The sequence below is a fragment of the Ictidomys tridecemlineatus genome, unplaced genomic scaffold (genome assembly GCF_052094955.1).
Source record: "Ictidomys tridecemlineatus isolate mIctTri1 unplaced genomic scaffold, mIctTri1.hap1 Scaffold_186, whole genome shotgun sequence".
Lineage (NCBI taxonomy): Eukaryota > Metazoa > Chordata > Mammalia > Rodentia > Sciuridae > Ictidomys > Ictidomys tridecemlineatus.
This window is the reverse complement of record NW_027521603.1, coordinates 257,392-401,570: the sequence shown is the minus strand read 5'-3', so window position 1 is coordinate 401,570 and position 144,179 is coordinate 257,392. Positions and strand designations below refer to the sequence as shown.

At 37.2% G+C, this 144,179-nt stretch overlaps 1 long non-coding RNA gene, 3 other non-coding genes and 4 pseudogenes across 4 annotated transcripts; 3 read left to right on the top strand and 5 right to left on the bottom strand.

Moving 5' to 3' along the window:
• Positions 1 to 10,297: 10,297 nt before the first annotated feature.
• LOC101975762 (TNF receptor-associated factor 4-like) lies at positions 10,298 to 11,931 on the bottom strand (annotated as a pseudogene).
• A 4,214-nt stretch (positions 11,932 to 16,145) lies between these two features.
• On the bottom strand, positions 16,146 to 17,857 carry LOC144372894 (tribbles homolog 2 pseudogene; annotated as a pseudogene).
• Positions 17,858 to 46,206: 28,349 nt separating this feature from the next.
• Positions 46,207 to 47,229, bottom strand: LOC144372896 (transcription factor JunD-like; annotated as a pseudogene).
• A 21,248-nt stretch (positions 47,230 to 68,477) lies between these two features.
• On the bottom strand, positions 68,478 to 134,752 carry LOC144372897 (uncharacterized). Its single transcript, XR_013432725.1, has 3 exons — positions 134,456 to 134,752; positions 108,579 to 108,758; positions 68,478 to 69,057 (listed from the first exon to the last, which is right to left on the bottom strand). It is a non-coding gene; the product is annotated as an uncharacterized LOC144372897 (long non-coding RNA).
• On the top strand, positions 90,240 to 90,364 carry LOC144372905 (U6atac minor spliceosomal RNA). Its single transcript, XR_013432728.1, has one exon. It is a non-coding gene; the product is annotated as a U6atac minor spliceosomal RNA (small nuclear RNA).
• On the top strand, positions 93,195 to 93,267 carry Trnaa-agc (transfer RNA alanine (anticodon AGC)). Its single transcript has one exon. It is a non-coding gene; the product is annotated as a tRNA-Ala (tRNA).
• On the bottom strand, positions 96,620 to 96,726 carry LOC144372904 (U6 spliceosomal RNA). The gene has a single exon (XR_013432727.1). It is a non-coding gene; the product is annotated as a U6 spliceosomal RNA (small nuclear RNA).
• On the top strand, positions 99,289 to 101,719 carry LOC144372902 (zinc finger protein 385B pseudogene; annotated as a pseudogene).
• Positions 134,753 to 144,179: the final 9,427 nt, after the last annotated feature.

The window sequence follows — 144,179 nt, the reverse complement described above, 5'->3', positions numbered from 1 at the left end:
AATCTATTGAAATTGTTTAATTTTTTGTTTGCTATTATAGTGATGTTCATTGTGTTTTGAATGGCAAACCAGCTTTTTAATATTAGCATAAATCTCACTTACTCATGAGGTATTATTCTTTTTATATTTATTGTATTTAATTTGTTAAATTTTGCTTGGGAGCTGGATGTGGTGGCATACACTTGTAATCCCAGCTTCTCTGAGGCAGGAGGATCACAAGTTCAAGGGTAGGCTTGTAACTCAGTAAGACCCTGTATCAAAATAAAAAGAGCTGAGGATGTGGCATTTGCCTAGCCACAGTAGAGCATTATCTTAGCATGTGTGAAGCCCTGAGTTATAACCCTTTCTACAACCCCCACCCCCCACAATTTTTTATAGGATTTTGCACCTGTGTTCATGAGGGGTATCACAACCTCTTATAATGTCATTGTCTGGCTTTGATAGCAGGATAATGGTGGCCTCAGGATAAGTTAGGAAGCATTTCCTCCTCTTCACTTTTCTTATAGAATTGGTATAATTTTTTTCCCTAGATGTTTGCTGGAATTTACCAGTGAAGCTATCTGGATATGAAAAAAAAAATTAAGGTAAGATTTTCAAACTATAAATTCTTTTAACAATAAACCTGTAAATATTCAATTCCAGTTTTTCTTTGTATATAAGTTTGGTGGTAACTTTCTAGAAATTTGTCCTCTTCATTTAGGTTGATGGATTTATTGGGATAATTTTTTTCATAATTTCATAATATTTCCTAATTTTTCATAATATTTCATGATAAGTCATTTTCATATCTCTACAAACTATGATGATATCACATTTTCTTTCTTGATATAGGTAATATGTATATTCTCTCATTTTTCCTCATCAGCCCACTGGAATTTTTTTTACCACTTTTGTCTGTGTCCTCAAAGAACCAGTGTTTTTTTTTTTTTTCTGTGTGTGTGTGTGTGTGCTTGGGATCAAGCCAGGGCCTTACACATGGTAAGCACACACTGTACTACTGAGCTATACCCCAGCACAAGAACCAGCATTTAATTAGTTTATTTTTCTCTATTTTTTCTGTTTTTTATATATTGATCTTTCTGCTCATTCTTCATTACTTCCTTTTCTCATTTACTCCATGCATGTGATTTTAATTATTTCTTTTGCCTTATTTTTAATTTTTTTTTACATAAAATGGGGTTCTTTGAAGATTGTGATTTAAATTGTTTCCTCCCTGAGAGATATAAACATTGAGGAACAGAGAAGTTAAGTCAGACAACAAATTAAGATGCATAGCCTTTGTTCTCTTTCTTCCAGTTTAATAAATGTAATAGAGGAAATAAAGGTCATAGAGAATATAGATTATATTTTTAAACTTTTGTTGGCTAATATAGTGATGTGCATTGTGTTTTGAATGGCAAACCAGCTTTGCAATATTAGCATAAATCTCATTGAGTAATTCGGTATTATTCCTTTTTATATATTATTGTATTTAATTCATTAAAATTTTACTTGGAAGCTGGATGTGGTGGCATACGCTTGTCACCAGCATTTAATTAGTTCAGTGCTTTTGAGGAGTGCAATTAAGAGGATCTATGAGGGCTGGGGCTGTAGCAGTTTTAAAAATATCAAGTATTCAGCATGTTATATCATACTATAAGGTTGAGAAAATATTCACCATGTTAGATTTCTTATTGAGATTATATATCAGCTGTTGAGTTGATTTATTATTGGCTTCTGTTCAATATTTTGGGGGTAACTATTTTTAGGATTTTTTTTTTCAGTGAAAAACTGTTGACAGGGTTTTGAAATAATGGCTTGTTTCAATGTTTAGAGGTCTCTAAATTTTTTTTTACCTTAGAAGAGGAGTAAAATTTTTAACTAGAAAGTTGACTTTTTTTGGCAGAAAATTAGCATTTTAATACTTTTGTCGGTAAGTTCGCCTTTTTTCTATGCTTAGGCGTCATTTAATATGGTGTAATATTGAAAATTTACTATAATTATCTTAACCTGTGTAAATGTCTTGGAATGTCTAGAGCTAACTGGATGGTAAACTAATATTTTGAAAATGGGTGTCCCTTAGAAGTTGAAGGTGTGTATTGTCTCTTTAAGTCTCTCTATGAAAACAGGAAAATTTTTCTAAGGGTTAATAAATTATTATTCTTTAGGCATTTTCTTTTTCTATTTATTACCAATATGTTCCAGGGAACTGCCTGTTCTCCAGACTGTCAGATTTGTTCCTATTGTGTGTTACTGGGACATGGTTAAGATAAATTGTTTTTAAAACTGTTTTTAAGATGACCATCTATTTTAAAGTTTAGCTAAGTAATAGAATAATATCTCTTTAGATAATGTTAGACATCTCATAAATTTTGAAAGATACAATGTGTGAGTTTGGGTTTTTTGAATGTCTCTTTTAACTTCTTTTGGTTTATATTAAGTTCTAGAGGTTTTCTTCAATTTTAGTTTCCAGTAGGCAACTTTTTAAGTCCTTCTTTGTTAATAGTAATTGAGGCTAGTTATGAAAATTAGACATCTTTTATTAATCACTGTATTTCTTCATATATACAATAGATAATTTATTTTGCTATTATGTGTAATTTGACAATTTGAAAAGAACCCTCAATCTCTTTTTGAGAGAACGTTTCAAAATATCTTTAGAATATTATTTTTTAATAGGTGTCTCTTAATTGTCTTCTAGAAAATAAGATTAAAGTAATTTCCCAGTGTAAGGAGTAGTATATACATATTAACATATTTTATGGATAATAGGCCCTGAAGAGAACTTATATGATACTAATGAATTTCCAACAAAATTTGTAATTTTTATTGATTAAAACTAACATAAAACTTTAATTTGAAGAGCATCAGTCTTAATAAAATGTTTTCCCATATCTAACAATATCCAACAAACAGAGGTAATATACAAGAATAAGCAGTGACTTTGAATTAATCAAATTAGTCTTCAAGGAGAATTATCAAAATTGGAATCTAAGTCAGTCATTTACTATATTTAGTGTTTAAACAGGAACGTGAATTTATTTATTAAAATTAACCCCTGTCTTAAACAGTAAGAATCATTAGGCAATAAAGACCTTCCTTAAAGAAAATAAACTTAACATTTTAATAGATCTTTATCATGTCAAAGTATGGAAAAAAATCTTAGCTTATATCAGCATAATAAAATCAGGGAAATAACCTGAAATATTATTGAGTAATAGTTTATATTTTATAATCAGCCCAGTTATATGCAAATGTGTTTTTCAAATATTTTAACTTTCTATGTAATCTGCAGAGATAATTATATAGATTTTTCTAATTAGGAAAATAATTTTATTATTAAAATTTACAATATTAAGTTCTTGTTTTAATCAAAAATGATTTCTTTCTTATTCTTAGGACCTCCAATGTTTGTTTCCTCTCTGTGGAAAAATCTTTTTCTTTTAGAATTCTTATTGGTTATACTGTGGAATTATTTCTGAAAATCTTAGAATTTAAATAAATTATTGTACATTGATAAAGAGAAATGAAATATAGTTAAATTTTAATTAAAATATAGTTAAAGCCTTTAAACATTTTGTAGGCATAATTACATTTTTTGTCTTATAAAGTTTGTACAATAATTTGAGAATTAAAAATCACTTGATTATCTCTTGAAAGTAAGTTTATAGTAAAATATATTTATCTTAAATATTCCTAATTATAGAAAGAGAACATTATATATATATATATAAAACATCAGGTATACATTACAAATGTGTGTATATATATATATATATATATATATTTCCTAGGAAGAAAAATGATTAGATAAATATATATTAACTGAATAATAAGACATGTATGCAAATTATTTTCTGGATTAGAACCTATTGGTTATCCAAATACCTCAAAAAGTATGTATTGAGAATAAGGGCATAATATATAATTATATTAACATTTTTAACCACGTGTTTCTTAAGATATTTGAGTTCATTTCAATTTTCCTTGGATTAGTAGTGCACTTTTTTTTATATTTGTGACATCACAAAATACAATCTTTATGTATACATTTACTTATTTCTTCTAATTATATAGTTAGTGATGAGAATAGAATATTTTTGCTTATCACAGGGTCATGGCTGCCTTTGTTTCTTGTGGTGAACAAATGCTTTTTTTTAACCTCCAAAATTGAAAGTAGAATACAAAGAAGCATATGTTTGATACCTCTCATCAATAGAAAATTATTTAGTAACAATCTTATACAGGAAAATAAAAGAACCTAAAGGAAGCTGTTGAGGGACAAAAAAAATCAAGTAATGTAGTCTTGAGAGCAAGTGAGGCTTAGGGCTGCAATGTAGAAACCTGTGGAATTAGATTTTGCCTAAAAAAGATACATTTTGCTATCATTTACAGGTGGGAATTCATAAAAGATGTAGGCTGTATGTAGTTTCAGTAGCAGGTCTGTGTGAAACTGAAAGTACATGTTAGTGACTGGAGGCAAGATCAGATGTCCTGGTTGAGTGACAGGGAAAGGACCAATGGGAAGCCCCAAAAATGTGGAAGGAGGGACCAGAAAGACTAATTGGCTACCCATGCTTCCTGCTGATGAAAACAGCTTGGAGCTCCTTGCCCATTTTCTTGGGAAAAGGCTCTCAAATCGGTTTTCATTCCATTTGATTTGTTTGTATTTATCTGACCAGTGTGCAGTGGCTTGCTTTGTCTATCCCACCTGTGCTTGCAGCATATGTTCTTTTGTTCTTTTATTTTTCCTTGCAGCACATGGGCATTTAAAAAGTGAGTTTTAATGGCAGATGCCAATGTTACTGTCAGATCTTAAGGCAGTTTACATTTGGCATCCAGGCCAGGTTGTTTAATGTTTAGAAGCACTGCTGGTGGTGAGTTTAGTTACAGTCCCCATAGGAAAAGCAGCTAATATCCTTTGTCCACAGAGGCTAAGTTACAGCATTCTGATAGGGTTGGACAAGAATGTGGTAAAAAGGTTTAATGTAAACTTTTACAGCACCTTTATAAAACAACAATAAATAAAAAATAAAAAATAATTTCCCTCTCTATAAGTAAAAAATCTTTCTTATAAAGTATCAAAATAATAATAATAATAATAATAATAATAATAATAATAATAATAATTCTCTTTTTCTCTTACACTCTCCAGGCAAAGATTTCTAGCATATAAAACCCCCACAGTCTTTTCCTATTTTTTTAAATATAAAGATTCACAAAACCAATCCAAAAAAATCCATAAAAGAGAGATTCTCATGAGAGAGGACTGAACTTAACAACATATCCAATTAATAATCTTAATAATTTTTTAAAGTTTTAGGGTATCTAAAATTTCAAATTTTTACCTTTTTAAAGATAAAATATTCTCAGATACTAAAAAAGTTTAACATTACATATTTTTCTTCTAATTCACTTACTTTCTACAATTCTGTCCAAAATATTCTGAAATCTTAAGTGTGCTTAGCTTCTGAAGAGATTCCAAACTCATTAAATTTCTAAAATTTACTCTGGATACCCAGTATGATCCACCAATTGTCAGATCTAAGGATTAAACACTCAAGGTGACCACAGGTGAACTGGGCTGCATGAAATAACAACACAGAGAGAGAGAAATGCATTTTTCAGTGCATCCTGTGATGGCTCCTCTGCCCTATGGAGGTTCATGGATAGAGAGAGAGGAGTATGTTCTGAATACTTTTAATGGGCAGAAGCCATTCAAATAAGGGAAAGGGTAGGGTTCCAAAGGAATAGGTGAGTGTAGCTCAATGCCCTTGGTTATGACTACACCTGAAGACCAGCCTTTCTATCAGAGCTGGGAGAATGCTCAAGTCAACAAGAAATGTATTGACTGATCCGAGCCTTGTTCTTCAATAATGGAAGGTGTGGTCATTCAGAGAACTTCCTCACAGTAGAATGCTTTTTGCACATGTGTGAGGCACTGGGTTCAATCCTCAGCACCACATAAACATAAATAAACAAAATAAAGGTATGGCATGCATTTACAAATTAAAATATTTTAAAAATAATTTTCTTTCAGCTACCTGATACGATTTGATGGGTATTCAGCAGATAATCCATGTAAGTAACATTGCTGGAACACATTAAATACAGTTGGGACTGATATTATAAACAGAGCTGTTGATGAAAAGGGTAATTGATATTTTGCATTGGGCCAGCCTCACATTTTTTTCTCCATTTTTTAAATAACATAACCCTTCCACCTGTGGGCACTCAGTTTCTGGACTTTAGTAGTAATTGACACTATCAACCAGAAGCATGGATCAGGGCCTTTGAATCAATTCTAGCCAGCTTAGTTCCTCTTCATTCTCCCAAAGGGTGGACACAACCATGGGTAGTTATGAACTTCCCCTACATTAGTTAGCCAAAGTTAACAGCAATGATGTTTCCTTTCATTGAGACTAAAGTGAGAAGGAGAGAGTACTCTTGGACTAAAATCCAAGGTTCTCACAGCACCTGTTCTTGGCTAAGCTACAATCAACAGAAGCTAAAGAAATTACCTCCAAGAAAAGCCATGGCCTGTGTAGCTTTTGTGATGGATTTGAGTACAATAAAGAGAACAAATCTGAAATTTCAAGCTTCACTTGAGTGAGAGAAGTGAAAAAATAGACTAAAATGCTAGTTTAACTGAGGACCCAGAGTTATTTGGGGAAGTTACAATCACCTCAGTGCAGAGAAACCTGGCTCCCTCACAGTCAGAAGGCCTTTTTACCTTGTCTTCATGCCCAATTATCAAAATCCCATTGGTCATGAATTCCTTCATTTCTTCTTAATTTTCTTTCTTCTATCTGTCTATTCTCCTACCTATTAACTCCTTTTGTTTCATTCTAGAAATAGTTGTCCCAATTCAGTCTCCATTTTTTTTTCTCACAACCAAATTATTTAGAATTGAAATCTCACTGTGAGGTATATAAATTGATAATGGGTGTCTCACTCTGAGCTGTTTTCAGTAGACACATATGATGTCATCAATTGATTTGCTATGATTTGTACACACATAAAAAACTTGGGGTCACTTAACTTGAAAAATGAGAAGTGCAATCAAATTTTTATGCAGATGGTGCTTGTGTATAAGAGAGAATAAAAAAATGTTTTCTCTTTTTCCATTGGGGACTCCCTCTCTGGCTACAGTAAGACAGGTACTCTCAAACTTCAGCAGTAACACCAAGATTACCAGTCTACTGAGATGAGCTAAAGCTATTGGTCCATATAACCCCATCCTGGAAGCCTCAGCTCCAAATCCAGGTAGAGAGGAAGCAGAGATTTCTAGATAGGTGCTGGAGGAAGGCATTTTCAAATCTATTACTACATCATATCCAGGACACGGGTATTTATTTCCAACATGCTACAAAATTTATTTGAATTAAAACTTATTCAAAGTTTTATAGAATTATTTTTGTTATTATTATGATTTATAACATTAACATATTATCTGAAAATTAAATTATCTTTCAGAATTATTTCCTCATAATAACTTATAAGTAATAGTAATTCAAATGGCTATTATATCTCAAATTATATAATTATGTAGAATTTGAGATGTTCAGGGCTGAGGTTGTAGCTCAGTGGCAGAGTGCTTGCCTAGCACCTGTGTGGCACTGGGTTTGATCCTCAGCACCACATAAAAATAAATAAATAAAATAAAAGCATACTGTCCATCTAAAAAATGTTCAAAGTACTTATTCATATTGAAATGGTGAGTTCAATAACAAAACATATGGGGACAAATTCAGAAAAATATTCTTATTTTATAAACTTAATTGTACAGTAACTCTGTGTAAAAGAATGGTGTGGTTCATATGAAGTGTGTTTTGTTTAGAAATGAAAATGACATGCATGCAGGGCACCAGTGAAGTTTCAATGCACTAGCAACACATTGGACCATAAAATCAAGATAAAATCCAGAATGTAGCATGTTTTAGCAAATGGAGTGCTTCTGATGTTGTTTTGTTTTGAAGTGCTGATATTTGACCCCAGGATTTATACATGCTGAGCAAGTATGCTACCAATGAGCTACACCTCATTACCCTGAAAAATATAGTTTTACTGAAAGGCCACCATGAATTAAGTTACTATATATTGCAGATTTTAGGCTATGACTGCAGAGAACTTCTGGTACACAAAGCCTAAAAATCTTCATGATGTGGTCCTCTGGAGAAATATTTTGGAAAATCTATTGATATAATTTTAATACCACCAAATATATTGACAGGTTTTTGGAACATGAATCCCTATATGCAGTCCTCAGCAGCATTCTGATTAATTTGAGAGTCAAATATTTAAGCATTTATCCACTGTTAATAAAAATCAAAATCTAATCATGAGTAAAATTGGGGTACCCAGGTAGAGTGTGAGTGTGGCAGGCAGCTTCTTTCTGCATCTTGGCAAGTTTTTAGAAGTATTAGAACAAAATAAACTTAAGATGTGTTATCACACTCAGTGTTTTATTTGATTTTTTATTAGTTCATTTAATCATTTCAACAAAATCTAGAATTGAGCAGAATTCATTCCCGTGTAGCTAAGAAACTAGCCAAATGCAAGCCCAAGTGTATTCCCAGAATTGAAACTACATTTCCAAATATCACTGGAGTTTTAAAAAAAATTTGGGGCTGGAGTTGTAGCTCAGTAGAGCATACTGGTAGCGTGCACAAGGATACCCAGCACCAGGGGGAAAAGAGAAATTCAGCCCTGTCCTAGACCAGCTGAAAGAGTACTCATACTTCACTAATGTTCTTTGCTGGTAGAGCATGAGTCACTGCAGGTGGCCACTGAGGCCTATATGAAGAATGGAATAAAAAGTTCAAGTACCTTGTATCTCTCTTTATTTTCTTTTAATTTTAGACTGTTGTTTTCTTTATGATTCCAAGGATCAAACCCAGTGTGTCACACAAGTGCTCTACACCCAGTGTCTCACACAAGCGCTCTACCACTGAGCCACAACAATAGCTCACCTTGTACTTATTAAAGGTCCCTCTATTCAGTCCCCAGGTGTAGGCTTGCTTCAGGTAAGTTAACATTTGTTAAGCACTTAGAATAAGTGTCAGGAACATGTATTATCTCATTAACTTCATAAGGCCCACTTAAGACAGGTCCTTTCACTATGATGTAAAAGTTCATTTAACTTGACTGCTATATGGAAAGAAATATTTTGCATAAAGTTCTTGGCAGCATCTGTAACCAGAAAGTACTAAATGAATGGCAGTTGTCAGCAGGAGCCAGGCTTGATGATACAACTCAGGAGGCAGAGGATCACTGTTCAAGGCCAGCCTCAGCAACTGAGACCCCTCTGAACATATAAGGGTTGAGGATGTAGCTTATTAATGGAGTTTCTCTGGGTTCAATCCCCAGTATCAGAGGCCTGGGGCTGGGGCTTGCTTATGACATAGCATTCGATTTTTAGTGAGTAAAGAACTGGGTATTCCAGCCTTATCCTGCTCCTTTCCCATTTAACCACCAGGAGGCAGCGACAGGTATTTTCTAAAGCCTGCTGTGGTTCGCCCTTGTACCCACCAGAGGGCGACATATCAGGGCAGCTGATCTTGGGGTCATAGTGGCAGCACTTCTTCTCTCAGTGGTTCTTTGCATAGTTAGCCCCAACCTCCCAGGGCCTTAATTAACTTGGAGGAGACAGGATGGAACCAAATTAATAAATATAATTCAGAATATATTAAAAATCAGGCCTCCCCTGTTGTGCCTTCCTCGAGCTAAGGAAATAAATTACCTGAAGGGACATTGATGGGGAAAGAAAAATCAATCTCAAGACAGATTTTTTTAACTACCTTTCCCTTTCCCAACCCCTCCCCCTATGGCTCTTGGGACATAGCACCTGAGCAGGTACCTCAGTCCAGGTAGAATGTGGCTGGCACCAAGGCATACCTGCCTTGCCCAAAAGGGGAGACAGGCCCTGGGAGTATTTGTTTCCAGCCCTTGATAACCCAGAGACCTGCTTCCCACAGGGGGCCAGGGCTGAAGCACCAGTTGAGGCACCTAAGGGTGGTGGTGGTAGGGGGAGAACAGGGTAACAACCCAGGCAGCATAAGCAGCTGAAAGGTGGTCAAGCACCCTCTTCAGGTTCAACCAGTGCGTGATAAATCATGACCTGCTTCCCACAGGGGCCAGGGCTGAAGCACCAGTTGAGGCACCTAAGGGTGGTGGCGGTAGGGGGAGAACAGGGTAACAACCCAGGCAGCATAAGCAGCTGAAAGGTGGTCAAGCACCCTCTTCAGGTTCAACCAGTGCGTGATAAATCATGTCCCATCCATCCCCCCTTCTCCCCTTGAGCCTGCCAGCTCTGCACTCAGCTGAGGATATTCCTGGGCAGTTCAACAGAGGCACGGATGAAGAATGCATCATATTGCACATATTTTTGCTTTCGGATATCCTGGTGAGAGAAGAACTTGTGGTATCCAGAGCCAAGCGAACTCTCATCCAAGGAGCCTCACCATGTGCCTGGCTTTTGGAAATTTTTTGAGTTTGGGTCAGAATGGAAAGTCTCAATGGCATGCTGTGGCTTAGCAAGCCCTGGGTCGCATTGGTCTAGCAGGGATAAAGTGACACGACGGGCAAAGAGCCACTCAAGGAGATTGTCAAAGGCACCTGGTAGCACACAAATGTACAGAGAAAGATTTGTGTCATCACTACTGCCGTTGTCATTGAGGAATGTAGACACCTGTAGTTTGTAACTATACTTATGTGTATAGAAGGCTGGGCTGATGCAATCGAGGATGGGCTTGGCCTTGGCCTCTTGTAGCCTCCGCCCATAGCTGCCAATCTTCCAGATGAGCATGCCCTCACTGCCTACTAATTGTTCCTCCAGTTCTCAACACAGCTCCTGCAGCTCCTGTGGCTGCAGGCTCACCAGGGCACACATCATAGCCAGATGTGGCTTCACACTCTTCTCCACGTGCCATGCCATTGCCAGCTTAGGGCACTGTTGGCAAAGCCCCAGGCAATGAGTGAAGGGAGGACTATTACCAAAACTGGAAGGCTCAGGGATAGCAGGCTCCCAACTGCATGAGAAAGACAGGGTATTAGGAAGAACCTGCAGCTGAACAGCAGGAGGAAGGACCTCAAAGAACTAAACTGCCAGAAAACCTAGCCTTCATCTAGGACTTCATGGGCTAAAAAGGAGTTGAGAGGAAAAAGGGGCATCTTACCCTGTGCTTGCAACTGGAGTCTTTGAACAGACATAGCACCAAGGCAATACTACCTCTGTCTGTCAGATAATTTGGAAAAGCCTCCCAAGCCACAGTTCCCATGCCACCACACTGGTTAGGGCAGGGCACAGGCAGCCTGGGGCACTGGTACTGGTGACTCTGGATGGTGTCAAAGATAAATTCCTTTGTGCAATAGGTACAAGGCTGGGTGCACTTGGGCCACTCAGAAGTGGGCCAGTAGTCACCATATCATGCAGGCACTATGCTTTTCCTCACAGTACACACTCTCTTGGGGGAACATACCCTCATAGTTCTCATAGGCTTCCTCACTGAAGTCACAGCCACAGAACTAGCACTTGTGGCGCCGCTTAGGGCAATCACGTTGCAAGTGTGCAGGCAGATCATGGCAATTCAGCTTGGCAGGACAGCAATTGGGCCAGGGAATTACATTGAAGCTGCAGGTATTCAGGTTTCTTTGTAAATGACGAAGTGGCCCACTCCAGCAGCAGTCCTCCTCACTGTGGATTCAGCGGATGAACAGGCCTAGCACATGGACCTCCAGCTCTGGGTCTGGGTAGATCTTGGCATAGTCCAAGGGAACTTGGTCCTCAGGGCATTTGCAGACTCTTTCACTAAGGAACTCCTGCAGGCAGGTGTTGCAGAAGCATTGGCCAAGGGTAGAATCCTGCACAGGCTCGTGGATGGGTTTCCTGCATAGCAGCAACAACAGCCACTGCTTGGGCTTTTCCAGGAACTTGTAGTGGAAACCGGGCATGGCAGGAGAATGGCGGGCAAGGGCAAGCGGAGATGGGCACATGGCGGCCCCTGGCAGCATGGACTGGCAGGCCCGCCAAAAGCCACTAAGTGTTTTAAGTATGCTTTATATTTGAAATAGTACATATTCTATAAATCTCTTCATTTAAATAGTGACTGCACACTACACTATTTTAGAAATATAAAAACAGAATTCTTAATGAGTTTTTGGACAATTTCTAATTCAAAAGAAAATTCTATAATGAATATTCTTTACATATGCATATGTAATATATCAATATGAATAAAAAATATACACATTTTATGTAATATATATAATAATTGTCCTTAACAAGAAAACCCAAAATGCAATAATGACAATCATCACAAATACTGGCCAGACATTTCTCCTCTAACAGAGAACAGAGCTGCTAGGATAAATGGCTAATTACAGATCTGGAACAAGAAAATAAATGATGTGCTTTAAACATCTTTTTTTGCAAGAATGAGAAAACTACTCCAGAATGAAAGGGAACACATCAAAAAGATGTGTAATCAGCTTTAAATGGCAGCTGTTGTTTATATCTGGGGCATTTGAGTACCAAAATGATAAGCTTCATATTCTTGCAAACTTATGATTGGTTTTGCTATATTTGTTTGTGTAGAATCAATTTAAAAAATCATCAATAATCATCATTATTACCACATAGTAATAATTTGACACAAGGAAGAATCATCTATAAAATATTAATTCTAGTGGGTGAAAATTTAAGGACCAACCAGATAATTATAAAGTCACAAAATATAGACACCCAAAATATTTATGAATTATAAAGTGTAAACAAATACTGGGTTTATCATGGACCAACCTGACAGATACTTCTTAACCAAATAATTAGCCAACACTATCCAGTGGTGGAACAAAGTGGTATTACATACCTCCACAGTTTCTTGTGCCTGTGTCATTCAGGCCTGAGATATTTGCTTACTCTTAAGTGGAGGCTAACCCTAGATCCTAGAACTTGTCCACCATTACTAGAAGCTGACCATAGTTAGTGACCATGTCTGTAAGTGCTGCCAGAATATGCTTCAGTGTAATAACTAGGCATTGTATGCATGATGTTTTTTCTCTAATGGCATAACCTGAATCCACTTATGAGAACATATCATATGATTCTAAACTGAAGAAAAATTTAAAAAACTACTACTGATATGCACCATTCAGAAATCATATATATCATAAATATCCCAGAAAAATTCAGGAGTTGCTCCAGATTAAAAAAGACAGGAAAAAACAAGACCACTGGACACAATGAATAATTAATATTAAAGTTTTCCAAAGTCATATTTATTTTGGTTCAAAAAGAATTGTTGAAATAACTGGCAAATTTTGAATAAGATTTGTAGAGTAGATATTCATGATTTAATTTTCTTATTATGCACCTTTTTTTGAAATGGAGAAAAGAGATAAGGCAAGTTAATAAAATAGTAACATTTGAGAAATGTTTCTTAGAGATTCTTTACACTACTGTCATAAACCTTCTATAAATCTAAAACTTTAAAAAGAGAATATTTCTGAAAGAAAAATATTTCTTAGAATATTAACAATTAACAGTATACTCAGTAAAATAAACTGTGGATCTGTATATGTATAATTAAATAAAAAAATTTAGTGGTGGATGATTAAAAATATATTTATGGTCTCAAATTCTTCCTCTACAAAAAAAAATTATTTACAAAGGAAAATCCTTCAAATGTCACCTTGATAACCAATACTAACGTCAGCAGAAATGAGGATATTATAGGTCACATGATGTGATTCAAAGAGAAAATCAGAGAATCGATTCTGTGATACTCTTGTCAAAAAACATGTAATCTAGTTCCAATCATAAAAAAACAGAAAATACACCTTAAGCACATTTTACATGATCTCTCCCTGAAAATATTCAAGGTCATGAAGGTAAAGAAAAGACTAAGGAATATTTGAATCTGAAGGCATCTATAAAATACAACAATTAATTTCACTTAATGGCTCTGAATAAAATATTTTGCTACAAAGCACAATATCAGGCTACTAGAAAAAAATAAAAATATTTTAGGATTAAGTGGTTGAAGGCATTATGATATTGAGAAAAAGCAATTGCTTAATGTTTTTTTTGTTTGTTTGCCTTTTCCCTTCACACAATCTTAAAAAAAATCATAGGAAAGTTGCAGGTTCTAATATAAAGTACTTGTGTCCACTGGAGCATTTTAAAGTGAATTGCGGAAATATGCCACCATCCACGGTATATTTATCTTTTACTACAAGTCAGAACATGCTAGATAACTACAATATAGCCTTTATTTTTAAACTGATATGATTAATAAGTATTCTGTTACTTGTTAATATTTGACAAAATCATTCATAATAAATGAAGGTTGTATTGTAGTTATGTAGCATGTTCTGACCTGAAGAAAATACTAAAAATATCATGAATGACAGCATATGTCAGAAATTCACTTTAAAATTATTCATGAACAAAAGGACTTTATAGTAGAACCTGAAATTTCACTGTTATTTTCTAAGATTGTATAAACAAAGAGAAAAGTAAATACTGTTTTTTATTTTAAAAAGTCTTAAGTCAATGCTTCAAATTAAAATTATAAAAAATTAAATGCTGTATATTTGATGGCAGTATAATAATTCTAATATATTAACCCATTAGTGAATATAGTAACTGGCATACCAAACTAATGTTACCTAAATCTCTGAATCTATATTCAAGGACACATTTTTTTTAGTTAAATACGCACAATTTTATTGATTGAAGAGATTAGGACAAAAACATTAAACCAAATACAGGACAAAGCACCAGAGGCCATCAATCCCCACCATGCACGTAGCCAATCCTTCTTCCTACAAGGTACTTAAAAAATAGGGGAGAGGGAAGAAAAAAGATCCTCTTGACACAGCACCATCTTCCAAATGTAAAAAAGGCTCTCCTCTCTATCCTCCATTATCAAAATAGAATCGAGGGCAAATCGATGGCCGCCTTGTCTCCTGATTGTGAACCGTGAAGCCGTCCTCCTGGGGACAGGGGCTCTGCTTTCTGCTGAGCAGGCAGAAAGCATCCAAGAGTCTGCATACACATGCCACACACTATCATGAAGCACAGATTCAAGTAACATTTACATACTAGAGTCCATATGTTACCTACCCCAAAACAGGACCATTTCACAAAACATATACAGGCTGTAAAATCCAAACAACTGAGGTACTGGGAACACAGATATTTATGCCAAAAGAGTTCTGTATCATACAGCAATAGAAAAGCCATAATAAAAAAACATTTCGCCACTCTAAATCAAATAAAGCTATCTAGAAAAGCCAAATGAAAGGTTATTTCAGGGACAGAGATACTCAAACAAGAAAAAAAAAGAAATTACCAATGTTAACTACAGCATGTAACATGTCATCCCAAGTCGACCCGTAATTGAAGTACTGGCTTAATACATCACAATGTGACATTTTCCTTAATAAATAGAAGAGTTTTTGAAAATACAAAGGTGCGCATTGGGATAGAGGGATGTTTTATTTATATCATCCAAGCTTTCAGCTTATCATCCTTCCCGCTTTTTTCTGTCCAAACCAGAGGGCTTTCCGAGCCAAAGGGATCATTCTTTGTAAAGAAAATTAAATAGCTGCCCTGTGTTTTATACATGGGGGACAACCTGTTTCATTCCACTAGTTTCCCATCGAGCAAAGACAAAATGTGTAGTTGAGATCAGAGAGTCGCACAACTGTCAGGTTTCAGGAGCTTCCCGCCCTCTTGGGCCCTAGCTGTCACTCAGCAAAGAGGGGGACCTGCCAGGCAAATCCTTCAAAGGACACAAACCAAACAGTAGTTGAACTTCTCTTTTCCTTTCTTCTTCCCCTTTCGGCTACCCTAGTGTCATGCGTCTGGAAGCTGGACTTCAAATAGCTTCCTGCCACAAACCAGTTGACACGAAACAGGAGAGCCCGTGAGGACACATTTTTCCCCTTCAGAGAGCAAAGCCTTAACATGTCATTTCCTAAGCAGGACATTGAAGAGTCTGTTTAGAAGAAATGAGTGAAGGAGAGTGATTAAGAGACACCAACTAGACTTCTGCTTTCCTTTAGTGTAGCACCCAGGTTTGAGGTCAGACTGTGTGCACCGAAATTTTTTTTTTTTTTGAGCGAATCCCATTGATTATCACATAGGTGGTTGGCTTGTTTAGAAGAATAAAAAAAGAAAAAAAAAACCCTCCTCGGCCAATCGTTCCTTCCCTGAATCATAACAAGAAGTTAAATGCTAACAGTACAATGCCAAGATGTGTGTTTGAGGCAGAGAGTTTTGATTCTATCAAGATCGGCAACTACTTTCTGAACAAAATGAAAAGTGGGGTTGGCTGGAAACAGCCCAGTGGGCAAGGGGTGGTCTCCCAGGCTACACCGGGGGGAGGAGCTGGGGGGCTCCCGTCCACCCGGCCCCACCCCTGCCCGCCTCTCTTGCCCCGTGCTACGTGTTCAGCCAGCTCCTCAAAGGCTTCCTTCTCTGATCCAAGAAACAGGTGACAGTGAGTGTCCCTCATGCTGCCCAGCCAGGCCCCGCGTTCCCTGGAAGAACTCCTTTCTGGGGCCCTCTAGCTCCTGGTACCCGCTAAGTCTCTGGGGGACGTGAGCTCAGTTAACGAAAGGGTCCAAGTTCTCTTCCATGTTGACACCAGCTTGTCCGACGCCTCCTTAGCACCACAGACCGAATTCGAGACACTAAAATCTGTAGAAAACCAAGGGTGGTCCAGGATTTCCTGCGAGGTCAGCCGCTCGGAGGGCTCCCTTCGCAGGATGCTGCGGTTGAGGCACTTGGCCTTGGGCGAAAGAGTCTCTGGAATATTGAACTGGCCACGGCGGATCTTGCTGAAGAGGGAACTGGGCTCAATGTCATGGAAAGGGTAGCGGCCCAGCAACATGATGTACAGCATCACTCCCAAGCTCCACACGTCCGCCGCCTTGCCCGAGTAGCTGCCGCTGGTGTTCAGGATCTCGGGGCTGACATAGGCCGGGCAGCCGTGCTTGTCGGACAGGGAGTCGTCGTCTCCCCGAAGGATGTAGGCATCTCCCAGACTTTCCAGCTTCACCCGAGTCCGCTCTTCATCCTTGAAGATGAATTTCTGCAGCTTGAGGTCCCGCAGCACCAGGCCCCCGTTGTGACAGTGGGCCACGGCCGAAGCGATCTGGTAGAACAGTCTGGCTGCCTCCTCCTCCCTCAGCTTCTTGCAGGTACGCACAAAGGAATGCATGTCCCCATAGCTTCGCTCGAAGAACACATAGGCTTTGGTCTCGCCCAGGAGGATCTCCGTGATTTGGTTGATGTTGCTGTGGGCAGACAAGCAAAAGCAGGGGGCCAGGGAGTCCTGGTAGCAGCTGATCTCAAACACCTTGCACACCAGTTCCTCTCCGCTGTGCAGATGCACAGCACGAAAAACGTGGTCTCCCTCCAGAGGTTCCAACAATAAGTATTTTCCGATGCAAGAAACGCAATGTGACAAGTTCGGAGTCTCCGGCGGGCTCGGGGAGCCGAGGTTCCGGCTGAAACTCTGGCTGGGTTCTGCGGACCTTATAGACAACTCTTCGAAATCCTGGGTTTTGTTCCGCGATCTCTCATATCTCGCTATTGTGATGGGGGTAGACCTGTGTATATTCATGAGTGTGGGGATCGCACACTACAAACAAAAAAAACCCGCTGGAGAGAGGAGTCGCAGGCGAGTGCGGCTGCAGGCGCCTCTGTGCCACAGGTATAAAAAAGGAACCAGAGGGGAGGGGATGCAGAGGGGTTACGTGGAGAAAGAGTTGGAAGCCCCTGATGGGCTCCGCAAGCACCTCGTCCGCTCCGAGCCGGGCTCCCGGCGAGGGGGGGGGGCGGTGCTCCGTTGAAAGGCAACTCGGGTCCTTTTGTTACACCAAAGCAGCCAGCGGTATGCAGAATCGCCTCACTTTTTAGTTTTTCTCTCTCTTTTCCCAACTGGATGTAGTTGAGTAACCAGAATGTTAAGGTGGAGAGCTGCAGCGCCGGGTTTCCCGAAACGAACCCCAGGCAGCCTTCCGAATCGCTGACGGGGCGGAGAAGCCCGGCTGTAGTTTGTGTAGTCTTCGGGAAGCGCAAGGCGGAGGCTCAGTCTCCACGCGTTAGAAACCAAACAAAAAGAAAAAAGGAAATAAGCACTGGTCTACCGGCTCGCGACGCACGGCAGCCAGAATCCGCGCTGCACCCCCTTTTTTGGTGCAAAGGGTGGGGGGCGTGGAAGAGGAGGTGCCGGAGAGGGCGGTTACCTACGTTTTTAACTGTAGATGGCGTCTGAGGCTTTTCCAGGATCCCAAGAGCTCTCCAAAAAATTAAACAAACACACAAAAAAAGAAAAATAGCAAGGGATCATTTAACTTGGAGCGGTCAGAGCTGCCAACAAAAGATTGCAAAAGCTGGGCAGAGTTGCCTCCCCGCCGGGCGCAGGTACCGCGACAAAGCCCAGGGCTTGGCCCGCGGTGCGGAGGTCAGAACAGGCTCATGCTGTCACCGCTTGCCCGCGTTCCGGATCTTCCTCCGAATGAAGCCAGAAGTGCCGGCGGGGACCAAGGAGGATCAATGGTCTTCAATTTCCCAGGCACCAGCTTCCGGGGGTCCAGCGGGAACTGGAAGGGAAAGCTTCCCCGGCTCTGCCAACCCGCGGCCTTCCTTTCCAGCTGGAGAATTGGATCTTGCCTTGGAGTAATTTGCAACCATTCTGTCTCCCCCTGCCCTCAACCCAAATTGCCCGGCAGGGTTTGTTTTGGAGAAAATTGACTCTTCTTCTTTCTTCTTTCTTCTTTCTTCTCCTTCTCCTTCTCCTTCTCCTTCTCCTTCTCCTTCTCCTTCTCCTTCTCCTTCTCCTCCTCCTCCTCCTCCTCCTCCTCCTCCTCCTCCTCCTCCTCCTCCTCCTCCTCTTCCTCCTCCTCCTTCCTCCTCCTCCTCCTCCTCCTCCTTCCTCCTCCTCCTCCTTCCTCCTCCTCCTCCTTCCTCCTCCTCCTTCCTTCCTCCTCCTCCTTCCTTCCTCCTCCTCCTTCCTTCCTCCTCCTCCTTCTTCCCTCCTCCTCCTTCTTCGTCCTCCTTCTTTCTTCCTCCTCCTCCTTCCTTCCTCCTCCTCCTTCCTTCCTCCTCCTTCCTTTCTCCTTCCTTCCTCCTCCTCCTTCCTTCCTCCTCCTCCTCCTTTCTTCCTCCTCCTCCTTCCTTCCTCCTCCTCCTTCTTCCTTCTCCTTCTTCCTTCTCCTTTTCCTTCTCCTTCTCCTTCTCCTTCTCCTTCTCCTTCCCACCCAGAAGTAAGAGAGGACTGTGTATTTACAAATTAAAGGGGCTGGCCGACTGTGCCCAAGACCAATCCTGGCGCTCAGCAAGCCCGCATCTCCCGGCGACACGGTATTAATAGTTACTTACGTGGCCGGGGATCTCCGAGCGAGCCGGCTATGTGTGTGCGTGTGTGTGTGTGTGTGTGTGTGCGCGCGCGCACACCTCACTCGCGCTCGGGCTCCCCATTCAATGTCACCGACACATTTCCACGGACCCCCCACCCCCGCCCCCAGCCGCACCCGCGACTCTCAAGGATACATTTTTTAAAATACAAATAATCTATAATTAATGTGATATTCAGATTCACCAAATGAGTGTTGACCAATTGCTTGTTGAATTAAGTTTAAATGTTAGCATTTAGACAGTTTGAAAATATCTCAATAAAAACTGGTGTGCACTTGCACTTCAAATTTTCTGACAGATGCAAATAAAGCTTCATATTTTGAGAATTTCATCACCCCCACATTCATGGCTGGGGCCCAGCTGCTTTGCACCCCCAGATCCTCAATTCACCTTAGATTTTCTGAAATTCTACGAAGAGTCTGGGTCACTTTGCCTACTCTTCTGAAAGTGTCCCTGACCCTCCTCCCCGAGGTCCAGACTTTACCACAGGATCCCTGAGGCACCCTGCAGGGACCCATCTGCAGTTTCCTCAATTTGATGACATTGCATTGGAGGCCGAGAACCAGCTCCACAGTCAATTCCAAGAAAACACAAAAATGCACACTAATATTTTCCATGACAGACTTCCCAGCAAATAATAGATTCAGGGTTCAGAGGCCAAAAGAAAAAGAAACAAAAGTCAATTTCCTTCTCCTAAGAAGTCTCACATGTTTTGCAATTTTTATTTTATTAAGATTTGTAAGCCAGGTGTCATGTCACATGCCTGTAATCCCAGTGGCTCTGGAAGATAAGGAAGGAGGATTGCAGATTGAAGGTTAACCTCAGCCAAATTGTGGCTCTAAGCAACTCAATGAGACCCTGTCTCTAAATAAAATACAAAACAGTTTTGGGGACTGGGCTCAGGGGTTAACTGTCCCTGAGTTTAATCCCCAGTGCCTTCTTCCCCTGTGGATTGAACCCAGGAACAGTCATTCTACCCCAACCCTTTTTGAGACAGAGTCTCACTTATTTGCCAAGGCTGTCGTTGAACTTGTAATCATCGAACTAATTGTTCCTTGCCTGAACAAGTGGTTTGGTGTAGAAATTTCATTTTTAGAATCTTATTCTCAAGAACAACTGCTAAAAAGTGTGCAGCTGATTGCCTGAGGATATTCACTTCGATGCTAACTGTGACTGAGAAAGGACTGAAATGTCCACTAGAAGACAATTTGCCAAAATCAACACTCCTTTATCCTTGCAGTTCAGGTTTCTGCTAAGAAATATGAGGCAGGATTACTCTGTGGCATGTTAACTATCCTTGAAATATTCTTATAAGATGTGAAAGTTTAGACATCATTTTCAATGTAAGTGTTGTTATTATTGTTATTATTAGGTACTAGGGATATAACCCAGGACCACTTAACCTCTGAGCCCTGTCCCCAGTCTTTTTTATATTTTATTTAGAGTCAGGGTCTCACTGAGTTTCTTAGGGCCTCACTAAGTTGCTGAGGCTGGCCTCCAACTTATGATCCTCCTGCCTCAAGCTCCTGAGCTGCTGCAATTACAGCCATACTCCACAGCACCTGGCTTTGATTGAATTTTTATGACAGCTCTAAAGTAGATGTCACCTCCTTCTTGAGGTAAGGAAATCATGGCTGGTGAAGTGGTGACCTCCATGCCCTGATCCTTCAAGTCCATCCTCCCCTTCCTGCTCTGCCTGGCCTTCCCCCATACCCAGCACCTCCCAGAAGTGCTCTCTCACTAACAGACTGTGGAGTGCCTACAGGGTTTGCATGCCAAGCACAAAGGCCAAATTGGGCTGTTTTAATGCCCCAAATATTAGAGCCAAAACAAATTCTCAACTAGACACCAGAACTGTACCCATGATCTTTCTTACACTTCTGGGCTCTGTTGAAGAGGGCTTGGTCTTTGGGGGTTTCATCCACTTCAATCATTAGTGCCAGCCAAGAGCTGCATGATGAGGCGCAAGGTGACAATTGCAGATACCTAGCTCCATGAGTGTGCCTAAGGAAAGCAGCAGCCACAAAGCCCCTGTGAGCTCAGGAAAGCAAGACAACTTTTAATAAAATGAACCTACAGAATTGCATGTGACCCCTTCTCCACATTGGATGGGCTTCAGGTTGCTGGCAGCAATTATAGAATCACCCCCTCAAACCAAAGATTGGAATACAACTGAGTCCCTCTGTCGAGCCCGCCAGACCCCATGTCATTCTCTTTGGAAAGTCATGTATCCCTCAACAGCCTGCTGCATTCCCATTCCCATGGACAGATACATTCTGGCTGGACAGAGGTCAGAATATCCATCCTTCATCAGTTCATAAAACTGGAGAACATTCCAATCATTTCCTGAGTCTGCAGATGGGACTGGCACAATTGGACCTAGTTAGGAAACCTTCCCTTTCCATCATGTTCAGATGAGCTCTGATTCTGGGTGACTGGAACCTCATTGGACCCCCATTTTTAAAACATGTCCATCAAATGCACCATCAACATACACAAGAAAATATTTTCCAGACCAACTGGTGATTGGTTAGAATCAACCCTCCACTGTCACTTGTGGTTTTGATCCATAAATTTCACCTGTAGATATAAAAAGATAAAGCTGAGAAACCAATGGAAAGTTCTAGAGAATGTTCTAGGTGGACTCGTCATCTCGTTTCAGGGATTTCAAACACTCTAGTTTTTTTACGTTTTTAGAAAGTCTCAAGGAGAGACTTATCTTGCTCTTCCAGGTTTTGTATTGCATTCAAACCCAACTCCAAAGAAGATGGTGTTGCCCAGGCTGAATGCACCATTGATCATGCTATTCAATGTGGCACATGCAGATTTTCCAGGCCATGGAGCTGCCCATTATCTGAGCTCCACAGAAAGGCTGTCATTCAACTAAATGGTGCTGGTCCAGCAGAGAAGAGGCAGAGTGAATCTGAGCCTCTCTCTGTTGGAGGCCAGAATCGTCACATCCAGTAGAAAGGGTCCACAGAATCTGAGGCCATAATGCCAAATAGATGATCTGGAAACAAGCAGAAACCAAAGGAATGGCACATGTGTCCCCCTTCTTCTCCCTGCCCCAACACCAGCATAGGAGACTAAGAAGATGAAGAAGGAGATGGCTGTCCACAGCACCTTCTCCTTCAACTTGATGTGCAGAAGAGGCAGAATCAGAGGACACAAAGTTTCTCAGTAAGTCAATAAAAAGGGAGTCCCACAGACCCTTTCTCTGATCACCAAAAAAGGCCAAGGAGGGCTGGTGGCACAGCTCCATGGGGAAACACTTGTCTAGCATGCATGATGCTCTGGGTTCAGTCCCCAGCAGACTTCCTCCCCACAAAAAGAGAAGAAGCCAAACTGTGCACCAAGAAGAGTCCTGAAAGGTGAGTCTCATGCTTTTTGTGGTCAAAGACAATGCGAAGATGTCCGTAAGTGTCACGTCTGGGAATCCTCATATTATACAGCATCATTATCTTCTCACTGCTTAAGTGAGTTCACTGGCAAAGCTGTGCTCTTAACCGTTGACATGAACAGTTTATATCCTCAAGGTGAGGCAAGAGGAAGGCAATTTCAAAGACAGCCTCAGCAAAAGTAAGACATTGAGCCACTCTATGGGACCCTGTCTCTCCATAAAAAACAAACTAGGTCTAGAGACATCTCTCAGTGAGTGGTTGCTTCTGAGTTCAATCCTAGGGATGGATGGATGGATAAGTAAATAAATAAATAAATAGATAGATAGATAGATAGATAAATAAATAAATTCTTTCTGTTGTTGATATTTTTAAAATAATATTTTAGTTTCTATTTTATTTACCTCTTCTCTAATGTTTAGTGTTTTTCTTCTACTTGTTTTGGGTCTGGCTTGTTCTTGATTTTCTACCTCCTTGAAGTTGAAGTCTTTATTTTTTTTTTGATGTAGGTATGTACTCATCTAATCTACTTAAAATTGCCTCTTCTCTTTGCTATAGGGTTTTTTATTTTGTGTTTCTATCACCATTTTTCTAAAGAATTCTTTAAAATTTCCATTCTATTTATTCATTGACTCTTGGATATTTGTTACATTTGCAGACATGCAGGATGTTTCTGAAGTTCCTCCTGTTGTAGGTTTCCAGTTTTATTACATTGTGTTAAGATAAAAAAGTTATTTGAAATGATTTTTAGCTTCTAAAATTTGTTAAGGTTTGTTTTATAACATAACCTATTGTCTATTCTGGAGAATATCATTGGTACTCTTGCTAAGAATTTGTCTTCTTTTGTTTTTTGTTGGAAAGTTCTGTGAAGTCCATCTGCTCTGCAGTGTACTTTAAATCCTGTGCAAAGAAAGAAGAAGAGACAGAAGCAAGGTGCAGAGGCAGAATGACAGAACGACAGAAAGTCTCCTTGTCCAAGCTGCCAGCTTTACTTATAGTAGTAGGTCACTGGCATCAGTAGTACATTATTGTTAGGCTACAGATTTAGCAACATTATGCAGCTTCTTCGATAGTTACCTTCCAAGGTTGCAATGTGCAAAGTTAGGAGATTTGTGTGGCTCTCAAGTAAGTCCATTGTTTAAAGTTACTATTATGTGGACTGCTTCAGGTGCAGCAGAGCTTGGCAAAACACTGTGGTTGTCTAAAAAGAGAGTTCCCTCCAGGATCTGAGTGCCTAAGTTCAAGGTCGAGGCTGATACGATTCAGGCAAAGAGCTTCCTCATGCTAGGCATTGCCAGAAAAGCTAGCTATTGCACATGTATTAGTTATCTTGCTAGTTTCTGAAAGAAACTGTAGAATATCCCAAACATAGGAAACAGGGTGCCTGTTAACTCCTGGTTTTCTCACCAGATGAATGCTATCCTTATATTTCGATGGTCAAAAGACTTACAATCCTGTGTCTTTTTTTTGATGTTTTTGGATGAAAGATCCATCCATTTTTCAAACTCTGTTATTAGAAGTCCTCTCTTAATATGCATTGAAGTCTCTCTCTCCCTTTAGATGAAGTAGTGTCTGTCTTATGTCTATGTGTTGTTGTATTATGTGATTTTATAATTATCCTAATGATTGTTTCTTGCTTAATTAAAACCATTTGTCATTATATAATGACTTTTGTCTATTTTTACTTTTGGTATTAAGGTCTATTTTTTGTAATATAAGAAAAGCTACTTCTAATTTTTATTTCCATTTTCTTGAGATATCTTTCTCTTATTTTTCACTTTTATCCTATGTGATTTTTAGAGGTGAAATGAGATTCTTCTAGGAAAAAATATAGATTTTTTTGTTCTATCTGTTATAGAACTTTATGTCCTTTTACTGGAGAATTTACCCCATTAAGGTGGTTCTTGACAGGTGAATGTTTACTAGTGCCATTTTGGTTATTGTTGACTACTTGTGCTGTCTGACCATTCTTCCTCTCTTACTGTCTTCTATTTTTCTTATCTTGTACTACATAGATTTTTACCACAACATTTTGAGAGTTGAAAATTAAGTGAATATGTAAATTTAATTGATATATCATGTGCAGAATGAAATAATTAAAAGATCTGAAGAGGCTTAGGTTTCTTACCTGTGACAATATCTACCCTACTGACAAATACTATTTACACTTTTATGTTTGCTTTTTTCTTTGCTTATTATTATTATTATTATTATTATTATCATCATCATCATTTTATTAATCTTTATATATATACATTAATACTATGCTTCAAAGAAATATGCATTTGCTTTAAAATGTTATAACAAAATAGCAGTGGTTATTTAGGGATCATAACACTAACCTATAAATCAGTTGAAATAAGAAAAATCTGATTTTAAAGCTTTATATATGAAAACAATAACATTAAAATCAGAAGAAATGTACGTTTGGTTATTGGAGTAACTGGATATGATTAAACAGTTAAAATAATTTTTGCATAATTTGATTGAATTCCAGGTGCACTAAAATCTAAAGTCAGCTGGGTGTGATGGTGCACACCTGTAATCCCAGCACTTCAGGTGGCTAAGGCAGGAGAATCACTTGGTATTAAGATGTAATTTTTGTGATATAAGAATAACTACTTCTGTTTAATTTTTGTTTCCATTTTCTTGATCTAACTTTCTTATTCTTCACTTTTGTCCTATGTGGTTTTTTTTTTTTTGGAGGTGAACTGAGATTCTTCTAGGCAAAATATAGATTTTTTTCTATCAATAATCAGTACCTTGTGGTGGTTGATGCTTTTTGAAGTGCAAGGATCTCACATTAGATTTCCTGGCTCCTCTTAAGTAGACAGGAATGGGGGATGTGACATCTCTTGGAATCCTAGCATGCAGAGCAGGAGCTCATGGCAACAGGGTGTGATGTTCACCCCCAACTCTCTGTCTAGACAGCTGTCTCTGCACAGTGTTTACTTAGATGAGCCATTTGGAATGGGAGTCATACTGGGGGTGATTGGATTTTGATTTCTCCATATGTAGCTTAAAATTTTTATAATGAGCACCAATCCTTAGATATAAAAATATTAAAGACTTTTGAGGAGAAAATTCCACTAGGTGTCCATCTAGCTGTGGGGCCTGCAGTAGTGTGGAGAAGGAAGGCAGTATCTTTCTAGCCCACCAGGTGCCAAGTGCTGACTTGACCAGATGGATGACAGAAGGGAGCCTCTCTGCTCACATTGAGGGGAGACTAGGCAAAGCCAGTTGGCCTCAGGTGTTCTGGAGCCCTCTGGGGGAGGGGAGAAAGGCACACCTGTGGCCACAACCTGGCATGTCAGCACCATCTAATGGGTATATTAGGGACAGTCACCTATGATTCCCTTCTGGGAAAAGAAAAAATCAAAGCAGATTAAAAAAAAATGCCATCGTGACCACTGGAATTTAGAAATGAGTTCTCTGGGCTCTGCAGTGAGCCAGTCAAGTATGGGGCATGAGGGCACTTGTTGTGTGATTTGAAGCTGGTGTGCAGCTGTTGGGCCCAGGAAAGGGCAGAGCCATTGTGATTATTTACAAGTCGCACCTATTCTAGCTGGTCCAAGCCTGTGCTGCCCATTAGGAAGCATTCTGAATGCCACCACTGTTCTTGTGTATTTCCTCTTTAAGCAAAATTAAAAAGGAAACATAGCATTAGCATTTCCCATACATGCTTTATGTGGCATCTCTGTGGTTGTGTTCCTGTGTCTTGCCTTCACAATTACTGGTAACACAACACTGCAGAGTCCATGTGACACTTTTGCAGATGGGACAACACAAGCAGATCTGCTGAAGGCACAGTGTTGGCAGAGAGTGAGTCAGACAGGAACTGATCAGCTTGTCTTAGTGGGAGCAAAGACATCTCTCTGGTCCCCAGCTATGGGGAAGGGCTCTTCCTCCCAGGGCCAGTGCAGAGACTATCAAGGCCATTTGTTGGCAAGAATTCTCTGTCACTTCCAAACAGAAATAGAAGGCTTGTGGAAGGCCTCTGGAAGCCACGGTGCCCAAGGACATCTCCCATGGCCACGGCTCCATGCTGAGATAAACAGCCTAGTTCACCCGCCAACAGTCAAATAGGTCTTTTGGTTTTTAAGAAAACCATTGTCTTCAGACAGGCTCTCCTGATGATTCACCACCTTAAAGGTGGTGTCAAACAGAACCTGGAGTCCCTCGCATAATCGCTCTGAAAGTTGTCACTCAGGCCTCATCGCCCACAAAACTGAACACTCCCAGGGTAGAAGCCCTTGAAGGATGTGCCGCACGATGGCCGTTTTGTGGGTGGGTCACAAATATTACTATTGACACAGCCCTGAGGAACACGTCCTCATATGTGTGCACATGAGTGCCCAAACCCTTCCGGGTGGTGACTCTGACTGTCACCGCCCTCTTCTCTCTCTCCTGAACTCCCTCCTCTGAGTCCATTCCTTCCCTTCATCTTCAGAAATTAGAAATCGGTGAAGGTTCTTGACAAAGACGCTGTTCGGCTGAACCAAACACCTTGATGGCCTGTCCCTTCTCTTGCACTTGGCTGGCTCCAGCTGGCCCTCTAGGAGGCAGCCTTGCACACTGGTGTCTTTTAATGTATGCTGGGCAGAGGCACAGTGTCTAAATCAAGCTGAGGCCACAGAAGAAGTGGGCTCAGGAAGCACCCTAACAACTGTCATGTGCTGGAAATATGCTCACCTGGGCACCGGCTTGGCACCCATGTGGCACCCACGTGGCACTCACTCTGCTGAAAGTGTGAACACCAGCTGTAAAAGCTTGTTGCTCCACCAACAAGAGTGGTTATTTCTGGCCATGTGTAAAGTGAGCTCACTGAACACACATTGTCCTTGACAGTTTGAAATGGCTCCTTTTACCTGTGAGTAGGTGAGTGTGATGACAATATTAGAGGAAAATAACAAAAGCTAAATATTATTAACTGCATGCAATATGCAGGCCAGTGTACAAAGACTGCCTGTAATATCTCACTTAATCCTCAGGAAACTGCACTAAATAACTGGGGTCCTGAGTGTGATCACACCTGACACCACTGCCATCCCTCCACAGCACTTTCCAACTGCAGATGGCTACACCATGAGTGCCCCTGAGTAAAGATCAGCCAGGTGGGGGTGCTCATGGCCACTAGATGCAGAGCACACAGGGGGATCCTGGCCTTGTGTGGCCTCAAGATGCTCAGCCTGCACCAGCAGGGAGGAAAGAGGATGATGAGGTTGGTGACAGAGAGTGCACCTCATCCAAGCTGCAGGCAGCCACCCATCGGGGAAGCACCCAGCTCTATCCAATGGCCTCTGCTCCAGTCACCAAGAAACTGATAGCTCCCTGGGGACAGTGGCAATGCTTGTAAAAGACTGTCCAGGTGACCTGCATCTTGACCACAGGCCACATAGTGTTACCCAGCCCTTCATTCACAGCCATAAAGTTGTTGGTAGCTCTTCCCCCCAATTCTGATCTGTCCCCACCCTGGGACCTGACCCTGTGAGTGACATCTCAATTAGCCCAGCACCTGAGTAATGTGTCCCAATGAAAGATAATGTTACCACTAGTCAAAGAGGGTTGAAGTGCTATTGGCAAAGTCTCGTTTCCTGATGAGAAATGCTGAGAGTCAAGAATAATGTTCCCTAAAAGCAACAGTACAGCAGCCCTCTCCTTACCTGCCTCATCACACATTATTACAAGGTGCTAAAATTACTTCAGCCAAAGATTCTCTCTGTTACAAATACTCAAATCCACCAGCATCACCATCCAAGCAGCCAAAGACTCTGACAATGATCATGGCTGGATTTCAATACAACTTTATGTACAAACCAGGCACCAGGCTGGATTCAGCCTGTGCTCTGCACTTGCCCAGCACACATCAACCACCTCTGAGTAGGCCCATTGACCAAAGATCAGGCTAACAAGTTCTGGAGATGAGAATGTGGGCCTGTCTTTGGAGGAGCCTCTGTTGCCTAGGTCCATGTGCTAGATGGCCGCTGGCACTTTAGGCGCTGCTGCTGAGCATTCCATCTAGTGGGACAGAGAGCTGCAGGATGGGGACACATGGAGAGACCCCTTGACAAGCATCTTCAGAGCCTCGGGCAGTGGTCCAAGCACAGGCTTTGGAGTCAATGGCTTTGACCACAAACTGGCAGTGGGACCATGAAAGTTGCTGAATTGGGCCTCCAGTCAAACAGCTCTCAAGTGGGAATAATGACAGGTGTCCACTTCAAGGACTCAGGTTTCTAATTTTTGAAATGTTGTTCTCCTGAAAGACTTTAAAAATTATTCCTGGCTCCATATATATATATATATATATATATATATATATATATATATATATATACACACACACACACATCTATATGTATATGTGTATATATATATGATTTTATATAAGTCTGTATATCTATATATCTGTTTGTGTGTTATTCCTGGCTCCATATATATATATGTATATATATATATATATATATATATATATATATATATATATATACACACACACACATCTATATGTATATGTGTATATATATATGATTTTATATAAGTCTGTATATCTATATATGTGTTTGTGTGTTTGTGATTTTAACAAAATCTTTTAATAAAATAAGGTATAGATGATGAAATCACACAAGATGTTCCTGAGAGACAGACTAAACCTTCCCTGTGTTCTTTCACTTTTCAGTTAACCTTTTAATAGAAAGAGAGGAGAAGCTAACACCAAACGGCGGCGAGGAGGGGCAGCTGCACTGGATAGTTGCAGAGGTGCTGCATGGCCTTCTGAGGACTGGCCTTCAGCTGAGGTTGATGGGAACCCCTGACTTCAGGGCTAGCTATAGCAGTTGCTTAGGGATCACATGTCATAGCTATATCCCCAGGGCCAGGGATGACCAGGACCTGTGCTGGGCCTGTCTGGGAAGAAAAGCTTCTATCAGAGTGACCACATCAGCAGATGGATGCAGATGTAGTCAGTGTCCACTATCCTCCTCCAGGATGGAGAACACCTGAGAAGAATACAACCATGCGAAGATGGGGACAGGCTCTGAGGAGAAGATTGGAGCCCTAATCCAACACTCCTGGTGCCCGTCCACCATGAACTCAACCTGCCTGAATACCTTCATTGTTACAGGACAAAATAGACAAAACCACCTGATAAACCAAGCACCTGAGAGGAACTTTTCTACCAGGAATATGCACAGCAGTACTGTGTGTTATGGTTTAGGTATGGAAAGTCGCCCAAAGTCTCATGCACCTAAAGGCTTAGTCCCTAGTGCAACAATGTCCAGAGGTGGGGCTAATAGGAAATAAATCCATCCCCAGGTGCTGACCTCCTCAGTGGAATAATGCACCTGATGGATTGAAGATGGGAATGGACTATTGGGAGTGGAACCCCGTATGAGGAATGTTATCACTAGGCATGTGGCCTGAAATGGTTCATCTCATCCCCAGCTCCTGCCTTCTTCACTCCCAAGGCCTGGGGCTGAGCAGCTCTCCTCAGCACACTCTCCAGCCATGATGTTCTGCCTCACCTCAGGAACAGAGCCATCTATTTGACCAACCATGAACTGAAGCCTCTGAAATGGTGAGACAAAGTAACCTTCTTTCCTCAGAGCTGAAGGGGTTGGATATCCTGGTCACAGTAATGAAAAGCTGCATCACACACTGTGCCACAGCCCTTGACAGACACCAACTCTGAAGAGTACTATCAGCCACTCTTCCCTCTTCATTCCCTGATGGCAGAGACCATCTCCCACTACAAAGTCCAAAATATTACCCAACAGGCACTTCCCAAGAGCACCTGCTTCTTAGGCAAAGGCAGAGATTCCCACAGCTTATGATGAGCTCTGAAGGGAAGACTCCCATGGAAACTGATTGTAGAAGAAGACACTTAGGAAAAGTCCCACTCCTTTTCAACCCCTGAATATTTCTGGGTGAGTTTTCAATGCCTGGAAGAGCTGCAGCCATCTTGTGACCATGATGAGATAATGTAGAGGATGGTGGTCAGTTTTCTGGCTGGAATGGAGTAGAAGGACAGAAACACTGAGCAGACATGTGGTAACCCTGTGTCACCAATAACAGGACCAACCAGCTATGAATTTCTTGTAATGTGAGATGACCAAATTCTTTTATAGCAGCCATCTGCAGGCAGATGATCTATTACTTGCAGCTGAATCCTCTGAGCTAATATTAACCATTCAGGAATTTGGTGTGCTCAAGACTTGGGGTGCTCAAGATTTGAGGATGTTCAAGATTTGGAGATGTTCTGGACTTGGGGTGCCCACAATTTGTGTGTGCTCAGCAGATAAACATAGATTTCCAGAGACATTGTGGTCACTTGAGACTGCTGGAATGAGTTTAAAGGGAGAGGTGTCCAGATCACCCAGGCAGAAATTCCTAACAGGCTTCTAACCAGCACTCAGCTGAGCCCCTCTTGCCCCTGAAATAGCAGGCAGAGGGAAACTGCAGCTGATGCTGTCAGGGTCACAAGGAAGAGGCAGCCACACCCTGTCACTCCAGGGAAGAGGCTGCCCCCACCACCCACACACACACCAAAGCTCCTGTGCCTGTGGTCCTCAAAGAGTCTAACAGAAGAAAGGAAAGAGAAAAGACTGTTACAATGCAGGGTGACACAGCAGTTGCCCTAGGGGCTCATGTGCCCAGATGAGGAGCTGGTGAATCACCTGAGCTGTGATGGTGTCTGCACAACCATCATGGTCATTAACCTGAGTAACCACTGAAGATGCTTGCTCCACACATGGGAGAGGGCAGGGGCTGAGACTTCAGGAAAGGGATCCTGTCACTCACTAGGGTTCCTGATGCAACATCATCAGTGAGGACCTCTCTCTGTGGCACAGCTGAGCACAGCCCATATACCTGAGGCCCGAGCCCCAGGTAGAGAAGAGAGGCTGCCAGCCAGCAGCGCCAGGGACCTAGTTAAAGACCCAAAACATGCACCAGTCACCAGGTGTAACATAAGAGCAATGACTATGTAAGTGGTAAGGAACAATGACCAAAAGCCAGAGCTTCCCTCTGTCGGCCATAAAATGTCCACTTTCCTCTTGCCTCTTATGTCAGTTCTGCTTTTCCCACTACCTTCATCAACTCTTAGTTAACAACAATAATAACAACAATAACAAAGATGATCTGAAACTAGATAGTAAACCCTGCACCGTGATAAAGGTGAACTTAGCGGCTCTGGACACTGTCGACCTCATTAGGCCTCTGCATGAAGAGCAGAAGGACCAAACTCTGCCCCATGTGTCCTGCACCACAGCCATTCAGAAGCTGGGCTACTGGGCTGGGAAGAGCACATCTCCTCAGTGAAGCTTTATTGGTCTAGATGCCACATCCAGCCCTGGGTTCCCACACAGTCCCCAGTCCCTCGACTGTCTTGGGCCTTGGGCCTCTCAGCATTCGCCTCCTGGGTGTCTGGTGGCCCAAGCAGGCCAGGGTGGCCATCATCTGGGTCCTGCAGTGGTCCACTGCCCACTGGTCTACATTGCTGATTCTCAAGGCTGTGATCTTCACACCTGCTGCTACCTTAATTCTGTGAGGTAGGAAACAACATGTATAAGAAAACACCCCAGGTTGACTCTGCAGGCCAACGTGACCACATAGTGGGCAGTGTGGGCATACTGTCCTCCCCCCAGGAGACAGGAAGAACACTGTAAGTGGCTTTCCTCTGAAAACAAAGTGTCCTATTATTTTTACAAGTGCCTAAAAATCGGAGCCCAAAGCGTTGGCCATTTTTATTAATTTTCAGTTTAGTTTGAGTTTGGACAGTCACTTCCTGCCACTGGGATTCATGGGGTTCGATGGGTATGTGGGGAAGTAGAAGTAGACTCTGTCCCTCACCTGCAAGTGGGGAAGAGTCACCATGAGATGAGGAAGGCCAGGTGCTGCCACCTCAGGGACCCAGGAGGCCACTGCACTGAGCACACTGTGATGGGGAATGCTCAGCAAGGCTTTCCAAGTCTTTCCCATGAACACACAAAAGAAATGCTAAAGGCATACAAGGCCCATGTGCAGTAGTCAAAGAGCAAAGACAGGCACAGGGAGGCCATGCCCAGCACTGCTTAGACCTGGGGAGCCAAGATCCCCTCGAGATTATTCATCACACCACACATGGTCTAAGGAGCTGTTGGTTAAAACAAGATGAGCAAAAGTGAAGATACAGTAGACAGTGACATGGCAGGAATGATCTACAGATCATCTGTCTCACAAAGTCTAATATCCAGAATATGCAAAGAATTCTTTCAAATCAATAACAAAAAGACAAATCATACAATTAAAAAATAAGCAAAGGTCTTGACTAGACAATTCTCCAAAGAAGACATACAGATGGCCATCAGGTTCATGAGAAGATGCTCAGCATCATCAGTCACTAGGAAATGCAAATCAAGACCACAGTGAGCCACCACTCCACACTAACTCACTGGTTAAAATATTACATAAAGGAGGTGCTAAGGTCCTGGAGAAATCAGATCTTCACATGTTGCTAGTGGGGATGTAAAAGGCACAGCTGCTCTGGAAATTGTTTGCCAATTTCTCAAAACGTTAACCTAGTACTACTGTAGGACCCACATATGATTTCCCTCGTGAGGAAACTAGAAAGCAAAATAGGAAAAAAACAATCTTGGGAGGATCTCATGAAAATAGATGAGAAACCAGAAGAGGAGGGAGTGGAAGCAAGGAGGAGGGAGTGTAAGGGCAGGCACTGGGGAGTGAAGTTGACCAAATTCTGTTTGTGTACTTATAGATGCAAGAGATCCCCTATTATGCATAACAATGAATATTTATAAAATGACTACAGGACCCAGCAATCCCACTGGGTTAGACTCCAAAGAATTGAAAAACAGGAACTCAGTAAAATACACATACAAATATGTGGTCAACAGCACTGTTTGTTTGTTTGTGGTTTTTGATTTGTTTTGTTTTGGTACCAGTGATTGAACCTAGGGTCACTTAGTTATTGAGCCACACCCCAGCCCTTCTTAAATTTTGTTTAGAGACAGGGGTTGCTAAATTGCTTGGAGAATTGCTAGGTTGCTAAGGCTGGCTTTGAACTTGCAATCCTCCTCCCCAGCCTCCCAAGCCCCCATTAAAGCTGTCCATCAACACCTGGCCAATGCTGTTAATAATATGCACAGGTGGCAAGAACTCAAATGTTCATTGACTGTTGAGGAAAAACGAAAGCATGGTCTATTCATGACTTGAAGTATTACTGAGCTGTACAAATGGCTGAAGAATGATGGGTGCTCCAACAGTGCCCATCAAATTACTATTCTATGAAGTGTGGGAAAGTGAACATATTGAGTGGTATAATTCATACAGAAGTTGAACCATAGAGACAGAAGTGCAGATCAGTGGTCTCCAGGGTCTCGGAACAGCAGAGGAATGGGGAGGTACTGCTTAGCTACTGGGTACCAAATTTTATTTTGGGATGATGTGCTAAGTGCCACTGAATTGATGGCTTTGAAATTGATAATTTTGTGTTACATGAATTCTAACTCAATCTTTTAAAAAAGAAAAAAGTGTGGGGAGTGAACAGGTAAATGACTCATCATGATTCCATGTGGCTGAACCTTTAAAAGATTTCTAAAAGGATTTGTCAAAATCATAGCCCCTGTATGGCCCAAGCGAGTAATATTCTTTTAGCAGAATTTGAGGCATTGAAGGATGGTACATGGGGGTGGCATGAAGCTCCTGCTGCTGTTTGCCCAGGGAACCCTGCAATGGGACTAGGGACTCAGGCGTGTGTCTCTAACTAAAAGAATAGGAAATGCAGTGTTGTCCCCTCCTGATGCCCCCTGTCCTGCTGCCCTCCACTCCTGTTGCTCTCCCCTTCTTGACATGGATCCCTCCCAAGCTGCCCTCCTTTTCTACCCCCCTCCTTCTACTGCCCCCACTTCTGCATTCCCCTCTATCTCTGGCAATCTCTCCTGAGACTCCCAGCTGCTTGGCTGCCATCTCTGTTCCTAGCATTTCCTGAGAAACCTCAGCCAGGAGAGATGGTGTCCACTGGAGACCCTCACAAGTCTCTTCCTGACTTTTCTGTCCCTCTTTCTCGATCCTGTTGGCTTTTCTTATAATGTGCACGGGTGGCAAGAACTCCAAACTTCCCAGTGTGTGAGTACAGTGGTCCCTGTGTGCCATGGGTACGGACCGCTAAGGAAGCCTGTGACCAGGACTCAGAGATCCTCAAGGCTGCCAAGCACCATCTCTCACTCACTGTTTCCAACGTCCCCTGACACTTAAGAACTGCTTGGGATCAAGTGCTGTGCACAAAGCCCAAGGAAATAAGAAGGCACACAGCTCAGGATGTACTGTCAGTCTCAGATGGCATGGGCCACAGGCCAAAACATGGCCACACTTTCCCAGGACCCATTTAACAGTAGGAAAAGGACTTAGTAACCAACACCAAGATGCCTCTGGCCTCCTGCTTCAGGCCACTCAGCCTGAAGCCTCTCATAGATCCATGGCACCCTCGTCCCACTGAGTGGAAGGCATGCTTTCTGCTCGTATTTTCCATTTGAAGACCCCTCTGAGGTGTCACTGGACAGGCTCTTGTGTGGGTGGCAAAGGAGGGAAACTGTTCACTTCAGCCTGTGGAAGTAAAGATGGCTCATATTTGGAGAGCAGATGCCATCATCTCTACTGATAACCAACAGGCAGGAGAGTGAGGTCAGTGCATCCACCAGCTCATGGCCCCATGACCCCTGGGAAAAGCACTCATGGTCCAAATGCAAAGGCACCACGACCAACCCAGGCCACACCCAAGAACACCGTGTTGGGTGTGAACAGGACAGCAGCAGCTGAGGGCCCACAGGGCTCTAATGGGTCTGTGTAGCTTCCAGGACCAAAATCCATGAAGGCCATGTCCACACCACTGGGCTTTGCACAAACTGCCTCAGGCCTCACCTTCACCATGCTGATCCCTCCAGCACAGCACCAGGTCTCATTATCTGGGCTACCAGAGGAGCAGCCTGGGGAGCCAAGCAACATGATCAGAAGGTGCACCCACTGCAGGCAGGCCAGAGCCCAGACACTGCCCCTGGGAGGCAAAGCATGGCTGGCCACCCAGGGGCCAGGCCCAGTCCCTGGCTCTGCCAGCAGCTAAGACTGTAATGGAAAGTGCTCAGAGAAAAATGCAGTGGAGTCTGGAGGGCTCCCCAACCCCACATTTACCCAGCACACAGGATGTGGCTTTAGGTAGACGGGGGTCCTCCACCCCTGGAGTTCCTTAAGGATCTTGAGAGGAGGCTTCTTATTTTAGTGTGGGTGCTGAGTCCAAGGAGTCATGTCTTTATGAGACAAAACAGGAAAAAAAACAGTCATGGAGAAGATAAAGAGCAGAGGCTGGGGAACCTTCTCCACCCCACAGCATCTGCACTGTGAGCTTGGGCACCCCAGGCCCAGAGCATAGATTCCCATTGCTCTAACCACCACCTCCCTGGTCATTGGTGTGGCAGCTGAAGGCCACTTGTGCAGGGCTATTTCATGAAGTCCTACAATGGTGAAGTGGGATGCAGGTGCAGAGCAAGAAGACAGCAGATGTGGGCAGGGCAGGTGTGGGTCAGGTAGAGAGCAGGTAGAGGGCAGGTCCTGGCATGCATGTTATTATACATATGATTCACAGAGGAGGTGTCAAGAATATCTAGGGGACAACAGCCATGTAAATAATAAAACATGGCAGGTAAGGAGGAATGTATGGTATGAGTTTGCTGTGCAGGCTTAAGAAGCCCTAAGCATGCCATCCACAGGCCCCCAGGACAGCAGGAGTCACACAGGATGAAGGAGGCAGTTGGGTCTGAGAGGATCACTGAGGCACTGGGAGCAGGTAGGGGTTCAGCTGACTCCCAGTGAGACCAGGGCAGTATCCCTGAGCTGCTTGGACTTGGCATCTCTGTACATGAATAGTGGGTGATGACACTTACCCTCCGTGTCATGGTGAATGTTAAATGAGCCACACACATGCCCCACACAGAGTATTAGAAACTGATCCATGTTAATCACTGTTACTTTCTGAACATGAGCCACCAGATACTCCGCAGAGAGGACAAACTCAGCACTCGATCCCACCTGGTGAGGTCCCTGAGAACTGCTCTAGAACCCCAGTCAGCACCCAACCACGTCCCCTGAGGTCCCTTGGAGCTGCTCTAGGACCCCAGGAGCACCCAATCACCTCCCCTGAGATCCCTGGGAATGGCTCTAGGACCCCAGAAGCACCCTAATCTCCTCCCCTGAGGTTTACTAGGAACTGGTCTAGGACCCCAGGAGCACCCCAACCACCTCCCCTGTGGTTCCCTTGGAACTGCTCTAGGACACCAGCATAATGCAGTGCCTCAATGTTGGGTTTTACAGTAAATATTTAAGCAAATAAGATGGTCGATGGAGACTTTCTCATTAGCTATGAGAAAGTCTAACATTCTCATTATCTATGAAATGTAATTTATCACTAATTTTTGAAAGACAAAAAATGTTTCCAAAGAGGAAAGATACAGGCAAATTTAAGCATAATATTATATTCACACTATGATCAATTTTTAAGCCTGTGAAAAACATCACTGATGGTTTAGTTAGTTCTTAATTTTATCCATGGTTATATATATATTTTTTTATTTTTTGTGGATCTACTTCAAGACTGTCAGATTAGACAAATTCAGATATGTGTAAAAAGTGGCCTTTTTCCCTAAATATATATTGCAATACTGGGAAATAATCAAATATAAGATATGGATACATTTCAAATATTAGGCTGCCAATGGCTTGGTTTTAGAGGGAAGAGAAAATTTTAAAAAGTGTAAGAAGTGTAGATCTTTCATATCATGCTGAACATATTAGAACATGCTAGTAATTATAACTACTTGGAGGTTAATGCAGAAAAGTCACAAATTCAAGCTTAGTGGAGAAACTTAATGAGACCCTGCCTCAAAAAGAAAATAAATTAAAAGGGCTATGAATGTGCCTCACTTGTAGAATGTCCAGGTATCAATAAAAATAAGTCAAAATTTCAAATGAAAAATCAATTACCTTTAGTCCATCCAATACTTAGGAGTTTTTTTTAAAAAAAAATTTGTATGTTTGGACTAACATGAGATGGCTCAGTGTTCTACGGGTTGTACACAAATGACAGCCTTAAGTTACATTTTGTCACAAGATTTTGTTCTGACTACTGAATGTAAAAGTGTTCAAATAATTTTTTTAATGAAAAACAGGGAATATGCAGAATGAGTATCTGAATCACCATATTTAAAATACGGAGGATCTTCTAAATCATAATAGAAAGAGGACTCTTCACTGTTATAGCAGAACACCAAATTTGGATTTAATATCTTCAACCAGCTGTTTCCTAAAATAGCCTATATAGTGCCCCATCTTCCTCTGACATTTTTTTTCATGTTCTATGCATGTTTTTTTAATTGTCATCTTCCTGGTTTATATATTTTATAAGAACTTGGTATACATAATGTGCTCTTTTGTTTCATGAGTTGTTCTATCAGAGTGTGTAACTTCAGTGTGTAATTGTAGAGACCCCCAATTTATAGGAAATGGATCACAAATACAGACATTATTCTGGGGCTTGTAACGTGCTCCTCAAGTTAGTGAAATTCTATATAAGTGAGCCCTAAATATTAGGCTTATGTATTAAGGGTCATCCGAATTGAATTATTGGACAACTAGTTGTTAAAACATTGGTTGATGTGAAAATTTGCACATTTGCTATCAAAAGAGGTTGCAGTGTCCAGTGTGGTGGCACACAGCTGTAATTAATTCCAGTAATGTGAAATAATGAGAAAGAAGAATGGCCAATTTTAGTACAGTCTCAGTAATTTAGATATGAAATAAGCAACTTCTTGAATCCCTGTCTAAAAAACAATTTTTAAAAAAAAAAAAATCAAAAGTTCTGGAAATGCAACTCAGTGGTGTACTGCCCCTGGGTTAAATCACTAATTTTTTAAAAAAAAGTGGTTGTGGAAAATGGACATCACAGATCAGAACCTTAAACAAACTCTAGGCATGTGTTTGTTCATTGGTGAAAAATGAGACCCTGGAAGAGGGACTATATTTAAACCCTTAGAAAAGCATTTAAAGTGTAAGAATCTTTCAGAATATTTTCCTCATTTTGTTAGTAGTTTTTCACTCATTACTTTGAAATGAGCCATGTGGGGATACAGTTGCACAGTTCAACCTGATGTGCCAGTTTTCTTATGAACTGTGGGATTAATAGTCTATTCACTTAATTTGCTTTTCTATTGTTTCTTTTGTTATATCTTTGTGCCATGTAATTTAAATGTGTGCAAATACCTAAGTGTTTATTTTTAATTTGATATTTAAAATTTTTATTTTATTCATTCAAAAATGACTTGTGACATTGTGGTCTGAAGGACTGAAAAAAAATTAAATAAAGTACTTGTTTTAAGGCATGTTTAAACAATAAGAATACAGACAGTTCTAGAGAGTGTCATTCAAATAATTATGTGGGCTGTTAGAAGTTAAGAATGTGTCTCATGGATCACATGTGTCTTCTACACATAAAGGTGACCACTATCCTATGAGTCTTGTTATTACTTATAATTTTGCTATGCATATCTCAAGTATATTTTAGTTTGTATGTGCTTCTTTGAATATTCAATAATATATTGCAACTCTTATTTACACATTAGAATTATGTAGGAAGTTTTCTCCTTTACCTGCTTTTTTTCTCAGCATTTTCCTTCACATGTTCTGCTCTCTGGGTTTTAATAAAGCAAATTTATTCACCAGTTTTACTTCTGATAACTAATTATTGGGGCTGGGGATACAGCTCAGTTGTAAAGGGCTTGCATTACATGCAAAAGGCCTTAACTTCAATTCCCAGTACCACATTAAAAGTATCATGTTGAATGATTGATGTCAATCCCCTATGTGAAAATTAGCTCTTACAAATCTCATTAGAACTTGTGTCATTAAAAACAGTGTTAAGGATCACATGGTTAATGTGAAATATGTTTTCTTTTCATTTCAGGAACCACTGACATTCAGGGATGTAGTCGTTGATTTCTCTTAGTTGGAGTGGAAATGCTTGGACCCACCTCAGCAGATTTTATATGGTGGTGTGATGTTAGAGGTCTATAGAAACCTGGTCTTTGTGGATGAGCATAAACTTCCTTCAGAATTTCTAATTCACTGTCAACGTTTAATATATATTTTTAATTTTTGGAATATTTTTTGTCAGCTCTTATTCTGAATGAAAAAGTGTTAGGTTCTTGATTTTATGATGAAGATTGGGTATTTGTTTATGTAGAAAAGAAAATGTTTAAGGTTTTTCATTTTATGTTTACCCTATCCTTGCCAAGTAGTGCTCACAATCTGGAGACTTAAAGTTGTTCCAAAGTATTTTGTCTTTCTCTCAAAAAATTTAGAAAAATAATTGTGTAGAATTATATGCTTTTTTATATATGCTTTTTTTCCTTTCTTATAATGAGAATAGTATTATGAAACAGGCACAGTTATCCAAAAATAACAAAATGAGCCATATTTTATTTTTTAACAAATATGTCTTGCTGTCCATAAGTAATCCTTGGCCATTTTTCTGTCCCCAATGGAGTAACCTTGTTATTTCAAGAGAAATGTGAGAGTAGCTATATATCAAAGTGTGTAGAAATCAATGAAGCAAAGAATAAGATAAGACATCCACTTGTCAAAGAGGAATTCACATTTTAAAATGTTAAATGAGAAGCTAAAATCCAGCAGAAATTGTTTTTCTAAACCTAGGTTTCTTTCTCTTGTATTTATTAAATAGCATACCCTGCTCTATGTTGACCCCATCTTTTAAGCTTCTTCTTGTTCTCCAGTGATCTCTCTACATTAAAGTAAAAAGAGTATTCCCTAATGCCTGTGAGGATTTGCATAATGCTAGATGTTTATTGATTTGGGGGAATTCCATAGAAAATCTACACAAATTTCAGAATATTTACAGGTTAAACTTTGTAAAATATCAATATCATAGAAGAGTTACTTTATTTTATATATATATATATATATATATATATAACTTTATTGATTTTAGTTTTTAATACATGACAGCAGAATGCATTACAATTTTTATTACACATTTTGAGCACAATTTTTCATATTTTTGTGTATAAAGTATATTTATGCCAATTTATGTCTTTATACATGTGCTCTTTATTTTGCATTACAATTCTTATTACAAATATATACCACAATATTTCTTATCTCTTTTCTTCATACATGTACTTTGGATAATTATGTCCATCACATTCTTGTCTTCATACATGTACTTTGGATTATGATGTACACCACATTCCACCATTTTTGCTACTTTAATATAATTTAAATATTTATTCACTCAAATTTTTTTTATCAGAGCAAAATATGAATACTTATGGATTCTTCATGAAAATTTTTGTGCCCTGTAATGAATAAAAATGATTCAAAATATCTGCTCCTAGTGACAATATAAGTATAGTTGATAAATGTGGCTTGAAAAAGGATTTATAAAGCTTAGGCTGTGGCTCAGTGGCTGAGGTTCTCCCAAACACACACACACAAAAGTTAGGCACAGGGTTTGATCTTTAGTCCCACTTATAAAAAGGCAAATTAAATAACAGCATTCTGCCTTCTATTTCTACAAAAAACTTCAAAAAGAAAGATTTTTAGAATAATAGAATTATTCAGAATTTTGTGGGTTATATTTTCTCTAATTCATGTCTCTTTTTTAGTTCCACTTAAAATATATTTTCCAAATGTATAACAGAGTAGCTTCAGTGTTGTTTAGTAGGACTTCTCACATCAATGAATATTTTTAAAAATAAAATTCTTCTGACCTTTTAATTGACGATAATATAAGTTGAATTAAAATATATGCAAACCATGTGCCCATTTTTTATAAAGTCATATATGCTTTTACTTACATGTGTAAATATTATCCCTGTTTTTTTATGATTTGTATATAGTGTTATGGTTGTTTACTCTGTTCATGTAATTATTCATTTAATTTATCAAAATTTGTTTATATAAATATATGCAGGCATATGTATTTATATTGGGGATTGAACTCAGGGATGCTATAATACTATACTACATCTCCAGCATATTTTGAATTTATTTTGAAACAGATTCTTGCCAAGTGGCTGAAGCTGAATTTGCATTTCCATGCTTCAAAATTCCATGTAGCTAGAATTACTAGCAAATTCACCATACTTATATTGATAATCTGTTCTTTTGTCTAGTTGTAAGACTTTAGAATTTAAATATAATGATTTTCACAATTTTGTTTATATATTTTAAAATTTTAGTTGTCATTAAAACTATTAACTTAATGAAACTTACTATCTTTATATTTTAAATGTACTGCTTACTGGAGTGTTGATTCAAATTGTTTTGTAACATATTGTATAAAGTTTGTATTACATAAAAGTGATTTTTTTCTCCACCAAAAATGTGCTCATTTGGCTTTCATCTTCCCATTCCTGATTTCATTTCTTTTGACATGTTTGTTTGGTACACAAGATATATCAAATGTAGAATCATATGGTATTTGTCTTTTTGTGAATTACTGATTTCACTTAGCATTCTATCCTAAAGTTTTATCATTGTATGTATTATATATTTTTTTTTCTCTGTAAAGTTTACAACTTTTTTTGGGGGGGGATGGAGAACTGGAGATTGAACTAAGAAAGGAACACTTCAACCACTGAGCCACATATGCAGCCATGTTTTTTAATTATATTTAGAGACAGAGTCCCACTGAGTTTTTTAGTGCCTTGTTGTTGTTGAGGTTGGCCTTTAAGCTGTGATCCTTTGATCTCAGCCTACAGAGGTGCTAGGATTTCAGGCATGGTCCACAGAACCTGGCTATATTTGAAAACTTTTCTTAGTTCATTCCAAATTGTCTTCATGCACTCATGTGAAAAAACATTTGATTGGCTGTCTACACATTTCTCTCATTCTCTTTTAACTTCTTGCTTTTCCCTTAAAAGGGATAAACTTCTACTACCAATGCAAAACTGTAAACAACTCCCAAGCAAGCTTGTTACAAATGCCTAAATGCAGAACACTTAAATTTCAGGGGATCTGTTCTTACAGCTGACCCTGTGCCCTTCTCTACCTCCTTCCCACCTCGTGTACTGGATACTCCAATCTACACCTACTGGAAGAGATTTACTTTAAAATTCCCATGCATGTTTTAAACTGCTTTTAGCTGAACTACAGCTGGCTTCAGTTTAACTACTTTTAAATATGTTAAAAATACATCTTTGGCTTAGAGAATAGTTTTACTCTACCAGATAGATACTTGTATAATATAGGGTCTGAATTACATAAATATACAGTAAGCACATAATGGGGAACACATAGTCTCCACATATCCTAATGGGAGAGTGAAAAAAAAAAGAATTAAAGGTGAAGTCCTATGTGTGTGTGTGTGTGTGTGTGTGTGTGTGTGTGTGTGTATCTCTGTCTCTGTCTCTCTATGTCTCTCTATGTCTCTCTGTCTCTCTCTCTGTCTCTCTCTCTCTCTCTCTCTCTCTCTTTGTGTGTGTGTGTGTGTGTGTGTGTGTGTGTGTCTGTTCCTCCTAAGTAATAAAAAGGAATGTTTTCACTTTAGGTGTTTGGCATCAGGGATTGAACCCAGGGGCATTTAACCACTGATCCACAACTTATTATTTTTTTATCTTCATATACAATCTTACTAAGCTTCTTAGGGCTTCACTAAGTTCCTAAACCTGGTTTTCAACTTTTGATTTTTCTGCCTCAACATCGTGAGCCACTGAGATTATAGGGGAGGGCCACAGCACCAAGCAAAATGGAGAATGTTTTTATTTTTTATGTGGTTCTGTCAAAATTATACATTAAAATATTACTAATCTTTCAAAAACACATCAAGATGAGCCACTCAAGTAGTTCTTATTTTAAGGAGTTGTTATTTAATTTTGCTGTGTATTCTCTTCTCATTTTCCTCTTGCAACACTTCACTAAAACCTTTATTTAACTAGTGTCTGTTCTCACAGATTACCACCAAAAATAATTGCTTTTGTCACCAGTACTTTTCCTTTTGTCTAATGCTATTTTCTCCTAGAAAGAGAAAGCAATGTTCTTTTTTCAGTTACCTAAATGTATCTCCTTTCAGATTTCAGAAGAATTAGCTTCCCATTATATTCCTCCCAAAACCTTTAGTAATGAATGGCCTTTGATGCTTATGTACAGGATAGGTCAAATACCATCTTCCAGTTTATACTAAACCTTCATTCATTGGGTGATTGAAAAAGCATGCAGGTTGTTTTTTTTGTTAATGAATCACTGGACCACAAGGAGCTACATCTGAATCTGACAACTTCATTTCACCCAGACCTACAATTTAAGTTGGCTGCAGTAGCCAGATGGGTCTAGGCTTCACATTTCGGTTTTCAGCTAAATTCAGCATGATGTTTATGATAGAGCTCCTTTTATTTCCCTATTTCTTAACACTGTAATAGTATCTTATATTCTCCTATTCTACAAACACCTAAATATCTTAGTGTAGTAATTATCCCAACACACACACACACACACACACACACACACACACACACACGAATAATGTTGATTCCACCTTTCATGGAACTTAGCTTTTAATTCAGAAGTATTTCATAATCTTCATTCTGCTCTCATGGGGGCTCTGTCAATTCCCTTGACTGATCCTCTTATGTTTCATTTATTTCAAAGGTTTTCACATTTATTTCAGGAGAATTTTGTCAAGAGAATGAATGAGATTACACTCCATTAGCAATAAATTTGATAATATTGGAGAGTTAGAGTGTTAAAATATTTTATCCCATCATTTCATACTTCCATGTAGAGACTCTGATAGAAATTATAGCTACTTTAAGTGTTGTATGGATCAAAAACTTAAGATGTGGGCAAAAAATTTTGAGTAAAATACCCAAATTGAAGTCATGGCTGTGTTATTTAATGAAGTTTTAACAATTGACCACAAAACACTGGACACACACACACACACACACACACACACACACACACACGTGTGTTTAAAGAAAGAAATCTTGGAGGTGTCAGTCCTCTCCTGGGGAAAACAAAAAATGTTTAAATAAATATTATTATTGAGGACTAACATTTGTCAAAGCAGGCTAATGTTAAGGTAGACATTTCTCCTCTAAAGCATGAAGTCTTGAGTGTACTACATTAATTCTCTCAAGGAAGGGTTTATCACAAGCCTAACAACTAAGAAAAAAACCATTATCAGAAGAATTCTCAGCCCAGTTCTACAAGAAATTGAAAAAAGAATGAACACCAATTCTTCTAAAATTATTTTATGAAATAGAAAATAGCAAAATCTTTTAACCCCATTCTATGAAATTAATATCAACCTGATGCAAAAATCAGACAAAGACACACACAGAAAGAACATTTCAGACCAGTATTCCTGATGAAAATAGAGTAATAATTCTCAATAAAATTATGGCAAACAGCATACAAAATCATATTTAAAAGATTGTACAACATGATCAGTGGGCTTTGTCCCAGGGATGCAGGATTGGTTCAACATATGGAAATCAATAAACATTTTTTAAATAAATAGATGTAAAGACAAGAATCAAAAAAATTATCTCAACAAATGCAGAAAAAGCATTTGACTAAATACATGGTCAAAACACTAGAAAACTATATATAATAGAAAAATATCTTAATACTACAAAAGCTGTTTATGGTAAACACAAGGGAAATATCCTTCTTCTTCTCCTCCTCCTTCTTTTCCTTTTTTTTTTTTTTTTTTTTGGAGTAAGGAGATTTTACTGAAAACAGAAAACTAAAACCGGACAAAGGATTATAAACAGGAATGTGGACTCCTAGCAAAACAAAAACAAAGAACAAAAAGGGCAGAGGAGTGTCAGAAGGACAAAAGGGGGGATAGTGAGGAAAATGGTGATTTTTTCTTCTTCCCATTTCTTTTAAAAAAGCCAACACAAAGAAACACACGCACACACAACCCTTTGTTCCTGAGTAGAAACATAAATACGGAAGAATCGAAAACTCTTTCCTTCTTTCTTCCAAAGCAAAAAAAAAAAAAAAAAAGTAAAAGAAAAAGCAGGCTGAAGGCTGAGCCACACAGAGCCCCTTCTGCAGCAGTGTGTAGAAGGGGCGGCTAGGCCCTGGGTTTGTGTGACACCTGACGGCAGCGCGGGGGAACAGAGGCAGTACGAGGGGGTGTCATGCGCTTGCCCCCCCCAGGAGCAGGGGGTCCAGCTTGTCAAGTCCAAGGCGCCCTCTCCAAGTCCTGGGCACCCTCTTGGAGGGGGTCGAGAGGGCAGCACCATACCAACTCCTGGGAGCTCAATCCCCGCCCCCTGCAAGCCCGCCCCTCAAGAGGAGGCGGGCCTAGGATGCGCCCTGTGCTTGGGTTCAGAACCAGGGCACCTAGTGCTGGGGTAGCAGCTGGCGGCTGCTGTTGACATGTCTGAGGGCTTTCTGCTTGAGCTGCGCCACCTGCTTGGGCAGCAGGCTCCTGGTGAACGCCAGTTCCGTGTTCTGGCTCTTGAGCTCTTCACTTTCTCCTCCAGGTGAGAGATGCTCCAGCTTGCCCTTGGGGCACTTGGAGGCTGCGATATTGTTGAGCAGCTGCTTGGGCTCAGCCTTGAGGAGCTCCTGCATGTCCATGTTGATTGGCGACAGCAGGCTCTCTCCGAAGCTTGGCAAGTCGGGCACCATCTGTGGCTGTCCTTGAGCACAGCTAGGCACAGCGGCCCCAGTAAATCACTGGGAGGCAGCGGCTGTGGGAAGGGAACGGGCTAGGAGGAGAAGGCGACAGTTGCAGCATCCCCAGCACACCCGGCGCCATCCTTGTAGTGGCTCAGGTTTAGGAAGACCAGTGCCAGCTGGGAGGGTGGCGCCTGATGCAGTGCCAGAGGGTCCTTCTGCGAGGCCACAGCAGCAGCCAGGTTGCACCCACGCCAAGCTGGTTCTGCTTATTCAAATCCTCAAGGGCCTTGACAAAGTCCTCGGTGAACTCCTGCTCCTCCCTGGCCACCATCTTGGGTAGAGGAACTGCGGGCTCCTCAGCGTGGTTGTGACCAGCCCGTTGGTCTGGATGTTGAGGCGCTCAAGCTCAGGAGAGGCGAGCTTGAGCAACCCCAGATCCGGCTGGAGAGCAGGCTGTTGGGGCGACTGCTGGGGGTGCAGTCTTCCCAGGGGGGCCAGAGGTGGCGCCACCACCACTTGTTTGCTCAGGCTCAGCGTCAGCTGTCATTCTTCACCACTCTGCCTGAAATGCTGTTTGGGGCGCCCCAGGGACAAGCGGGCCAGGCACCCAAAGTTGCTGCTGCTGCCACTGACGCCATTGCCCAGGCTGCTCAGTGCCTCATCACCGAAGAAGGGTGTTTCTAGCCTCCGCATCACCATTGCCCCTGGTGCGGGAGGACTGTCCATGGCCTACCTGGGGGCTCGCTCCACTCCCCTGCCCATTCAGCCCTGTGCCCACCCAGGCAGTGGCCGTTGCCCCTGGGTCTTCTGTGGTGGCCCCTTGGAAACATTATTCTTAAGGGAGAAAAAATTAAAGCATTCCCTCTAAAATTCAAAAAAAGGCAAAGGATGCCTTTTTTTGCCAATTCAATTCAACATCATCCTTGAAGCTGTATCCAAAACCTATGTTTCTATTCATTTATCTTTAATAAATAAATGAATAGATAAATGAATAGAAACAGAGGAAATCAAACTATCACTATTTACAAATGGCATGATTCTATATTTAGAAAAATCCAAAAAATTTCACTTGAAAACTTTCTTGACTAATTAATTCAGCAAAGTAGCAGAATATAAAATAAACACCAATAAAATAAATGATTTTTCTATACTCAAGCAATTAATTCAGTGTAAAAAAATTAGCAAAACCACCCCATTAACAAAGGCCTCAAGAAAGAAAAAGAAAGAATAGAATAATAAAATACTTGGGAATCAATCTAGAAAAGAGGTAAAAATACCTCTACAATGAAAACCACAGAACACTAAAGATAGAAATTGAAGATCTCCCATGCTCTTGGTAGGAAGAATGATCATAGTCAAAACGGCAATAATAACAAAATACTTTACAGATTCAGTGCAATTCCTTTTAAAAGTCCAATGACATTCTTTATAAAACTAGAAAAAGCAATCATGAAAACCATTTTAAAAAATAGGAGAGCCACAATAGTCATTCTCAACAAGCAATTCTCAACAAAATGTTTGAATCAATAGACATCACAATACTAGACCTTAAACTATACTACAGAGAAATAATTTTGAAAAGAAAGAAAGAGAAAAAAGGAAACCCCATATCAAAAGACATATAGACCAATCCATACTAGACTAAGGTGGCCAAAACATAAATTGGAGAAAAGATAGCCTCTTCAACAATTGGTGCTGAGAAAGCTGGAAATCTGTGTGTAGAAAGATGAAATATCCTGCTATACAACAGAAACAGATGAAGTTGCTATTTTTTTCAATCTAAAATAGAAAAAAAAGAAAGAAGAGCATAAGTTCGTGAGCAAAATATACAAAGAAAACACAAAAGAAACACTTTACAACATTGCTTTAGGAAATGGTCCTTTGATTATGACAGCAAAAGGACAGGGAAGAGAACTATAAGCAGACAAGTATAATTCCATTAAACCAAAAGCTTCTGCACAGCACAGTAAAGCATGAACAGGGAAAAGATTCAACTGTTGGAATGAGAGAAATTACTTACACATCACCTGAGAAGAGTATAAAATCTGAAACACAAAATAATCTCTATGAAAACCCATTAAGTGAGCTGGGTACAGTGGGACATACCTTGAATACCAGTGGTTTGAGAAGGTGAGGTGGGAGGAACACAAGTTAAAAACCAGCCTCATCAAGTTAGCCAGGCCCTAAGTAACTGAATGAGACCATGTGTCTAAATTTATATATATATATATATATATATATATATATATATATATATATATATAGAGAGAGAGAGAGAGAGAGAGAGAGAGAGAGAGAGAGAGAGAAGTATGTTGTTTGCAAAGAAATGTGGTTAGGGTGAAATGGGGTGCTGCTCTTCAATGGATATAAAATTTTAATTGCATAAAATAAATAACTTCTAGATATTTGCAGCAAAATTTTGTACTTACACTTTACAATAGTATAATGTTCACTTATATTTTTTCAGAGTACATGTATCCTACTTAGTGTTCTTACTATTGTGCAAGGGAGGAAGGGAGGATACAAGGGACTGAGGGAGGGAAGGATGATGGAGAGAGAGGAGGAGAGGAGGAGGAGGCAGAAGGCAGGGAAAGGAGGTCTAGCCCCATGATGCTCTTCCTACACAGTAAGGATTACTGCTCAAGGTGGACCTGTCCTTGATTGAATATTCTGCAGTTGCTATCACAATTTTTATTGATTTTACCTTACTACTTATTTTTCATAAGTAAATTCCAAGAAGGCAGTGGACCACAGGTATAAACACAGCATATAAATGTAACCTGCAGGAATAGTGCATTTGCCCACCTCATGAACACTGAGTTTTCATTCCCATTATCACAAATTCCAGTGGGCAAGGAAATATGGTAGCTAAGAGAGAGTTGAGTACAATGTGACCATGTCTTATTCACCAGTAAGTAAAAAAAGGGAACATGATGAAACCCGGGGAGGCCACACCTTAATGTTCAACCAGAATTAGATTCAAATACAGAAAGAAGACAGCTTTGTCACTCAAGGTACTTCACTGTGTTAACCCACCTCTCCAGCTGAGAATATGAAGGGAAAGGAAATGTAGGGTGATCCACAGTCATTGTTCTTCCAGTTCTTTCAGACTCATTAATAAACCAGCTGGAGAAATTGTTCACGGTTATCAAGTTGTAGTAAAAACAATTGCACTGGTTCTGTGTAACATTCACTGCTTTGGTATTAATGAACACAACATGGATAAGTAAGCTCTCCAATGTGACTTGCTTGTAAGTTTGCATTTAGAATTGATATGGCATACATAAAGATGAATGTTAAAAATCTTGATAAAAATTAAAAATTCTGTAATAAGGACAATTAAAAGAAAGACAAAATTTACCATGACATGTGAAGATATCACAGAAGAAAGAAATAGATTTCTGTGGCATGATGTCAATGGTAGAAGTCACCTGATTTTATACAGGGAGTCAAAGTTTTCATTTTGCATTGGGCCTGACAAATTACACAAGTTTCCCTAAAAATACCAGTAAAAATGTGTATATTTCCCTGGAGAAAAATGATGATTCTAGGATCTGGTAAGATAAATTAAAAAATGAACCTGAATATAGTAGGAGAAAAAAAAGGAAGAGTAAGAGGAGAGTCTCTGAAGATGTCCCACATGTAGATTCCTGAAAAATGACATGAGAATTAAAGTAAAAGATCCTAAAACAGAGAAAGCTGGAAAAATATGAGAAATAAAATAAAAAAAAATTATCAGTAAATTATAAGCAAAAGCAACAAATGAATATATATTTACTAATAAAACATAATTGACTTCATTGATAATAAGTGATGGGAACAGACAAATATTTCATATGGAAGAGTTCAAAACAATGCAGGAGAATAGCATCCCCTCCTGCATGTGGAGCTTAGTATCCTTGTATTTTATGGGTGGGCAGATTCAGTGACTTGATTGCAACAAATAGTGAAGGAATAAGGAAAATATTACATTTCCAAAGGATGAAGCTGGCACAAACTACCTTGGCAATGGATGGGATGTAGCACTTCAAATATTTTAGTGACCATCAGATAAACTCTTTATACTTTGAGAACAAGGCATTTGAAATGTATACTATTTCTTCCAAAATTATTTAATAAGTTCTCTTTATAGGTGACTAACAATAACCATTTTTACAAGCAGAAAACAAAACAAAAGGATACTCTCTCCCTCAGTGTTTAGTGCCTACCTTTAAGTGATCAAATAGAATAATTAGTTTTAATTTGTTTTTAAGTAACAAATATTTCCTGCACATGTTAATGGAGTTGAGCATAACATTTCCAATTGCATGGTACACAGTGATCATATCTAATTATCTATCTTCTACTTTCATCACTTGCCCTGCCCCAGCACCCTTCCTACTCTCCAGAAATTACTATTGGGCTTCCATATTACTTCTAAAACATCAACTCTAGGGTGTAGGTGGCAAACATGGTAATAGAAAAAAGATTTCTGCAGCCACAACAAACATTTGCAGAAATAAACTCTTCCTACATCTCAGAGGCCATTAATGTTAACACTTGGCTGAGTCTCCCTTTATCACATTGTACAAAATGAGAAAAATGATATCCAGCTATTGCCTTCACTATGCTGACCTTAATTTCTCCATAAATCTTCCATTTGGCTTCAATTTCCATCATCTGAGGACAGGGGCTCCACTGAGATCATCAGAAACCATTATGACACCAAACCTCAAGGTCCCTCCTTTGTCACCCTATAGTTCACTTTTTAGTGGTTTTTAGAACAAAAGGTTCTGCCTTTCTTTTTAAAATCATCTCTCCCAGAAATCCATGTCATTACATATCCCTAGTTTACTATCTCCTTAACTGGATGCCCTCACTCTCTGTCTCCTTCATAAAATTTTCTTCTCCATTGCTAAATATAGGAGTGTCCCCGGCTCAGAGAAACGCTCCCTGTACTTCTATATCTTCACCCACACCCAGGGTCATGCTCAACCTCATTGCAGTATTTTGCACACTCCCCTGCCTTCCAAATATTCATTTTCTTCCCAGTCCTCTCCTCTCATTTTCAGACATGTTCATGTGGAAATCAAGGAGAAATCACAAATATCAACACAAAAGGCTTCTTTGAGACTAGCCTCATGTGGTTTTCTGCTCCATACAGAATTGGGTATCAGCAACTACCCTAGAGTGCTCAAGTCACAAATTCAGCAATTGTCCTTGATCTTTTCATCATTACACTCACACCAATCCATCTCCAAACCTGCTTATCCTAAAGACAATATTATAAACATATATGTGTGAAAGAGAGATACATGTATTCAAAATTATTGCTTTATAAGTATATAATTATATGTACATTAAATGTTTATAAAATATATAATTATAAATAAATAAATCAGTTTAAGCCACTTTTATTCCTGTTACCAAGTCATGCCATCATGTCATGTAATACATATTCTATTGATAATCATATCTATGGGGACAAGTTCTGCTAAATAGCCACAAATCCTCTTCATATTGAGGGACTTAAAAGCTGCTTTTTCCAAAAAGCACTGAATATTTACTTAGGCCTAGAGATACCTAATGGACAACTACAAGTGAGATAACACTTGGCATCTCTGAGATATATTTATTCTATTTAATGGCTTATAATATCCACAGCATAGAAAAGAGAAAAAAATACCTGCAATATTACTAAGGACTCCTGAAACATCCGAGGAACAACAAGTGTAGAAAGAGGCCATGACTGAATTGAAACCCTTATTCCACTTCTGAATAAATTTTGAAACAAATATATATGTTTACACACACACACACACACACACACACACACACACACACACACACACACACACTGGATAGTTAGTGTACTACTCCCTTTCATAGCTGGATGATTAATTTCATACATAGAATTAATGAATATTCATATAAAAAATAAAAAGCTGCTTATACAACAAATACTGAAGGGCTTTTTAAATGTTTATTAACCAAGCCAGCCAATAAGTAGGCAGATACTTTGGTGGACGCTAGAAAAAAAAAAAAAGTCAAAAGTAGAGTTCTGACGCCATCTAGTGTCTAATTAGGAGTTAGCACTTCTAACAGTGGGAAAGTACACACATTAAGCAGAACAGTAAGTACAAGTAGGGATGAGACAGGAATTCTTGAAACCTCAGAGAGGGGTGGGGAGATGCAACTGAAAAAGCCAGCAAGGGAGGGATCCTTAAGGAGGCCTTTATCTCACAGGTAGAAAAGGATTGGGGCAGCTAAGTGACATGGTGAGGGGTGTGTTTTAGAATAATTGAGAAGGTAAAACATTGCCATGCATGGTGACATTAGATCAGATGCCTAAAGGGGGTCAGTACTTCATGTCCCTTTAGTGCCTGAATTCTTGCTTCAGACCAGGATAATAGTAGCCCCGACAGAATGAGAGCAGAGATTCCTTGCTCTTTTGTACATGTCTGTTTCCTCTTTGCCTAGAACAGAGCCTAGTACTATAGTTTTATATTAAAATGGAAGGGGTTATGTTTCCATATATAAAACTAAATAAAGATTGTGGTTTTTCATAGATGTAGAGTGTTTCCCTATTACACATAGGCATTGGGTTTAAGCCACACCATCACATAAAAATAAAATAAATGTATTGTGTCCACCTACAACTAAGAAATAAATGTTTAAAAGAAAAAAAAAAAACCTAAATGATAATACTGTCAAAATAGATGCCCTGCCCCATACATGCCAAACTGCCTTTCAGAGAACCATGAAGCTGAACAAGCCTGAGAGGCAGGCATCACATCGTGTTCTACTTTACAGATTTAGGGAGTTCCCCAAAGTTGCCCCAGGAAAGGATTAAGGCCTCCTCCCCCATCTATGTTTTTTCACTGACTAGGTGCTAGAAAACACTTCCTGTGCCTGAGTGAGTGAGTGATGTGGGCTGTGCTATCAAAACTAGGCTTTTAACTCATTCTCTTCATGAGTCCTGAGATTTTTAAATGTAGGGGAAGCTGTATCTCAAACCCAGAACAAAATCTGAAATCCAGAACTTCAGTTTAGCTCTACATATGACTCAGAATAAACCCCTAGTTTTCTAGCTCTCTATTTACATATTCAAATCTAGGGTTCTCTGTTCACAGTAAGAATGAAATAGATAGTATAATGACCATGTAATCAGGATAATGGGCCTCACTCAACCACACCTGGAAGCTAACTGGAAGGTGTGTTAATGAGCACCATTGAGACCTATTTCAAATGTAAAAGACCTTGAAGCCCACTTGTGGGAACTCCTTCAACAAAGTCCTTTGTCCCAGGAGTGATTCGTGATAGAATTTAAAAAGAAAAGGATGGGTCACAGAAAGGATAAAAGTGAACCCATATGGTAGACAGGATGCCATTTCCAAAGTCTATTCTAAATGCATTTTGCTGCATGTTCTGCCCAAAATCATCATTAAGCTTCTAAGACAGCACACCAAAATGTGTTTTTTTCTGGTATTATCCCTCACACCACATGGTGAGAGTTTTATTTCTTCTTGTTTAAATAGATTTTTTTCTTAAAAATTTATGAGACAAGCACCCTGATGCAATTAGCAAAATGAGAAACTTTGGTTCATCTGAAAACCTCCCTTTCAGCCTTATCAATCATTATTGTCCAATGATTTATTTCAAATAAATGCATTATTTATAATGTTTTTCATCAAGAACTAAAGGAAATTTTGAAAAGATTTTAATTTACCATTCTGAGATTTTCACATGAGAAGAAAGCAGAATAAAATTAGGTGACATTAAAAAGAATGAATCTCTCCTAAATGAAGTTTATGTGTCCCAATTAAGGATTTTTAAAAACTGTAAATTGAAGGTTTATTTATTTGTTTGTTTATTTATTTATTGTGAGACCATTTAATTAAAATAATCCACAAAAGGGGCTGTTTTGGCTCAGCTGTAGAGGTAGAGCATTCACCTAGCACTTGCAAGGCCTTGGTTAGATCCTCAGCACCACATATAAATAAATAAGTAAGTAAGTAAGTAAGTAACCCACAGAAACATTCCAAACATTTCAGGAAACTCTTCTGGTGTGGCAGAAAAAATTAAAAAGTGGGACTAACTTGAATTTAAATTACATGCAAATTCAATCTCAATATCTCTCTCTCTCTCTCTCTCTCTCTCTCTCTTTCTCTCTCCCTCTCTCTCCCTCTCTCTCTACTGGGGATTTACCCCAGGGCCCTCATGCTTAGAAGGCAGGCACTCTACAAACTCATATATTTACCTAGAAAAAATTAAAAGTGGGACTAACTTGAATTTAAATTACATGCAAGTTCAATCTCAATCTCTCTCTCTCTCTCTCTCTCTCTCTCTCTCTCTCTCTCTCTCTTTCTCTCTCTCTCTCTTTCTCTCTCGCTCTCCCTCCCTCTCTTTCCCTCTCTCTCTACTGGGGATTTACCCTAGGGCCTCATGCTTAGAAGGCAGGCACTCTACAAACTTATATATTTACCCAGCCCCAATTTTTTGATGGGGGAGCCCAGGGATTGAAGTCATGGGCACTCTACCACCTATTTTGTATTTTACTTAGAGACAGGTTATCACTGAGTTGCTTAGTGCCTCATCATTGCTGAGACTGGTTTTGAATTCATGATCCTTCTGTCTCAGTCTTGTAAATAGCTGATAATAAAGGCATGAACCACCATGCCTGGCAAACTTCAATCTCAAAGGCTAAAGTACACAGCAAATTAAATGAAAGTCCATGTCAATAACTTGATACATCATTTTTTAAAAATATATATATATTTAGTTGTGGATAGACCTATATTTTATTTTCTTATATGTGGAGGTGAGGGTTTTTTTTTTTTTTTTTTTTTTACTTTATTTAGAGACAAGATCTCACTGAGTTTCTTAGCACCTCACTTTTGCTGAGGCTGGCTTTGAACTTTTGATCTTTCTTCCTCAGCCTCTTCAGCAACTGGGATTACAGGTCTACACCAATAAACCAGCCCCGGTACATTTTTAATACATGTTTTAAATAGAATTTAACTTGTAGCCTTAACTTCTTTTTAATACATGTTTGAATTGAATCCATACCCCAGAAATCAGTGAAACAGAGAATCTATTTTTTTATCTGCAACACTGCTTTCAGTTATGTCAGTGTTTGAGTTAAGTTTCTCCATTGAAGAATTTACCATGTGCTGTGTTTTAATTCTGTCCTCTCATATGACCTAGTTCTGAGTTTTAGAATATCTGAAACAAGGTTCCCAAAGATTTCAATTTTTTTTTGAGTATTTAGAAAACACCACTATCTGAGTCATACCTTCTAGGGACAAGTTTGTATTTTAAGTGTGTAGCTTCTGAAGGGATGGACTAATTGGATGCTTTGCAGCTGGAAGGCATTTTCTGGTATACTTTCTATTTAAAAGGCACTTCATTTGTTTCCTTTTAATAGATACTGTGATTAAAGATACAATAAAAATAGAAGTGTGGGAATATCTTTAGCAAAAGGAATCCAATTTCTCTCTCTCTCTCTCTCTCTCTCTCTCTCTCTCTTAGTTGATTAGATTTAAAAAAAACATATTAATACCCTGGTCTCAAGGAGTAAAAGCCTAAGGAATTATCTAAAATTGTTTCTACCATAGTACATCCAGGTATGAGAATTGTACATGCTTACCTTCTTAAATATAGTCAATAAATCATGAAGCACTCTTTTTAAAAAGTTAATAATCATCTTTGAAATCAAATTTTTTCTTTATTTTTTAGTTATACATGGATGCAGTATCTTTATTTTGTATATTTACTTTTATGTGGAGTGGAGGATAAAATCCAGTGCCTCACATATGGGAGGGAATTGGTCTACCACTGAGTCACACCCCAGCCACCCATATACTGTTTCTTAATTCATACGTAGTCAGATAAACGTGACAAGGCAGAGGTACATATGGCATTTAAATATCAAGATCTTTTACCATTATCACTCCAAATCTTTCTTTTGTATGTTCTTAGTTTATACTCAATGAATTATTAGTAGAAATCCTTTTTGTTTCGTTTTTATTGGAGCCCTGGGGATTTTTACATGTTGGATCAGTGTCTAAAAGGAAATTCGATATGGCAAGGTATAATGCATAAGAGAAGTTGGAAAGAACAATGTAAAATATACAGGCAAGATCTCAGACAAACTAGGAACTGATTCCCTTAAAGATCTTATTATCTTTAAAGATTTTATTATCTTTTGAAGAACTTTCAGGTATACCTAGGGATAGGTATACCCAGGTGTTAAACACTACTACTCTCTAGAATACATGATTTTCTAAATGTTGTAAGGGATATAATATTAATTTATGTTGATTTTTTTAAAAGTTGACTTATTGATGTTTCTCCTCACAAGACAAATAATGACAAAAACAATATTTAGTGTGAGAAAGAGTAGGTTATAATTCTATTAAAATTTTTCCTCAATATCACTCCTGAAATTAATATTTATACTATGGACAACAGTATGAAATGAAAACATCCACTATATTTTGGCAAATTAAGTTAATTTTTACAGGTAGATTTTCATATTATATCCTGATTACAACAGAAATGATAGTGTTTTGAGGGGAAGGGTAAAAATAATACAAAGGTTACTGACTGTAGAGGGAACAAATGGAAGGATGGAGTAACTAGAGTAAAGAAAGTTTGGATGGTTTGCTTCTTTGAAGACAATACAGAGTTGATCATCGTATTCTGAGAAGAAAGAGCTAGTCTAGATGGAGAATTTGCTATAGCTAATAAGTAGTCAAGTATCACTTATGTCAATGAAACATCCAGGGGTTAACAGAATAAAAATTTTTCCTCTCTTCACTTATTTCCATTTTATCTAAATGCTTTATTAAACCAAGAAATCTGTGTCTTCCAACTAACTTCAGTATTTATCTCCTTTAAATTGTAGACTTGATAGGGAAACTGATGTGAGAATGCAAGAGGCTATTCTCATTTCTTTACGATTTCTCCAAGTCATCCTACTGGGAATATAATACTGAAATAGCTCGCAGATCCATCTCTATACTCTCATCCAGAATATATCAGATTCTTCTGAGTATTCCTACCATCATATGCAAACTAAATAGTTTTTATTGCACCTGTTGTCACCTCTGACTCTTTACTGCATGCTGAATATTTTTCCAGGTATTCTATGTTAATTTAGGTAGAGTCACAATTTTACAATTGAATTTTTGTTCACATATTCTAATTAAACTTATTTTTTTACATTTGCCAAGTCCTTGTATGTTTTATAATATAAAGAGAAAAATAAAAAAAAGAGAAAAATATATTTGTAGAGCTGTCTACATTATGCAAGTGTAGAAATATTTTGAAAATACAAATAAGTTTCTAAATATTTGTGGTTTTTACTCAAAATTATTTAATTCATTATCTGATTAAATAATGTATTAATATGTGAAAAGTATCAATTATGAATGATCAGAAATAAATAACTAAAGAATATACTTGTTATTTTTGGAGATTAAGTTCGGTATAGTCAACTCAAATGTTCAATTTAAGAACATGGAACTACTGTTCTTGTGAAAAATAAAAGGTTGATTTTCTGAGGACTGATATCACCATTTTCATCAACATATAAAAACATAACATTGTTTTATGAGTGTTTTTATTCTAGAATTTACCTCAGGTAATAGGAACAATTTTGGCACACAAGTTAGCTTCTCCAGGTGTATATAACTGCAAGCAAATGATTAACTGAAACTGAGCATACATGATCACGCCAATACTTCATGACAATGTGACATTGTGTCAAACCGCTCATGCTCCAGAGACTACACCATTTCTCAGTTTTCTTTTTCCCTATTCCATTTCACCATCTTCTTTAAAGGTTAGTACTTAATTTTACTTGCAGAACATTTTCTCAAAATTTATTAATGCACAAAACAACAACAATAACAACAAAAAAACTGCATCTAGGTACCCAACCTAAGATAGCCATCAACACTTCATTGAATCACAGTGCATTGTTTCCTTCTTCATGTGAATTTTCACCTTGGCTAAAGACCACTGAATTAGGTGTTTTTTTTGTTGTTGTTGTTGTTGTACATGCTCTAAATTCCTCACTCTCTGTGGCATCATGATGCTCTTTTTAAATTAATTTTGATTGCTGCCTTTTTTCAGGGGAGGGAGATGCTTTTGTAAAATATGCTTTTTCATTACTTGTAATTTTCCTTTATGAAACAGGTTACATGAAAACATCTTGTAGTCTTTGATTCTTGCCAGTTTATCTACAAAATTTATGTCATGTCACACAATAAATGTTCAATAAAAGTTTTGAACAAGTGACTGTAAAAGGCAACAAAAGACAAGAATAGCACAATACATAGATGAAAAGAAAATACCAACAGAGAAGGGAGGTACATGCTACATGGTGTCCTTTATATAATGTTTTCTGTGGACCTACACATATATAGTAAAAATATAATAGAATACAAGGCAGGTGAGTATCAAAATAGTTTAACGAGTGATTAACTATTGCTAGCAAGGAGGATAAAGCATAGCTATACAAAAAAAGTCAACAATATCAAGAATTATTTATTTGTATTCTTAAATACAACCTTGAAACAACAGGAAATATATTTTAAAATTGTATAGACTTGGTTAGTGAGTCCATAAATATATACTTGAAATATTTCCTTATGAATTTTATTAAAGAGTAACTGGAATATGAAGAATTAATTAAGAAAGTGTGGACTGTACTTTCTTTTTTTTTTAAAGGAGAGAGAGAGAGAGAGAGAGAGAATTTTTTTTAATATTTATTTTTTAGTTCTCGGCGGACACAACATCTTTGTTTGTATGTGGTGCTGAGGATCGAACCCGGACCGCACACAAGCCAGGCGAGCGCGCTACCGCTTGAGCCACATCCCCAGCCCCTGGACTGCACTTTCTAAACTTTGGCTAGAAAGAAAAAAGAAGAGCAAGAGTTAGACAACAAGTTTTTCTTTTTAAAAGACAAGAGATATTTTGGCATTTTGTGGATTTAAGAAAAGAGAAGATAAAGAGTTTTGAAACATGAACATTAGGAGATACCTCATCAATACAGATGTGAAATAAAAAACATGAGAAAAAATTATCTTATCTGATGTTTTCCCTTCGAATTTTATTACAATGGAGGTACAACTTTTTATTTTTAATATATTCCTTCTCCTACTAAAAGCATAAACTCATTTTGTCTAGTTCCACATTACAAAAAAGAGCTAAGAGGATAATATTATATTTATTAGATGACATCATTCAAGAAATTATAATAAGACAAAGTCAAATAATCTTTTTTTTTTCCAGAGGAAATCAGTGATCATGAGACTTCTTATTATTTCACAAACTGAAGTGCATTTATATATTTTGAAGCATCACCACATAGTTGAAGTATCCACTTGTACTCTATCATTACCAAAACACACTGGAAAGAGAACACCTGTAGGGAAAAAAAGGAAAGGAAACGGCATTACACAACATATAATTTTATACTTTTGAATACTGAAGACCATTGAAAAGATAATATAATTGAAATAATGAAAGCATGCCAGAATGGCAAAAGAGAAGTCTCCATTTGTAATATTGACTTTCTGAAGGACTTCAAGCATTGTTATCTCAGGTAAAATATAATGGCCTTTCATCTGCTCTGTATGATAGCACATATTGCAATTCTGTGAGATGAAAATTATTTTAAACTTTTTGGCAACTTATTTGGAAGTAACTGCATTTTATTTGTTGGACTTGTCCCTCAGGTCTCTCCATTTGATTGTAGAGGACATGAAATATTTTACTGAGATGCCTTTTCAGTTTTAAGGTCATCATTAATGTGCATGAAAAATTAATGGAATTGAGGGAAAGATTACCATAATAAAAATAGTATTTAAAAAAATTAGGATCAGTGGTGAAAGCAGACATACATCCCTCTCTTGGTAATAGAAAGTTTTTTTTTTTTAAATGCAGAATTTATTGAAATCATAAATCAGAGAACACAAATTGTTAGGGCAAATTTTCCAAATATGGAGTATACAGCTGCCATTATGATTAATTCCCCTACCACAAACTACTTGCTATTTATTTATTTATTGCAAATGCTCTCCCCTTGATACTTCTCTAATTCCCTCCTTCAATCCTAGCACTGATCATCTACCTATGTCAGTGCTAAGCTGTTCTAGAATCCTTTTGAACTTCTGAATCCCAGGGATTGATCCCATTGCTTGTTTCAAATGAGTTCTATGCTTTGGCATTAGCTAAAATCTTAAATGTGGGCAAGACAGTGTTCCTAGTCAGATAATTGTAGTCACAATGTGTTGGCTGCACTTACAACAGCATTGGGATTTAAATAACGCCTTTCTTCTTTAAAGAAGCAAAGCTGGAGCTTAATTGGCAGAATTATGAACTAGACAAAAATAATCCATGACATCTCCCATCTTGCATATACTGACTCCCTTTAACCCTCCCATTAGCTTCTGCCTTCAGTCTCTTTTTCATTCCATCTCTCAGGCAACAAATTTTAGTTTCAGTCAAGTCTTTATTTTTTTGCATTGAAAAATCATCTCATTGTTTTCAAATGCAATATTTACTAGTCTATGTGAGCTACCAGAAATGTCTGTCACACTTTCAATAAAGAATTTTAAACTTCATTGAGAAAGAAATTTCTACTTGTCAAACCTTTAGATACTTCTGAAATGATACAGAGAGTTGGTATTTATGTGAATTGATAAAAAGATATTGACCTCTAAAGTATAATCCCTAGGATTAGTAGCATTCACTAACTATTAATAAGAATTGTAATGACATATGTTGAACATTTATCATGTTGTAGATCTGATCTCAGTCTGCAGATCAAATATTAGTATCTTCTTATTATTGATGAGAAAGTCAAGATGTTAAGCAGTTTATAAACTTGTCCACTGTCACCTGAATAAAATAGCAGAAGCAATTTTTTTTACATAATGAAGCTACCATTATAAAGAATGACCCTTAGACTTGGTTGACTAAGAGAAAATTAGATATGTAATGAATTCACATTACTGTTTTTGTTTTTGGATATTTAAGCAAGCATCATACACACTCCAATTAATGGCAAGACTTGCTGAGGGTAAAGGTTTGCAGATTCTACCAGCAGCCCAGCAGGCTTTACAAATGAGTGGCTCTTTGGCATTTGGTGCTGTGGCAGATTTGCAAACACGACTTTCCCAACAGACTGAAGCTTCAGCTTTAGCTGCAGCTTCCTCTGTTCAGCCACTTGCAACACAGTGTTTCTAACTCTCTAACATGTTTAACCCTCAAACAGAAGAACAAGTTGGATGGGATACAGAGATTAAGGATGATGTGATTAAAGAATGTAATAAACATTGTGGAGTCATTCATATTTATATTGATAAGAATTCTGCTCAGGGCAATGTGTATGTGAAGTGCCCCTCAATTGCTGCAGTTATTGCTGTTGTCAATGCATTGCATGGCAGGTGGTTTGCTGGTAAAATGATAACAGCAGCCGATGTACCTCTTCCAATTTACCACAATATCTTCCCTGATTCTATGACAGCAATACAACTACTGGTTACAAGTACATGATGAAGGAAGATATAGTCCCTTATTTACATAGCTTTTTTTTTCATGAGAATTCATCTTGAGTCATCTTTTATTTAGATAAAAATAAAGAGGCAAGGGTCTACTGTCATTTGTATACAATTCCTGTTACCTTTAAAAAAATAAAAATGTTAACAGGAATGCAGTGTGCTCATTCTGCCTAACTAGCAAATCCCACTGTATACAAAGTTGTTCTCGTTCTGCCTTTTAAAATGTTCATGTAGAAAATTACATTAAGGATCTATAGGAATAGCTCTAGGGGAACAAGTATGTGCTTTCTGTACCAAGGCAGACAGGTATGTAATGATGTTTTTAATGTTTCAGAAGCCCAACTTTTTACCCAGGCTACATTTCACATTTCACTAATGTTGATATTTTACTCATGGTTTATCAGAGGTTTCTGGAATACACATTTAGTGTATGGGGATTCAAGCCAGGTAAAGGGCTGTTTGGCTAGCATCTCATCTTGCATTTTGAACATTTTGCAAGAAAGTGAGATTTCAAAATTATATTTCTTGATGGTTTATTTTCAATTAATGTATCTATAAAATTTTCTTTGTAAATATTATGTGTTTTGGTGTGTCTTAAGGTTCCAAACAAAATGATCACTGCATTTCCTGAATATGCTTAGTCAAGAGTCTGGTAAGGCAAAGAAGTCTCAGCAAGAAGTAGGATGCAGAAATAGGTTTTGTCTGGTTGTATATAATTTTTACTCTTTTTAAGCTCTGTGAGCTCTGAAATATATTTTTGGGTTACTTCAGTGTGTTTGACAAGACAGCTTGATATTTCTATCAAACAAATGACTTTCATATTGCAACAATCTTTGTAAGAACCACTCAAATAAAATTATCTTAAAAAGGGAAAAAAAAGCATTCAAATGTAATGCCAATTAAAATAGCAAACATAGAAATATAACTAACTTGCTCAGGGCCTTGTTAAATTGCTGAGGCTGGCCTTGAACTTGTTATCCTCCTGCCTCAGGCTCCCAAGTTGCTGGTATTAGAGATGTGCCCCACCATAGCAACACCTTACCTTTTCTTCCCAAGCTTTCTGTTATCCTATAGTTTGCTTCATCTGCTATCCACCTCAGGTAGCTATAGCATTCAACAATTGCCTGTGGTTGTTTTTGAGAAATGCCACCATTGTAATGGGGGTTTACAATGAGCAACTGCTGAGTCCAGTTAAATAAACAATCTTGTGAGTGGGGTGTGACAGTAAGTCACCAGGAACAATGATGGCAATTCCCTGGGAATTGGGGCCTGGGAGCTGTGGAAGAGCTCCAAGCCCTTTCTGCCCCCTCCAGTGGCTGGCAGGCTTCAGGCTGGAACCTACATATGGGATGCCAGCTTTTGAGATGATTGTAGAGTTGTATGAAAGGGAGGATAAATAAAAATGCCTTGATGCATTGCTGAGGGTCTTCAAATTTTCTAAATGCTCCAGGATTGCTGCAAGCCTTTGGTTAGTTTTCAGAGTTCTGTAAAAGTAGGTACTGGCTATTTTTTTCAGTATGTTCATTTCCTTTCTGAAAGGCATTTTTTAGAGTTTTTCATTCCACACATTAATGGGATGATATGAAATCATAATTATTAACATACTAGACATAGAGAGAAGAGAACAGAATCAACCAACATGGAAACAGTCATTATGTGAATCAAAACATAAAGAGAAAAAAAGATGAAAAATAAAATGGAACAGGGCATTAAGATGTTTAGAATAATCTCAGATGTCCAAAGTGTCCATTTAACTGGGATTCCAGTATGAGAAGAAACAAAAGAATTCTTTGAAATTACTTAAAGCCAATCAATCACAGATCTGAGAAGCTCAGAATAATTCCAAGCAAGATTTTTTGTAGTGTTCTTAATAATTCCTGAATGGCATATTTTTGAACCCAGACATTCATAAACCTTAAAAAATGCCATTTCTACTGCAATCCTAAACAATTAACAAAAAAGCAAAAATGGAAAGCCAATAGAGGAGTTCATGGAATTCTAAATATATCAATTCATCTCCTCTGTCTTCTCCAAAGCAGCCAATAATAAACAAAGAGAAAAAAATAATTGGTGGGACAAACAGAAAATGAACACCAAAGGCAGAACAGATTGTTTAGAAGAGCCTTTGTGGTGGGGCAAAAGCACCTGCACATTATCTCTGTGCATATTTGTCTAGGGACATGCACTGCTTGATGTTTTCTCCCTTAAGAATTCCCAAGTCACAGGCCCCCAAAACGTGAAACAAAACCTGACAGAACTGAATATAAGACAGATAATTCTACAAGAATATTTAGAAACTTCAATAATTCACTTCCAATAAGGGAAAGAACAACATAACAGAAGATCTACATGCAAATAGAGGACATAAATAACATTATAAACCAACCATATTTTAAACTGACAGTGATAGCAATGCCATCCCATAGTAGCAGCAAACATTTTCTTCTGAAGTGCACATAGGACAGTCCAGGGAAGACTATGTGAAGGGATATAAAATAAAACTTACAATTAAAAAAATAAAAAAGAGGAATGATACAAAGTATATTCTCTGAAAACAATTAAATGAAATTAGGTAAGTCAAAACAAGAATAAATATGTGTAATAATAAATAAATAAGTCCCAAATATGTGGAATAACCAATGTGTCACAGAAAAAAATGGAAGAAGAAACCTTTCCATCCACCTTACAGAAGCAAACAAAAGAAAATTATAAGGAAATATGAAAAATATGATAAACTATTACATGCCAACAAAGTAGATAAAAATCTAATTAAAATCTTATCTAGATAAAATGGACAAATTCCTAGAAAGATATAATCTACCAAAGTTGAATCAAGAAGAAGTAAAATATCTGAACAATGTATATCAAAGTAAAGAGATTATATCAGTGATAAGAAATATTTTTTTTAATCTTCCCAAATGAGGTGGCTTCACTGGTGAACTCTATCAAGTATGTAAAGAAGAATTAATAACCAGGAGTGGTGGCACACACTTGTAATCCTAGCTACTCATCAGGCTGAAACAGGTAAATCACAAGTTGAAGGACAGTCTAGGCAACAGAATTTCCCCTAAATTAAAGGAGGACAGTAAAACACAACATCCTTAAATGTTCCTTTCTGTTTTCCAAAACCTAGCCATGCTAAGGGATGAGATCAAGCCTGGGTTGGAAACTCCAGATACATTTTATCTTGAAGGCCATCGGCTTTCTCTTATGTACTCTAGAAACTAGGGCAAGTTAGTGTTTTCTGTCAAAAACTGCTTTCTTGCATATATGCCAGGACCATTGCTCCTGGGAATGCTGGTCATTCAAGCAAAGTAAGCAAACATGCTGATGATGTCACTGCTTCTGCAGCCTAACATAAAAAAAAAAACTATCTCAAAGTGAGGACAGGCACAGAACTGAGGGCATTTTGGAAATGATGCATGTCACTCATCTAACCAGCCACTACTGGACAGAACAATGTGATGGCCTCAGGTTCTCTCTGACTATCAAAATTGAACTCTTCTTGGAGCAGTCCTGATCTCTTGTAAGCTTTTCTCAATAAACCATACATCTCCCATGCTGTCTTCAGGCACTTTCTTTGGTCTGTTGGCTACCTAACCCGTTTCCCTGGCACAACTAGGCTATGGACTGCATAGAAAATTAGTAAGACTCTATCTCAAAATAAAATAAAAGTGCTAGGGATTTAGCTCACTGGTAGAGTAATTGCCTAGCATGTGTGAGGCACTGGGTTCAATCCCCAGTACTCCAAAATAAGAAGAAGGAGGAGAATGAGGAGGAGGAAAAGGAAGAGAAGGAGGAAGAGTGGGTGGGGGGAGGAGGACAAATTCCTCACAAAACTTTCAATAATTTAGCAGAGAATATTTCTTAATTTATTCTCTGAGGCCAGTATTACCTTGATTCCAAAATAGACAAAGACATTACAAGAAAGGAAAACTTTGGATTACCCCTTATAGAAACAAATACAAAATTCTTCAATAAAATGTTATCAAGGGCTGGGATTATGGCTCAGAGATAGAGTGCTCACGTACCATGGGTTCAATCCTCAGCACAACATAAAAATAAAATAAAGATATTGCATCCACCTATAACACACACACACACACACACACACACACACACACACACACACATATATATATAACAAATAAAATGCTAGCAAACCAAATACAGAGATATATATTTTTTAAAACAAAACAAACTACAACAACAACAAAAAAACACCATGACCCAGTGAGATTTGTCCCAGGAATGTAAGATTGGTTCAATACATAAAAACCAATTATGTAATATGCCATAGTAACAGAATATATAATAAAAACAACACAATCACTAGACACAGAAAAAGAATTTGACAAAATCCACCACAATTTTATGAACAAAAATACTCAACAAATTAGGAATTCAGGGAACTTCTTCAACCAGATAAACAGCATCTATGGAAAACCCACAGCTAATATTGTACTTAATAGAAGGGGGTGGCTTAAATTTTCTTAATTAAGACAAATATGTCCATTCTATGTAGTTTTATTCAACATCCTACTGGTTAGGGAAATCAGAAAAGAAAAGGAAATAATAATCATCCATAGTAAAATTCAAAACCTAGCCAAGCTAAAGGATGTCATGATTTTATATATAGAAAATCCTAAGAAATTCACTAAAAATAGATCCTATTAAAACTAATAAACAAATTCAGCAAAACTGAAGAATGTCAGATCAACATACAATGTCAATTGTATTTTTATATACTACTTTTAATGGATGATCTGAAAATAAAATTTCAAAAAATCCCATTTTAATAGTACCAAAAGGAATAAAATATCTAGGGATAGTTTTTTTAAAAAATAAATTTAAAAATATACTCTGAAAATTATAAAATATCATTGAAATAAATGAAGATTCAAATAAGTAGAAAGACATCCCATGAGTTGAAATGTTAATATTTTTAAGACAAAATTAATCCCTAAATTGATCTACAGATTAATGGAATCCCTATCAAGATTCCAGCTGATTGATAATATATATATATATATATATATATATATATATATTTTGCAGAAATTGACAATCTCATAGGAAGTATAGATGGAAATGTAAGAGACTCAGAATAACCAAAAGAATATAAAAAAGAACATTGTTGGATAGCTTAAATTTCCTGACTTCAAAGCTTATTGTGAAGCTACAGAAATCAAAAGTGAGATGCTGTTGTAAGAATAGACATAAAGAAATTATAAATCATAAACAAATCCAGAGTCTAGAAATAAACCCTACATTTATGGCCAGTTTATTTAGAGATATCAACTGAAAATAGGGAAATCCATAGAGATGGAAAAATGGATTAGAGTTACCCGGGATTAGAAAGAGAGGTTTCTCTTTGAGTGATAAAAATATTGTGGAATGTATAGTGGCAATAATTGTACAACTTTGTGAATATACTAATACTACTGAAATGCACACATTTTTTAAAAGGATGAATGGGTGGATATTCTGAATCATTCTCATATTTCTGGGCACTTATCAAAGTTTACCCTATTATATAATTATTTCTAAACATATATGTTCTCACCATACAGGTTGCATGAAGATTGAAGATATGAATTACATATCACTCACCATTGTGTCAAGCAAAATATTTGTACCTTGAACCCTGTTGAATTAATTGGTATCCCCAACATTTTGGGTTTTCCATCACCTAGTGTTTGTCTAAAAGCCTTGAGATGACTTGAGTAGACTCCAGAAACCACAGATCCAGCATCGCCCACACAACTTCTTTGAGATTTGCAGCAGTTACTTGCCAAATAATTAGAACCAAGAGCTTTTTTATGTTAATGCTGATTTTAATCCATTCCTTGTCTGAAGAGTTACTTTGCTGGAGTGTTTTTTTCATCAGGAGTTCAGTCATCCAATTTTCTCTAGTGGTCCTCTTTCAGTCTCCCAGGTCCCTCCTGACCAATAATCTAGTCTCTATACTTTTCTATCCTTCTTCCTCCTCCATCTCTCCTTTCCTTCTAACATCCCTTCAATTTGGAACTCTGTATCCAACAGTGAATACTTAACCTTTTTTTATTGTACTAGTCTAGTGCCAGGTTGACGGTTACCTCTATCTTCTGCTTCAGTACTCATTCATCCAGTCAGTCCGTCAGTCAGTCAGTCAATAAATTCATAGCAAGTAACTAGAATGTAAGTCATGCTGTTCAAGTTGCCCTGTTGCCTTGATTACCTTTTATGTTTATTCATGATGTGGAAATGGAGTGTTTATTTTCTTATGCAACCAAATAGATTTATGTCACATAGGTAATAATGTTGGAGGAATTTGGTGTTTGTAATGTTCTAATACCTAGTGATAAACCTGCAGACTCACTGATTAATAATTTTCATATTTGAAGGATTTCAAAAAATGAATCAACTCTTTTCATCTACTATAGGCATCAGTATTTTAATCAATTCCAATTTCAAATCCATCTTGCAATTTAAGCAAATTGCCATCTGTTGCCTGGGTTGTACTGGTTATGGCTTCAGTGTTACTGTTACCTTCACAGCTTAAGTAAAAAAAAGAAAAATGAATAAGAAAAATTGTTGAGCATTAAATCTCGCTCGTATGTGCATTCATACTGTATAATTACTGGCAGCTCTCCAGAAAATGTGGCCTAGTTTCTAGAAGCCTCTTCAGTCTGTGATATTAAAAGATGCACAACAATTTAATCAACTCAATAATTTGATTATCTGCACCTATGTTTTTTTTCTTTTAATAGTGCAACAAAACCCTTCAGTTCCATTTGAAGAAGGTCCCAGGAAAAACTGGTGAGCTTCACAATGAGGCTGAGATTATTGGTCCCAGGGATCCCTGGATGTTCCTGGATGGCGGCCTGAGCAATGAAGGATAGGGTGGGCAGAAACTCCAGGTCTGGCCTGACAGATCCAGTTTCAGAGACAGTTTCTGAGCACAGTGCTTGCACAGGCCTGCCCCTTTCTCTCGCTTCTCATATTTTGTAGGTGCTGTCTGCAGAGAAAAGGAACAAAACAAAACAATTTAAATCAAGTCTCATTTGGTCTTTATGAACAGCTGCCCACCTTCCTGGGCTGCCTCTCAGACTGTGTGTTTGATCTGTCAGAACTGGCCTTTCTCCACAGATTCAGACCTCTCTCTAGTAACTGACTGCCTACACCTGAAGTTTCAAATGTTTTTAAATCTTGTAGACAACTCAGGTTATTGTAGGGCTGGAAGCACCCTCAGAACCTTGTTACTTTAAATTTAGTCCATGGACCTGCAATATCAGTGTCTCAGAAACTTGCAGAAATGCCAATTGTTAGATGCTGTTCCAGACCTTGACCAAATAATCATCTTGGGGGCTGTATTTTTCAAAGCCTCCAGGTGATTCTGATACTAAGTAAAGTTTGAGAAACCCTGGCATGTCTGTTATCTGGTGCCACTCTCCATACCCTGACCTTGGCCTAAAGCCTTTTCCCACCCCCTCCCACATCCTGTGTCTTAGATTTCTGTTCCGTGGTTTCTTATTCCTTCCGCTTTATTTCTCCTAGATTAGGTTCCGGATTCCAACCTCTACTGACTGCTCTACACTGAAGTCCATATTGGTACCTCATTCCTGCATTTACCCTCTCTTCTTTTTCAGTCTCTTACCTGCTGCCTATAAAAGCCAACTTTAAGCCTCCTTATCAACCTACTTCCTGCCCACAGCTCCTGACCTGATTGCAGAGGGTGAAATCTACACATGAAAGCCACCAGGGCATAGTGCCACTAACACAGGTCTCCAAAGTGCTCTCTGTCATCTGTCTTTCCCCTTGCTGTCCCACTTCCACATGGCTCCCACTTGCTTCCCTAAAGAACAAAATTGATATCGCCCTCTGCCTAAAATTTCCTGTGGATTTTTAGTTTTCTGCAGGATCGAATCCAAACTCCTTAGCATAACATCCAAAGCCCTCCACAAGCTGTAGCTACTTTCATTGTTATTGCTCCCCTCACCCCAGCATCACCCCTCTGTCAATTCACTTTTCAGTCTCATCTAGCCATTCGCTTGTCAGACCTCAGTCCCTTTGTGCTTGCTATTTCCTCTGGCTAGATTGCTCCTCTCCTTACTTTTTCCCTGGGAAAATGTCTACTACTCAAGACTCAATTGAACTGCCGTCTCCTTGGTAAGACCATTGCCACCTCCTCCAGGCTCAATTATATGCACTGTCCTCTGGACACCTCAATCACAACTCTAAATTCATTACTTGTGATATTGTGTTTGAATTCACACTTCACACATTGTCTTCTCACACTGGAAGCTGTTCTTGGCCAGAGGTAGTGTCTGGTCATAATTGAGATACCCAGAGCCCAGCACAGTGAACGACACATTGTAGAAACTCAATAAATACTGTCAAATGAATATTCAGATTTTAAGAACTATGCCTCAAGGAATATTGTTGTAGGTCAAGTCACTTTATCACTGTAATAGGAAGCTTTATAAAAGTGCATGAAGTAAACCCCTTTATAAATCAGAGAGCCATTTTGCAAACAAAAGAACTACTCTGTAATATAAAATAATTAATTCCAATTTCTCTGTAACAGTATTTTCACATCTATGATTATCCTAATATGGAAGCATGCTTATTATTTTTCTAAGAGTGTCTGCAATCTCCAGTATCTTTCTAACTCAGGAAGTTTCTTGTTTCTTTTGAGTACCTCAGAGTTTGTTGTATTCCAAGTTGTGATAGGATAGGGTTTCTTAGAAAAAGACAAAAGAATGGTGTGCAGGTTGTGAGTTCATGATTATATAATTTTTTAAATTTAAAATACCTTATAAGGCTTAATTTTAATATATGTAAAAAATTTTATAGGTATATGAAGAGAGAAACATAACAATTAAAAAATTGTTACCTAAAATATGAATATGATATTTTCACATGCAATTTCACTTGAACCACCTAGCAAGCTTAAGGTTTTTATTTGAGAGGAAAAAAAATAGTCATTTGACTAGTTTTGCCCTCTGGGACTATGCAGTGTACAAACTGTACCATCATTCTTTTTTTTTTCTTTTTTTTTTTAAGAGAGAAGAGAGAGAAAGAATTTTTTAATATTTATTTTTCAGTTTTTGGTGGAAACAACGTCTTTATTTTATTTTTTTTGTGGTGCTGAGGATTGAACCCAGTGCCCTGCTCATGCCAGGTAAGCGTGTTATGCTTGAGCCACATCCTCAGCCCTGTTCCACCATTCTTGATTGCCTTGATGCAAGGGGTCTATACTTTAATATAGACAGTTCTCTCCTAGCACTCAGCTGGGCCTCTCCTAGACCAGTAATTGAACTAAGCCTTGCTTTAAACCAGTTAAATAAACTCTTTGGGTGGACACACGTATCAGCTTTTCCAAATCTATGGGTCATTTTCTGTGGTCATATGATTTTAGGAAGATGATGCTCCTCACTTGGCAGAACACACAGACCATATGCTTCCTACACTATATGGCCAGTCCTTGAAACAAAGACTCATCTTATGTCCTGCACTATTATTTTATGTGCTGGATTTTTCGTGTTGCTAAAAAGAATTGTTTATAGCCATTTTATCCTTGAACCTAATTTTGTTTAACATAGAAACACAAAGTATTTTTGACATTTCTGTTGTTGTTGTTGTTGTTGTTGTTGTTTTTGAGTACCAGGGATTGAACTCGGGGGCACTCAGCCATTAGGTCACATCCCTAGTCCTATTTTATATTTTATTAGAGACAGTGTCTCACTGAGTTTCTTATCACCTCTCTTTTGCTAAGGCTGGCTTTGAACTCACAATCCTCCTGCCTCAGCCTCCCCAACCACTGGGATTACAGGATTTGTGAAGTTTTAATATGGCATTTTTCAGGAATGCAAGTATCCAATAAATAGAAGACTACTCTTTTTTAAAATTCAGAATTATACAATGAGTTCTTGGAAGTAGGTCTTTTCCATTTAGAAATGTGTGTGTATCACTTGAAGCAATGCTACTTAATTCACCCTCATAACACACCTGCATTAATCTGTATTTGTAGCTGTTAAATTCATAGGAGATACTATGCATAGGTGCAAGCATATATCTATTGTATGCTACTTCTATGTCTAATGTAATTGTATCTAAGCACTTAAATATTGAAATACATAAAATTTTATAAGTGTTTTCTTTTAATTATCCTTGTATTTTAGCTAGAGAATTGTATTATTATTTTTTTAAATGTATTTATGTAGGTTAACTATGAAATATATCTAAAGAAAGTAAAGAAAGCCGTACAAAATATTTTTTCTTAATGAACTTCGGTCATCCAGTGATCTATTTTTCCATCACAATTTCTTCATTCATTGGTTCCTACGCTTAACCTCATCATCACCAATAACTATAGCTCCTCTATAATCTCAGTTTCAAGCATACTCTTCTCTGCTCATGTCTCTCTATTCTGACAGTTCACTGCTCTGAGTTTTCCTTTGCATCAGCAATTCATTAAGACTTCCAAAACATTTACTTTTCCCCTTCCTCACTATGTCTGGTTCCCCTGTATTCTTCATCAATCCTCTTCTTCTAAGCACCACCCCAATGTCCTCCTGTCTCCTAGGCTTGTTCTCAGCCTAGTGCTTGGTATTAGCTGTTCCCCCTGCCAGAAATACTCTGACTTCATACTCAATGGCTCACTTCTGCTCTTTCCTATTTCAGCTTAAAGATTACCTATTCAAAAAAATGCTCTCTCCTGACCCCTTCTTACATAGCCATTCAGTCTATCTGGGATGACCCTAACATTCTTCATTTTAATTCCATGTAAAGTATTTAGTACCAATAAGATTTTTTTCTTTGCTGATTTATGCTCCAATCATTTCAGTATAAGCTCTATAAAAGCAGAGGCCTTGTCTGCCTTGTTCATTGAGAAACTGTACCTGACACCAGACTGGTTACTCAATGGCTATCTGAAAAGATAGAATGGAAATGTTATATGTATAAACAATGGAGTTTTATTCAGCCTTTATGAATGAAATTATGTCATTTGCAGAAAAATGGATGGAACTTGAAAACATTGTGTTAAGTGACACAAGCCAAACTCAGAAAGCAAATGTTCCTGTGTTTTCTATCATATGTGGAAAGAGGAAAAGAAAATGAGGGGATCTCATGAAAATAGAAGAATTGAGGGAGATCAGTATAGGAGCATACTAGGGGAAAGGAGAAAGGAGAATGATATTGACTGAAATATATTGAGAAATACTGGGGAATTATATTGGCAAAATTATGTTGTTATGTTGTCTGCATGTATGAGTAGGTAACATTGAATCTCAACATTATGTGTAATTCTGAAGCACCAATAAAAATATGGAACAAAAGGGTAGTGAGGCTGGAGTTGTAGCTCAATTGTAGGCAAGCACTCTATGCTTGCCTAGCATGTGTGAGGCACTGGGTTTGATTCTCAGCACCACATATAAATAAATAACAATAAAGACCCATCAACTCATCTCTCTCTCTCTCTCTCTCTCTCTCTCTCTCTCTCTCTCTCTCTCTCTCTCTCTCTCACAGAGAGAGAAAAGAGTTGGTGTGCCTGGGGTTGTAGCTTAGTGATGGAGCACTCACTTAGCATGTGTAATACACTGTTTAGTTCTCAGCATCACATATAAACAAATAAATAAAATAAAGGCCCATCAAAAACTAAAAAAAAGTATTTAAAAAAAAGGGGCTATCAGGGTGTCATTTATTGGTGGATACTTGCCCAGCATATGAAAGACCTTGGGTTCAATTCCCAGTACTGAAAAAACAAAGAAAAAATAAAACAATAATCACAACACAAAGCTGGATAACAAATTAAATATGCAACATGAGTTCATTTCCTCATTTTTGTTTATATGAATATATATCCCATTAAAAATCTAAAGAATATTTTTTATTGTTGCTGATCTATGGCTTCTGATTCTTCCATGATGAATATGTATTATCTATATATTGAAAAAGCCATAAAATCATTATTTTAAAAACAAATGCTGAATATTATTGATCTTGGAATAAAATCATGTAGTCACTTTCTAAAATATTCATTATTCCCAAATAGATTTTATGTGATATTTGGGATCTTAACGGAGTTATAAAATTAACCATCTTTTCAAAGCATTTGCAGATTCATGCACACGGACAAATCTGTCACATTTTTTTGGTCTTTATTCCAACCCCCACTTATCATTTCAGGCCAATTTGTATCATTTCCCTGGCCTTCTCAGCATTTGTGACATTTCCAATTCCATCTGCAGATTTAATTAACATACTGTGTATTCACTCTTCCAAAGCACTAATAACTGGAGATATAAACTGGATGTAGTGCTCCCTGCTGCTCCACCTTGATACCTCCCACAACTGGACAGCTCCTTCTGCTTTACCTAGTTTTCAAGCCAGGCTGATTGAAACTGATTTTGCAAATAAAATTCACTCAGACATTGCATCAAATGATTTATGAAGTCCATGCAGCCGTGTGGTGTCCCATTAATCACAGACACTACAATAATCTATTTGTGTGCAGCAGTCCTTATAAATCAAATAAAATAAATTCCACAAGCACATCTTCAGCTTTTGCAATAAGATACATGGTATTATTCAGGGCACCATCCACATAATGCAATGTTAGCAGACTTGCAGATTCCTGAGCTTGGTCAAGCAACTAAAAATATGCTTTCATTTACTAATGCATACCAAAGCTAAAGGAATTACTGCCTGTTCATACACTGAGTGAGTGAATTTCTTTAGGGCTCAGGTCTCAAATTTTTTAATGAAAACTGATGTAAATAAACAGAACAAATGAGGTACAAAAATAAGACCAGTATGAAGATTTTGTTAACAAACAATCCAGAATTACACCTTCAAATATTGAGCACTTGAATGCCTTCACCATTTGGAGAGCTTCTTTCCATTATATTATAAAACAATTTTGTAAATTCTCATTTGAGACTGATCCACGTTTCACATAAAGAAAGCTTGTCTTCAGACATGGCAAGTCCACTTCATTTTTGAATATGTTTCATGTCTTAAAAACAGTTCAAAATTATTGCAGTCTGTGCCAATGTAGACTATATGTGTGTGAACATTTTTCCAGAATTTTATTTATATATGATATCTTTTTGTATAGTGATAGGATATAAAGTTAAGTATAAATATAAATAAAATGAGATTCTACCATGATTATTGTCATATCATTCCTTTTTAAAAAAATCAACAATGCATCATGAATATCTTTACAGATACAATAAAAATGTGTGGTATCTGAGCTGGGTGTGGGGGCACACACCTATAATCCCATTGGCTCAGGAGGCTGAAGAAGGAGGATCGTGAGTCCAAAGCCAGCCTCAGTAAAGGTGAGGCATGAAGCAACTCAGTGAGATTCTGTATCTAATTAAAATACAAACAACAAACAAAAAATAGGGCTAAGGATGTGGCTCAGTGGTCAAGTGCCCCTGAGTTCAATCTCCAGAACCATCCACCCCACAAAATTGTGATATCTGGATCAGGAATATATCCAGCTAAAACTTCATATATGTTGCCAAACTTCTTTCCAGAAAAAAAGAACTGTGTTGTAGTACTATCAATAATTCACGAAAGTCTTTGTTGCCTCCAGCCTTGCCAGTCCTGGATATTGCCAGTCATTAAGGTTTTTGTGAATCTAATAGATGAAAATTGTTTTCTCACTATAATTTGCATGTCTTTGACTATATTTGCTTAAACTATTTTTGTATGTTTATTTGTCATTTTTATTTCTTCTTTGGGGAATTAATTGATTTTGTATATTTCCATGAGGGACAATATTCATCAATTTTTTTGATTGAAGGAACTATTTTTATACTAAGCTAATGGTGTTTTAAAATCAAAACCAGGCTAGAAACCTAACAAGTCTAATTTTCTAGTATATTTATAATTGTATCAAAGGGCAGTTCCAAAAATATTTTGGGGAAATGTCAATATTCTTAGGAAATGGGTATATATATTGTCTCAAGGTAACAGCATTATTACTTTGAAAAACAACACTATCTATAATTTTCTGTTTGTTTAAATAAAACATTATAATTCTTTATGTTTGATGGAAAGCTTGTGCTCTGAAATCAGATACCTTATCTCCAAATCCTGACTCTCCGATTGATAACCTATAACCTAATCTAAGACAAGTTGCTTAACTGATTTGTGCCTAGTTTTCCTCATCTATAAAACCAAGATAATGGTCCCTGTTATGTAGAATTGTTTGGGGATTAAACAAGAGAATGTACATAAAGTCTGGGAACAATATACATAATCAACAAATAATAGTTACCATTAATTTCATTAACTGTAATAATATTTGGATTCATGGCCTGCTGAAACCTAAACCACCAATTTTATTTTTACACACACACACACACACACACACACACACACACACACACACATATATATATATATATATATATATATATATATATATATATATATATAGTAGATGGACACAATACCTTTACTTATTTATCTTTTTTTCATATAATGCTGACAATTGAACCCAGAGCCTCATGCGTGCTAGGTGAGTGATCTACCACTGAGCCACAACCCTAGTCCCAAGTTTTACTTCCTGAAAGCATTTTTTAATGTGTGTTTCACTGCATCATTGGCAAATAAACTGCTCTGATGATATGCTTAGAGTCTCAAACTTTATTTTAGTAACTAAAAAAAAATAAAGTTCAGAATGAGAAACAAGGAACTCTCTCTTTAATCCTTTGGTGGCTTCAGAATGTAACAATGTCAGAATAAAGATGTAAAATCTTCACACAGATCTGGACACTGACATGTACAGTTTCTGTCTCATCTAAGCAGGATTTAGCCTAGTAGTAAGATCAGGATGAGCTGGATGTTGGGGAGTTAAGAAAGACCTGTAAGCCTAGTTAGCCAGTAAGACTTGGGCGTACTCCTAGTTCTAAACAGGTAAATGGCCACCACCCTGATCAGCAACTAGGGATGTGGAAACACAGTGAAACCTAGCAGAGACATTTTGATGTGGAATATGATAAGCATGCCAGACTACACGACCAACAAGCTGCTCCTGGATGGAAAGCAACATAGTGTCAACATGAAGTCACCAGAACCTTGACCTGAATCTTGACTCAGGCACATAGCCTATGGCCCTTTGGAATAATTAAATCATTTCTCTGAGCCAGTTTCTCTTCTGTAAAAAAAATATGTCTGATCATAACTTATGATGAGATTACTTTGAGGATTAAAAGAGATATCAAAAACATTTAACATATACTCAGGCTCATATGTTCAATTAATGATTTCTAGAAAGCAGAGGAGACACTATGTTTAAGAACTAAACTGCATGGGTGCTGATCAAGCATTACAGATGCCTGACCAAATAGGACAATTAAAAGTGACCCCTCCTCAATGAACAGGAAAGTTGGACCAACCAATAAGAAGAGATGCAGCCCATAACACCCTATTGGTACATATTGCTTCTTAAAGATGAGAAAGGAGTTTCTCATATTGAATAAAAATCCCAGAGTTGGGAGTTTGGAGCAAATATTCAACAGAGCTCCATCTAGCAAGCCACATACAATCTGAAATCAGACAGAGGGAAAGAACTCAAAACTGCCTGGCACTGGTGTAGCCTTCTGGCCCCAGGTGCTCCTAGGCTAGCCGCGGAGGCCACTGTGCTGGCGGGCGCTCTGAACGCTGCGATTCTCCCATTTCTCTGGGTGCGCCCCGAACCAAGGCAAGCCGAGAAGCAGCGCAGAGCAGTAGCGCAGCCGCAGGGCAGGCTCCTTGAGTCCCGCTGCTGGAGGAAGAGGAGAAGGAGGGAAAAGATGAGGAGGCGTGTAAGGGAGGAAGGGCCTGGCCGCCCAGGTGGGAGGAGGAGAAGGGGGAGGGGGCCAGCCAGGCTGAGTGGAGCGCTGCTGGGGGGGGGGCGAGGTCTGGGGGATGGGGTAGGATGGGGGATGGCGCAGCCGAAGCAGCGGAGGCTCCAGCGATAAACAAGCACCTGGAGGAGCCCTGCAGGAGTGAGGCGAGCTGGGCGTACAGAGTAGACCCGTGGACCTTCTACAGCGCCACAGCGCCCACTCCGCCGCTCAGGAGGCAGGACAGGTCCCGAGACTGCGCAGCCGCTGTCTGTGGCACACAACTCTCAGGTACTCAGCTTAGATTTGGTTTAAGGGCACTAAACTCTAACAATATTGTTTAATTCAAGTATTTTTTAACTGTGGGAGAATAATTCAACTTAAATATTTAAGACATTTGTTGCTTAAAAATCTGTTAGAATGAAATGTGACCATTTCCCAAGATTGTTAATATTCTTATTTGTTACACAGCCCTCTATGTTAATATTAATTGCAAAATACTTTGTTTTCATATGTATGTTTTCTCAGCTTTTAATAATATATGTTTATCCTTTAAAATTAAAATTAATACAACTTATTTGATTCAATTTATAATAGCTGATTGGTGTTGAGTTGCTGAGTGTTTTGCATCATCTCCTTTTGACCTGGAACCCACCATCCATCCAGCTGTTGGTTACTGGAGTTTTACAACAGATAGTAAGAGCTGCTCAGGATTATTTGCAGGAAAAAAGAAATACTCTAAGTAAGCACTTTAAATCACACTAACTTAAAGTAAACCTTATTTGCACTCTAATTTTTAAAGTAGTAAGGCCAGGAGGTTTATGATTTAAAAAATGATCATACATTTAGAAAATTTGAAACTGATTTTGTTTTCATTAGGACCAAATGAAATTGCTGATAGCTGATCATTTTTCCCCTCCAAAAATGTCAACTTCACATAGTTTAACCTAGCATATGTGTTATCTTTATTAGGAAATAAATACCTAATATTTTCCAAGTAAAAAATAACTATCCATCAGTTTAGAGAAGTTAATACACAAAATTCTAGTAAGGCATAGAATTATACTAAGAAAGACATTTGGCATTATTTAGGCATTTACTACAAGTAAATCCTTTTGAAGGAATTTCTTAAAGGTATTTATCGTGATATTTTATATACCAGTTTCAATTTTCTGCTGAAAATTTTACCAAAATTATTTTTTATCTAAGATGAAGATCAAATGGAAAAAGAGTCCTGTCCAGTATTAGGAGAAGGAGTTTATAGTTGTGGCCTCATTCCTGGAAAATCTCTTATGTTTGCAACTATGGAACTATTGATGTTCATTTTAGTTCAGCATATGCCACATCTGAGTACCAAGATGTCAGACTCTCCAAGTCACATAGTCACTAAAACCCGGCTGTCAGAAGAAAGTGCTCCTCTGGTGGCAGCCACAGTCACCATTCTCTCTGATTTACCGTCCCTTTGTTCACCTGCTGGTACAGTATTGATCAGTATTTCAAAATGCATTATAAGCAGTAGTGAAAGTGATCTTGCCTTGAATTTTAAACACTTATAATTTATTTTTCTCTTAAATCTCAAGTGTGAAATGAGAGGTCAGTCTTTTAAAAAGATTTATGTGCTTTTAAGATCCTATAAAGATTAAAGATTCAAAAAATGAAAGACCTAAGCTGTCTTTTCAGATATGTTTCAAACAAGACAGAACTGCAGACTGGGAAGATAGTAAGGTAGAATTACAAAGCTCATTATTTTCTAATCTGGTTGACATTCATGAGCACCATTGAAAAGCTAAAGAATTTCAGAGGAGAGTGACAGCCATCTCTAAGGAGTATCTAAAGAAATCATGACTAGTAAATATAATAGATATTTAAGAACTGTTATATTATATGGAAGCAAACTTTCCTTGTTTTGCTGGAAAGTAAAAATAATTATTAGTAAACATACTGGTAAATTTCAGTATACCCAAGAGACAATTTTTTGATTCTTACAGTTACCCTACATGTGTAAAAAGAATGACTTTCTCTCCTTGGAGTTTTGTAGGAAGCTACCTATAAGAATAGTGAAGGGATTCTTTTGTTAAGTGTGTGGTTGATTTATTTTTAGTTGTAGTTGGACACAATATCTTTATTTTATTTATTTTTATGTGGCGCTGAGGATGAAACCCAGCACCTCGAACATGCTCAACCACTGAGCCACAACCCCAGGCCCCCCACCCCCGCCACCATGGTTGAATTTTTATCCACAAATTCTGGGATTCTATAATTTCTTCTTTGCTTACCTCAGTAGTCTTCTCATTTTCCTGGCTTGATTAGGCTGCCTTTAGTACACTGAAGTTTAATTATATATTTTAGAATTACTAATAAGATTCACCAGGTAACTTAGATGCTTCTTAAAGTATATGGTAGTATTCTCCTTCTGTTTTTCTATCTTCTTTTTCATTTTAATTATGAAGGGCATGGACTACTAAATAGGTGAAATATTAGCAGTAACAAAATGGCTGGGTTGGAAAAAGAAAATATCAGTTCTCTCTTCTCTAAAATAAATGGCAATTTCTTATGTTCTTTTTCAAACATTGAATTATAGTAAAAGTAATGTAGCAAATTTTATATAAAAACAAAGAAAATAAATAAATAATAGTCAGCCAGGCATGGTGCCATGCACTCTAGTCCCAGCTATTCCAAAGGCTGAGGCAGAAGGATCACTTTAGCCTAGGGATGTGGGGCCAGCCAGAGAAACAAAGTGAGACCCTGTCTAAAGGAAGAGGGGAAAAAAGACAAACATAATTAATTGTAAAAAAAAAATAAGGAATGGAAACTTCTACAGTGGCATTGAGTAATTATGAGGTAATCTGATTTGTTTTTATTTTAGGATGTATGACAATCCTGCCCACAATTCTGTTCTTAATTTCAAGAATATTAAAAGACACAGCAATAAAATCTACAGACAATCATGTTCCTCTACCAGTCAGTGCAGCTCTTCAAGGGATTAAAAGTATCATGACACTTTCAATGGCAAAAACTGAGGAAACTCAAAAACAGTGGACAGCTCTAATTCATAGCACTCTTGCATGTATCCTGGAATATTCACGACCAGGTAACCGGTCAGAGTTTTTTAAAACTTTTGATCTGTTCAGATATCTTTCTGTTCCCTAATTAATTAATTATTAAAGTACTCTAATCAGAAAATTGCTGTATAACATTGAATTAACTCAGAGAGGTGCATTAGTCACATTTTTTGGATTTGAAGTTTCAATAACTCCGTCTGAATCATTGACTTTAAATATCTTTGTCTTAGAAGTTTAATACATACTGGAAAGTTTAAAAAAAGATATGATATATACCCAGAGTTGACATGTGTTAGTATAATTGATATAAAATTGGAAAGAAGTTCAAGTATCTGTCACTATTGCAGTGTACCCTAAATGGAACCATAAACTTGGTATTGATATATTTTATTCTAGAAATTTCCCTATTATAAATTATATTTTCTATGTTAATATGTATCAATTATTTTAACAAATATACTTAGTTTATATATATGTATATATGCATTATATAGAAAGTGAGATAAGTAACCATGAATGATATATATTTTTGTACTATTTAATTTACATAAGTAATGTAATAATATCCCATTCTACTTTTTTTTCCCTCTGTAATTAAGTTTTGGTTCTATTAATGTAGATAAATAAAACCTTCATTCATTCTTAACTCCTATGTAGCTTTACATCACATTTATTTGTTCAATTATTCATTCCTGTCAATGGATATTTTTGCTGTTTTTAGTTTCTCCCAATTAAAAAAGTTGCTTTAGCAAACATGGGTTGCTTTTGCATGTGTGCTGTGAGAAATTTTCTAGTGTATATATCTATAAGTGGAATTGATGGCATATATTAACTTCCATTTTATCAGACATCGCCAAATTGTTCTCCAAAGTAGCCAAGTGAATTTTCACTCACATCAGTAGCATAAGATGATCTTTGTTTCCCCATATCCTGACCAATACTTGGTATTATTTGGTTTCCAAATTTTGTTATATGATGGCTAATATGTCCTATCATGTTGCTTTAATTGTTACTTCTCATTTTCCTAATGAATATAAGTATTTTTCATGTTTGTGTTTCATTTGGAGGGAAATCCTTAGTCATGTTTTTGTCCATTTTCTTCTGTATTTGGCTTTTTCTCTCAAGTTTTTCTTTTTTGGCTATAAATAAAATGTAGAAGAACTAACAAAAAAGAATAATAAAGAAAGATTTGTCCTGTTGCCTAATACAAAAATTCCACATAATTTAAAAATGTTTAGTAGCCCAGGAATCAGTGGATGGGAGAGTAGAACAGAAGAGATTTCTATAGAAGACACATGTATTTTAAGCAAATAAACAATAAATATCATTTATTCATGATTCTTCAAATGAGTGTACCAATTAACTGTTTGAGAAATGAATTCTCATTATCCCTTCATCTTATATCATGATTTAAAATAAACACGAGATAAATTTAAATGGTAATATAAAATGTTTAAAATAAGAAAACAAAGAAAATACAGATGAGCTTTTTTGGCAGAATGGCAAAAGACTAACTATAAGTCAGTGAGAGATACTGCAGAGGAAATATACATATACATAGACTGATATATTGGCCTATGTAGACATCAAAGCATCTTACATTGGAAAGTATCTGAAAAACTAATAATAATATCTATGTCACTGTTTATTCTATTAACAAATAAAGAGGTCTTATAAGAGAATTAATAACCAATAGAAGAAAGAACAAAGGAAAGAAGGCACATTAGGTAAAAGTGGTGGTGCACACTTGTAATCCCAATGACTAGAGAGGCTAACACAGGATTGCCAGTTTGAGACCAGCTTCAGTGACTTAGTGAGGCCCCGAGCAGCTTAGTGATACCCTGTCTCAGATTTTAAAATAAAAAGGACTGGGGATGTGGCTCAGTGATAAAGTAGATTAAATTCCCAAACCAATTAAAAAAAGAAAAAAGAAAGAAAATGCATACTTGGGGCTATATGTAGCTCAGTGGTAGAACAATTGATTAGCATGCATGAGGCACTAAATTTAATCCATAGTACCACACACACAGAATGCATATTCTTTGGCCTTGTTAATTAAAATTTAAATTCAAAATTATTTATCATCAATACATTTATTTTACAATAATAAAATGTGTTATAAATATATTTGTCAGTGGGAAAAATTATTCATGACAATATATTAATTTGAATTATATGTCCATTTTACCTGTTATATATCATATTTTTAAGCAAATATATATATAATTAACTTAGACCAGAAGAAATTAAGTCAAAACCTAGAAATTAAATCTAAACTGTCACTGGATGGTAGAATTACAAGTTTTGTTTTCTTATTTTCTTTTCCATATGCTTTTTATATTTTGAATAATGTACAGATATTTAGAATGTGATTTTTTAAAAAAAATATGTATAAGGGAGAAACTTTAGTTATATTAATGTAACTGAAATTATTTTAGCTTTATAAAGTGTTAATATTTTGCTTCTTAACATAGATTTTAACAAACTTAAAAAGATTAAATGCCTCATATATGAATGTATGTGCAGATTGATAGATAAATAGAAATATCAGGAAGAAGAAATGGTTAAGAATTTGTTATAAGTAGTTTAGTTTTAATTTTGTTGAGCATATCTAGAATATATATATATATATATATATATATACACATATATATATACATATATATATATATATTATGTAGTTGGACACAATACCCTTATTTTATTTTATTTTTAAGTGGTGCTGAGGATTAAATCCAGTGCCTCGCATGTGCTAGACACTCTATCACTAAGCCCCAGCCCTAGCCCTACAATATCTTTATTTTTTATTTTATTTTTTCTATGTTGTGCTGAGGATTGAACCCAGTGCCTCTACCACTGAGCTGCAGCCCGAACCCTAAATTGTCAATTTAAAAAAAAATTTTTTTAGTTGTAGAGGGATACAATGCCTTTATTTATTTATTTTTTTTAAGTTTAATTTTATACAGTGCTGAGGGTCTAACCCAGTGCCTCACATGTGCTAGGCAAACACTGTACCACTGAACCACAACCCCAGACCTAACTTGTCAACATTAACAGAAAGTGTTTGCTATTTTATCAAGCTGGTTCATTATATGAAGTGAATTTGAAGGTCTGATAATACAATTAACTTGCCTAAGATATTCTGTCCAGAGCTGAACTCACAGGAGGTATACTTATGAATGAAGGATCAAAGCCATGGGAATATTGATATAGTATAGGCTAGCAATTCCCTTAATTCTTTTTTTAAAGATAGAGAAAGGAGAGAGAGAGAGAGAGAGAGAGAGAGAGAGAGAGAGAGAGAGAGAGAGAGAGAGAATTTTTTAATATTTGTTTTTGGTTTTCAGCAGACACAGCACCTTGGTTTTTATGTGGTGCTGAGGATGGAACCCGGGCCGTAAGCATGCCAGGTGAGCGCACTACCGCTTGAGCCACATCCCCAGCCCCCCTTAATTCTTGCTTAAGAAAAAAAAATTATAATGAAGAATTTCCATTTGGAAACCCTACTTCTTTACTCTAAGAGCTGAGATATTTTATTTTAAAATATTTGTATGTGTATATATGTGGACATACATACACATATACATAAATCCCATCAAGAATGCTCCAAAACTTTTTTTCTTTTTTTTTTTAAAGGACATTTTTTTTTGAAAGAGAGAGTGAGAGAGGAGAGAGAGAGAGAGAGAGAGAGAGAGAGAGAGAGAGAGAGAATTTTTAATATTTATTTTTTAGTTCTCGGCGGACACAACATCTTTGTTGGTATGTGGTGCTGAGGATCGAACCCGGGCCGCACGCATACCAGACGAGCGCGCTACCGCCTGAGCCACATTCCCAGCCCCCAAAACTTTTTTTTCACTTGTAATCCTTTGATTTTTTGAAATAAATATCAAACTGAATTTTTTTAGAAAGAGAGAGAGAGAGAGAATTTTAATATATATTTTTTTAAATTTTAGGTGGACCCAACATCTTTGTATGTGGTGCTGAGGATTGAACCCAGGCTGCACACATGCCAGGCCAGCATGCTACCGCTTGTGCCACATCCTCAGCCCATCAAACTTAATTTCAAGTGTAGAAAACACCAATATATCCTCCTCCTAGATTCACCAGTTAACATTTTGCCTCAAGGATTTATTATTGTCCACATAACCCTTATATCTTTATTTTTTTTAAAAAAAATTAGTTATACACGGATACAATATCTTTATTTTGTGTATTTATTTTTATGCAGTGCTAAGAATAAAACTCAGTGACTTACATGTGGGAGGCCAGTGTTCTGCCACTAAGCAACAACCTCAGCCCCTGTACCTTTATTATTAATTTTGCTGAACCATTTGAAAATATGTTGAAGTCATCATGACTCTTTAAATACTTCACAGATTTCCTAAGAACAAGAACATTCCTTACATGATAATAGAAGAATTATAAAATTTAGGCAATTTAACATTGATAAAATGCTGTTATTATTCATATGCATATTTTAAATGTCCTAATCATGACTTTTATAGAACTTTTTCTTTTCCTTAGTTGTCATATTTCTTTAATCTGGGATAGTTCCTCAGGCTTAATCTTTTGTGACATTAATGTTTTTTTGTTTGTTTGTTTTTAAGTTGTAGTTGGACACAATACCTTCGTTTTTATTTATTTATCCACTTGTTTTTTATGTGGTGCTGAGGATCCACGTGGTAGGTGAGCACTCTACTGCTGAGCCACAATCCCAGCCCCATTACATTAATATTTTTGAAGAGTGCAGGCCATCTACTTTTGTAGAATGTTTCATAATTTTGAGTTATCTATTTTTTTCTTTACTTTTATGCATTTTGGAAAAATACTATATAAATATTGTTATGTCTTCTCAGAGCATTATAAAAGAAAGCATATAATGTTGCTTTGTCTCATTATTTGGAATCTTAACTTTAATGACTTCATTAAAATCGTATCTGCCTTGTTTCTCCACTATACAGTTGTTATTTCTCCCTTTTATAACTAACAAGGAATCAATGGGGAGATATTTTGAAACTACCTTAATTGTTTGTTGTCTATTTAACTTGCACACAGTGGTTTTAGTATCCATTTTGCCTGAATTATTTATAATTACATGTTTCAAAATGTCAACATTTTAATTTATTTTCTTGATAAACTGTGATTAATGTTAGGAGCAGGAGAGAGCTGTTGAAGATTAAATTTCCAAAAGTTTTGGAAATGGCACTTTTTTTTCCATTTTTCATTTTCAGAAGTTTCTGTGCCCACACCTGATGAAGTTAGCATGCTGACAGCAATTGCACTCTTCCTGTGGTCTACTGTAGTGAAATAATAGGAGTTCAGTCATTACAGAATGGCTGCATGAACACATTTAAAAATGCATTAAATTCATGTGACCCATGGGTAAGTTACACCTAAGCAAACATTCCACTTTATCAGGAGAATATCTGGTTGATTCATTAAAATGTGTTATATATAAGGAAAACCTAAGTATTTACAGTAAGAGTTTTAAATGGAAAAACTAGAAAATATCACTGGGTTTAACCATAAAAGAAACACATTTGTATGTTTACTTAAATATGCAGAAACTCTCTAATATCTTTGATTAGTTCTCAGCCATATTAGGAGAGATTTTCAGGGTTTCCAATATTTATTTAAATGATACTCACTACATTAATGGATAAGTTTATATTATTACATATTTTAATAAGCCTATTCAAAACTTGTTTGTTTAGAAAACATGTTTTATTATTTTACAGTGGTGAAGTCTTAAGTTATGATTATCCAATCTTCTGTGTATCAGGAAAAATAAAACAACTTAGAAACATTCCTGGCCTCCTAGCCACCTGAATCAGAGTCTTCAGAGTTGTGACTCAGGAATCTGTATTTTTAAAATGCTCCCCAGGTATTTCTGATGTCAGTGAAGTTTGGCAATTTGTATTCTACAAAGAGCTGAAACAATTTTATTCCACTATTTTCCCCCAATACTTATAACTTTTCTTCTTTTCCTTCTTCCTTTTTTAAAAAATAATTATTCATATGAAGTTTTTCTAATCTAAAAGCCAGTGAGACTTTATTTTCTATGGCTACAAAACTTAAATTGGTACAAAGAATTATTTCGAGAGATTTCGATTTTTTTGAGAGGTTTATTCAGTTAGCTTATTGAAAGAAAGTTCCGTTACTCTCTTTCATTTCTCTTATATGGAAAATAACATTTATATTTTCATTGTGCTGTATTACATACATATTAAGATGTAATGTGATTGTAGAGCAGATAAGAACTATCATGTGTTAATTGATTGAATGATCTCCTTACATAGGTTCAAGCCAAATGTTACCAGCTTCTCCTCTCAGTCTTCCAGCATTACATCCATGCCCTTTCAACTCCCTACATTCATTAGCCCCCATAGTGGTTGAAAAGCTAAAAGCTGTTGAAAGAAACAGACCAGCAAGTAACAATGAACTTTTGGCTGTTCAAGAAGGAATTAAAGTTCTTGAAACATTGGTTGCTCTTGGTGAAAAACAGAACCGTAAGTATTTTTAATAAAAAGCCATTACTCCAAAATGAAGATCTGTATTATACATAAATCTTATTTGATATTGGACATAGGCATTTTCAACAGTAAGTTTACTAAGGAGCAATTACTGTCTGAAAGCATAATATATTTGCTTATATTAGTAACATAATACATTGAATTGATTATTTTTATGAGCAGAAATTCTCAATGAATTACTGATGACATTTCAACATACTGAGTTAAATTTTCTGGGAATATATCCTTTAAGACTGAGGAAAAATACATATGTTTATTAGATTTTTAAAAATATTTTTTAGTTGTAGTTGAACACAATATCTTTATTTTATTTGTTTATTTTTATGTGGTGCCTAGGATCGAACCTAGTGCCTCATACATTGCTAGGCAAGTGCTCTACCACTGAGCCACAGCTGCAGCCCCAGATTGTTTTTCAAATGGAGCCTCTCATATGCTTGATGGTCTGTTTGTTTGTTTATTTATTTTTAGTATTTCAACTTTTTTAAATTTTTAAATTGATTTTTTAAAAAAATAAATGACAGTGGAATGCATTACAATTCTTATTGTATATATATAGCACAATTTTTCATATCTCTGGTTGTATATAAATTATGTTCACACTAATTGGTGTCTTCATACATATACTTTGGATAATGATGTCAACCACATTCCACCATGCTTGCTAACCCCCTGCCCCTTCCCTTCCTATTCCACCCCTCTGCCCTATCTAGAGTTCCTCTATTCCTCCCATGCGCCCTGATCCCTACCCCAATATGAATCAGCCTCCTTATATCAGAGAAAACATTGGGCATTTGTTTTTTGGGGGGAATGGCTAACTTCACTTAGCATTATCTTCTCCAGTGTCATCCATTTACTTGCAAATGCCATGATTATATTCTCTTTTATAGCTGAGTAATATTCCATTGTGTATATATGCCACATTTTTTAATTTATTCATCTACAGAAGGACATCTAAGTTTTTTCCACAGTTATTGGGAGCAAATTGTTACCCCTCACACATCAGATAGTGCACTAATCTCTACAGCATATAAAGAACTCAAAAAGTTAAGCATCAAATAAACCAAATAACCCAATCAACAAATGGGCCAAAGACCTGAACAGACACTTCTCAGAAGATGATATCAATCAACAAATATATGAAAAAATGTTCTACTCCCTTTCCAATTTCCTGTGAAAAAAATTTTAAGAGAAGGAGTATTTGAAAATGAGATAATTAAGAAAAAGTTGAGGGCTGGGGTTGTGGCTTGGTGGTAGGGTGGTAGAGAAATGCAAATCAAAACTACTCTAAGATACCATCTCACTCCTGTGAGAATGACAGTTATTATGAAGACAAACAACAATAAGTGTTGGCAAGGACGTGGGGAGAAAGGTACACTTATACACTGCTGGTGGGACTGCAAGTTAGTGCAGTCAATATGGAAAGCAGTATGAAGATTCCTTGGAAAATTGAGAATGGAACCACCATTTCACCCAGCTATCCCTCTCTTTGGTCTATACTCAAAGGACTTAAAAACAGCATACTACAGGGACACAGCCACATCAATGTTTATAGCAGCACAATTCACAATGTTCAATAGATTTTTAAAGTAACACATTCTACTCCTCATAATAAAGGTATAAAAACCTCATAACAAAAATGATCAGATAAGTATGAATACCAAAACTCATTGTTAAAATACCTCAAGAATTGGTATTTTAAAATTATTTTTAATTTAATGAAAAACTGCCATATACATCCATTTAACCAAATTTAAAATAGCTTAAATCTTACTTTATTTGCTTAATGCTTAAATTTTGATTTCATCAAAATATATTATTTGTCTTTAAATATTAGTTTTATTTATTTTAAAAAGTCTAAATTTTTTAAATAGTATCTTATGATCAAACATTGTGCTCTTTACAATTTTCAAGATTCTCTTCTCTGCCTGTCTTCATGTTACATTTAATTTTAAATGAGCATATGTGTTCAAGAATTGATCTTGAGTTGACTCAACTGAAAATTATTTTAACTCTTAAAGGCAGTAAGATCAGTGCTGGGATTACACAATGAATAAGATTTAGAACTCATCTTTATGAAGTTCATAGTAGTAAAATAAAAATACACATAAAATTATATTGATTTTTCTAACATGCCATACTGTCAGTGATAAATTTTCTACCAAAATAACCTATATATTAATTTATTACTAATTTCAACTAAATTTATCAATTTCTCTAAAACAGTTGTCTCTAACTTTCCCAATTTTGACACTCCTTCCATGCAATATATTAGTAATTGCTTCTTTTTCTTTCTCCCCATAATCTGTGAATCATTAATCATCAGATCAAATGAATTTGTCTTTTACATTCATCTGTGCATTTTTCTCTTCTGCTATCATAGTTCTAGACTATAGATTTTTAGAAGGGAGTTATTGCAATGGACTTCCTTTCTTTTCTCTCCATTTTTTCTTTCTTCTCCTTTTCTTTCCCTCTTTTCCTCTGTTCAGGGCTTTGTAGGCCTTGTACGTGCTAAAGCAATAGATTTTAAAAAACCTCTACTACCTTTCCAGTTTCCTGTGAAAAATTTTTAAGAGAAAGAGTATTTGCAAATGAGATAATTAAAAAAAAGTTGATGGCTGGGGTTGCGGCTCAGTAATAGAGCACTTGCCTAGTGCATGTGAGGCTTCAATTCTCAGCACCACATAAAAATAAATAAATACATAAATAAAGATATTGTGTCCATCTACAACCAAAAATTTTTAAAAAAGCAATTGAGTTATAGTGTTGAATGACAGGATAAAAGGTTATAACTCCCTTGACAAGGATGGAAGAGCCATTGGGCCAGACAGTAGGCATTAGATTAAGACATTGCCACTTTCTTCTATGACATCTAACCATCATTTTTTTCAGAAAAATAGAAGGGACATTGGAAGAGTAGAAGTGTGCTTTGTAGGTAGGGGGACATATTGGGGAGGAAAGAGGCAAGGGGAAGGGGAAGAACTGGGGAATGTAGTTAACCAAATTATTCTAGGAACATTTATGAATATATCACAGTGCATTCCAATTTATATGTAACTATAATGCATCAAGTGAAAAATAAGTCCATAGAAGGAAGACCAATAGAAAAGAGGAAGGGAACCAGAGAGAAAGCCAAGGAAAGGGAAGAGGTAAGGAGTATTAGGATTGAAATGGAGAAAACTATGTTACTTCTTTTATGAATATGTCAGAATGAACTCTCCTTTTATGTACAACTATAATGCAATGAAAAACAAACTTTAAAAAATCAAGGATAAAACAAATTCAAGAATTGAAAATTCATGCAGTCGCTCCGGAGGCTGAGACAGGAGAATTGCAAATTCAAAGAAGCCTCAGCAACTTAGTGAGACTATGCTTCAAAATAAAAAATATAAAAAGGGCTGGGGATGTGCTCAGTGGTTAAGTGCCCCTGGGTTCAATCTGTAGTACCAAAAGAAAGGAAAAAGAAAATTTACCCCTTTGGAATCATATCACTCAATATAAAGGTAAGTCTAAAAATGTTGCTGTCAAATTAATATATTTATTCATTTATTTGATGGTACCCTCCTAATGAATGTTCTATTCATTAATAAGATTCATTTGCCTGTGTGTGTGTGTGTGTGTGTGTGTGTGTGTGTGTGTGTGTATGTGTGTGTGTGGTACTGACATTGAACAGGGCCTTAAGCTCACTAGACAAGCATTCTACCACTGAGCTACACCTGCACTGTGTTTAGCCTTAGATTTTAATTTTTTAAAAAGCCAGCTACTTATTCTACCTTTTAAAAGTCTTGGTATAATAAAAAACATTTGTAATCTGAATAAAGCTGTCCAAGGCTGCAAAATGACTTCACATATTATAAAATTTCTCTATTTAATTTGTACAATTCAGTTGTTTTATTATAATCACAGGGTAGTACAACTCTCACTATAGTAAATTTTGAACATTTTAATTACTCCCCCAAAAAACTCCATATTTTTTACCTGTCATCTCACAATTTTCCATTTCCCATCAGCCTTAGGCAACTGCTAATTTACTTTCTGTCTCTATAAATTTGCTACAGTGGTATTTCATATAAATTAAATCATATAATATGTGGTCTTTTGTGACTGGTTTTTTATCTGTGCAAAATATTTCAAGGCTCATCCATGTTGTAATGTGAATCAGTAATCCATTTCTTTTTATGGCTGAATAATATTCCATTGTATATATGCCACATTTTATCATCAACTGATATATTTTATGAGTTGAAGGACATTTGGTTACTTTCACTTTTTGCCTGTTATGAATATGATGTTTTGAATAATTATGTACCAGTTATTGTGTGTGTGTGTGTGTATTTGTATATTTATGTATACATATTTTTTGTTGTTGTTGTTTTGGGTACTGGAGATTGAACCCAGTGGTGCTCAACTACTTAGCCATATCCCCAGCCTTTTATATGTTTTATTTTGAAGCAGCATCTCACTAAGTCCTCAGGGCCTCACTAAATTGCTGAGGTTGGTCTTGAAATTTCTATCCTCCTGCCTCAGCCTCCTGAGTCACTAGGATTACAGGTGCACTCCACCATGCCCAGCTGGATACATGTTTTAATCTTTTGAGTATATCCCTAGGAGTGGAAGTGCTGACTCAAATAGTAACTTTATATTTAACTTTTTAAGGCACTGCAAGACTGTCTTCTAGTCTCATTTTTATTTTTTGCACACATGCATGTGTACACATATCTCCTTTTCAGTCATCTATTTATATATTCATTTCTGCCTTGGCTATTTTTTGCTGTTCTTGGTACCTCTCAAACTTTTCCCATCATTACCCTTTTCAGGGTAGACTGCATCATATCTTAGTAATGACTCTCTTCCCCTCCTCCCTGCCTCTCTTCTTTTCTTTCTCTCTCTCTCTGTTAGTACATCTTTATTCTTTCTCTAAATATTGTTAAGCAATTGATAACTTAAATTCTAATTATCTACAATCAACTATCAAAGGAAATTCTTTTTGATGCTTTGTATTTATTAATATTTTCCCAGCCCATGAGATTTTTACAACCCCAAAAATCATATCTATTTAGATTATAAACATCCAGTGTCATATAGCTAAAGGAAGCAGCATTATAGCCAGTGAATTCTGAAGCATGATCTAAGTAGTTTAAATAGCATAAGCAATAAAGTATCTTCTGTTTGCTTTCCAAGTTCTCATTAATCAATATTATAGGCTTGGCTTCTCAATTTATCTAGAGGAAAATAAGCTCTGAAGTCAGGTGTTCCTGTTCTGAATAGATTCTACTAGTCACAGGGATAAAATACAGGACCACATCTACAAAATGAGTGGAAAATTTACTAGGTATTTTCTCTTTGATCTTTTACATATCTAAAAAGTACATCTGTCTTCATAGTTATCTGCTTATTTTTATCAAGAGTGAATCTTTGGATAATCCTTTAATATTGGCAAATAATAATAATATTAAGTTTGATAAATAGTCTTTACATGTGTGTAAAATTGTTGTTACAGTATGACAGCATAAAACATCAAATATTTCATTCAGGCACAGAAATTATAAAGTATTTCAGATCATGGGGCTTGGGATGTGACTTAGTGGTAGAGAGCTTTCCTAGCACATGTGAGGCACTGGGTTTGATCCTCAGCCACATAAAATAAATAATTAAATGAAGTTGCAAAAAAAAATATTGCAGATCATTAACTATCAATAAAAGCTGTCATTTCTTGGCTGGGGCTATAGCTCAGTGGTAGAGCACTTGCCTAGCAAGCATGAGGCCCTGAGTTCAATCCTCAGCACCACATAAAAATAAATAAGATAAAAGCTGCCATTTCTGTTGAATGCCAGACTTGTGTTAGACACTTTATATTCATTATGTCTTCCGTTCAAACAGTACTAAATGATGGATATAATTAGCCAATTTCCAAAACATTTAATTTATGAAATAACTTTTTAATTATATGCATTACTATTCCTCACATTTGGGGGGGTGGGTATCAGGGATTGAAGTCAGGGATGTTTAACCACTGAACCGCACCCCCACCTCTTTAAAGAATTTTTTTTAATTTTTTTTATTTTGAGACAGTGTGTCACTAAATTTCTGAGGCTGACCTTGAACTTGCAGTCCTCCTGCCTCAGCCTCCCGAGTCAGTGGGATTACCAACCTATGCCACCATACCCAGCTACACATTTTCTTCATTCTTAATTGGAATTTTTATGTTTGTGTAAGAAATGGCTAAAGTATAGCTATAAATAAATTTCTTTCCTTAATACTTTCCATCAGATGGGTTATTTTAAAAACCTGATTTAATCATTATAAGTTCATCTCTAGTTCTTTCTTATACAGCTCACAGAATTTTACTTAAGTAAGAATTTTATATATCAATCATAACTATCCCAGGTTTTTATAAAAATTATCCTAAGCAAGCATGTGATAATCATGTCTACCAGTGACAAGTTACAACTACTCTTTCTTTCCCATTTACTCTATTCTTTTCCCAAAGAGGAATTTGTTTACACCCTTTGTCTGATATCCACAATTCTCTGTCTCTGTCATTGGAACTCATGGCTTTCTACCTCAGTATGTTCTCATACCTATAATGTCTTTTTCCCTACCCCACTACTGTCAATTCTAGTCAAAGAATCCATAGAAATTTAAATGGACTTCTTCGAGTATTCTAATTTCCATTATTGATACTTTCTTCCTTTCTTTTTCTTTTGTTTTTGATTATTTTCTTTACCTCTTTCTTCATTTCAAATTATTTCAAATTAGAGAGAAAAATGGCTTTTGTTTTGTTTGTGAAAAAAGGGCTTTAATCTTTTTGTTGGTTGGTTGGTTGGTTGATTGTTTGGTTGGTACTGGGGATTGAATCCAGGGGTTTTTACCACTGAGCTGTATTGTCAGACCTTTTTATTTTTAATTTTGAGTCAGGGTCTTGTTAAGTTGCTGAGTATTTTTGCTGAGGTTGCTGAGGCGACCTTGAACTTGGGATATACTTGCTTCAGCCTCTGGAGTTGCTGGGATTATAGGATAGTGCTACTAAGCCCAGCAAGGGCTTGTCCAATGAGCATATAAAGAGACTCAGAGGAAAAAGGAAAGTCAATTTTATATCTTGTTATGAATTAATTTATTTCAATCATTAAGTTTACATTCAGCAAAATTCTGGAAAAATTCCCAGAACCCACCAACCAGAACAAATGTTAATATTTGACTTTATTTATTTCCATAGTTGCAATCATCCTACGTAGTGGATGGTGTATCTTGCTTTCCTCTATTTATTTTATAAGCATTTCCCCCATACTACTACTCTGAAAATATAAGAGGGATTTAGCAATGACATTTTGATGGCTGGCTACTTAATGTTGGATGTGCCATTATCAATATCCTGTACATGGACACTTTGTTTCCAATTTTTACATTTCAATAAGTAATGTTGCATTTGACTTTTGAAAAGTCAAACTTCGTATATTATTTTTTTAGGGTAGATTTCCTAAAAGGGTTATAAAAATATGACCATTTTCTAGTCCTACCAGGGACAAAAAAAACAGACTTGAATTTTGATAGATTGTTGAATCTTTAGAATGTAATTTTTTTTGAATAAACAGATTTGAAAATAAAACTGGGTCACTCTTTTCCAAACTCCAAGAAAATAATATAAAGGAGAACTTTTACATTGCCAAATATTTTGATATAACGAAGTGTTATATTTTTTTAATGGCATTTTAGTTGAGCAGAAAGTAGAAAAGTTAATGGAGTTTGGCCTGTTTTTAGTGAATACTAAATTTTTGATAGTACTGTTTTGAATACTGTGAACCCCAGTGTGTATACACATAGGAGGTAGAGAAGGGTAGAGAATGTCAAGGACAATGACAAACTGATGTTCATTTAAGCCAAGTGATTTAGAGGAACTCAGGTTTGAAAAGAACCATGTGATCATTAATTTTTAGGTAGGAGGTCCAGGATAGCCCACCTGCATAAACAGGTCAGTATGTCACATAAGTGTTTTCCAAATTACTTAAAAATGAGTTTCCTGGGGCTGGGGTTCTGGCTCAGAGGTAGAGAGCTTGCCTGGCATGTGTGAGGCTCTGGGTTCGATCCTCAGCACCACATAAAGTAAAATGAAGACATTGTGTCCACCTATAACTAAAAAATAAATATTAAAAAAGTTTCCTAAACTGTAAAATAAAAATGGAGCTGGGTGTGGTGGCTCACACCTGTAATCCCAGTGGTGCTGGAAGCTGAGGCAGGAGGATTGTGAGTTCAAAGTCAACTCAGCAACTTAGTGATACTCTAAGTAACTCAGTAAGACACTATCTCAAAATAAAAAGTGCTGGCCCAGTGGTTAAGGGCCTCTAGGTTCAATCCCTAGTAAGCCACCCGCTCCTCAAATGGATTGCCTTATGACAGTGCTTTCATTCACACTGGACACATGAATAAGGAGAACTTGAATTCACCTTTATCAAAAAATTTTGTGATATGATTCTCCAAGGCTGTCTTTTATTCATTCATTGGACAATTTATGTATGACAGATGTTGGGAATCTAGTGGTCAAACAAAAAATCTATCATAATAGGCTTACATTCTGGCAGGAGATGGAATAAAACAATCACAGATGGTAGTAAAAAGGAAGGAATGGTATGAAATATGGCATGCAAGAGGACAAAAGGTAACATTCTTTTTAAAGGTTATCAGGAGCCCTTAAGATTTAATTTTGTCGTCTTTTTTTTTTTTTTGTAACAGACATTGAACCCTGGGTTGCTTTACCACTGAGCCACATCCTCAGCCATTTTTATATTTTATTTAGATACAGGGTCTTGCTCAGTTATTTAGTACCTTGCTAATTTGAACTTGCTGACTTTGAACTCGTGATCCTACTGCCTCAGCCTCCTGAGCTGCTGGGATTACATGTATGTGCCACCATACCCAGCCACATTTACATCTTAAATAACCTGTTAGTTGTCTCAGAAACTCCTCAAACTTGGTTAATTTGAGATTGAACTCTTCATCTCCTTACCTAAAACCTGCTTCTGTGACCATGATCTCCCCCTCAACAGCTAAATTCTCATTTTGCTTAAAACATAAGCATATCATCACTTACAATTCCGGCCTTCTCGCTCACTATGCTTAATACATCACCAGATCTCAATAAATTTTTTAAAAACATGGAATGCTTCACAAATTCACATGTCATTCTTACACTTGGGCTGTGCTAATCTTCTCTGTGTAACTCCAATTTTAGTGTATATGCCGCCGAAGTGAGCACAAGTCTCAATATCTTACCAAATCCTTCCATGTGTCTTTATTATTACTGTTACTACCCTACTCCAGTTCACCATGCTCATTTGCAGTACAGATGATTCTTGACTTAACAATGTTTCATCTTAAACTTTTTTGACTTTATGATGGTACAAGCAAGAGTGCTACACATTCAGTAAGCACCATACTTCAAATTTTGCATTTTAGTCTTTTCCCAGGTGAGGAATAGCCATAGGATAGCCTCTCTCCATGTTGGGTAGTGGCTGTGAACTGCTGCGCCTGGTCAGCTTCAGTTGAGCCTCATGCTACTAAGAGGAAACACAACCATGTCTCTACAGAGTACCCTGTTGCTAAGCTAGGATGTTCGGTAGGTTAGGTATATTCATACATTTCTGACTTATGATGTTTTCAATTTAAGATGATTTTATCAGGATAAAACTCCCATCATAGGTGAAGAAGTAAAAATATAGCTGTGGATGGTAGGCTCAGCCTGGGTAGGAATCCAGCTATGTCACAACTTGTATAACACTGGTAAGTCACTTGTTTGTTTGTTTGTTTGTTTTTGCCTCAGTTTCTGTTTCTGCAAAATAAGAACAATAATACTGTTTATCTCATAGAGTAGCTCTGGATTTGCTGTTTTCTACACACAAAATCAAATGACATATATTAAAATTTGACACCTTACTAAAAACTCTTCAGCTGGTTATCTTAGATAAAGACCAACTCCTCAACACAATTCTCAAGGTCCTACATAACCTGGCCCCTGCCTTCTGGTATCTGTGGCTATGTGGTAGTATCCTTAGATGTCCAATAAAATCGAATTTACCTTATGGGGATATTGTAAAGTTTGAATTAAAACACATGAAATGCTCTTCTTAGTACATGTTCAATAAATATTAACTATAAAATAATTGTTATTACTTTTTGTGTCAGCAATATTGGGTTTCTTTCATCATATTTTTCTTCCTCTGAGTATTTGAACTCTGCTTTAAAACTCCATTCTGCCCTCTTTCTTTTTAAAAAAATTAAGGAAGAATTAATTTTTAATTAATGTTGCAGCATTAATTTGGATATTGCCAAATACTAAGAACCATTTTATTTAAATTGTCTTGTTTTCCCTAGTAAATTTATATGTATTGGCTAAATTTGAATGCAGTCAGCTTATTGGTCATATTAAACATTATGAGTTCATGGGAAAGTCTGGTTAGCTGGTTCAAACCAGTCCTACTCTCCTACTCTTGTTATTTTATGTCCTGCTGCTGAGGGCAAATCTGGAAAAGGAGATAACAGAGATAATGGTAGAATTTTCCATTTTAGAGAACAAGAATAAGTACTATACTTAACACATATTGAACAATAATAGTACCCTATGGAGAGCCTGTAGAATAGAGTTGTAGTACATTCAAAATATATTAAATCCTGTTTTAAAAAAATCTAAGTAAAGCATGTGTCTTCAAAAACTTAAACAGACATTAACTTCATGTTTCTTTGTTTTCTGGCACAAAGTCCAGATATTTTTCCCCTGTCAGGTTTGTAAAAAAAAATAATGTGCAAAAGTATATCACATTTTAATTCTTTTGAGAAGCAGTCTAACAGGAGTTTGGGGAGGTGGTGCTGTTCTGAATAATTCACACCTAACCGAAGATTGTGTGTCTTCTGCTGAGAAAGTGGCTATACCTAGAAGCCAGTGTATTTCAGTTTTCTTGGCAGGAATAGCCAGTGTTCAAAAATGTTCTTACACACACACACAGACACCCGCGCGCGCGCACACACACACACACACACACACACACAGACACAGTTATTTTTAGAGAATGAAGGTTATATAATTGTTTGAAATTCAGTTCTTAGCTTAGAAATTGGGACACTTTAGTTATTAAAAAAAACAATATTTTTTTTAATAACTAAAGTAGGGAGAGCCGGCGCCTGCTCTCCCTAGCTGTGCGCGCGCGCCTGGCAAGGCGGGATTTAAGGCAGCGCTGCTGCGGGAGGCTCTGCAGTGTCAACCAGCCCCGAACAGTCCCGCCTCATCGCTTTAGTGTGTGTGCCTTGCAAGTCTCTCCTTGGTCAACCGTCACCACCATCAGCGCGCGGGAGTGGCGTTGGAGCGTCTAAACCCGGGGGTCCTCGACTAGACGAGGGAGCCGGCAGATGGCTGGTGCGGGCAGGGCGCGCCCGGCGGGCTCCGGGCACACGCGACTCACCTGGGCGAGGCCAGGCGCCCAGGCACTCAGCGCCGGGCCGCGGCCGGGCGTCTGAGCCCCACGCCCGAAAGAGTTGGACAGTTCTGGGGCCGCGCTGCACCCAGCTGTCGCCGTTGCCACCCCCGCCGCTGTCACGGTAGCCACCGTCCGGGGGTGCAGCAGATCGCGGGAGAGCGTCTGCGCGGAGCTTCAGTGCAGCCCTGGCGGGACCCAGGCAACCGCCAGAGCGCGAGCAACAAATTCCAGGTTGGAGGAGCCACTGCCCTACGCGCCTGCAGCCGGCGCGCCGAGATGGTCTACGGTTCAAGTTCATCGAAGATTAAATTGATGTTTATGGGCTGATCTGGAAACCTAAAAGCAATTTGTTTTTCTAAATCTATAAAAAAAATATGCACAATTTCCCATCAACCGACTTAAAAAAGGGGTTTTAGAACACAACCCAATGTATGAAGTACCATCTTGAAGATGGAATTATGAATATGGCAGCTTTTCTACGGGGCTTTGAAGAAAGGGGCATTAAGACCGACAGGCCTGAGGACCAGTTAAGTAAAGAGAAAAAGAAAATTCTGTTCTCCTTCTGTGAGGTGTGCAACATCCAGCTGAACTCTGCAGCCCAGGCCCAGGTCCATTACAACGGCAAATCCCATCGCAAACGAGTGAAGCAGCTGAGCGATGGGCAGCCCCCGCTTCCAGCCCAGAGCTTGGGGACACTGCTGGCCAGCCCCAGCCCCAACACCAGCACAGGCAGTACATGCCATACTATTACCCTTCCTGCTCTTGTGCGCACTCCTACTCTGATGATGCAGCCTTCACTGGATATCAAACCATTTATGTCTTTTCCAGTGGACGGTAGTTCGGCTGTTGGGCTCTTTCCAAATTTTAACACAATGGATCCTGTGCAAAAAGCAGTCATTAACCACACATTTGGAGTATCCATTCCCCCAAAGAAGAAACAAGTTATTTCTTGTAATGTCTGTCAGCTTCGCTTTAACTCAGATAGCCAGGCCGAGGCCCACTACAAAGGAAGTAAACATGCCAAGAAGGTCAAAGCACTAGAGGCAACGAAAAATAAACCCAAAATGGCTTCTTCCAAGGACAGCGCAAAGGCTAATCCCAGCTGCTCCATCACTCCAATCACAGGCAACAGTTCTGACAAATCAGAAGATAAAGGAAAGCTGAAAGCCAATAGTTTCAGTCAGCCATCATGCTCTGAAAGTGGCTCATTTCTCCTCAAATCTGGCACAACTACCCTGCCACCTGGGACAGCCAAAAGCACAAATGGAGCACCAGGGTCTGTTGCTGAATCCGAAGAAGAGAAATCCAAAAAATTGCTTTATTGTTCACTATGCAATGTGGCTGTGAACTCCCTGTCACAGCTAGAGGCACACAACACAGGATCTAAACACAAGACCATGGTTGAGGCTCGTAATGGAGCTGGTCCAATTAAGTCCTATCCTAGACCTGGATCAAGATTAAAGATGCAGAATGGCAATAAGGGGTCAGGACTACAGAACAAGACATTTCATTGTGAAATCTGTGATGTTCATGTTAACTCGGAAATTCAACTCAAACAGCACATTTCTAGCCAGAGGCATAAAGACCAGTTGCAGGGAAGCCACTGAAGCCGAAATACAGCCCTTACAACAAACTCCAGAGGAGCCCAAGCATTTTAACAGCAAAACTTGCATTCCAGAAAGATATGATGAAACCTTTGGCCCCAGCCTTCCTGTCTTCACCCCTGGCAGCAGCAGCGGCTGTGTCCTCTGCACTGTCACTGCCATCCTGGCCATCTGCCTAGCTCTTCCAGGCTCCAGCCATCCCTCCAGCTCTCCTGAGGCCAGGGCACAGGCCCATTTGTGCCACTCCGGCCTCCATCCTGTTTGCCCCATACTGACATCTGCGAGTCCCAAGACCAGCCAGGCCAGTAGGAAAGTCGAGAAGCCAAGCCAAAAGGATTTCAGCAACTTGAGCATTTTGTGTTACAGTAAGTATCCCACCTACCCACAAAATGCAGCCTACCACCTGAAACCCCAGCTTCAGTGAAAAACAAATCACTAGATTCAAGAGTGCTTTTATGGACTGATCAAATCATTTTGGAATGTGAGCAGCACAGGTTCCCTCTTCCCTCCCCAACTCGACCCCATTTAATTGGTGTATCTGAGAAATCTGGGTTCTTGAAAATGTACAGTCAGAAAGTAAAGAAAAAGAAAACCAGTCTCTGTTTTCCCATGGGTATAATCTGTCTTAGAACAATATGGAATATTTTCCTGACAGACTTGAAAACTAGGATCTTCCTCAGATGTCTGTAAATAGCTCTGGAATCCAACCAGGCATATTCTAGTGTGGAAGAAAAATAGAACACAAGTGCTTACTTGTGAATACCATCTTACCAACGGATCACGTTTTCTTTTTGGTGTACTCTTGTCGACAGGGACTGTGTACTGTTTTAGACCCAAGTACTGTTGTATCCTGTGTAGTACTAGATTGTATCTCTTGTCTGAATTCAACATCTTTAGTTGCTGTGTAAATGTTAGGAAGCAAAATAGCTTTGAATTTCTCGTTAAGAGAACAAAAGATAATGTATTTTCTTTATTTCATATTTTATTTGGAGATATTTAAACAAAATAGAAAGCCATATAACATAGCTATAATTACTATCTGTTTGCTATTTTTGTCTAACTTATTTTGTAGCTTCCTCACTGGTTTGAGTTGCTAAGCAAATATATACAAACACAAAAAGAGCTTCCTAAATTGCACATTTTGGCACCTCCTGTGCATTCTGCAAGAAGAAAATGAATCCATGTATTTCTACGTAATTATCTTCATATTTAACTTGTTTTCATTTGTAATGATGCTTCATAATTTTGTGGCTCCCTAATGCAATAATGTACAGAAGATATAAAATTTATAATTGAACAATTTGTCTTTGTGTTCACTGAATATGTTGCAGGTCATGCTCCCATGCCCCCCTTTCGAAGTTGGTATCAACAAGACTAGAATATTTGTGATATCAGGGGCAAAAAGTATCATAAAACAATAAAATAGTGAATTCTTTTAGAGCATCTATATCTGCAATCTGTAAATGGTAAAATGTGTATTTTTTAAATGTACCTTTTCAATAAAAGCATCAAAAATAAAAAATAAATAAAATAAAATCACTTGAAAAAAAATAACCACTCATTTTAATGAAACACACACACATACACACACACACACACACACATAAAAGCAGATGTATTGTCATTTTATAGAACTATAATGCTCATCCCACAACACATACACATATATAACAAAAAGTAGAAAATATTCCTATTATCAAAATAAACTTTTAGTATTTTACATTTTTCACTTTAATCTGGTTTTAACTCTGTGTTCTTAGGGAACACTATTTTTATATTATTTAGACTTCATTATAAAGGAAAAGACCAGGAAATCAACCACACTATGAGGTATTAAATGTTAGACTTAGGCATTAATTTTGTTTTGTTTATAAGATTATTTTAACTCTACTAAATTAAAATTCTGAATAGGGGAAGAGGGATGAGAAAGTAAAAAGAACAATAATCGAACCCCTCATATTTATCAGGGCCTGATTTTTTGTTTTTAATTTTTAGACAAATTGCTTAGGCAATTTTGAGACAAATTTGCTAAACTCTCCAGGCTGACCTCAAATCCTCCTGCCTCAGCCTCAGAAGTAGCTGGGATTACAGGAATGTGCCACCTTGCCCAGCTCAAGGCCTGCTTTTTATATGTATCATTTTAGCCAATATTCTGAATTGTATTAAAATATAGCCATTATTAGTATTTACCATATGCTAGGCACTATGCAAAGGGATTTACATTTCATCTCTCATATAATCTCACTGTTACTTTATAGTGTAACTGATATTACCATATTAAAAACAAAATAATCAAGGATGAAAAAAATCTCATTTGCTCAAGGTTTCCAAATCTGGAAAATTAAGTAGAGAGTAAAATAAAGTTTAACTTTGACTAATTACAAATGCTATGTCATTTTTGGCATTAACTTTTAAAGGATATTTCCCTGGAATTCAAGAGACATTTTTTACTGTTATAACTGAGAATGTACATTGAGAGGAAGCTTCTGGGATGCCTATAATGTTGTATGTCATGATTTGAATAGTGGTTATATAGATATGTTGAATTTGTCAAAGTTCATTGGCTTTTTCTGTATATATGTTATATTCAATAAAATACTTTTAGTAATTCATAATTAATATAGAAAATGTGAAAAACAGAAAAGCACAAAGTGGGGCAGGGGAAACACCAGTAAGTTCACTACTAAAAAATGAATAATTTTAGAAGTTGATTCATTTAGGAGGAAATTTGGGAATGCATGTATCTTATTATCTTAAAGCAATTTGAGGCAAAAGAACTACAAAGGAAGTTCTCCTATTTAAAATTTTTTTTGTTACTAAAAAGAAATATAACCATATATGAAAAATTTTTGAACAAGTGAAAATTGCTCCATAATCCCATTTCTACTATAACCACTTTTAATATTTTGGTAAATTGAATGATATTCTCATGACATAAATCATCAACATTATCTTGTGTATAAATAAATTCTTGAAAAGGAAAAAAAGGTAATAAAGTTAAATGACGAATCAAAACAGTGCTTTTTGCATATATATGGTAGTCTAGGTTATCTCAATTTAATTATGTTTCATAGTCTGTTATGAATTGAGTTGAAGGATGAATCAGCACAAGTCTACATTAGAGAAAAACAGCTAATATTCAAACCTGTAAGATTACTTAAACCCCTCAGATAAAAAAAAAGTGGTTATTGAATAATTGTCTCCTTGGTACTCTGGTAGATCAAATGAGAAGAGTCAACCTGTTAATTAACAAAAAAAATCCCTGAATTAGCAGGCAGGAAATCTAGGTGCTACTTTTGGCTTCGGCACTCAGAATCTCATTGTGGACAAGAATCAATTTCTTTGGACTTTTGTTATTTGAGTTGTAAATGAGAAAACTGGGTTGTATCTCAAAGGACACTTAGCATCCAAAATAATCTATGACACAGGGAATACACCAGGCCCTGATCAACTTCTTATTGTACTAAAGGATAAATTCACAAAATGGAAACATTCAATAACAGAGAAGCTAGAGCTTGCTATCTTTATTTGCAACTAGACCAGATAAAATGTGTTTCCTGTTCTTTGCACAAGTATCCATGGGAAGAGGGGGAGGCCAGAGAGGACAAGGACAGGATGTCCTTCCCTTACATATCACTCATCACCCTATATTTCTACGTTTCCCCCCCCCATGGACATCAGTTCTGATATCCCAAAAGATCATCCTATGTAACAGATGATTACAAGTAACTTTTTAGGTTGAAGAAATCAGTGCCCAATAATTTCATTTTCAATTCTTAAGTGTTTTTCCTTCCTTTGTCCCTTCGTTGTAGTGAGTTTTTTTTAGTAATATAATAATATCAAGGTATTCAGAAAAGAAAAACATTTACAAAACGTCCATTTAAAAGGAATGGACTTGGGTGTGCCTTTGGTAGATTGATAGTGTTGCTAGTATGCAAGTGAAATGTGGAAGAAACTGGGAACCTGACAAGTGAGAAAGGAGAGGTCCCTAGATGCCCAAGGGAGATCTGGTCTGGAGCAGAAAGGGACTTTGTTCTTTCACATAGTGTAGTTTTTTTTTTTCTTATTAATTGTTTTAATTAGCTATGTATGACAGTAGGGTGCATTTTGATATATTGAACACATATGGAGGATAACTTCTCATTCCTTTGGCTGTATATGGTGCTGAGTCACACCAGTAGTGTAATCATACGTTTATATAGGGTAATAATAATGTCAGTGTAGTTTCAAGGCATTGTGTGTGTGTGTGTGTGTGTGTGTGTGTGTGTAAAATCTCAATCTCTGATGATAGGAACTCTGAACTGTGTCATCTATCTTTACAGCTCCAGGGCGCGGGATATAACTGACAAATCAAAATATCTGCTCTATTGAATTGAGCAAAAATCTCGGGGAGTGGGGGATGATAGGAAAAATGAGACCGAAAAAACATATAGCATGTCTCATTTCCACTCTCCTGCCATGCTACATGTTACTTGATATCTGAAATATTTACAGGATTCACTGCAGGATTACTACAAAGGGAAATGTACTTCAGATGAAAGAGTTTTTCTGGAGACCTCAACAAACTGGAAATGGGAACAAGCCTCAGGAAGCCGCTGTGTTGTCTCAGGGAAGAGATGACCAGAGTTTCCTGTAAATGAAAACTCATCAGGCAACAGGCTTGAGCCCCTCGGGTAAAAAGGCAAGCGCGACGGCGACAGCGACCCGGAGTGGGCCAGTGGAAGGTCTTGGAGTACCGAGAAACTCCCGACGTCGGGGCTAACGAGAGGACGGAGTGCGGCCGGTGGGAGGACCAACGTCCTGCAGGTGGACAGTACAGCTTGCTTTGAGCTTTTTTTATTTTTAAAAAACAAAATGATCAGGAAGCTCTAAAAGATGTACAACTCGGGCTGATATGTTAGCGTGATACTTCCCTGAGTGTGCTTACAACTGGGAGTGCCGACCATGAACTTCCGCAGCTTTTGCCCCCGGGCGGGCGCGGGGCACAGCTCCGCCTAGCCCATACGTGGAGGAAATACGCGCTGGGCGCTTCCAAGGCCCCTCGATGGACATCCGCGGGCGCGGGGCACAGCGCCGCCTAGTTTCGTTGGTTGGGTAATGTAAGATATTAAGTGAGGCTGTTTAAGCCAGAGCTGAAATTGTGTGCTTAACCTCAGAATTAGCTCTCTAGCACCCAACTAGGTCTCTGTTCCTGGTGGCCTTATAGAGCACAAACTATTCCAGCAGGCATCCCTTCTTGAAGGAAGTCTTCCTGACTTCTGAGACCAGACTAGGTGTTTCTCTTCTGGGTTCCCAGTGAACTCCATTCATGTCTCCATTGTATCACATGCATTGTTTTGGAAGTGTCACCATGTGTTTCTGACTTACCCATGGTTTTGTGAGTTCCTGGAGAACATATGCACTGACTTTTTTTTGTTGGTAGCCCTGGTACGTGCCACAGGACCTTGGCACACAGTGGGTGCTCAGTGAGGGCATACTTGAAAAAGGTGGATTTCAGAACGTATCCAGTCTTGTGTATTCATAGTTCCATGGCTCTCTGAATCATGTTTTCCTAGCTTGGGTGCTGGGGCTGTACTACTGGGTTTGATTGGCATACCAGATAGCAAGAGAGGCAGCAGTGGGAAGTGTTTTAAGATGGGAGTTTGAGTGCTAATAGATACCCTACTATTCAGGGTCACTCACAGGAAGACTAAGGAGAATAAGGGAGGCCTGAGAACAGTACTTTCTGTTTCTCTCTCTCCCTATCTAATCATTGTGTTTTTCAAAGTATCTTAATCAATCTGTAATCCCAGTTCCCACCCAAGATGAGAAAGTAACTTCAGGAAAGTGGAGGTATTTTTTGACTCATTCTCTAGTAAGTTTCCAGGGCTTAGGGCAATAGTTAGCACCAAGTTAGTACTGATTAATAGCTGTTGAATAAATACTCAGTTAGGTTCCTCATTCCTATCACTAAAGCTTCTTTTAGTTTTAATGGTATGTGACCCAGGGCCTATTATGGGAACTTGACTTAAAGCATCTTATCAACCTGCCAGGCATATTAGAGAGAAAATGAGGATGAGGGGAAAAGGTATACTCAAACATTGTCCATGGGACTGCAAATTAGTACAAGCACTATGGAAAGCACTATGGATATTCCTCAAAGGAACCACCAAATGACCCAGTTAACTTACTTCTTGATATTTATCCAAAAGATATAAAATAAGCACACTATATGGATGCAGCCACATCAGCATTTATAGCAACACAATTCACAAAACATAGTTATGGAACCAGCCCAGGTGCCTGTCAACACATGAATGAATGAAGAAAATGTGGTATATCTATGCAAGGGAGTTTTATTCAGCTATGAGTAAGAATGAAATGATGGCTATTATTAGTAATTGAATGAATGAATGGAATTGGAAAACATCATGATAAGTGAAATAAGCCAGACTGAGAAATTCAAGGGACATGTTTTTCTTATATATGGAAGCTAGAGCATAATATGAAAAAAAACTTAAAAAGAAGAGTGGATCCCAGAAAAATAGAGAGATCAATGGTGTAGAGAAGGAGGGAGAAGGCCCAGACAAAGAGAATAATGGTGAAATGAAATTGATCAAATTATGCTATGAATACCTATGAATATACCACATTGAAGTCCACCTTTGGGTATAGCTATACAGCACCAATTTAAAAAGAAGCAATAAGTAAAGAGAAGGAAGACCAGCAGAGTAGAGGAAGGAGAACAGGTATGGGAGTAGGGGAAGGAAAAAAAGAAGTACTGGGGAATGAAATGGGGAAATTATATTTCATGTATATATGATTATATATCTATTATATAAACTATAATGCACCAATAAAAACATTAAAAAACAGTTTGACACTCTCTCCTAAAGCTGAATGTAACCCTTAACCTAATTTCACTCTTAGATTGCACATGGATAAGATTGAATAGATGTAAGAATGTTCATGAAAGCACAGTTCATAATATCAATAACCTATGAGTAACCCAGACAACCATAAAAGGAAGTGTTGCTGAATAAATTCTGATATATTCATATAATAAAATATTATAGAAAATCTAAACCAAATGCCTGCCACATGCATCACCAGGGTGGATCTTACCAATATAACTAAGGCCTACAATTACACATTCTTTTTTAAAGTTAAAACAACATGTATGCATATACATACTTTTTAAAATATGTATAACACAAAGAAGATTTTATTTATTTATTTATTTATTTATTTATTTATTTATTTATTTATTTATTTATTTTTGTGGTGCTGAGGATTGAACCCAGGGCCTTGTACATGTGAGGCAAGCACTCTACCAACTGAGCTGTATTCCCAGCCCCCACAAAGAAGACTTGATAAGATCCTTTGGAAAAGAATTCCAGAGAATATTAATCACATAACTCAGGATGAGGGTTCACTTTGTCTTGGGAGAAAGAGGAAAATGAGATGAATGTGGATCAATAAGTTTGTCGTATGTTTTAATTTCTTGTCAAGATCCTACAATTTTTTTGGCAGTGGGGGGAGGGGGAGTTTCAGGAGTTTTTCCTTCATTGAAAATAACAAAAAAGGTCATTGCATAGATCAATGCATGCTTTGTGGACCACATAGTGTGAGGGGCCCAATTATAAAAGCATCTATTTTGCTGGGGATGTGGCTCAAGAGGTAGCGTGCTTACCTGGCATGCGTGCGGCCCAGGTTCAATCCTCAGCACCACATACAAACAAAGATGTTGTGTTTGTCAAAAACTAAAAAATAAATATTAAAAAATTCTCTCTCTCTCTCTCTCTCTCTCTCTCTCTCTCTCTCTCTCTCTCTCTCTCTTTCTCTCTTTTAAAAAAAGCATCTATTTTAAACAGAAGACAGATTTGAAGATTAGGGAAATAAGGTTATTATAAGAAACACAGGAGGTTTGAGTCTGGACCACAGATTAATAATTCAATTCAAAGGGCCAAATAGAAGGTTCAGAGCTAGTGCTAAAAAGACCCATTATGAAACTTATCTCCACCACAGCTTTCAGGAGTACATCACAAAAGACCCACCTGAAAAATGTATTTTCTTTTGTAAATATTTTCTTCCATTTTCCAGATCGCACATGAACCCAGCTCAGTAAAACCAGGGAGTGACTTGGAGATCTCCAGCAATGGAGGGCATGGATTCCTTGCTTTTCACAACTGAACTCTCCTGTCTGCTTCAAAGACTCCTCTCCTGTTCTCTTCTTCCTACAAGGTATTAAATGTGAAATAAGGTCTTGCTTGGCACATTGTCGCAAAGTATCCTTTTGCAACTTCTGTAACCCATGCTTACAGCACCACAGAGCTCTGTAATGCATATTGGAGTGCTGGGAACACAGGATACTTCCAGGCAACGAGTTATTTGTTTGCTGCAGTCTGGCTGGGCACAAATCACCAGCCACTCAAGCAGGAACAAACTTTATTTCTGAACTCCACCAGCACACTCCACACACGCTCCCTGGAAATTCTCCAGAATGCCACCCATGTGGTTCCTCCAGGAATGCCACACACCAACACACACACACACACACACACACACACACACACACACACACACACACACACCACTGATTGAGCAATTAGAAGACTAACAAAGCCCTCCTACATAGATGGCCCCCTTGTTAAATGATAAACTCTCCAGTTGGCTAGGATGCAAACCTTGAATTTCTTTGCCAAAAGACAGCAGCAAGGTCTAATGCTGGTCATATTAGAATCCAAAGGGAAAAGGGGAAAATGAAAGACATAATTAAGTCTTTTGGGATAAGTTAACCATCAAAATTAAAGAAACACAGACCTTTCCCATAAAGTTAGCCATCAAAAGCAGATATTCACAAGAGTATACCTCTAGAAAGAGAAAGAAAAAGTCCCTTTTCCTGTCTCTTATGGGCATTTTATCCAAAAGGAGAAAAATCCCACATACTTTTCAGGAACTCATAGGACATTCATGCGTAGACACATGTTCATATTTTTCTAATTGAGATTATTTATATTAAAAGAAGCCTGAACCTTCCCTGTGCTGGTGACTACTCATTCTTTGAGTGACTCTACTTGCCAAACTACTTCATTTTTTGTTGTTTTGTTTTCCATCTAGGTCCTGTGTTCATTTTCCCTTAAATTAATATGCTTGATAGTAAGCGGGTCTCCAACCGTGAAGTAATTTCTCATGTGCATGTTTTGCAGGCACTGCTGATAGCCAGCTCTTAAGTGAAGTCATGCTGTCGACTTGACCCAACTTGCCTCCACTGAAACACGAGGACACAAACAGCCACACTATGGCTGCCTGAGGTGGGGTGGGGCAGAGTTCACAGAAGATGCTTCTCTTTCCTTGGCTACCTAACATTTCTCCTGACCACTTGGAATTGGTTGTCAACCTAGGATTCACCCCTTCCTGCTGCTACAATTCCCTTTGAAGAGTGGGGTGTTGTGTGAAAAAATAAGTAACACACTTACCAACACATGTTCTGGGAAACTGGGATCAGTGTTTGATGATACAAGATCAGGATCCCTGCAGGCTGGTGTCTTTTACGGGTTTGCATCCACACACAATAGAACAAGGGTATGGATGGAAAAAGGAGAGCTACCTGGAGCTTAAGATACAGCACACTGAAGATGGGTTGTGGCTAGGTGTTTTTACCTCTACTAATCTGGAAATTGTATTATTATTTTTTCTTCTTTTTCTCTCCACAATTATCTGAAGCAGACACATTAACACCACATTGAAGAAGCAGCTCAATTATTTGTGTTAATTTGTTTTCCACAGCAAACATGAGGGCTGCTCTAAAATAAGAGAAATAACTTCAAACTTAGGCATTTTCATAAATTTAGTTTAAAAAGTCATTGTATTACATTTTACCAATTTGATATCCAGCTTTACATACAGTAACAGACATATACATCTTGTAAAATCAAATCTTTATCTTTGTAAATCATTTGGAAGTCTAAAAGAAAAACAAACAAATGAAAAAAGAAATCACTTGCCCCAAAAGAGGAGTTACAAACTTAAAATCTTTCAATGAATAGTAACTATTATGACGTCATTCATTTGGAGTTGGCAAAGATTTCAATGAATAAAGCTCCATTTTCTCCCTAGGGTTATGTAATATATTGTAACTCACAGTCAGCTAAAGGTCAAGAAATAAAAAAGCTATTTGTAGGTGTAACATAATAACAGTAGCACTGGTGATAATAATAGTCATTGTTGCTTCAGTCATTCTCTCTGAGAAGCATTTGCCAGGCACTGAAATCAATGCTCTGTGTATAATATGGCAACCAGCCTTCAAGCATATGTTATCCTGTTTTTAATTAGAAATATATAATATTTGTCAAGAGCAATTAACCCTCACATAGGAAAAATATGAAATCAATATTGTACAAATTAAGTAATTTAAAGCAGATAGACAAAGGACAAAATAATTTTCATTTATTTATGTTCAACACAGCATTTACAAAAGAAAACTATATCAGGAGAAGATAAAATATTACAGAAAGTTTAAAAAGATAAATAGACCACTAGCCATGCTAACAAAGAGAAGAAGAGAGAGAACCCAAATTACTAGCTTATGGGATGAAAAAGGCAATATCACAACAGACACTTCAGAAATACAGAAGATAATTAGAAATTATTTTGAAACCCTATACTCTAATAAAATAGAAGATAGTGAAGGCATTGATAAATTCCTTAAGGCATATGAGCTGCCCAGATTGAGTCAGGATGATATAAACAACCTAAAAAGACCAATATCAAGTGAGGAAATAGAAAAAGCCATCAAAAGACTACCAACCAAGAAAAGCTCAGGACCAGACGGATACACAGCAGAGTTTTACAAGAACTTTAAAGAAGAACTAATACCAATACTCTGCAATCTATTTCAGGAGATAGAAAAAGAGGGAGTACTTCCAAATACATTCTATGAGGCCAACATCACCCTGATTCCCAAACCAGATAAAGACACCTCAAGGAAAGAAAACTTCAGATCAATATCCCTAATGAATTTAGATGCAAAAATCCTCAATAAACTTCTGGCAAATCGGATATAAAAACATATCAAAAAGATAGTGCACCATGACCAAGTAGGATTCATCACTGGGATTCAAGGCTGGTTCAGTATACGGAAATTAATAAATGTAATTCACCACATGAATAGACTTACAGATAAGAACCATATGATCAACTCAATAGATGCTAAAAAGCCTTTGACAAAATACAGCACCCGTTTATGTTCAAAACAATAGAAAAATTAGGGATAACAGGAAATTACCTCAAAATGATAAAAGCTATATACAATAAGCCTCAGGCCAGCATCTTTCTCAATGGAGAAAAATTGAAGACATTCCCTTTAAAATCTGGAACAAGACAGAGATTCCCTCTCTCACCACTTCTATTCAACATAGTTCTTGAAACACTAGCCAGAGCAATTAGACAGATGAAAGACATTAAAGGCATAAATATAGGAAAAGAAGAACTTAAATTAGCACTATTTGCCAATGACATGATCCTATACCTAGCAGACTCAAAAAATTTAATCAAAAAACTTCTAGAAATAGTAAATGAATCCAGCAAAGTGCAGGATATAAAATCAGTACCAATAAATCAAAGGCATTCCTGTATATCAGTGACAAATTCTCTGAAATGGAAATGAGGACAACTACTCCATTCACAATATCCTCAAAAAAAAATACTTGGAAATCAACTTAACAAAAGAGGTGAAGGAGCTATACAATGAAAACTACAGAACCTGAAAGATAGAAATAGAAGACCTTAGAAGATGGAAGGATTTACCTTGCTCATGGATTGGTAGAATTAATATTATTAGGATGGCCATGTTACCCAAAGCACTTTAGAGATTCAATGCAATTCCCATCAAAATCCCAATGACATTCCTGCAGAAATGGAAAAAGCAATCATGAAATTCATCTGGAAAAACAAGAGACCCAGAATAGCTAAAGTAATTCTAAGCAGGAAGAGTGAAATTGGTGGTATCACAATTCCAGATTTTAAACTATACTATAGAGCAATAGTAACAAAAACTGCATAGTACTGGCACCAAAACAGGCTTGTAGACCAAGGGTACAAAATAGAGGACACAGAGACAAATCCACAAAATTAAAACTACCTTATATTAGACAAAGGTGCTAAAACCATGCAATGGAGAAAGAATAGCATCTTCAACAATGGTGCTGGGAGAACTGGAAATCCATATGCAACAAAATGAAATTGAATCCCTTTCTCTCACCATGCACAAAAGTCAACTCAAAATGGATCAAGGAGCTAGGAATTAGACCAGAGACTCTGCATGTAAAAGAAGATAAAGTTGGCCCTAATCTTCATCACATGGGGGCAGGGCCCAAATGTCTTAATAAGACACCTGTAGCACAAGAGTTAAAACCAAGAATCAACAAATGGGAAAAATTTAAACTAAAAAGTTTTTTCTCAACAAGAGAAACAATATCTGAGGTGAATAGGGAGCCTACATCCTGGGAACAAATTTTTACCCCCCAAACATCAGATAGAGCTCTAATCTCAAAGAACTAAAAAAGTTAAACAACAAAAAAGCAAATAACCCAATCAACAAATGGGACAAGGACTTGAAAAGAAACTTCTCAGAAGAGGACATACAATCAATCAACAAGTACATAAAAAATGCTAATTATCTTTAGCAATCAGAGAAATGCAAATTAAAACTACTCTAAGATACCATCACACTCCAATAAGAATGGCAGCCATTATGAAGTCAAAAAAGAATAAGTGCTGGCGAGGTTGCGGGGGGAAAAAAGTACACTCATACCTTGCTGGTGTGAATGAAAATTGGTGCAGCCAATTTGGAAAGCAGTATGGAGATTCCTTAGAAAGCTGGGAATGGAACCACTATTTGACCCAGCTATTCCCCTCTGGGGCTAGAGCAAAAAGACCTAAAAAGAGCATACTACAGGACACAGCCACATCAATGTTTATAGCAGCACAATTCACAATAGCTAGAATGTGGAACCAACCTAGATGCCCTTCAATAGACGAATGGATTAAAAAAATATGGCATTTATACACAATGGAATATTACTCAGCACTAAAAAATAACAAGATCATGGCATTTGCAGGAAAATTGATGGCATTATAGCAGACTATGCTAAGTGAAGTGAGTCAAACCCTGAAAAACAAATGCCAAATGTCTACTATGATATAAGGGGGATGACTTAAAATGGGATAGGGAGGAAGAGCATGAGAAGAAGACTACCACTAAATAGGAAAGAAAGGTGGGAGGGAAAAAGAGGTAGAAGGAAAGTTGCACAGAAGATGGAAGGAGAAGCACATTGTTATACAGAATACATATATGATGTTCTAATGAGAAAAAGAAAAAAAGTGTGTCACATTGGATTGGATACACAGAAAGGATGGGAGAGGAGGGGAGGAGTAAGGAGGATAGGAAGGGCAGCAGAATAAAATAGACAATATGATTGATGTATGTACACTCCATGTATGTATTATATGTAAAAATACATTCTGCTGTCATGTATGACTAAAAAAAATTTAAAAATAAAGTAAAAAAAATGACAGTACAATGATATAAAATAACAGTTCTTATTTAACCAGTTGTTTAATTTTTATGGTTGCTGGTCTATAAAGAAAATAAAACTTAACAAAAACAAAAACACTCCATTTACAATCTCCTCAAAAAAAAATAAAATACTTGGGAATCAACCTAACAAAAGAGGTGAAAGATTTATACAATGAAAACTACAGAACCCTAAAGAGAGAAGTAGAAGAAGATCTTAGAAGATGGAAAAATATACCATGTTCATGGATAGGCAGAACTAACATTATCAAAATGGTGATATTACCAAAAGTTCTCTATAGGTTTAATGCAGTGCCAATCAAAATCCCAACGGCATTTCTTGTAGAAATAGATAAAGCAATCATGAAATTCATATGGAAAAATAAAAGACCCAGAATAGCAAAAGCAATTCTAAGCAGGAAGTGTGAATCAGGCGGTATAGCGATACTAGATTTCAAACTATATTACAGAGCAATAGTGACAAAAACAGCATGGTACTGGTACCAAAGCAGGCGGGTGGACCAGTGGTATAGAATAGAGGACACAGAGACTAATCCACAAAGTTACAACTATCTTATATTTGATAAAGGGGCTAAAAGCGTGCAATGGAGGAAGGATAGCATCTTCAACAAATGGTGTTGGGAAAACTGGAAATCCATATGCAACAAAATGAAACTGAATCCCTTTCTCTCGCCATGCACAAAAGTTAACTCAAAATGGATCAAGGAGCTTGATATCAAATCAGAGACTCTGCGTCTGATAGAAGAAAAAGTTGGCTCCGATCTACATATTGTGGGGTCGGGCTCCAAATTCCTTAATAGGACACCCATAGCACAAGAGTTAATAACAAGAATCAACAAATGAGACTTACTTAAACTAAAAAGTTTTTTCTCAGCAAGAGAAACAATAAGAGAGGTAAATAGGAAGCCTACATCCTGGGAACAAATTTTTACTCCTCACAGTTCAGATAAAGCCCTAATATCCAGAGTATACAAAGAACTCAAAAAATTAGACAATAAGATAACAAATAACCCAATCAACAAATGGGCCCAGGACCTGAACAGACACTCCTCAGAGGAGGATATACAATCAATCAACAAGTACATGAAAAAATGCTCACCATCTCTAGCAGTCAGAGAAATGCAAATCAAAACCACCCTAAGATACCATCTCACTCCAGTACGATTGGCAGCCACTATGAAGTCAAACAAGAACAAGTGCTGGTGAGGATGTGGAGAAAAGGGTACACTTGTACATTGCTGGTGGGACTGAAAATTGGTGCGGCCAATTTGGAAAGCAGTATGGAGATTCCTGGGAAAGCTGGGAATGGAACCACCGTTTGACCCTGCTATTGCCCTTCTCAGACTATTCCCTGAAGACCTTAAAAGAGCATGCTACAGGGATACTGCCACATCGATGTTCATAGCAGCACAATTCACAATAGCTAGACTGTGGAACCAACCCAGATGCTCTTCAATAGATGAATGGATAAAAAAAATGTGGCATTTATACACCATGGAATATTATGCAGCACTTAAAAATGACAAAATCATGGAATTTGCAGGGAAATGGATGGCACTAGAGCAGATTATGCTTAGTGAAGCTAGCCAATCCCTAAAAAACAAATGCCAAATGTCTTCTTTGATATAATGATAGCAACTATGAACAGAGCAGGGAGGAAGAACAGAAAGAAAAGATTAACATTAAACAGAGACATGAGATGGGAGGGAAAGGGAGAGAAAAGGGAAATTGCATGGAAATGAAGGGAGTCCCTCACTGGTATACAAAATTACATATAAGAGGTTGTGAGGGGAATGGGAAAATAAACAAGGAGAGAAATGAATTACAGTAGATGGGGTAGAGAGAGAAGATGTGAGGGAAGGGGACGGGGGATAGTAGGGGATAGGAAAAGTAGTATAATACAACAATTACTAATAGGGCATTATGTAAAATTGTGGATGTGTAACCGACATGATTCTGCAATCTGCATTTGGGGTAAAAATTGGGAGTTCATAACCCACTTCAATCTAATGTATGAAATATGATATGGCAAGAGCTTTGTAATGTTGTGAACAACCAATAAAAAAATAAATGTAAAATGCAAATAAGATAAAAATAAAAAAAGAAAAAAAAAGAAAAGAAAATAGAGACATAAAAAAAAACAATGTTATGGGTAAAGTTAAAAAAAAAAGAAAAATAAGTCATTAAACCAGCTTTAAAAAGAAAGAAAGAAAGAAAGAAAGAAAGAAAGAAAGAAAGAAAGAAAGAAAGAAGTGTATCATGATAGTTTTCTCCTTTAGAAATAATTCAAATGACCTTCCTAGAAAGAGTCAGCAGGTCTGGGGATATAGCATGCAGAAGGCCTTGGAGTTTAAAGCCCAACACTGCAAGAAAAGAAAAGGGAGGGAAGGGAGAAAAAAAGAAGGAAGGGAGGGAAGAAGGGAGGAAGTAAAGAGGGAAGAAAAAAAGGAAAAAATGAAGAAAAAAGGGAGAAAGGAAGGAAGGAAGAGAAAAGGGAGAGAACAAAAGCAGGGAAAGCAATGGGTCATTAAAGCAAAAGGGCAAGCAGTACAAATATAAATATATGACATAAAATCTGTTGAGACAGTTTAGAAAGCTTTAGAATTTGCATGACATCAAACTGAGTGGTATTATTACTGTATAGAAACTTAAGAAGCTCCACCTTGGCCTGGCCTAAACCAAACTCAGGGGTGGGAGGCATAGAGAGGACTCCTGTCTGGCTGGAGTGGAAGTGACCTGAACCCGTGACACTTCAGGATGCACTGGTTACAGAAGGAATGGGCCAAGACTCCCCTGATGGGCACTTGAGCACAACAAGGCTCCTGGGAGTCCTTCCCCTCAGCTCCCCACCTTCACAATCCCCCCTTGCAGGCGTTCTCAGTGGTCTGTCCCGTTGCCTGGTGCAGGTTTGAGTTCCTCACCAAACACCTGAGTGTTCACAGCCTATGTTGGCCTGCCTGGGCAGGCTGTGGTTGTGGTGGCAAGAGCCAAAGCCAACTTAGCTTGATGGAGGCACCAAGGACTGCCCTACAGTCATATTAGAGGGTGGTCCTGGAAGAAGTAGGCAGGGTTTGGGCAGCATTGTCTGAAGACATGAAGCCAGGCCCTAATCCTTATGATGTTCCTTGGGAGTTGGTGATGTGTAGAGCTATTGGATGTTTTGCTCTTCTCTTGGTTTTGTGGAGAAGTTTTCAGTGTGTTAGAAGCAGGCTTTATGTGGGAAGAGAAAAACAGCTGGCTTTAAAACTTTCTAGAAGAATTGAAGAAAAATGTGAACTACTTGAGAAAGTTAGCCTTGTTCAAAAAGAGCTTGAAGGCTTAGAGTCAACTTTAAAGGGCAGCAATTCTGAGAAGGGTCTAAGAGACGTCCCAAATTTGGAGGCAACCTATGAAAAGCTGCATAGGTCCAAACCGAGCCATGGGGATGAAAGACTCTTTCTAGAAAAAGAGCTAAAAGAACAAAAGGCCAAACATTGTAAACAGAATGAAATCATGGCAGATATATCGAGAAGGATAAAGTCCTTTGAAGGTGAATCAGAATCAGTCAGATCACAAATAGCTGAAACTAAAACAAACTTGAGACTGCTTCAAATGAGTGAGGAAGGACTTCAGCTGGCAATGAAGGAAGCCTTGGATGAATGTTCCCAGCTTCAGCAAAGTCAGAAACCCATCTTACAAGGAGACCCTGAAGCATGGAGGGAACAAGGACGTGTCCAATGTAAAGAGAGCACCACATTGGAAGACTCTCAATTCCATGCAAAACAAGTTCAAACTGATAAAATCACACGGAGTCTCTTACTGAAGGCTTGCTGAAGATGAAAGATAGGTCTTCTCCAACCAAGGGAGGCCAAACAGACATTGGGAACTTGGAATGGGGAATGACGGGTGAATCAGGAATTGGTGCTCACTTGGATGATGAGCCCAAAGGAGCTTTGAAGAAACTGGTTGATGGTGCTAAGCTAAAGGCCTCCTTAGAAACATTAGAAGGACAAAGATATCAAACTTGTGCTTTATTATCTGAAGTAGAGAAAACAAAGGAAGACCTTAGAGAACAGATTAGAAGTCTGAAGACTGAACAGGCAACCTTGTTATCAGAAAATACATGGCTTGAAGGTGAGAATGAGAACCTTCAGCAGAAATTTAAAGTCATGATGGAATGCTATCAAGAAAATATGATGAAACTCCATGGGAAACTCAGAGTAGAGGAAAATTACCGGGTGGGGCAAGAGGAGAAACTTTCCAAGGTCAAAGAAGAGATGGGCCATACAAGAGAAGAGCTGGAGACCTACAGAAAGTGAGCCAAATATCTTAAAGATGAATTGGAGAGAACCATTCAGTCCTGTCAGGGGAAGATTATTTACTGTGAGAAAAAAGCACATGAGAGTGAGTTGGCGGCTTGGATTGCTGAAAGAAACCTCCATTATTTCATGAAACAAAACGCTCACAACAGACAAAAGTTAACTGAAAGGGAGCTTCAATTTGAACTTGTAGAGGAAGATCCCTGTGCACTTGGTGTTTCAAATGCAGCATTGGGCAGAAAGCATTCCCCCAATGGTCCCTCACCATTGGGTCCTCCTTGGCAAGGTGGATGTTATTCGAATTATGGTAGACCATTGCAACCAGCAGAACTCAGAGGTTCTAATCTGCCTTCTTTGGATAAAGAGGATGGGCCTATGTCTTCAGAAAGTCAATCCAGTAGAAAGGAGACCAAAATCAATCTTGATGATTCCAATGTCCCCGATTCATCTCTCCCTGCTGAAAACCAAGCAACTGGCTCTGGCTCATTGTTGGCACCTTTTCCTCCAGTCAGAGGTGAATTGTTTCCTGTGGACCCAAGGAGTCAGTTCATGAGAAGAGGACCATTTTCCCCTCCGCCTCCTCCAGGAAACAGGTATGGGGCACCTCGAGATTATTTTTCACTGGGCCCACCACCCCCTCCATTTTTTGCAATGCCAGATGTCTATGAATGGAGGTATTTTCCTCATGACCTTACCCCAAGAGCTGGATTTCCTCCCCCCACCCCTGTATTCTGAAAGTAGAAGTGAGTGCCCTTCAGGCTTCATTCCACCTTCAGGTGAGCCTGCTACTGAACATCAACAAGAAACCTGATGTTTTTGATCTCTCTTCAAAAGTAATTTGACTTACCTCTCATTTTTAGTTTTTAAGTAATTGCTTTTACTTAAGTAAGTGATTATACTTTTGCTCCGACTGAAGCTAAATAAAACTATAATTCTTAGGATAGTATTTTGGAAATAAAGATGGTTTAAATATGATACTATGAGTAAATTATTTCCATTCTATTTTACTCTAAAGATTACAGCATTGAATTTGATTAATCCACTATTCTATACACAACAATGGGATTCTCATGTATGTCATCTAGCCTTTGGGGATATTTTAAATGCCCAACAAAGACAGTCCCTTTATACAAAGAAGTGTATTTACTATGATTGTAGCAAATGTGAAAGGAACTTTATGCTTAATAAAAGATTTTCATTGATTTTCAGTCTTGTGGGGCATGTCAACTAGTTTTCCCATAAAACAATAACTAGAGCATATTAAGAGTAAGCCAGAAAACACTACTAAACATATCATGGAAGTAGGAGATCTCAAATACAAAGAAAGTTGCAGTTCTCAGGAAAAATTTTGGAATTGGAAACCACAATTTAAACTCACTCTTTTCCCATTTTCCCTGAGTCATCTTGATGACTTCTTCTTCTTCTTCCTCCCTCCTCCTCCTCCTCCTCCTCCTTCTCCTTCTCCTTCTCCTTCTTCTTCCTATTTTTCTTTGTGTTCTTCATCTTTGAGTTCCCTTCTATTGTACTCTAAAGTGTACAGCATTGAATTTGATTAATCCATGATTCCATAAACAACAATAAGATTTTCAGTTATGACATATAGTTTATTGGGATATTTTAAATGCCCAACAAAGACAGTCCCTTTATACAAAGAAGTGTATTTACTATGATTGTAGCAAATGTGAAAGGAACTTTTGCTTAATGAAAGATTTTCTTTGATTTACAGTCTTGTGGGGCATGTCAGCTGGTTTTTCCTTAAAAGAATAACTACAGCATATTAAGATTAATCCAAAAAACACTACTAAACATGTCATGAAAGTAGGAGATCTGAAATATTTTAAAAAGTGCAGTTCTGAAGAAACATTTTGGAATTGGAAACCAAAATTTAAACTCACTCTATTGCCATTTTTCCTGAGTCATCATTGATGACTTCTTCTCCTTCTTCTTCTTCTTCTTCTTCTTCTTCTTCTTCTTCTTCTTCTTCTTCTTCTTCTTCTCCTTCTTCTTTCTCCTCCTCCTCCTCCTCCTCCTCCTCTTCTTCTTCTTCTTCTTCTTCTTCTTCTTCTTCTTCTTCTTCTTCTTCTTCTTCTTCTCCTTCTTCTTCTTCCTATTCTTCCTATTCTTCTTCATGTTCTTCATCTTTGAGTTCTTCTTCTAACTTTAATAAATTAATCACTCAATTAATTAATTAATTTTTATGTAATTCTGAGGATCCTACTCAGTATCTTGCATATGCTAAGTGAGTGCTGTGCCACTGACCCAACACCCCATTCCCTGTCTTTTATATTTTAAGCCCATTTTCATGAAATTCAGAATTGCATTAAGACATTAAAAATATTGAGTCCAAAAATGAAATTAGAATGTAAAGTATGTACTTATAGGCAATTACCTAAATGATAGATGGCTGCCTGCTAGTGTAAGAATCAAAATTCCCACAACTAAAGGACAATCTTTGTTCCGACATTTGAGCTGCCATAAGTAAAGTATACTATTTCCTTCATTATTTATGAGGACACATATAGCACCAATGAATGAATCTAGTAGGTATACCAGTAAGTTGAAATAACCACTAACAATCACCAAAAAAAGGAATTGAGTATATCTCCATTCTCAAAGAAAAACATGGATAACCAACAACAATTAGACCTAAATTATTTCTGAATGTTCTATTCATGATGGGGATTCTTTCATTCTATAGTGGTTTTCTCAAAGGCCTGAAATATATTCTAGTCCTTGCTAGCATCTGCTCTTCCACAATAGAGGACTTGGGAACAATAGAATTTGACTGAAACACAGTAGATTCATATATTGAGGGATATCAATATTCCTCAAAAATGCTGTGGACACCGGAGTACTGATATTTGTTAAAAGAATCCTGTTTACAGTTTGTGAAGTAGAAGACTCTGAATCATTGTTTTTAGTAATTACCAAGACCACATGGTTCTAGGCTTGGTACTTTACAAAAGGGAAATGTTAGAAAAGTTTATAGAGATGAAAGTTTCTCTAGCTTTCATATTATTTTTAAGAATAGGAATCTTTTAAAAGTATAGGATTTAATACTCTTTAAGAGGTTATACTTAACTTCAGTTTTTAAAATTAAAATAGTATAGAACTTTTCACCCTCCACATTAATACAACATGTAAAACTCTGGCTAGAATATTAAATAATGATTATCATGTAGGGAGTATAAATAGGCATTGCACTTGTTGTCTGTGTCTAACAAAATATGATGGTGCCTATGATCCAGAACACTCCACTTTTGAATCCAAAACCCAGAGCACATTGAAGTGTACAATACAAAATAAGTTTTTTAATACCCCATAAACTTTTTGACTGAGTTTTACCATAGAAGGTATAGTGAATATTCACCTATTAGAGCCTAGTAATATATATTCATGAAAATTAAATAACATTTACTCTGACACCTTTTACTACATTTTCTTCTCTTTTCAAATGTAGATTGCATACTACTTAATTTATGTTATTAACTGGTGTTTGGAAAAAAACTGCCATGAAACATTAGCAATATGTTCATCATGGCAACTATGTCTCTTCACTATGATATTGCTTAGTGGGAAGGGGGGAGGGCTGAATATAACTTAAAAGTTCTTTAGTATGTAGAAAATATAATGTGAATTACAATTCAGTTACCAGTTTGAACTTGATCTGGGTAGCAGGCATACATCTCTCTGCAATAGGCATGCTTCTGAAAAATAGAATGTAGAGCTACAAAAGTGTAGAGAGCCACAAACAAGTCAAGATGGCGCCTGGCAATTTGCTAAGAGGAGTGGTTTGAGGTAATGCCAGCAAGTCTCTAAGATGATGTTGATTGAGTTAAGCTGTGTATAATTGTTAAAATGATGAGGATTGCTGTATCTGGATGATGTTAATTGAAACAAGCTGTGTATAATTACTTAAGTGTATATATACCTCTACTCTCCTACAATAAAGCGGCTCCTGCTGTATCAACCTTCACAAGTTGCCTGTCACTCCTCCCGGCTATTTTGCCCAGCCAGCCGGACTTTGGCAGATGGTGGCCTGTACAGGGAGCCCCGGGATACTCGGGGGAGAGTGACAAGGAAAAGCTGCCCACCCCTAAAGATAGATAGGACAGGAGCAAATCTGCTCGTCTCTAGCAGACAGGGCGAGAGGAAGTATGGCCATTTTTTAAAAATGAAGAAGATTGATAAAATATGTTTGTATCTTGTTTTGTCTTTTTCTTTGTTATGGAAATATGGAAGGGGTGTTAGGTAAATTGCTGAGGAAAGGAGGCACCCAGTGAAATCAAGAACAGTTAAGACATATGTTGATAAAAGACTAGGAACTCTAGTCAGAGGAAGAAAGAAAGTTTAGAGGAGGAAGGATTATCAGGAAAGGAATTACAACAGGAGGCTCCTATGAATCTCTTTTCATCAACGGAGGGTGCATGAAGCATTTTGGCTGCTGTGGGCGTGAGCCGGTAGTGGATGCTGTGGGGACCTTCCAGCTGGCGGCTCTTCCTCGCCCCCCGACCATGGGACTGCCCAAGGATGCTGCAGCTGTGAAGGCTGGGCCACAGGGCCCCTGAAGTTTGGTCATTTCCAATGCCAATAACTACAATGGTTCTCTCCTACCTGGAAGCTAATGAGTAATGAGCACCATTAAGGCCTATTTCTTTTTTTAAAATTATTTATTATTTATTTATTTATTTTTAGTCATACATGACAGCAGAATGAATTTTGACATATAATACATACATGGAATATTCATACATCAATCATTTTGTCAATTCTTTTCTGCTGCCTTTTCTATCCTCCTTACTCTTCCCCTCCTCCCCAATCCTTTCTCTCTATCCAATCTAATGTGACACACTTTTTTTTCTTTTCTCATTACAACATCATATATGTATTCCGTAAATAGTGAGGTTCTCCTTCCATCTTCCCTGCAACTGCCCTTCTCCCTCTTTTTCCCTCCCACCTCTCTTCCCTATTTAGTGGTAGTCTTCTTCTAAAACCATGTAATGGAGAAACGATAGCATCTTCAGCAAATGGTGCTGGGAGAACTGGAAACCCAATGCAAAAAAATGAAATTGAATCCCTTTCTCTCACTATGCACAAAAGTCAACTCAAAATGGATCAAGGTGCTAGGAATCAGACCAGAGACTCTGCATCTAATAGAAGATAAAGTTGGCCCTAATCTTCATCACATGGGGGTAGGCCCCATATTTCTTAATAAGACACCTATAGCACAATAGTTAAAACCAAGAATCAACAAATGGGACAAATTCAAACTAAAAAGTTTTTTCTCAGCAAGAGAAATAATATGTGAGGTAAATAGGGAGCCTACATACTTGGAACAAATTTTTACCCCTCAAACATAAGATAGAGCTCTAATCTCAAAGAACTAAAAAAGTTAAACAACAAAAAAGCAAATAACCCAATCAACAAGTGGGACAAGGACTTGAACAGAAACTTCTCAGAATAGAACATACAATCAATCAACAAGTACATAAAATATGCTCATCATCTCTAACAATCAGAGAAATTCAAATTAAAACTACTCTAAGATACCATCTCACTCCAATAAGAATGGCATCAATTATGAAGTCAAACAACAATAATTGCTGGCAAGGTTGCGGGGAAAAAAGTACACTCATACCTTGCTGGTAGGACTGCAAATTGTTGCAGCCAATTTAGAAAGCAGTATGGAGATTCCTTAGAAAGCTGGGAATGGAACCACCATTTGACCCACCTATTCCCCTTCTCGTACTATACCCAAAAGACCTAAAAAGTGCATACTACAGGGACACAGCCATATCAATGTATATAGCAGCACAATTCACAATAGCTGGAATGTGGAACTAACCTAGATGCCCTTCAATAGATGAATGTATTTAAATATATGGCATTTATACACAATGGGATATTATTCAGCACTAAAAAATAACAAGATCATGGCATTTGCAGGCAAATAGATTGCATTAGAGCAGATTATGCTAAGTGAAGGTAGCCAATCCCTAAAAAACAAATGCCAAATATCTTCTCTGATATAAGGGGGGTGACTCAAAATGGGATAGGGAAGAAGAGCATGAGAAGAAGACTACCACTAAAAAGGCCTATTTCAAATGTAAGAAACCTTGAGATAATGTACTAAATTGTTCAGAAAGTTGTTTCTTAGTGCCTCCTGGAATACTACAGGATTTTCTTTAGCCATCATTGTCGGAGTTCCTGCCTTCGTTCCAGTGCCGGTGAGTACGAGGGTGGAGAGATTTCCACTATTGCTGAGAACCGGACAAGACTTCAGATCATCATAGCTGATTGCTGTTTCTGCTGCTACAGCTGAGGCTAGCTGCCTGCAGAAATTATCTGGGCTGTGATTTACCTTGACTGTGAACTTAATGGACTGTGATTTAATTAGATACTGCTTTACCTGGATTGTGACAACAAACTGTAATCTATTGAGACAACAAATTGTAACTCGGTATCTTTGCTAAAGGTGTCATTGCTGGTATAATTTTTCCAAAGGCTTCTTACTTGGAGCCATCAATTGGCATGGTATCATGGCATTTTGTATCCTCCCTTTCTGCTTGTAGCAGATTATTTATGGTGTTTGTGTAAAAGCCACAATGGTCATTATCCACAATATGGCTAAGTGTGTTGGGCCAGTAGTCAAAGACAGGTAGGATCCAATTACAATGCTACCAACCTAAGACAGGAGGCTGATGATTTGAGGTCAGACCATCCAATGTCGGGTAGGACCATGTATACTATTGGACAACCTAGAGGAGCCAGGGTCCCTAAGCCACATACTTGTTGTTTAAAAATAAAAGGGGGAAAATGTAGAGAGCCACAAACAAGTCAAGATGGCGCCTGGCACTTTGCCAAGAGGAGTGGTGTGAGGTAAAGCTATGGAGTCATTAAGATGATGTTGATTGAGTTGAGCTGTGTATAACTGTTAAGATGAGAGGATTGCTGTATCTGAATGATGTTAACTAATTATACACAGCTTGTTTCAATTAGGTGTATATATACCTCTACTCTCCTACAATGAAGTGGCTCCCTCTGTATCAACATTTACAAGTTGCTTGTCACGCCCCTCCCCTCCCCCCCCAGTTTTTATGCCAAGCCAGCCAGACTCCAGCACAAAAGCAGAATGATATTTTCAGAATGCCATGTTATGTTTGTAGATAGACAGATAGATAGATAGATAGATAGATAGATAGATAGATAGATAGATAGATAGATAGATAGATGATATACAAATATGAGAATGGTCTGGCAGTATATTTTTTTAAATAATAACATCTCAGGAGTGTGGAGGTACTAGCAGATAAAGAGGACTGTAGCTACATGTGCAATGGTTTAACTTCTAAAGAGTTTTTAAAAGGTTTACTGACAAAAATTTCAAAGGGTTTCAGTAAGTTTTGAGGTGTAACTTAGTAAAATGAGTTTAGAGGTGACAAGGAATCATGTGCAGTTCAATAGAACCAGGTATAATATGCATACACATGAATCCATGAATAAGAGGAAAGAGGAAAATTAAATAAAAATCAGAAGAACTGAGGAGAGATTAGGAATATGGAGGTGTGTAGGAACAGCTGGATAAGAAAGCATGAAGTGGGCAGAAAAAGAGGAAGAAAAGGCCTCCCAGCTTGTAAACTGATCCATCCCTCCTTGGTAGTACAACTGTATAAATAACAGAGTGGATGGCTTAGTGGGAATGTACTTTTGAAACTCTGTTGACACAGACAACAGAAAGTGCCATGAGGGTGGCAAACTGAACCCAGTAAGCCCAATTAACCCCTTTGCCTTGGTATTATAAAGTAGCTATCTATCTTACAGTGCCTCTGTTGATCTACATTGATATGTTTTAGGACCAAATGCAATGATAAATCATTGTTTCATGTATTGATGAATTCTCTCAATTTCACAAAGCACACATCCATTTTATTGTGTGTTCTGAATACCTTCTTTTCTACTCACATCTGGTTTTAAGAAACACTTTGAAAGGAAAGAAGATATCACTAAGCCACCCACATCCTTTATTATACTACAAATCGAGTGTTATTTCAAGTTGTTTTTTCTTGCTCCTCAAGATAGCGTGTCAAACATAGAAATTGTCATTCTCCTACTATGTGTACAAATATTTGCAAAAAAACATGTTGTGCAGAGTTGAAATATGTGAAAGCCTCCTTTTTATAAAGTACAGTAAATACAAAAGCTTGTAATTGTCCACTTAAAAAGGAAGTCAATTCTCGTAAATGCTTATTCATCAATTCTACCACTGACTCTTCTTCAGTATCCACCATGCAAAAGTGTCAACATCATCCCACCATCAACTGAAGTACCATGTCAAATTTTCTCCTGGCCATATTATTTATCATTGGAACCTATTAATAATTACTTTCCTAAATGCTAGTCAAACAATGGGAATTTAACAACAGGTTCTTTTGAGGAGGGCAATTAAGGAATAATAAACTGTGTTTCTTATCCCAACAAAGATCAACAGCACTCTGAAAAGATTGAAAAACAATGAATGTTTTCCTGCTCTGCTTTTTCTCTGTGCTTCCCACTGAGTAACAAAATGCAAAAGAGCTGGAGAATCTTGTTTTCCTCATGAAAGGGATGCTCTGCTGACTTCTGTAGGCACATCAAAATTGGAGAAGGAGAAGAGATGAATTGCAATTTCAGCCTTTGTCTTAATCTTAAAGATCTCTGATTTCTCTTATTTTCATTACAACACCAGCACAACCATTGCAAAAGCAACCAGTCAACACAATCAGCATCAGTAAAGAGGCAAAGGGCCAATGATGAGCAAGAGAAGAATGAAGCAGATACAACCTCACATGTGCTCTCTTGAATCAGTTGGGAGCTTCTTGATGTTTTATAAAGGTAGGCAGAAAATGGAGTGGACATTCCCCACACTACTGGACCCCTACTCTTTTGCAATAGTCTCATGATCACAAAAATCAGAATACTCATACTTAAATACCAGGCAACATTTAAGGCTTTATCTTAGCAATTTAAAGAAATTACCAAACTTTATAAAGGAAAAGAAAAAAACATTCCAAGTAAACACTGTGTAGCTAAAAGCTACATTCTACATTTTCTAATTAATATACAAAGCTTAATTTCTAGAAAGGAATCATTGCCATATTATTTTCTAGAAAACTGTAGATATATATAGAAACAAAACTATGAATTAAGTTAAAGATCCTGAAAAAAAAATCCCAAAGTAAAAAAACCGAAGCAAAAATATATGTGGCTCCAAGTGTCTTTTGAATTCTTTAACTACAGGAGTCAGTTTTGAACTGAATACCAGAGTAGGAGACTAAATTACATGTGCCTAGTAGCCTATCTTCAATTAATATAATTTTTTTCTCCATTAAACAAAATCATCCTAATATGCCCAATAGAATATTTATATTAGAGGCTTATATTCTGTTATCTTACATGCCATTAAGATAATTACATCATTCTCAATCTCCACTTTCTATCTGGATAATTAGGATTTATAATAGGCCATCTGTCTATTTAGGAAAGTAATAGACCATTTGTCTCTTTAGGAATGATGATAAAATTTTCTAATACAAAAATTCTTTGAAAAATCTCAAGAAAACTAGAATTTTTTTTCAAATCAACATGAGGGAAAAATCCATTCCCAAGATACTTTTTACATTCTCTATATCACACAAAACATTATATAATATTTACCTGCAAAAAGGTTATTTACTTTTTTGTTTGTGTGCCAGGAAGTGAACCCAGAGGCATGTTACCACTGATAAATATTGCCAGCATTTTTTTTTATTGAAGACAGGGTCTTGCTAAGTTGCTGAGACTGTAATTGAACTTGCAATTCTCTTGGTTGAGCCTCCGAAGTTGCTGATATTACACTAGTACACTACCATACTAGGTGTTTATTTTTTAATATAAATGGGAATATCTATATTCTATATAAAGACATTTACTTGATTATATTATTTAGATAAGCATAAATAATTTCTCTCTAAAATTCTTCTAAATTACTTCCATCTTTTTATTTCTCAACAACTAGATATATATGAACAATATATTTTCCTCAATTAACTTTTTAATAAATAATATAATATTCAAGAAGTAGTAAAGAGTTCCCTAGCCACCTGCCACCCTAAAGTATATCTTCACCCAAAGAGGAAATTTGAACAGAAACAATATGTAAATTGCAAAAGGTTTCTTCTTACTTCTTGAGGCAAGATTTTGTGGTACTGATGGACTCATTTTTTTAAAGTTGGCTTTTTCACTGCTGTGACCAAAAGACCTGACAAGAACAATTAGAGGATGAAAAATTTATTTGGGGGCTCACAATTTAAGAGGTCTCAGTCCATTGAAGCTTGACTCCATTTCTTGAGTATAGAGATAAGGTTGAACACAATGACATGAGAGTGTTGTGGAGGGAAATTGCTCAAGATATCACACCAGGAATAGGGGAGTTTAAGAGGTGGGGGAGGAGGAGAGGGAGAGAAAGAGAGAGAGAGAGAGAGAGAGAGAGAGAGAGAGAGAGAGAGAGAGAGAGAGAGAGAGAGATGGTGTCAGCTGGCGCTTATTTCACTAGGACAAAATATAAACATCAAAGACATGCCCCAAGGACCCACCTTCTCCAGCCATATCATACCTGCCTATAGTTACCACCCAAGTTCATTCCTATCAGGGAATCAGTGTACTGATTAGGTCAAACCTTGTCACCCAATCATTTCATCTCTAAACTTTCTTGCATTCTCTCTCAATTAGCTTTTGGGGGACTCCAAACATCTAAACCATAATACTGACAAATTAAATCTATAGAATTTAGAAACCGTCTCCTTTCAGCAAATTGGGAATGTCAACAAGTGAAAAGATCAGTTCACAACTTGTTATGACTGAGGAGGATCAGCAACATCTCCCATTGGAAGTGCATTTTGAAAAACTGGGCAATGCTAGGACATAGCACAAGCAAGCCTAGTGTTTATAACTGCACACAGCATTCTACCAATTGATTATATTTTGTCTTATAATACTTCCAAATTATTTCCAATCTGTAAAGAGTAGGAATTGTATGATTCTTCAATATTTTTTCTTTCATAAAACCTAGCCCCAAGTTGGGGACTAATGAAATGGGTGAAGGGATAGAAGGAGGCAGAGGAATATGAGGAAAGGAATTTAAAAGACTGTACAACTATACACATAACTACCACTGAAAAAAAGCTTCTATAACACCCAGGTATTCAAAGATTACTTCAGGAAACCACTGTTTATTCAGAGACTCTACAGGTTGAACAAGCAATATTTTAGAAACATCTAAGACTATAAAAATGCACATGTTGGAAATAGAAACTCTGGTTAAATATTGTTATTGAGAGGTAAACATAGTAGTAGTCACTCAGCATATTGACAGTTAATTACTGCTAGAAGTTTTTGTTAATACATATAAAGTTCCATAAATTTTGAGGGCTCTACCCTAATCTATTTTTTTGTGTTTAATTCTTGTTATTTTTAGGCTACTATTTTGCAGACTATAAAGTATGTATAGCATTATAGCAGAAATACCTATACTTGGATCTCATCTATCTAAAGTAAAAAATAATGGACAGAAAGCAAATTTATGTTAGAACTCTAATAAAGGAAATATCCTCATTTGCTTTGTTTATTTTTTCACCATAGCTTTACTGATGAAGCCTTCTGCAAGTCAGGCTAAAATGGATAAAAGGATTTTTATGCCTTCAACTCCCTTCACTGTTTCTGATAATAATCAAAGCTTTCTGTTCCAGTGAGCACAAAGCTCATTGTTCTTATTATGAACACTACAGAGAGTATATTTTTTTGATATAAATTTATATATCTGAGAAATCCCTTCTATAGCATTAGCTATAAATTTTGTGCTAAATATGCTAGTTTTTAATAGTAGTAAACAAAAAGACACAAAAAATCTAGATATCAAATTATAATACATATATTTTCTAATAATATTCCATTGAGAAATACACAAAGGCACTTCAGAGACTTAAGCACATTTAGTGCCTGCATTTTGATATCTAAACTAACTATTTGCTAATAAAAAAAACAGACATCCTTAGAAAAATGACTGACTCAAGGGCAAGGGCAATGGAAATACAGGATTAATACATAATATTATATAGTAAGAAAAAAAATAAAAGAAAATATCCTGAAAAATAATATGAATAAGACAAAGAAGACAGGAATCAAGGTAAATAAATTTCCAATGGCCAAATGTAGTATGGTATGAGCAACAAAATAATGATAGAAATAGAGTAAAATCCACTGAGTAAAATAAAATTTTATGTTGTTTCAATGTTCTCATTTAACTCTTAAGAATATGTTTATTTCTTTCTTGATTTCTTCTATCATTTCATCATTCAAATAGTGTATTATTTAGTCTCCATTTGTTACCATAGTTTGTATTTTTTATTTTATCATTGATTTTTAATTTCATTCCATTGTGGCTGGTTAGATTGCAAGGTATAATCTATTTTTTTTTCAATTTACTAATAGTTTCTTTCTGGCATAAGATTTGCTCCATCTTAGAGAAGAAGCCATGTGCTGCTGAGGAGAAAGTATATTTGCTTATTGATGGATGAAATACTCTATATATCTATGTTAAGTATAAATTATTAATTATATTATTTAGTTTTATAGTTTCCTTATTTTGTTTTTTTTTTTGTTTTTTTGAAAGATAAGACATGTCCAGTAGTGGGGGAGGTTTGTTAAAATCACCCAGTATTATTGTATTGTGGTCTGTTTGTCTCTTGAAATTGAGAAGGGTTTGTTTGATGTACATAGATCAAACATTGATTTGTTTGGGGCATAAATATTTATAAGTGTTATGTCCTGCTTATATATACTTCCCTTAAGAAGTATAAAATGTCCTTCTTGTCTCTTCTAATTAACTTTGGTATGAAGTCTACTTTATCTGAGACGAGAATGGAAACCCCTGCTTTTTTATGTAATCCATATGAGTGATAAGTTTTATCCCATTCTTTCACCTTAAGCCTATGGATCTTTGTCCATGAGGTGAGTCTCTTGAGGACAGCATATTGTTAGGTTTTACTTTTAGTCCCATCTGCCAATCTATGTCTTTTCATTGATGAGTTTAGGCCATTAACATTCAAAGTTATTATTGAGATATGATTTGTGATCCCTGTAATTTTATTTATTTTTGGGTTTTGATTTGTTTTAGTTTCTCCTTTTGGTTCCTTTAGTGTAGATCCTCCCTTTGTTGGTTTTTATTTTTTTTTCACTTCATTCTCATGGAATAGTTTTTCAAGGATGCTCTGTTGTGTATGCTGTGTAGTTTTGAATTCTTTGAATTTTTGTTTATCATGGAAGGTTTCCGTTTATATCCAAAGAACTTAAAATTAAAATACTACAATATTTTACCACAGTATTTACCACATCAATGTTTATAGCAGCTCAATTCACAATAGCTAATCTATGAAACCAACTTAGGTGTCTGTCCTTCAATAGATTAATAGATAAAGAAATGTGATTGATATATATATATATATATATATCACTGAGTGTGTATATATACAAAATCAGTGGAATATCACTCAGCTTTAAAGAAGAGTGAAATTATGTAATTTGCCAGTAAATGGATGGAATTGGAGAATATCATGCTAGATGAAACAATCCAATATTAAAAAAAATATCAAAGGCTGAATGTTTTTCACTAATATGTAGATGCTAGTTCACAATAAGGTGGGGGGCACTAGAGAAGAATAGTGTTACCTTAGATTAGGTAGAGGGAAATATTGGGAGGGAAGGAGGTGGGATGTGGGGATAGGAATGATAGTAGAATTAAATAGACATTATTACTTTATGTATATACGTGACTGCATAACCAATATGATTCTACAACATGTACACTCAGAAAAATGAGAAATTACATCCCATCTATGTATGATATATTAAAGTGCATAAATGCATTCTACTGTCATGTATAATTAAAACAAATTTAAAAATTAATTTAAAAACAAAATTTATGTCTATCCTGATATAAATAAATGAATAAAGAGTTAAAAAAAACACCTCATTCATCACAGAATTCCAAGGAAAAAATAGAATAGTGAAAAGAGAAACTTCATCGTTTGGCAAATATTATGCCAATAATGATTGTAGGCAAAAATCATTACTGGATGCTAAAATTACTGGGTAAAAATATTATAATAGGATATTTGCATAGTCTGAAAGTACTGTCATATATGAAAAAAACACACTCCAAATATTAACTCTATGGTAGAGAAAAGACAGAAAATTTAAAAATGGCAGATATTTAATCAAGTGATCAAAGCAAATATCATCTGTGATGAGACATCTTCTTTAAGAGCACATCACTTCCATGGTGTTTATGGAGAACATGCATAGTCTGAATTTAGTCATAAAGAGTTTTTTTTTTTTTTTTTTTTTTTGAGACAAGCCTTGCTATGTTGCACAGGCTGGCCTCCTACTTCTAGACTCAAGCAATCTTCCTGTCTCAGTTTCAAGAATAGTTGGAATTATTAGTGTGGCCACTAAGCTCAGCTCATGAAGAACTTTTAGTCAAACTCAAATTGAGGGACCTTCTAAAATATAGCTGTTTGATGCTCTTTTTAAAAAGGACCAAGGTCAAAAAAGACAAAAATTAAGATAGTGTCCCCTAGTGGAGAAAATTAATGTGATAACACAACTTAATGTGTGATTCTGGAACAGGAAAAGGAAGCTAATGAGACAGTTGACAAAAATTGAATAATATGTATACATAAGTCAATACTATTTTATCAGTGTTAATTTCCTGGTTTTCATCAATTCACTAAGGTTATGAAAGACATTTGGGAAAGCTGGGTGAAAAATATACCAGTATCCTATTCTTTGTGCTAGTTTTAAAGTCTGAAATTATTACAAAATGAAAAAGTTTAAGTGAAAATGAGCTAGAAATGTATTTTTTAAGTCTAACATTTGAAGTTAGGAATCATATATCTCCTCAGCCTTTCCTTTGTATGCTAAATATGTTTCACTTTGGACAAGATTTCCAGAACCCGTACTATATTTGCAACTCCATTATTTAAAGCTCATTTGTCAGTAGCCCTTCTAATGTATGTTACCAGGAATGTCTATAATATACTGATACAGAATTTTTTAAATGTAATTTATGAAATTTAATTTAAATTTTAATCAAATTTGATGTCTTATTTTTTTAAAATAAAAGAGCTGAAAGTTTATTAGTGAAAATTGCAGTTAAACTTTAAAAACAGATTAAAGCATACAGTTGGATTAATTCAACATGAATTCAAATTAAACTTGAGGATTTATTTTCACTGAGGTCAAACTATATTTTCCCATCTTATCCTATGCAATTGATTGGTTTAAGCCAACTGTAAAATTACATTTTCCCTTCAATATTCCCATCCTTTCAATTTTAACTTATATTTTACACTGGTTTAGCAATGTTAGACTAGTCTGATTATTCTGATTATATCTGACTATGATGAATATATTTTTTGTTTTCAATTGACAAAAAGAAAAAGTATATATTTGTGTCCTACAATATGACATTTTAATACATGTACACAGTGTGAGATGATGAAGTCAGGCTAACTGGCATATCTGTCATCTTAAATTTTTTTGTTGTTGTTCTGGGAACATTCAAAATTATTTTTACTACTTATTTAAAATATTCAGTTAATCTTTGCCAATTATAAATATGCTGCTGTACTTGTAAAACTTAAGAAGTTTTTCTACCTACACTCTGTTAGCCATCATCTCTTCATAACCCCTTCGCAGGCTCTGGACTTAACAGCCTAGCGAAAGCGACCTCACAAACTTGGGTCCCTGGAGGCTCAGGGCCCGCCCTAGCGACCAACGTGGGGCCCTGGAGAAGGGAATCTCTGCCTGGAGGGGCGACTGAGGCATAGCACCTGGCGGTTTCCTGGGCAACCAGCGCCGCCTCAACTCCTTCTCCCCCGCTAGCACCCCGCCGGGCGCCCCCCTCGGCGCAGAGGCACCAACAAGCGCCCTAGATTCTTTCCAGAAAGCATTTGGCCTTTCTCACCTCTCAGTGCGTGGTGCATGCCACCAATGCCGCTGTACAGCTCAAGGACCCGCAAGGGCTCCATTCCTCCAGCCGCCACCTCCAACGCCGCAGCCTGGGAGCTAGGCCTGCCGGTCCCTCCACTCCTGCTCCCGCAGCCCCCACCGCTCCCTCTGCCTCTGATTCCGCGGTTTTTCGGTTCCCTGACTCTGTCGCTGGGCTCAGGACTTTACTGGGCAGCGCAGGGCCTGGGGACTTGACAGAGGTGGTGGTGGGGGAACAAAGCACGGAAAACTATGAGGCTTCCAACTGAATAGCAGCCATTCCAGAGCCTGATTGACGTTCATTCTTCACTGATTGTTTGCTGTGGCCTTGAGTGGGAAAGAAACCCGGAGCTTAGTAGAGGAGTGAAAAACTGCCTTGCCTTCGAAGTGAATCCAGAACAAATTGTTTTTCAGGCGGGCTATTTTTCTGCCCCTTGGAAGTCTGAAGTGTCCAAACATTCCTTCTACTAATCTTGAGCAGGACCACCTCTTCAGTGGTGTGTGGCTGCAGCTGCCTGCTGGGATGATGCAGATAAATCAGACCAGCCTATTCTCTAGAGAAACTTCCAGAATTAGAAGCAGAACACTGAGTGAGTGACAATAACTCCAGCGATGCTTATTGTCATCATTAATAGTGTTAATTATATTTCAGCTTGGGAAATAAGCCCACATAGGATACATTGTTCTTAATAGTTCTCTGCAACTATGAGCTTCCAGGAACTAGGGACTTGACTCTCCAGGATGGTCCTTGTGATCAAGTGGTTAGAGGTTCGATTATAAACTAAGATAAGTAGCCAGGAAAGAGGAAGAGGAAATATTCTCATGGTGAAGAGAATGTCCTTCTATTTGTTCTCAATACTGCCACAGGTTAACCTTTGTTAAGATCAATTTAGAGGTGCTGCTTGTAGAGAAAATGATTTGTTAGAAACTTAGCATACCTGCTAATGTAATGGTAACAAAAATTTTACTACTATATCTGAATTATAGAACTGACTGACTGATCCATTTTGATGTGATCTATTTTTAATTGCAAGTGTATGTTAGTCTTTAAATATTTTGTTTTTATTGGTCACTTATTTCAGATAAGAAGAGTTTCTATGATAGAAAGATACCAGAAAACTGAATTTTAGCCTTGGCATTGCCAGTAACTGTGAGTTTGAGATAAGTGGTGTTGTCTCATCTGTAAAATAAATGGGAAGGAAGGAAGGAAGAGATGAGTGCTGACAGTGTTGCAGTTCCAAGATTCCATGGTTGGTTTAGTATTTGAAAAAATAAGTTCTTTTTTGGCCCCATCATAAGTATCTGTTCCAATTAAATATCTAGAAAGATTTTTTATCTCCCTTAAACAAATATAGTTTTAAACAAACTCATAAAACTATACATATATACACAAATATATACACAACATACATGTAATGCATAAAACAAACTCATGATATTTATTATATGATATTAACACCATAAACAATTATCCGCACATAAAGTATAAAGGGGGCTTGATAGTCCCAGAGATTTATATACAGTCAACAGCCAATTTAATAAATAAACCTCGAATTTGTTCATCATTAGCACTATAAATAAAAACATACAATGGAGAGTCTTCCCTTGTAGGAGGGACCAGTACATACATATGTGGCACAGTTGATGAAAAATACCAACCTCCTAAAAGAAAGGGGGCTAAACCACCATTCCTGCACAGGCTAGTATTTAAGTATTCAATCTGATACTTGAGAGTCTTTGCAATGTAGCCTGGAACTTATTTTTCTTATTTTGATTTCTCCCTTTCTTGAACTCTGTTGTAAACTAAGTTGATCAGCATTCCCTAGACATACCTGTCACTTCTCTGCCTCTTTCCTTGCTGATATTCGTTACCTTACCTAGAAATCTCCTAATCGTCTTTAATGCCTACACTTCAAGTGAAGCCTTCCTTTTAGATTCCCAGGCTAGACACCTTAACTCATTTCAGTTTTCTCAATCTCCCCCCTTTGCTGAAAACACAGATTCCTCCCTGTTCCTACACTAAATCCTTTTAGTTCCTTCTAAACCTGTTTACAGCTCCCATGAGCCACATCATCTCTTTTTGTGATATTTTCTCTCTAAAGTTCTTCGTATGTGATAAATTTTTCAAGAAAAAACTTTCTGCATAATCATAATTCATAACTACCTCCATGAAAGTACCTGCACAAGTTAGGATCCCTTGGATTACATGCACTCTCTTCCAATTTCTGATACAAACTGTGTGATTTAGGAAGAGAGCCAGGAGGGTTGACACAATGGGGAGCAGCTGAGAAAAAAGATAGGATGAACAAATAGAGGGGGAAAAAAGAACATATATTGACTTATTTATTTTCTCAAACTGAATCTAGAATGTTCACAGGGGAGAAGAAAAACCTCTCTAATCCCCTTGTTTCCCATAAAATTATCCTTAACAACATTTCCAATAATGCTTATATTCTAATAAGAGAAAGTCAACACATTTTCAAAAATACAACTATCAAATCTTAGATTTTAGTATATTCAGTGTATTTTCTTTTAAAACATAAAATGCATCTTTAAGAAATAAAAATGTTAGTGAATCCATGGAAAATGAAGGCACATATAAAGCATATCAGAATTCACCAAGAGCACTTTGTAATACCAAGATGAATATTAAAATAATAGCAGGGCTCTCAGTTATAGAAGGGCACATCATGCAACTTGAAATCCAGTGTCATTTCCTTCTTCCTTTCCTGCTTGTCATTATTGTCTAACAAAATTTAATAGATCTGTTTAAAATACTTTTGGCAATCACCTTAGGGTTTCCATGATCCAGCTCATTTTTTATTCCTCAGTGAAAAGTGAAGTGGATTCCTCTACAGGTTCACCTACAGTGAGAGAATACCCTCCTTCTGTCAATTTAGGTAATAAACAAATTCCATTCTGGTTTTACATAGAAAAAAGAATCATCTTAATAAATTTAATGGAAAATGAAAGCTCATCATATAGAATAAATTGATAATAAATGTCCTCAAGAGACAAATTATAATCAGAAGAAATTTGAATTGGAAAGGTCCCCAGCAGGCATGTGCCACTCATGAGCTCCCATGAATTTAAGAACTCTTTCTACCAAGTTACTGATATTTGAGCATTAAAAAACTCAGGCATTCAAGTAGCTAATGAGGGTACATGGTACTACCTAGAGTGAGCAGTTTGATCGTGAAGACCTTGAATTATTAGAAAACTGTTCTTTATAATTACTAAACTCAATTCCTTTTAGACTTGCCCTCTGTACTGACTTTTAAAACTCTATTTTATTATGCATTTTAACTGAAAACACAAGCTCAAGAGCCAGAATGTAGATAGGAATCACAGGTCTCTACTTCTTACCTGGGTGACCTGGATTAAGTCACTTAGCCTCTCTGAGCCTAAGCATAACTCTAAAATATACAAATAAATTGGACATGTGATTGCTGAAAAGGTTAAATGAGAATCATTTAATTATATTCTGGTATGCAACTTTGCCTGTTGCAAAGCAGAATATAAATAGCTGTATGCTTATTGAATAGTTTCTATATACAGTAGTCCCTCCTTATCTGCTGTTTCACTTTCTGCAGTTTCAGTTACCTGCAGTCAGCTGGGGTCCAAAAATATTAAATAGAATTCTCCAAAAACAGTGCTTTAAATTATGCATTATTCTGAGTAACATGAAATCTTTTACAGTCCCATTCCATCCTGCCCTGAACATCAATCAGTCCTTTGTCTGGTATACTCATGTTTGATATGCTACCTGCCATTGATATCTTGATTATCAGATAGACTGTTGAAATATTGCCATGCTTGTGTTCAGTAACCTTTATTTTACTTCACTGCAGCCCCAAAGCACAAAAATAGTGATGCTGACAATTTTATTACAGGATATCATTATAATTGTTCTATTTTGTTATTATTGTTATTAATCTTTATCTGTTCTTAACTTTTAATTTTAACTGTATCACAGGTGTGTATATGTGGAAAAAACACTATATATACACACACACAAACACACACACACACACACACACACACACATATATATATATATATATATATTTAGAGAGAGAGAAAAATTTTAATATTTATTTTTTAGTTTTCGGTGGACACAACATCTTTATTTTATTTTTATGTGGTGCTGAGGATTGAACCCAGCAACCTGTGCATGCCAGGTGAGTGCATTACCGCTTGAGCCACATCCCCAGCCTCCACATTATATTTTGAGTTCAGTACTACCCATGATTTTAGGCATCCACTGGGAGTCTTGGAGCATATCTCCCAAGGATAAAAGAGGACTAATGTAATGGTACCTTCAACTCTGATGTGACATGAATCCAATCTTTTATGTCAGTTATACTCCAGTTTGGTGATGCTCATTTTAGGAGCTAAAACTGAACATTGGACCCTGAAAAAGGTCAAATATTCAGACTATAGAATGGTCCAGTTAGCTACAGTCTAAGGGCTCTAGGAAAGGGTGGGCCTTGTTGTAGGTGTTCAGGAGTAGCCTGGGCTTGGGCCAGGGTGAGTAAAACTGGAAACTGGAATCCATAGACCTTGCTGAGAAGATGATGAGTGTGAAAACACAGGAAGTCAAAGACAGACTTTTCCATAGGTAGTAAGAGACCTAATTGAGGTTAAGCAGACCTGGTGTGGAGGTGGAGGGTACCACTAAAAGCATAGTCATTTGTTAACTGTTTATGTTCCCGGCACTGAAGAAATATTCAATCAAAAAATTTAAAAAAATTTTTAAAAATCTATTTCAAACCATAAATTGTCAATAGTATTTTAAAAGTGGGGAATGTCTTCTATTTCCTAAGCATAGGACTTTTTACTAATTTCACTGATTGTTGATCAAAATTTTCATTGATCCTCTAGAGCTAAACTTTAAAATAGAAGAGCCACTACCCACATCTGATGACTTATTTAATTCACAAAAAAATGTAGTTCAGCAGTCACATTGGGTAGATTCAAGTGCTCAACAGTCACAAGTCGCTACTGGTTACCCTATTGCTTAACACAGAGAGTATTTTCATATCACAGAATGTTCTCCTGGGTAAAACCACTCTAGAATGATGGTCTCCAAGTTACCACTTTTATGTCTAGGACTTCCATAAAGAAACTGTGCCAAAATGTCTACAAACTGCTTAATAATTCATATTGAACACTGATTTAAAATAAGACCCCCAAAATAGGACTAGAAGGAACTCAAATAAAGCAAGTTTTGCATCAAAACTCCTTCCCTTTCTCTAGCATCTAGTTACCTTTTCGATTGACTGTCACAACAGGAAAGAGCAGATGTGTTCTGTCAGCAGCATGATAAATTTTCAAGAGAAAAAGAACAGATGGAAAGTAAACTTTCTGGTGTCTTCAAGGAGTAGTACTTTTCTATTAAAAAAGAATATTCTGGTGACCTCTAACTGGGAATAATGTTATCTTATACTTACCCCAGAAGAAAAAGAATGCTTTTAAAAGAAACAAGAGGAAATTTTATTTTAATTTCTACTGGAACACATAAATACCATGCAGCCTGCCTGATATCTTGCCATAATTTTGCTACTTGAGATTATTTTTGAAATTTCTCATTCAAAACTGTTTTGCAGCAATATTAAATATTATATTTTAGTCAAATTAAAGATAGTGGGGGTCTTTGGGGGCTGGGGTTGTAGCTCAGTGGTAGAGTACCTGCCCAGCCCATGTGAGACACTGGGTTCAATCCTCTGCACCCCATAAAAATTAATTAATTAATTAGTTGATTAAAGGCATTGTATCCAACTAAAAATATTTTAAAAATATATAGTGGGAATCTTTCTTTAAAACTGCTTTCACCAGCTCCTTCCTCTGGAATGAACCTTAAGAACTATTTGGTCAAGTGTTTTCCAAATTCTTTTTTCCCCAAAACTTTTGTTCAAACACAAACTCATTTAGAATCAGAGCCAAGAGAGATGGAGACATAGAACAAGTGCAAGGTCCCATGCACACAAATCCTAACGGCTCTGTTGTTGAAGCATGGATGGTAGTGGGCCCAGAATAATGCTAGATTACCTCCTATTTCCCATCAATTCCTATGGCTTCCTCCCCAAAAGACCTATGTCGTATACCACTGATTTCATGTAATCTGTTTTAAAGATGAAGACCTGGAGATCCAGAAAGTTTTAATATTTTATCTGGTGTCACAGCTAGGTGGAAGAAGCCCAGCTCAGTTCCCTCTCAGTTCCCTCTGTCAATCATGGCTTTGCCATAATATAATACAAAACATGCTGAGTAGGCTCAGTGGACCCAGGCCTGCTGGGCCTCTTGACACAGAAGCAAAGCCAGGAATCTAAAGTAGCTCTAGGATGAAGATCACATTGCTTCCTGAGAACAGGCTGACCTGAGAACTGAGGGCAACTTTTGAGATCTATCAAGCAAACCAAAGCCAACAAAGCAATGCATGTTATAGAGGTCAGACAAAAAGGTTAACATTTCATATTAAAAGAGGACCGATCCACAGACTAATTAGCAGCATGTGTGATAGCTCTTCTGCCAATCACTCTAGCAAGACAGCCTAATACAGTGCGAGAAACATGGCCCTTAGAATCATATGGGTTAATATGAATCTTGCTTCTTGCTTAAAACACTCAGTTCTCCTACGAAATAGGTAATATTTGCTAAAAGGTAGCTGTTTGTACTCAATTTTATACATATGTACTTCATAGATGTGGAAGATGGATAGATACACATAATCAATAATAAACCTAAAACATTAAATAATTTTTTCTTCCAATTTTCTGAACAACTTTGTCAAAACATAAGATATAACCCATTCTTTTCTAATAGAGGAAATTCTAGTATGCTTTCAAAAGCAGTATATTAACATGAGATCAGTTTGCATATTACACAACAAGATTTCTTTTCTCATCTATTTCTAACACAGCTTTCATTCTTCCATGTGGGCAAATATAGCCCATGCTGGGACTACAGGAGAGCTGTTGTTACTTTGTTCCTTTTGTCTAGCAATTCACCCACTCAGATCTGCTGGAGGGAACCAAAACATACAATCCAGAACTATCAATATTAAGAAAAGGAAATAAATATTCAAACTCCATAAACTCCTTATTCTTCTTCATAGTCTGTTTCTGTTTTTCATTGCTACATCATTAGAATGATAAACTACAATACAAAAATAAAGGACATACTTACAAGATTTTTTCTAGCCCTGTTTATTTAGGACTAGATTAGTTACATGAAAGTATCACTTAGAATCATCTGCATATGATCCAATCATGATTAAAATAGCTAAAATGTAATAATAGTTCCCTGGAACTACAATCAATCTATTCTGTCTACATAAGAAAAAACCCTATACTTATTCTAAATTGTTAACTTATCAGCTTACAAAGTCAGTTTTAGAGTCTATTACAAGCACACCTATTCCCCAAACTCTCACTTCATATGCAGAATCTATCAATCCTTATTTTACAGAGCTAAACTTTTTCCTGCAGACAGACCATGAGTGTTTCATTTCCATGTAGGGTAACTATTGCTAAGCTAAAATATCTAAATTCCCCAAAGGAACTTGTTCTATGTTTACTCTCTCAAAAAATACTGAGTGGCTAAAATAGGCTATATTTCAATTGATGGCAAAAGTACATTTTAACAATAGGGTGGTATAACTAATAAGACAATCTAGGCTTTTAAGTTTCAAAGAATTTTAAATAATTAAAATGTTTATTAATCAGTTTTAGACCTATCAGCTTTTCTTGTTGAATATTCAGTTTTTTTATGAAGAAAAAAAGAAAAACTTCATGTTTATAAATTAACATATATTTGAAAATCACATAATCACATATATAAACAAATGAAAATAAGAAGATAGCACCAGCTTTATCTTTAAAAAAAAAACCCTACAAGTTATCAAATAAAAAAAAGAGTTGGCAAATATTTTAAGGAAGAATTCCATATTAGGAGTTTTAAAAATGATTCTTGTTAGGAAAGAATGTCAGGAATCCACATATCACATTCTCTCTTATTCCTTTCATTTTAGGACTACATTCTAAAGTAGGGTGGAAAAATGCAACAAAGACCATTTTGTATAAATCCTTGTAGTTTATAGATTTAATATCCAAAACTTAACATCACAGCTGAATCATATCACTTGTTCTTTCTAGGGCAAGATATTACTATTTGAAAAACAATTTTTAAAATATTATCAGAAGTGAGAGGGTCCTGATGAGCAGTAAAGGAATAATAATAAGTAAACCTCAGAATATTGGGAGCCCAATCCAATTGTAAGAGTCTTCTGACCATTGTTTCTCAATTTTGCTAATAAGAAAATGTTTACCAATAACACATAATTTAGAAAATGAAGAAATATATAAACAAAGAAAATCAGAACTACATTAGATACCCATGGCTGAATTTTCATGTTTTTCCCTTTAATATTTGCACTAATTGTCTTTTACCAGACCTAATTACCACTAATTATCTTTTAATCAGAACATTATTGCAGATCCATCCTACATATATGAGCCCTCTCATCTAGTATTTTAACATGATCAGTTCTGTTTTTCATTAGACATACCAAAGAGACCTGTGATTTTTAAATTTATTTTTATTTTTTCTAAATTTTAGAAAGAATATGTGCTGATGGTGAGGGGTAAAACAAATGACACAAATTTAACATTCAAAGCTCCTAATATATTCGTCAGATAGAGTCTACAATTGGGGTTCCTGAGTAAAGACTTATAATTATAACCTGAGTTCTTGAAACTGGTTTCCCCCTCTGCACTGTCATGAGCAGTGAGCCAAAACAGCGTATCATTTTTACTTGCCATTACTGATTAGTATTGAGGGTTAATTATTGTCATCTTTTTTTTTTGTCAATTACTGGTGATATGCGTTCTTTTCTGATGAAGAAATATTGCGTTTCTTACTGAATAATCATACTTTAATTTTTATCATTTATTTTTTAAATGAGCCAAATTTGCCTACATGTTCTTATTTTTAAAATTCATTTTCATGTAGGATGTGAAATGAGGTTTTAAGACTGAACTTTTCTCCAAATATCGAGTTTTTTCTTTCATATTGTTTTGTGATACTTTTTAAAAACAAGTTATAATTTTATTTGGTATAATCTGTATTCCTGTCATGTGTCTGCTATTTTTGCTGAAAATTTAACCCAGTAGTCCCCCATTTTCCCTGAAAAAAAATGAAATGTAGTCTTTCAATTCAAAGGATACAAAATATTAGACTTACTTTCTTTAATGAAAAAGGTGTATTTATTTCCACCATTTAATGAGAAAATGGAAAAATTCCTTCAATGGAGCATTAGAAGACAAATAAACATACCTATTTTTTATAACCTTAAAATCTGCTGATATGCATACTTATTCTACATTCCCAGGTGATGTCATCATGTCAACAATCATGAAACTTAACCAACCCAGACACAAAATAACAACAATCACAACAACAATACTTAAAAATGGTATGTTCGATTTTTAAAAGCTGTATTTTCATGCTTACCTAACATTATTTTCACAATAATCCTGTAAGTAGGCATTATCAACATGATACTTTAGATGAAGAAAGTAAAGTTAAAAGCTCTTAAAAATTGTGATTTGTTGGGGCTGGGGTTGTGGCTCAATGGTAGAGTGCTTGCCTTGCATGTGTGAGGCACTGGGTTCTATCCTCAGCACCACATATTAAAAAAA